At 51.1% G+C, this 110,681-nt stretch overlaps 2 protein-coding genes across 2 annotated transcripts; one reads left to right on the top strand and one right to left on the bottom strand.

Annotated features, from left to right (window-relative positions):
- The first annotated feature begins 4,149 nt into the window (after positions 1-4,149).
- Kcnc3 (potassium voltage-gated channel subfamily C member 3) lies at positions 4,150-15,505 on the top strand. Its single transcript, XM_027420784.2, is given in 5 exon segments — positions 4,150-4,262; positions 4,264-5,014; positions 8,661-9,768; positions 11,839-12,033; positions 15,369-15,505. Coding segments are annotated over 5 exon segments (2,304 nt in total).
- A 3,347-nt stretch (positions 15,506-18,852) lies between these two features.
- Myh14 (myosin heavy chain 14) lies at positions 18,853-74,891 on the bottom strand. The gene is made up of 40 exons (XM_035447108.1): positions 74,499-74,891; positions 69,991-70,147; positions 66,572-66,599; positions 66,300-66,402; positions 63,928-64,080; positions 63,715-63,778; positions 62,136-62,234; positions 61,151-61,315; positions 53,073-53,168; positions 50,775-50,893; positions 49,082-49,234; positions 48,801-48,974; positions 48,101-48,274; positions 47,628-47,742; positions 43,765-43,952; positions 42,968-43,089; positions 42,314-42,383; positions 41,783-41,943; positions 41,045-41,153; positions 40,045-40,176; positions 39,241-39,447; positions 38,640-38,777; positions 38,243-38,366; positions 37,959-38,130; positions 36,939-37,151; positions 35,743-35,887; positions 35,346-35,552; positions 34,667-34,771; positions 34,434-34,586; positions 33,395-33,643; positions 31,839-32,051; positions 29,696-29,908; positions 28,615-28,776; positions 27,784-27,912; positions 27,123-27,211; positions 26,910-27,033; positions 25,239-25,447; positions 21,359-21,467; positions 19,693-19,865; positions 18,853-19,397 (listed from the first exon to the last, which is right to left on the bottom strand). Exons 1-40 carry the CDS (start codon positions 74,889-74,891, stop codon positions 19,244-19,246), a joined length of 6,063 nt encoding a protein of 2,020 aa, XP_035302999.1. The 3' UTR covers positions 18,853-19,243.
- Between the last annotated feature and the right edge of the window lie 35,790 nt (positions 74,892-110,681).

The raw sequence follows: 110,681 nt of genomic DNA on the forward strand, positions 1-110,681 counted from the left end.
GTGTGTGTGTGTGTGTGTTCCTTTCCTGGGAATTCCAGGTGGCGGTGTGTGTTGTGTGTGTGTGTGTGTGTGTTGTACCTTTCCCTGGGAATTCCAGGTGGGGTGTGTGTGTGTGTGTGTGTGTGTGTGTGTGTGTGTGTGTGTGTGTTTACCTTTCCCTGGGGGGTGGATCTGTGTGTGTGTTTGTGTGTGTGTAGAGTGGATCTGTCATAGAGGCACACTTTGAAGACCCCCGGTAGTGGGGAGCTGGGACTGTCCCTCCTCAGGTAGTGATGTCACAGCTCCCATCCGCAGTCCCTCGCTGCCCAGAGGTGCCCGAGCCTGGTCACCACTCCCCAACCGCCAGATCCTTAGACTTGGAGTGAGTGTGGGGAAGGGGGCAAAGGCTCAAGTTCTGGGGGTGGGAAGACAGTCTACAGCTCAGCTTGTGAGACAGGGAACCAAAGATTTCAGGGAAGGATCCCCCCCCCCCCGGGTTTTGAGCTTGGGGAAGGTGGCAAGGTGCTTGTGTGGGGGTTTTGTTTGTTTTGTATGGTTGGTTGCTTTTGGTTTTTCGAGACAGGATTACTCTGTGTAGCCGTGGCTAGCGTGGAACTCACTCTGTAGAAAAGGCTGGCCTCGAACTTGGAGATTCACCTGTCTCTGCCTGTGTGTGTGTGTGTGTGTGTGTGGCGGGGGTGAGGGTGGGTAGTAGTGTGTGTGAAGCATAAGCAGTGAATGTCTGTCCTCAGTCTTGGCTTCAGTGGGTTTTGCAGTGATGGGATGGGAAGTAAGAGGTGGAGCAAAAAGTACTCTTAGAAGTTCAGGAGGAGACTAGTTTCTAGTTACTTGGCCTTGGGAATAAGGGATGGGACAGCAGGAGGGGGTGCCAGGGAAGACAGGGTGTCTGGGGGAAAGGGTGAGAATGGATGAGGTGGACAGGGACTGACTGAGAAAAGAGTTTCAAGAAGTGGCCAGACCCCCTGCTGCATTCCCTCAACTCAGTTTTACTCTGTTCGCCTCTAGACAACCCATCCAGCCTATGGTCCCTACTGAGCAGCCCTTCTCCCCAGGCCCTGGGGAGTGTGGCAGGCCTTTTCTTTTGGGCCAACAACCGGCACCCAAATCATGATGTGGAGACTTAATATTAGTTATGAATGCTTGGCCTTATCTTAGGCTTGCCCACAGGCTCTTATAACTTAATTTAACCTGTTTCTCGTCATCTACATTTTGCCTCAGGACTTTTTTTTACCTTTCTTTCATTCTGTATGTCCTACTCTCTGCGTCCTATGTGTGTGTCTGGCTGGCAGTTGACTGGCTGGCCCCAGGTATCTCTCTCTCTTTTTCTCCCTCATTCTCTTCTTTCTTCTCCCCCAAGCCTAGATTCCTCCTCCTACTTGCTCTCTCTGCTAGCCGGCCCCGCCGTTTCCTCTACTGCCTAGCTATTGGCTGCTCAGCTTTTTATTAGATCAGGTACCTTAGGCAGGAAAGGTGAAACAGCAACACATCTTTACATAATTAAATGTAGAACATCTTTGCCCAGTTAAATAAATATTCCACAACAGGCCTAATGAGGTATCCAAGTTTCCCAGGGCTCCATGAGTTTCAAACTGTTGCCTGCTCTCTATCCCCACCTCTAACCCCATAGTCTTCTCTCTGTTTCCTCCTTGTTACCCCCACTTCTGACCTCTGGGGAAAAAACAACACTGATTTATTTGGTAATAGAAAGTCAGAGTGGAGTTGAGGTGTGACAGAGGATTGCAATCTAGGTCCTTGTGTCAGTCCATACTTCCATCCCCAATGCAAACCCAAACCCTGGGCCAGCCTGCAATCCTGTCCTGTGACCTGGGACCCACCCATCACAGCAAGTCACTGCTTCTCTTTGTTACATGCCAGAATTAGGGGTATACAGTGCATAGTGAGTGCCTCTTTCTATTTTCTACCCTGATGGGTCCAGCAGAGTCTTGAAGGCTCCAAAGGATGGGGACTTCAGGGTCTGGGGCAGGTGAGGGCTCACACCTGGGACATGCCCCAGTTCTGCAACTCTACAATGACTCGGATTCAACTGCTGCCATTATGGGAGGTTAGCCTGAGATGGGGGCTTACCCAGAGACAGAGGAAACAAGATCCAGCAGAAGAGGGCGACAGAGACCCAGAGAGAGGCAGACAGACAAAAACAGAGACCCAGAGGCAGAGAGAAACCAAGACCCAAGGAGAGAGGGCGATAGAGCCTCAGAAAGTGAGACAGACGAGATCCTGAGAGAGTGAGAGGGGCAGAGTCCCAGAAAGGGAGAGGGGTCATAGACCCAGAGGGGAGGAAATAGAGACCTAGAGAGAGAGGGACAAAGAGCTAAAGAAAGAAGAACTGAGACCAGAGAGGGAGACAAAGCCCCAAAGAGAAAGGATAAGACCCTCGCACAGAGAAAGGCAGAGGTCAAGGAACAGACACAGAGAAAAGAGGAACCAGATTCCCAGATTGGTGGGGACAGATGGGAGGACACTCAGAGAACGGAGAAACAGAAACACTTAAGTGGGAACGGGACTTGGGATGAGAATATGAACCCGCGTGGCGTCTGCAGAGGGAGGCGACAAGCCAGCGACCGCAGCAGCCCCTGACCCGCCCTCTTCGCTCTCGCAGGCGCCTCCTCCCGCCGCAGCCCGCGCCCGCCGCAGCCGCTGCACTTGCTTACTGCCGGGTCCCGTGCCTAGGACCGCCCAGGGGGCGGAGCGCACCAACTCGGAGGTGTGGTCTTTAGTCCGGCTCCTCCCTTCATGCTGCATAACCCCACCCCTTGCCATTGGCCCACCTATCCCAGTGACTGAGAAGCTGTTGCTGGTGCTCCTGGCTGCGCTCCTCTGTGCATGTACCAAAGCCCACTCCTTTACCCATCTCTTGGCCCTCCTGCCCGCAATATTTGTGGTTTAGGCCTCATTCCCTTTCCTCCATCAGCTGGAAACTTTTGCCCTTCCTCAAGGCCTCGTGGACCACCCCCCCTGGGGCTCTGACACGGAATCTCTCCATTCCAGCCCTGGCCTCCACACCCCGTGTCCGGCGAAGCAATGTTTTTCCCCTAACAGGTGTCTCATTTCCTGTTCTCCATCTCGCCAGCCCGACGGCTCCTGGAGCTCTGAATGCTCATTTTTAACCCTCCACTTCGCCATACACTTATTAGTCTCATCTTCCTCTGACCACTGAAGATGCTTCCATCCCGTTATAGACTCTTCTGCCTGTTTCACTTCCCATCCATCGAACCCTCTTCCTAACGGAGTCCAAGTTTGCAGGAGGACCTGATGGTGCATGTCTGTCATCCCAGCTACTAGAGGCTGAGGCAGAGGCAGGATAGCAAACCTAAGGCTTGGACTCTACAGCTTGCAGTCTCGGCCCCTCCCTAGCTTCCATCCAGAAGATCCCAGGCCTCTCCTTCCACCCCTCTCCACTGTCCCAGTGTCTTCCCTTCGCCTCTCCCCAGTCTTTTTTTTTTTTTTTAAACAGGTTCCATCTCCACCTCCAGTTCTGTCCGCCCCTCTCCCCCAAGTGAGACCCTTCCCCTCATTGTCCCGGCCCAATGTTATTAATTTCTTGGCCTTCTAATCACTGTTAACCTAACCAAAACCCTCCCCTGCTCAGGTCCTGCCTGCCATGACTTTAGGTCAGTGACCAGTTTCCAGTTTGGTTTCTTTTTATCAGCTTCTTCTACTGTGATTTTTTTTTTTTTTTTTTTGAGATAGAATCGCATGTCACCCAGGCTGTACTCCATCTCACTCTGTAGCATGACCTTGAATTCCTCACCGCCTCCCCTGCTCCCCTTACCCCCCCCCCCCCCGTCTCCACCGCACCTGCCTCTTTCTCATACCTGGCTCCTAGGTCTCCATTTTCGATGTGCTGCTGAGTTAGGCATTTTTAGGGTTCCCTTGACGCCCCGCCCTCTTCTAGGTACGACCCAATCCCTGAGCCTTCTGTGCAACCCCACCTCCTCTAGCTAGGCTGGGTCGGAGTCCGTCTAGCTGTGACCCCGCCCAGTCCCTCAGCCCAATCAGCTCCTGTCCTCCCTGCACCTACCCAATCATGCCCTTTTCATCCATTCATCATCTCCTGTCATCCAATCACGTTGGCCTTTCCACCCGGACCCCGCCCCCAAGACCCTGCCTCCAGCCCCACCTCCCCGTCCAATGCTGAGCTCAGTGTGCTTTTGGTCGTTCCGCGGGCGCCAGGAGGCCGGCGAGCAGCAATTGCAGTCGGCACCAACGCCGCAGCCGCCCAAGTCTCCGCCGCCGCCGCTGCATTCAGCAGTGCGCGCAACCCGGCCCTGCCGCGTGCCCGGCGGGTGCTCCGCTTTCCCGCGGGCCCGGGGGCCGGCGCGCCGAGCCATGCCCCGGGCTGCCGGCGGTGGCCATGGGGCGGCACGGCGGCGGCGGCGGCGACAGCGGTAAGATCGTGATCAACGTGGGCGGCGTGCGCCATGAGACGTACCGCTCCACGTTGCGCACCCTGCCGGGGACACGGCTGGCCGGGCTGACCGAGCCCGAGGCGGCCGCGCGCTTCGACTACGATCCGGGTACGGATGAATTCTTCTTTGACCGCCACCCGGGCGTCTTCGCCTACGTGCTCAACTACTACCGCACCGGCAAGCTGCACTGCCCGGCCGACGTGTGCGGTCCGCTCTTCGAGGAGGAGCTGGGCTTCTGGGGCATCGACGAGACTGACGTGGAGGCCTGCTGCTGGATGACCTACCGCCAGCACCGCGACGCAGAGGAAGCGCTCGACTCCTTCGAGGCCCCGGACTCCTCGGGCGCCGCCAACGCCGCCAACGCCGGAGGCGCCCACGATGCAGGCCTGGACGACGAGGCAGGCGCCGGAGGCGGCGGGCTGGACGGAGCAGGCGGTGAACTCAAGCGCCTGTGCTTCCAGGACGCGGGCGGAGGCGCCGGGGGACCTGCCGGGGGCGCGGGAGGCGCGGGCGGCACGTGGTGGCGGCGCTGGCAGCCCCGCGTGTGGGCGCTTTTCGAGGACCCCTACTCGTCGCGGGCCGCCAGGGTGAGCGCGCTCTCCGAGCACCCTTAACGATCCCAACCCCACTGCTCCCGGAGCCCTCCATCCCAAGTTTACCCCCCCCCCACGCCCCGGGCTCCCCAGTCCTATGGAAGCTCTTCCTCCTGCAGCTGGAGTTCCCTGCGCCCCTGCAAACACACACCTCCCGAACCTTCAGCGTTTCCCGGGCCTTCCAAACTCCAACCCACTGTTCCAAGTCATCGTAGATCCTGGGAAATGGCTCCTTACCCAAAAATCTCCTGGGCTTCCCTGACAGTCTCACCCCGCCTTTCCCACACACCTTCTGAGACCTTCAGAATTTCTCAGGCCCAGAGAATGTCCTCAGCCTCTCCAAAACTCAACTCGCTGTCCCTTGCACACCCCGAAGCCACTTACTTATTCCTGGTCCTCGGTGCCCAGGCCTTATAAACACCTCCTCCCGTGTCGTCGTTGCCCCAGATCCTCTGAAGTCCCCTCTCTAACTCTCCCTCTTTGGGGCCCTCCCTCATTCTCCCTGGGCCCAACTCCTAGATCTATTTCTCTCTGACTTTGGACCTGGCTGTTTGTGATCTTCTGCTCTTAGCTCTCATAATTCTAGAAGATCCCCACCCCTACAGATCCCTTAGGGCCTTACTGAACCTCCAAACTACTGCTTCCAGTCAGGACAGTTTCCCCACGACCTAGCTGCAACGTTGAGTCCGAAGGTGTGTGTGGGGTCCTTTCTAAATTCCCCTCCCCCATAGAGCTCAGAGCCAACTCCTCTTGTGTCTCCAAAAGGACCCCCGTGCAGTATACCTCTCCTCTAGCACCCCCAGTGTGTGTCTTCTCCCCGAATTGCCCCCAGTTTGCAGCATAACCCTTCCCTCCAACTGTACACTTGTCCTCTACCTCTGGGATTCCTTTCCATTTCCATTCCTCCCTCCCCAGTTACTCTTTCTTTCTCTGCCAAGTGACTTTCAGAAGTTTGAGTCCCCTCAAATCTAGAGACCTGTCTCCTGCTACTCACCCCCAAGTCAGCTCAGAAACTTCTCAGATGGTTTCAATTCCCACCCTGTGCCCTCTTGAGATAGCTCAACCCGGTGGGTTCTCCCCTCTCAGCCTTGTGCCCCCCTTCTCAAGCTCCCCCTACCATCACTCCTCTATTTGCCTCTCCTGATATAAACCCAGAACCCTAGAATCTACCAGATTCCCTCAGAGGTCTCTCCTGGAAAAGTTTGTAAGCCTCAGTAACTTCCCAGGCTTTTTGGATACCCTTCCTAAACTTCCTCCGGGGCGGGAGACCCTGGAGGAGGGTGTGCGGGAATAGCAAGGGAGTAAGTTCAGGAAAAGAGAGGACACTAGCAAAAGTGGGGAACAAAGAGCCACTCCTCCCCCCTCCCAAGTCGTGTCCCCCCCCCCCCTCCCGCCACCGTGCCGCGTCCTGGGCCGGGAAGGACGCAGAGCCGCAGTGCCGCATTCGGGGTGGGGGGGGGGTGGGGGTGGGGAACGGACGACCGGAGGCTTCGCATAAAGTTTTAGTCCCCGAGAAGCGCTGAATTAGCGACATTTGGGGTTGAGTTGGGGGGGAAGGGGAAAGAAAGAGGGGTAAGAGGGACATGGCCCCAGATGCTCCTTCAGGCCCCCGATCATCTCCCCAACTCGGGGGCTTGGGGCACCCTTCCTTCCTGTGACCCTATTGAAGGGAGCTGAGACCGAGAGGAAGTCTTTGGGTGATGTTCAGACTAGGGGTCCAGAATGGCTACGAAGGTCACTCAGCACCTATCTATTTTTTATTTATTTATTTATTTATTTCAATGTTCGCTGTGTGCCGGGTACTTTCCAACTTCCAGGTGGATCTTCTTGCAAGTTGGGAATGCAAACCACCTTGGAGCTCAGGGTCCAGCCCTCCCGGCTCCGCTTTGCTTCCTTTATAGAGCCTTGGTACCCTCCCATGCCTTCTGCTTCGGAGTCACTTCAGGGGAACCAACCCTCCACCTGTGCATTGCAACGGGTGCCCACGCTTTCTTGGGCTCCTAGGAGGGAAGGGGTTAGGCAAATTATAGGCCCAGTGGCCTTTAACTGAGAAGCTGAAGCCATAGGAACTGCGGCTGCGTGCCGGCTTGCAGCGACTCAGCCTGGAAGGAGTTAAGAAGGCCACTGCGGCTGCGCACTGCGGTGGGGAGCTGTCCGTGGTTCTGGCCGCCGCGCTCCCTGCTCCGGGCCCGGCCGACCCGCCCCCACTGCAGTACCGCAGCCTGCTGGTTGGGGGCAGGGAGGCCCCGGGCATGCGCTCTGCGGAGACCTCTGGCCTCTTGTCCACTGCAGAGAAACCAAATCGGTGGTCTGACTGACCACTACTGACCACTCAACCAGCTACCCTAAGGCCCAGGGCCTACTCACCCCCCAGCTATTGGACTCTGACCCAAAGTCTAGGTCCCTGAATTCACCTCTCCAGAACCGTAACCCCTCAACATCACAAGGCTTCTCGGTCCTCTTCCCACTTCAGATTGCCCCACTCGGCCTTCTTTGCTTGAGGTTAAAAGTGCAGATCCCAATCCCCTTCCCCATTTTACAAAACAGCCATCCCTAGGGCCTTGGCCCCCTATCCCAACTTCCAGATCCTGATCTAGCCCCCTCCTTCTCACTGTGTAGTGTCACCCCCGCTTTGACAAAGCATAAGCTACTCACCCCCAGTTATTGGACTTTGGCCCAAAGTCTAGGCCCCTGAATTTACCTCTGCAGAGCCGCAACCCTCCCCATCCACAGGGCTTCTCTGTCTTCTTCAGCTTCCCCCACATTCACTCTTTCATTCCATCCTGCACTGCCCCTGGGTCTCTCTGTTTTCAGTGGGACACTTGCACTGGGGTCCTTAGATCCTAGCATTCTCTGACCCCCTCATCCCTGCCCCAAGTAACTGATCCACTGTACCCTAGTAACAGCTCAGATCTCACTGTGTTCCAGGCACTCAGCCAAGCACTGTTTTTGGAAGCAAGCCCTCTGTACACTCACCAAATCTTCATAACAATTCCATTAAAAAACAAAATCCAGATCCAGAAAGCTTAACCCTTGCTCCAGTTTGGTAAATTCAAACCCAGGCTTTTGAGATGGGCCTAGTGGCATGCAGGTCTGCCATCCCAGCTAGTGGGGAGACAGGAGGACTATAAATTCAAGGCCAGCCTGATCAAATTAGTGAGATCCTGCCTCAGAATAAAATAAAGAGGGCTTGGGATATATCTCAGGGGCAGAGTGTTTAGCCAGCTTGCATAAGGCTGTGGGCTGCATCCCTGTGCCACAGAAATAAAATCCTGTGTTCCCGCCTGCCCTCTCCCTGCCCCAGCTCCAGGTTGAATCCCAGACTTCTGAGATGTTTGTAATGTGGTAGTCCTTCTCAGGCCCATCCCCAAATAGAATTTTTGGATCCTTCTGAGGAATCTCCATCTGGAACCTAGAAAGTGCTCTTTCCTGGGTCAGCTGTGGCAAGCTCCCACCCTGGGCCTCTGTTTCTTCCTCAGAATGGGTAGTTAGAAGTGGTAGGACTGTTAAGTGGGGACACTTGGAGTCACAGGGGATTTGGGTCCTGAACTGGGGAACGGGACGGCACCAGAGGGTCTTTATAGACTGCAGCGATATAAGCATGCTGGTCATTCCCATTTTCTCTCCCATGCTCCTGCAGTATGTGGCCTTTGCCTCCCTATTTTTCATCCTCATCTCCATCACCACCTTCTGCCTGGAGACACACGAGGGCTTCATCCACATCAGCAACAAGACGGTGACGCAGGCTTCTCCAATCCCTGGGGCTCCCCCAGAGAACATCACCAATGTGGAGGTGGAGACAGAACCCTTCTTGACCTACGTGGAAGGCGTCTGTGTGGTCTGGTTCACCTTTGAGTTTCTCATGCGTGTCACTTTCTGCCCGGATAAGGTGGAGTTCCTCAAAAGCAGTCTGAATATCATTGACTGTGTGGCCATCTTGCCCTTCTATTTGGAGGTGGGCCTGTCAGGCCTCAGCTCCAAAGCTGCCAAGGACGTGCTGGGCTTCCTGCGTGTTGTCCGCTTTGTTCGAATCCTGCGCATCTTCAAGCTGACCCGCCACTTCGTGGGCCTTCGTGTACTGGGCCACACGCTCCGGGCCAGCACCAACGAGTTCTTGTTACTCATTATCTTCCTGGCTCTGGGGGTCCTCATCTTTGCCACCATGATCTACTATGCTGAACGCATTGGTGCCGACCCTGATGACATCCTGGGCTCCAACCACACCTACTTCAAGAACATCCCCATTGGCTTCTGGTGGGCCGTGGTCACCATGACCACCCTGGGCTATGGAGACATGTATCCCAAGACGTGGTCTGGGATGCTGGTCGGGGCACTGTGTGCCCTGGCTGGAGTGCTGACCATTGCCATGCCGGTGCCCGTCATCGTGAACAACTTCGGCATGTACTATTCACTGGCTATGGCCAAGCAGAAATTGCCAAAGAAGAAAAACAAACACATCCCCAGGCCTCCACAGCCTGGCTCACCCAACTACTGCAAGCCTGACCCCCCTCCTCCACCCCCACCACACCCCCACCACGGCAGCGGTGGCATCAGCCCACCACCGCCCATCACCCCTCCCTCCATGGGGGTGACTGTGGCTGGGGCCTACCCACCTGGACCCCACACACACCCCGGGCTGCTCAGGGGTGGTGCTGGGGGACTGGGCATCATGGGATTGCCTCCTCTGCCAGCCCCTGGTGAGCCCTGCCCACTGGCTCAAGAAGAGGTGATCGAAACCAACAGGGCAGGTGAGACTGGGGTTGGGATTGGGATAGCGGGGAGACCTGGGGGGAAGGCGGGCAGGATTGCAGAGGCAAGGTGTCTCTTAGGGTCAGGCAGAGTGGGGAGGAAGGCTAGAGAGGAGGCAGAAGGAGCCACAGAAAGGCCTCCATGTGCAATTTGCAGCCAGGCTTCTCTGAGAGACCCCTGGACAGGATTCACACAGTGATGGTGGTGTTCATAGAAAGAGACTTGGAAACCCAGTTATGGTGGTGCATGCCTCTCATCCCTTGGTGGCATCCCTTGGTACCATCCCAAGTATGGGAGGTAGAGGTAGGAGGATCAGGAGTTCAAGGCTAGCCTGAGCTACATATCCCTGTCTCAAATATTATGAGGAAAAAATAAAAAGAGAAAGGGAAAGGAAGGAAAGGAAAGGAGTTAGGGCAGGAGGGTGGAGGGGGAAAAGGAAGAGCAGGGCTCAGCAGCACTCCCTTATAATTCCAACACTGGGGAGGCTGAGGCAGGAAGGTCAACACATTTGAGGCTGCCCTGGGCTACATACATATGGAGACCCTGTCTCAGGAAAACAAAACAAAACAAACAATGGCTTCCTGGGCCACTGGTCCACTCCCATTCTTAGAGACCGTTTCCGAAGAAAGAGATACTCCTGTTTCTACTTGAGAAGAAAAGGGAAGAGAGAGTTAGAAATAACAAAGAAAAAGGAATGAGAGCCAGGCATGGTGATGCAGTCATGTAACCCCAGTACTTAGGAGGAAGAGGCAGGAAGGTCAGGAGTTCAAGGTTGGTCTGAGCGACATGAGACCCTGTCTCAAAAAGAAAAGCTGTCAGTGTAAAACACAGGAGTCTCACATAACTGGCAGGAAGGCTGGGGGCAGGCCTGTGCACATCACAGCATGTAACTGGCAGGCTGTCCTGAGGGCCAGAGCTGGGAAGGTGACACAGTTGATCTGCCAAGTATCACCATCATTTAAGAGAGGGAGACAAATGGAATGGGCAGTCAGCAGGATAGAGTTCAGGACCCACCCACAGGCAAAAGGGAGAAGCCCGCAAAAACCAAGGGCCAAAGCCAAAAGGGCTCTGCAGGCAAGGCTGCCAGGCAGGGTCTGCAGAGAACAGCAGTGTCCCAGAGAGTTCTTTCTACCAGAAGAATCATCCGTGTCTAGTTGAGCACACCTGCTATCCCAGCATTTGGGGGGCTGGGGCAGAAGGATGAAGTGAGTTCAAAGCCAGCCTGGGCTATAAAGCAAGACTATGTCTCAAAAGAATTTGTTTAAACAAGAAGTCAGGCCAAGTAGAGGAGGGAGGAGATGAGAAAACTGGTGGTTGTGCCTGATTTTTCGTGTTGTATGTGTCCTGGGGGACTCTGTTTCTTTCAGGCAGTGACTTGGGTGTCCTGAAGGAAGGAGGTGAGCCCCCCCCCCAGGCCTTAAATAGGTCAAGAAAATGAGCTAGTCTGCCCGGCCCCCCATCTTGTCCCTTAGCCACTGACCCAGTTTCCCATCCATTAAAAATAGCTCAAGTCAGAGCCTAGGGGACCCCCCCTCCCCCACTGTCACCTTCCCAACCCTGCCCCACCCTGCCCTTTGCAGCACCCCACACTTGTCCCTAAGCAACCACTTCACAGCCCATGACACCCTCCCTGCCCCCTGCCAGTGCTCGCTCAGCACTTAACGCTGGCTGTGCCCAGCACCCACCTTTTGTTTTTTGTTTTTTCTTGGAGGAATCTCACTATGCAGCCCAGGCTGGCCTCAAACTCAGAATCCTCCTGCCTCAGCCTCCTGAGTGATGGGATGAGCACCAGGCTGACAGTGACCACAGCAGCCCCAGCCACCCTCCCAGGACCAGTCCGCACATTCACAGGTTCACACGAGGCCCAACTGCCACTTTCTAGTACTTGCCTTGGCCCTCAGCTAGTCACTGTCCACACTCTCCATCCACTTCACCCCACCTTCCCAGCCATCCTACCAGCAACCCTGTACCCATGCCCAAGGCACTCTACAATTTCTGCCCCTCCAGTGCTTTCCACTGTCACCTTATCCCTTCAGTTTGTCCTCTGTCTGTGACCCTTCACCTTGCAGTAGACCCCCGTCCCAATGGGGACCCTGCAGCAGCTGCACTGGCCCACGAGGACTGCCCTGCCATCGACCAGCCAGCCATGTCTCCAGAAGACAAGAGCCCGATCACTCCGGGAAGCCGGGGTCGCTACAGCCGGGACCGAGCCTGCTTCCTCGTCACTGACTACGCCCCTTCCCCCGATGGCTCCATCCGAAAAGGTGAGGTGCCCTCCAGGGGCTCCCCTGAGACCCTTCCTTTCTCCCCAGCCCAGGGGAGGGAGGAGAGGGGATGGGGGAGGTGCCGGACTTCCCTCTGTTTCCCCTTCAGCCCCAAACTGCCTCCTTCCCTATCCTTCTCCTTCACCTTGAGCCCCAAGTTTCCTCACCTGTCTTTATTTCATCTCCATCTTCCCCACCCACCCTGACTCTCCGGCCTCTTCCCTCACCCCCAGCCACTGGTGCTCCCCCACTGCCCCCTCCATACTGGCGTAAGCCAGGCCCCCCAAGCTTCTTGCCCGACCTCAACGCCAACGCAGCAGCCTGGATATCCCCCTAGTGGACGAGCCCCCTTCCCCCTAGGGTAAGTAGTTCCCCACCATGGCCCCCTGACTCCCCTTCCTTCTGTACCTCCGACTAACCTCTCTGAGAACATGCTGTCCTACTGACCGAGACCCTCACCCATGGTGAACAGCTGTACCCACTTCCTGACACTGACCCCACCACCACCCCAGGACTTGCCTAGTCCTCACTAATACTCCAGAACTAACCTAGCCCCAACTCCCAACTCTGACCTGCTCACTCCCACCCCCACCCCACCGTTGACTCTCACCTGTCTGCATCCCTCTCTGGGTATTTTTTATCCAGTCACTAATGTAGGTTGTGTGCCTGGACACTACGTGCAGGATGGAGTGAGCCAGGTGACTTCTCCCTGATTCTAAGAACGGGGTTCAACTTGAGAAGACTTAGTTCCCCAGGGGCTTTCTGATGGCCAAGTAGAAAACAGATATAGACCTATCAGGAAAGACAGGGACATGAGAACTAGGAAAGTGGGGCCATGCTAGAAGCCAGGAGATGGGATGAATGGAGCAGATCATGAAGCTGGAAGGAAGCTAGATGGGAATCCAGGGACAAGAGGATAGGGACCTGGCCAGGACCAGGTCTGTGGAGATGAAAGGTCAGTCAAGAGGGATAAGAAAAGCCAAACATGGTGGTACACTTCTGTAATTACAGAACTTGGATGCTGGGGCAGAAGGATTGTGAGATTGAAGCTAGCTTGGGCTAGAAAATAAGACCCTGCCCTCACCACACCCCCCAATTTCTTGTTTTAGCTACACTTTGGGGTGATTTCTTACACAACAGAGGTAGCTGTTACTTTGCTATGACTGTGGGTAGGCAAAACCACAGGCAACTCTGGGAAACCTGTCTGAGAAAGTGACATGAGACATGAAAAGGATGAAAAGGATCAACCAGGCAGACAAAAGGCCAGGTGCACAAGCCCCGAGTTTTGTGTGTGTGTGTGGGGGGGGGGGCTGGGTTTGCGCCTTGGCTGTAAAGCTCTGCCTAGAATCCCCCAGTGAGGGGTTCAGTGGTGCAGCACCTGTTTAGCACATCCTAAGTTGTACTTACCATACTGCAAAAAAGAGAAAGAGACTGAACTGGGGAAGGGGTGGGTGCAAGAGACATCAGTGGTGGGCAACGCCAGCTTCAGCCTAACACAGATGAGAAGCAGCCTGAAGGTGTCTATCTACCACCTACTCATTCTAGAAACAGCACAGCACCTTCTTTATAAATATAAACACATGAAGAATCACTGCCCTCAGCCTAAGGCTACAGCCCCGGTGTTCCAAAGACCCCCAGGGAGTGCCAACTGGAAGCAGACAGGTGTGAGAACCTTGGCTTCGGGCTCATAGCCCAGAGGGGCCTGTGTGCCTCTCCTATACCCGCCCCCATCACCCTCCATGTCCATCTCATCACTCCTTCCCTCCTTCCTCCCATCTCACCCCCCACCCCTCACCCCCGCTTGAACCTGGACCTCTATTCCTTACCCTTTGTTGAGGGGTTCCTGGTAGGATGGGGGTAAGGCAGAGTGTGTGGGAAGCCAGGGGTCCCAGTGGGGTGGGTGAGGCCCCTTGCTTTTCTTGCATATGACACCAAAATCCATTCACTGAACTCAAATGATGGCTGGAGCTGATGGGGCTGACTGAATTCTCTGCCCGAGTGTTCCTCTACTGCCCTGCCTGCCTCTCTGCCCCAAGATCTTCCCTCCTTACGAGCCTGTCCCCGTTCACCCTCTGACCTCCTGATTCCCATACCAACCCCATTCCTCCCACCCTTGGTCCCCCCCTCCCCTAGCCACCCCGGAAGCTCCTTCCATATTTGATGTCTCTGGCTGCCCCCATTTCACCGCTCCCATCACCCCCTGGAAAACACCAGAAAGGAGGAAGACATCCAGGCATTTCTCCGTTCCCCCAACAGTGAGCCTGTGTTGGGGAGCACCCCCCCCATCTGCCTCCCATTCCCTATCCTTGACTCTCTGTATTTCTGTCCCCAGCTCTTGTCACCGCCTGAGACCTCGAGAGACCCTCGGGTTCCCCCTGTCCCTCCCCCCCAGGTTAGCAACTGGGAATGGTGGGAGGGGGTGTCCCTGAGACACCGGGCTTCTGTCCTCCCGACTCCAGGCACTCTCTTCTGCAGTTAGAGTGCCACCTCCCAGCCTGGGGTGCTTAGAAGTCAACCCAGGCCCTGATGCTGGCAGAGAAAAACAAACAAACAAACAAACCCACCCACCCACCCGAATGGTCCTAATGTGGGATCCCATGAGCTGTGTGACCTTACTGCTTCCTGTCACCAGCAGACCCCATCCAATTTTGGAATCCTCCACCTCATCCCATGTCCTGGACTCTTGAAAGATGTCCATGCTGAGTGTAGTCCAAGGCTGGCTACCTACCTACTGAATTTGAAGTCAGCCTAAGCTAAATAGTGAGATTGAGGCCAACCTGGGCTACATAATTTGAGTCCAGCCTAAGCTATATAGTGTGTTCTGGGCCAGCTTGTGCAACAGTGAGACTGAGAGCAGCCTGGGCTACACAGTGAGCTCTTATCACAAGGTCCCAGGGAATCTCCTCCACCTCCCTGCACCAGGTCCCTATCTCCCCCCTGCGCAGCCCCCTCCACCAGCTGCTACCTCCACCCCGGCCCCTGCCGCCCACCATCCCACCTCGCCAACTGCTGCCTTTGGGCCTCAGACCAGGGGACCGTGGGGAGGGGGAGTAGAGGGGAGGGTAGGCTGGGTGGGGAGACTTAGTGGGCACCACCTGCCTCCTAATCCTGTCTTTCCCCTTCCCTGTGTCTGCACCTTTTCTGTGGATGCTGACTGACTGCGATTTCTTCACCTCTCTCTCCATCTCCTCGGCCCCGCCCATCACGCCTATGGGTGTTTCTCCCCTTTCCATCCTTTTCTCTGTCTCTGTGTCCCTGTTTGGGGTCTCTTTGTACCCTCACCCTGGCTCCCATCCCCATGCCCCCTCCCACCCTTGTCTCTGCTCCTTCCCCAGGTTACGAGAAGTCCCGCAGCCTGAGCAGCATTGTGGGCCTGAGCGGGGTGTCCCTGCGCCTCGCGCCCCTCGCCACTCCCCCTGGCTCGCCCCGGGCCACGCGCCGAGCTCCCCCAACCCTGCCCTCCATCCTCTAGCGCTTCCCTCCCCTCTGTGGGGGAACTGGGGGTGATGGGAAGGTCGAGAGGAGCTGGGAGTGGGGGGTGGGGAAAGGGTTCTTTAAAAAATGTCATTAATAATATGCAAAAGAGATGATGATGCCAGCAGACACCCCCGGCCTCTCACTCCCCACATACTAGAGAACGCCCCAGGATAGAGGGGGCGGAGCCGGAGCCTGTTCTCCCCCAACTCTCTCCCCTCCGAAAAAAAACAAAAAAAGCAAACCTCAGGTCTCCATGAGCCATAGGACACCCCTCCCATCGACTTCTGTAAATAACTAAAAGCTGATTCCATCTTGGGGCACCCACTCCAGTTTGCATGTCTCCCGGACCCCCTCTTCAGCAATAAGCCGCCAGGAGCTGCGTGCAGAAAGTTGGAGGGGAGGCCGCTGGGAGCTTCTGGGGTCGGGGATGGCACTTTAGGGGTTTTCCTGATCACCCACCAAAAGGGCGACCCACTCATCACTATCGATTCAGGAAAAACAAACACAAATCCCTCTAGGAACATTAGGGAAAGGAAGGCAGGCTATCAGCCGCAGCCGTGAGGAGCTCAGCTGGGGGGTGGGGTTCTGCCAGCTGCTCCCGGGCTTGGAGGACTCCAGCTGGTGCGTTCCACCTACGCCCCGCCTCCAGGGATCTGCTCCCTCTCTTCACTGCATGGACTTAGCCCTCCAGGCCCAGAATCCTCCACCGCACCCTGTCCCCACTCCCAGAACATGAGACTAGCATCCTAGACTTCCGGAGATTGACCCTGGCACCCTGCATTCCCATCCCCGCACACTCCGACACCCCACACTCCATCACTCCACCCGTCCACCACTGGCCTTGCCTGCACCTCGGTGTTCTTCCACCCTCCCAGACCCTTTGCACACCAGCTCACTTCCAGACTCCAGGACCTGACCGTCCTCATGACCCAGACATTGCCCAGACACACCCATATACATTCAAGCTTCCTCCAACCCCAGACAGCCCTGACCCCCTGACGTCATACTCCCCAGTCCCAGGCGCCTCTGATGTAAGGCCTTCCCCGACAGGCTCCGCCTGTCTGATTCCAGGGAACTCCCACCGCACCCAGCATCTCGGTCTAGACAACCCCCTCCTCAAAGCCCCTTCCACCGAGATGGTGCCAAAACACAGAGTTTCCCAGAGCGTGGGATTCCTGTTCCCTCGTGTGCTGTAGTTTGCAGAGTACACAAACAACCACGTGTTTAAAACATGTACGCTCCAGGCACAAACGCAGACCAGCTGGTGCGCACTGGCAGCGCAGCGGTTGGGTGTTCACATTGAAAGCAAGTGAAGGACAGTCAAGCACACAGCTTGCCTAATGTGCTAAGGTCCCGGGGTTCAATCTCCGGCAGCCCCTCTTCCCCTGAAACTGTCCCAAAGTTATCATAGGAACTGTGGCCCGCGTGGTGGGAAAAGACACGCCCACCTCAACTAGGACCTCATCTTCCCCCCCCCCCCCCCCGTGTCCTGGCCCTCCACGTTCGCGGTGGAAAACTCCAATTCCCATCTTGGCTCCAGTATGCTACCTCCCCCAAGCCCAGAGACCACACTGGTCCCAGAATCCTAAACAAACCCCTTTGGAGCAGGGTGATCAGCAAAATTAGCAATCTCTCCCTTGTTCCCACAGCCTCAGGGAGCCCTCCCGCTGCCACCAGAGTGTCGGTGAGAGAGTCCTTGGGCCCAATTCTTAATGCAACGATTCCTATGCAAGGGGCATTTTGAGTCCCCACCACCACCACCTCCAGCCTTCCCTTGGGACTTTAAACCCTGCTAAGACAGGGGTTGAGGGGGTGGGGTGGGATCTGGTAGGGGCAGGGCAAAGGGCTAGGGGACTCCAGACATCAGGGTATGAGGTGAGGACTCCTAATATTGCCAAAGGGTTTATCTTCAAACAGCCCCTATTTTTCCCCCCATCCCTTAAAGAGACAAATGGGGTGGAGAAAGGGGGCAAGAGTCCTTTTTTGAAGGTACCAACCACTTCCCACTGTCTCCCCCTGCTCTCCAGTTTCCCACACGTACCCAGCTTTTTAGTTAAGCTTTTTTTTTTTTTTTTAAAGCTACCATCGTTATAGATGTCTACAAAACGTGATTTATGGCCCCTTCATATCTCCCAATTTACCAAACAGTGTGGGGTTCGGGGAGGGAGAGCCAGAGCCTGGTCTCCCTTTTCCCCACGGCCGCCAGGGTGCCTGCAACTGCACGCATGCGCTGCATGACGCGCCCCCCCCACACGCATGCGTCGCGCACCCCTCCTGCGCTGGTGGGGGGACGCACGGGCTGGGGGCGGGGCGATGGGGAGGAATGATTGGCAGGGGGTAAGGGGGTCTTCCTGAGCTCAGCAGCTCCCCTCCTTCCCCACACACTCACAGCAATAAGTTTCTCTACTTCTAGTGGGCGGACGGGCCTAGCCTGGCCTGGCGCGGGAGGGGCTGGCCAAGGGGCGCTCTCAGGGATGGGGGCGGGTCTTGAGTCTGGGGGAGGGGAGGTCTGCAACTCTGGTGCTAACAGGCGGGTCTTCCTGACCCACCCGCAGGCAGGCAGGGAGGGGTCGGCAGGCTCCTCCCCCAAGCCTCCCCCACGCCCATCCAGGGTGCATGAACCACCCACGCAGAAGCTGCCGCATGTCAGCCCTCCCCCACAAAGAAACAGTGTCATGCCCCTCCCCAGCCCAATAAATGATTCCTTTTCATTTAGAAGTGGCTTTTGATTTGGTTTGGGGTGCACAGAGGGAACTTAAAGAGTAGGTGGGAGATGGGCTGGGTAATGCAGGTCTGGGCAACAACTAAGTTTCCCAGAGTCCCCAGTAAGGGGTTGAGATGTGGCTCAATAGTAGAGCCCCTGCCTGGAATTCCCCCATGGGACCTGATCTTTTGGCCTCTTTGGGCACTGGGACAAGTGTCTATCTTGGTTTCCTTGACGACAAGCATGAACAGCCTTCCCAACTAGAATGTAAGAGAGCAACAAGTTTGTGAACTTGAGTCCTAGAACCCAAGGGAGAGTGTCCTGGGTATGCAAGGTGCTTATGATACTGTTTTCATGTGTGAATTACCAGCTCTGAAGCCAGACTGTGTGGGGTTTGGGTACCCTGAGGCTAGTGGCTCAACCTGTTCCTAAACTTTGAAAGGGCCAGAAAGATGTGCTTTACTCCCTCAAAGGCGCTGAGGAGACAATGGCTTGCCTAGTATATAGTAGGATCCTTTACTTCTCATTGCACAGTAAATACCCAGTCCCTAGGAAGGATCTCACATATTACAACAGCCGAGAAAGCCCCTCACACTCTGGCCCCCAAACAGAAACACAGCCATGGTGAAGGATCCAGTCAGGTGCAGTTTATTTCTTCAGTGCCTGGAGCATGAGGGACCTGATGGGCACATAGATCTTCCCCCATACAAGAGGGCAGGACACTGGGAGAGGATGGAGGTCGCCTGCCTGCTTTCTGCAGGGGACAGGCCTGAAAAACGGGAGCTGACAGGATATGCTTCCCATCCGAGCTCATTCTGTCCCCTCAACAAGAGTGACCACCCTTGCCTCCCTGCAACCTAGCTCCTTGGTTTCGGGCCTTGATTTGGAGTCCCCCGTGGGCGGAAGTTCTGGGGTTCCAGTAGGGTTCATCAACGCCAGAAAGTGCCAGCGGGCAGCATCATTTCAAAGTGCAAGCCAGGAGGGACACTGGGACAGGCTCTGTCCTTGGGACATCTAGGGCAGACTGGGTCACTGGGGTGTGGCAAGGGACGGAGCCTCAGGCTCCTGGGGTGGTGCGGGCCCACGCTCGGCCCCCTCTGCTTCCTCCTCATCAGAAGCCACGCCTTCCTCCAGCCTGAACACCTGGCGCACTGTGCGTGTGGTGAAGGTGAGTGGGCCACGCCTGTGGGAGAAGAACGCACAAGTGACAGGAAAGAGGGGGTCAAAGATGCAGACAGAGATAAGAACACAGATGCAGAAAGGTAAAGATAAGGACAAGAGAAGCTAAAATCAAAGGCTGGTAAATGGTCAAACAGGTGCAGATGGCATGGCAGCACCTGAGCAAGACTGAAAAAGCTCAGGTGGGAGGTCAGGGTAGCCAGAGCCTCCTTCCCACCCCAGGGTTTTATCCGCAAGCTGGCCATCCAGGACAGGTCTTCTCTCCTCTTCTGGGTGGCACCAGCATGTGGGTGGCTTACCGGAGCCTGTTCCTCAGCGTGGTCACCTCCCGGTTCATGGACTCGGCAGACTCTGTGACATCCTCCAGCTCCCGTTGCAGTCGCCGCCGGCCAGCCTGCGCCCGCGATGCCTCCTCCTCTGCTTCCTCCAGCTGTCGCTTGAGCTGCTTCAGCCGGAGGTTGCCTTTCTCCAGCTGAGTGGAAAGAGGGCACCAGGTCATTCCCATGGTGTCCCCCAGTGCCTAGAGCAGCTGTGGTGACCTACTGAGACCGTCACAGTTATGGCAACAAAGTATGCAGAAGACATCTGGGTGTTGGACAGCTGAGACCAGGCACCTAGTAATCCATGGAACAGAGAACTCCTGGTCCTCCCCATGAGATCCCCCCCCCACTTCATTGCTTGTGGTCTTTGGGATGCAAGAGCATATAGAAGGCAGGACGGAAGTAGACAGGAACAAGCCTCTGGGGCTGCAGTGTTTGTGAGCCCATCACTCATGATGGGGTGAGGTTTCTTGGTGATGCACCTGTTTTCAAGTCACTCATGGTGACCCCAATAAACTCACTGGCTTACCAAGCTGGCCTCGTGGAATTAGTTCCTTGGCCTGTCAGCACCCCATCTGGTATAAACATGTGGCTCCTGTAAGTCTTGTGACAGCACTGGAGGGACACTCAGAGCAGGCTCCTTCCCCTTACAGTCCTCCTTTGGCTTCCCAGGACTGCTGGGTAAGGGGCCAGCCCTAACATAAACTTCCTCATGCCCATGTCTCTGAGGAACCCAGTGACCACACCAAATTCACCCTGATCTCCCCAGACACTGCCACCTCTCTCCAGGGAAAGAACACATATCATGTGGCTTCATTTGTCTAATGAGGTACAGGCTGGTCTTGAACTCATTATGTAGCTAAAGATGACCTTAAACTTCTGTTGGTCCTGCCTTCATCTCCCAAGTGCAGTGCTGGGTATCGAAACCAGTGTCTTGTGCATGTTGGGTAAGCACTGTGTCAAATGAGCCACACCCACCCTACATTTCTTGTATCCCTCTAGCTATACTGATTCATTTCTGCTCACTTCATTTCTTCAGGGCCTTTGAGCCTCCTGCTCTTTCCACCTGGCTGTTCCTCCCCTGTCAGGTCTTAATTCAAATGTCACCTCCATAACCCTTTCCAAAACCCAACCTGGACAAGACTCTCCATTCAACCTATGTCTTCATTCTTTTCTTTCACAGCCCTCACCAGAGTCTGGCATTATCTTTGTTTGGTTGTATGTATAATACCTTTCCTAGGCTGGTAATATGAGCCCTGTGAGGGCCAAGACCTTCTGAAACCTTCCCAGCACCTTATTTCTAATGCATAGCAATGTGCCTGGCACAAAGGCCATGCTCAATAATCATTTGTGGAACGAATAGCAGACAAGGCATAGCAGAGCTCTTAAGGACACGGGGACTCTATCTGAAGTCACATACAGGCTCTGTCACCTACAGACTACAGGATATTTTTCATTGTTGCTGTTGGTTTGAGAAGGGGCTCCCACTGTAGCAAGGCTCTCCTGAAACTCATAGCAATCCTCCTGTCTTTGCTTCCACCATAGGTGAGATGACTCACTGAGTCACCTGCCAGGCCAGGCTAGCAGTGTCATTATCTTGTTTTGATCCCACTACCCACTGTTTGTGGTGATGTCAACAGCTCACCTGGTCCCGGAGCTGGTCAGCCACCCTGCGCTCTTCGTCCACCTGAAGAACCACCTCCTTCAGTCGCTTCTCAGCTCTGCGCACCAGCTTGCCAGAGAGAATGCGCTCTCTAAAGAGAAGAGCCCAGGAAACACTGTCACCACAGCATTTTTGGTGCTGTCCCATCCTTGGGTATCTTCCCTCTTTCGTACCTTCTAGCTGCCTCCCACTCAGCCAGACATAGGCACCAGGCTTCCTTCTGCGGGACAGTTATGTTCCTAAAAATGTCTCCTGTGATGTTGATGGTTTTGAGACAGGGTCGCGTGTAGCCCAGGCTGGTCTCAAACTCACTATGTAGCCAAGGATGACCTTTAACTACTGATCCTCCTGCCTTCACTTCACGCCCCCTCATGCCCAGTTTATGTGGTGCTGGAGATGAAGCCCAGGCTTCCTGCATGCTGGTCAAGAACTCTGGCTCAAGTGAGGCCCAGCCCCACCTGCCTCTGTATGTGTGTGAGTGTTTCACCTCCCTCAGACCAAGGTGAAGATGATGAACTGGAGATCAGGAATCCCAGACAGACTGTCTGTCTGATCTGTTTTTCTGTACATCACATAGGGGTCATGGGCATCACACCAGTATAGATGGCAGCCAGGAACCTACAGATGTAGACTGTGGCGCTCAGGCCCACGGCGTCTCGATAGCCAGGAGATGCCTGCTGCGTTGGAAGATTCCTTATGATGAATTTGATGAGCACCACAGCTCTTGAGAGGTATTACAGGTGGTTTATTTACCGGAAACTCAACTTCTGTTGCCATTGCTTCTTGCTTCATATATATATATATATATTTGTGTGTGTGTGTGTGTGTGTGTGCTCTCATTTGTGCCCATGTGTGCACACGAGTATGTGCACGTATGCATGCCATATCATGTGCTTTGGAGATCAGAGGACAATTTTCAGTTATTCTCCCCTTCTGCCATGTGGTATTCAGAACCTAGTGGCAAGCTCACATCTTCTGGTTGATTGTTGGGGGTACAAAGGTTCCGGCACCCACAGCTCACTAGGGAAACCAGGAATGTTAAAACACACAAGGACCTCTCCACCCAGAAGGCTAGGAGTGGATGTTGGTAATGACCTGGTTGCTGTCTGTGGCAGCACACCTCACCCACCTTTTGCTTCAGAGGCAGATCTCATCCAAATTCTCCAGAATGATTACCCCAGACTCTTCCCTCCCCAGACCTTACCCGTCCTTAGGAAGATGTCACGTGTATGTTATGCCTGCTGATGATCTCTATGCTATCTCAGGGACCACACGAGATGCTGGGCCTTTCAGCTATGGAACCCACCCGCATGGTCACACACACTTTGTAAAGGAGTTCTAAGTCACACCTTCAGCTTCATTGTGCAATCAGAATGGGAGCGATTGCACTGATTCTTCCCTGGAAACCGTTGCCAAATTGTACTGTGTTTTAAATATGCCGGCAATGAACCACCTGGCATCAGACTCCCGAAGTCAGTCTGCACTGGGTTTTCAGTTGATGTTTTCTTTTGTTTGATACTTTTGTTTGTTTGGTGGGTTTTGTTTTGTTTTATGGGACAGCTTTGGCTGACCTGAAACTCTCTATATAGATCAGGCTAGCCGAAAACTCACAGAGATCCACCTGCCTTTGCCTCTGAGTGCTGTGTTCAAAGTGTGTACCACACACCTAGCTTGATGGTTTTTTAGTTTAGGGTTTTTTTTTGGGGGGGGTGTTCAAGACAGGGTTTCTCTGTGGCTTTGGAGGCTGTCCTGGAACTAGCTCTTGTAGACCAGGCTGGTCTCAAACTCACAGAGATCCTCCTGCCTCTGCCTCCCGAGTGCTGGGATTAAAGGTGTGCACCACCACTGCCTGGCTAGTTTAGTTTTTCAACACAGCATTTCTCCATGTAGCCCTGGCTGTCTTGGCACTTACTCTGTAGACCAGGCTCGAACTCACAGAGATCAGCTTGCCTCTGCCTCCCAAGTGCTGGGATTAAAGGCATTCATCACCACTGTCCCAACTGATGGTTACTTTAAAAGAAAAAAGATCTATTTATTTATTATGTATACAGTGTTCTACCTACATGTATTCCTACAGGCCAGAGAGGACACCAGATCTCATTACAGATGGTTGTGAGCCACCAATTGCTGGGAATTGAACTCAGGACCTCTGGAAGAGCAGGCAGTGCTCTTAACTTCTGAGCCATCTCCCTAGCCCCTTGATGGTTACAAAAATTTAACTAGACACAACCTGGAAAAAGAGTCTTGCTGAGGGACTGTCTAGATCAGGCTGGGGATTGTCTTGACTGTTACTTGATGTGGGAGCACCCAGAATGCAGGTGGGTGGCATTTTCCCTGGGTTTGGGTCCTGGACTGTATACAATAGAAGTTGAGCTGAGCACAGGCATGCATCCGTCCTCTTTGCTATTGGCTGTGGATGTGACCCGCTGCTTCGGGTCCCTGCTGCCTTGACTGCCCCAGAATAGTGGATGCAATCTGGAACTGCAAGCTGAATAAACCTATTCTCCCTTAAGTTGCCTTTGTAGAGGTGTTTGTTACAGCAACAGAAGCAAAACTAGGACAGTGTGTATGTGTGTGTGATTGAATGTGAGTGTGTGTGTATGTGTGAAAGTGTGTTTGTATGTGTGTGTGTGTTTGTATGTGAGTATGTGTGTGATTGTGTGTGTGAGAGTGTGTTTGTGTGTGAGTATGAGTTGTGTGTGAGTGTATGAGAGAGTGTTGCGTGTGTGTGTGTGTGTGTGTGTGTGTGTGTGTGTGTGTGTGTGTGTGAGAGAGAGAGAGAGAGAGAGAGAGAGAGAGAGTCTATGATCAGAGGACAGCCTCAGGTGTCAGTCCTCACCTTCTACCTTGTTTGAGGCAGGTTCTCCTACTTTGTTGCTATGTACACAAGGCTAGCTGGCCAGTAAACCTCAAGGATTCTCATGACTCTGCCTCCTGTCTTGCTGTAGGAGTGCTGGATTACAGACACCTGCTATCATATCCGTTTTTCACGAGGATTCTGGGTTTCAAACTCAAGTTCTCACACTCCACAAGTACTTTGCCCGCTGTGTCATCTGTCTAGCCTGGCTTCCTGGCTCTAAATAAAAGTATATATGGATATGGTGCTAGATACAACTGCAGCCATTTTGTGACCACAAGGGAAATACACAGACATTGACCCAGAGCCCAGTATCCTTTTAACTAAGACATCTCTTTTTGTGATGGTTTGAGGAGGGAGGGGGGTTGAAGTGTCACTCCTTCCAGTTCCTATACCCTTGGCATGTGACTGCAGCTGCTCACATTGGACTGTGGACTTGAGCTGTCACTGGACTTGCTCTGCTTAGGGATAAAGTGGCACAGTGTTAGCCCCAAGCCTCTGGAAGCCATTGACAGTGTTCCTTATTCTTGGGACATGTAGGCAGTCCTGGCGAATGAGAGGCCACATGGAACAGAACCAGGTTAGTCAAGTCTTCCTAGGCAAGGCCTTACATGTGCTTGAGCCCAACTGAGCAAAACCATGTAGTCAACCTCTGTTGAGCAAAGATACAGCAGACAGGCCAACCAAATCCAGCACAAAAGAACCTACCAGCCAGGGCCAAATTCAGAAGCAATAATAAATTTGCTTTAAAGTCACTAAGTTTTAGCCGGGGAGGCAGAGGCAGGAGGATCTCTGAGAGTTCGAGACCAGCCTGATCTAAAAGAGCGAGTGCCAGGACAGCCTCTAAAACCACAGAGAAACCCTGTCTTGAAACCCCCCTTCCAAAAAAGTCACTAAGTTTTAGGGTGTTTTGTTACACAGCAGCAGGTAACTGCAATACTGTTGCCTGAACTGTACTTTCCATGGGCTGCAGTTCCCTCTAGGCCAAAGCACCCCCCTCCTCACCTGCTTTCCTGCTCCAGCTGCTCCTCTGCCTGGGCCAGTTTGGACTCAAGAGCGGCAATCAGCATCTTCTGCCGGGCTCGGGCTCCAGCATCCTCTTCACCCAAGCGACTCTTCAGTTCCTGGATCTGCCGTTCCAGCTGCTGCCTCCCGCTCTCGGCCTTGGCTGAGAAACTGCGTTCAGCAGACAGTTCTGTAGTGAGGGACTCTACCTGCAGCAGGAGAGGAGATGGGACACTGTGGTGAAGCCTCAGAAGGAAGCAACCTCCTGGGATGAGCTGAGCCAATGGCTGCCAAGTGCACAGCACAGAGACAGCAGGGAGGCTGGAGGTACTTAAGCACTCAACAACAACATTTCAACACGCTCAGGAAAGAACCCACAGCAAATGGTACCTTTTACTTTTTAATGAACAAGAATGTTTCAAATTTATTTAAAATTACTCAAAATTATTTAAATCTATTTAAATTTAGTCTCAACATTTTTATCTGAGTGTCTCATGAAGCCCAGGTTGACCTAGAACTCACACTGAAACTGAAGATGACCTAGAACTCCTGCGCTTCCTGCCTCCACCTCCCAAATGCTGGGATGACAGGCACGCACCACCACACCAGGTTCAGCTCTGCTATTTTAGGGAGTCCCAGAGATGGCCACAAACTTGTTTAAATGCTCTAAATTTGTGGCTGTGAACTAGGCTATTTCAGGCCCTTCACACTCTCCTTGGCACCAGGGTCACCTGAGGGGCCTGTGAAGAAAAGGAGCAGGCTCCAGCCCCTCCTATCAGACACTCCCAGCCCCAAGCAACACAGCCAACAGAGACCTGTGGGGTCTTGTGAGGAGTGAGGCCGCCATTCACAGCAGCTGACAGATGTGTAGGCTCGGCCTTGACCCTAATAACAGCACCTTGACGCCCTCAGCTTGGAAGTCACAGGGCAGGCTCCACCAGGCTCATTAAAGCATTTGCATCTCGCCTCCCAGGGCACATTCATGAGCCCAGCAGCCCTCCTTCAGTCTTTGAAATTTTAATTGTAAAAAGAAAATGGTGACAGGGGCTGGCTAGGACTCAGTTGGTAGAGAGGGCTTGCCTAGTACTAAAGGAGCCCTGGTTTCCCAGTACAGCATAATCCAGTTTGGTGGCACATGTCTGTCACAGACAGAGGCAGGGCGATCAGGACAGCAAGGTCATTCTCAGGCTACAAAAAGAATTCCTGAGCTACAGGAGACCCTGCCTGAAAACTGCAAAAGAAAAGAAAAGTGCTGTGTGTTGCTAAACAAACCTAAGCTCAGTTTTTCCAGCACAGGGAAGACTGTGAAGGGGGATTGCTGTGACTTCAAGGCCAGAATACCACCTTACACTTCCACCTCAGTGACTGTGCTGATGACGACAAACAAGTTTCCTTTATTAATGTGTGAAGCCATCCATTCACATAGCAGTGTTTGCTCTTTGTGGCCCTGGCTGGCCTTGAACCTGTAACAATCCCCCTGCCTTAACTCTGGAAAGTACTAGGATTACAACGTTAGCTGCCACACCTTGACAGTTCACTTAACTTCTATTTCAAACCCGTCTGAGAGTCCTCAGAACTACAGGTGAATCAAGAGTCATGCCTTCCTGACCTAGGGGGTTCCTCTCCTGGGGGAGGGGTGGATCTGGCTGGTGGGTGGCCTGCTGTGCCCACCTGTAGCAGTAGCTTTCGGTAATGGTCCCTGAGTATCTCAGAGTTGTTCTGCTCTTCCTCCAGCTCCTCTTCCAGCTGCCCGAGCCGCCCCTCCAGCTGCCGCTTCTCCTCCAGGATGGCTGTCCTAAAGAAGGTAAGGTGTTGGTGGCTTCACTAGATAGGCCTGCAAGAGGAGCATGCGCAGCCCACGGCACCTCAGCCCAGGACACTCACTTGCTAAGGTTGCCAGTGGCCACCTCCTCTGCCATCTCATCTCTGTCCTGCTGGGCCTGCCTCCGGGCGCGGTCTGAGGCAGCCAGTTCCTGTGTGGACCAGTCAAGGGCAGAGGGACGAGGAGGTTAGGATATTGCCATTAACTCTTCTCTATCTTTCATCCTGTTCCTCCTGGCTGTGACCCCCACCCCCACACCATAGGAGGATTGATTTCTCTTAGTGCTGGCCACCAGTGCTTCACTCCTCCCTCTTCTGAGCTGTATCCTCCTGCAGCCCTGCTCCTCTTCCATGTCTCTCATTACTAAGCCGCCTCCTGTCCGCACACCATCCACAGGCCCTCCCTCCTACCCAGCTGTGCCTGCTCTTCCTCTATATCCCCCCTTGCCCCCAGACCTCCCTCACTCCGGCTTCCTGCTCTTGACTCCCTGGATCCTTTCTTCCTCTCTTCCTAGACTGTCCTTGGCAGCTCCCGCTCTGGCTCCCAATCGCCCCCAGGAAAAGATCCCCCACTCCCAATGAAAGAAGGCACTGGGAGCCACGCCCACTTCCAAAGTCTCACCTCCTATACCTCCCGTAAAGCCCCTCCCACTCCTCCAGGCTCTCTAGTTAAGCCCCGCCCATGCTGGGGCCGCCCACTAAGCCCCACCTATACCAGTCTCACCTCCTGCAGCCGCAGCACCTCAGCTTCCAGTCCCTTGAGCCTCTTCTCACTTTCCTTGTTCAGGGTGAAGATCTCCTCCCGGGAGCTACGTGTCTCCTCCACCTCCCGCCACAGCTCCTTCATCTGGACCTGGGTGGAAGCCCCGGGGCAGGTTAATTGAACTGCTTCACAAGAACTTGACCCTGGCTGTTACTCATTGTGGGCAAGCAGGGCCAGCACAGAGCCATTGCCTGTGTGCCCTTGGGCCAATTCCAGTCCTTCTCTTAAAGTGAGGTAGAAGAGAAAATATTTAGCCCGGTGTTTCTGTGGGCACTGCCTGGGTGTGTGAGGAGAGGCCAACACAGTTCTCTCCTCCCAAGGGGAGCCAGTGAGAAAAAAGGCCAGCTGCAATGGGAAAACAGTTACTGTTACTATCACATGCCTGACAATAGGGTTAAGCAAGGGATCCTTCCTCTAGGTGCATGAACTGGCCCATCTGACTGCTGCCCCATTTTAGAATATAACACAGGCACCTGCTGTTTTAAATATCATAGTATGGGCTGGCTCAGTGACAGAACCCCTGTCTAGAATCCCCCAGAGAGCAGCTGGGGATGTGGCTCAGTGCTACCCCTGCCTAGCATTGTTCAAGGTTCTAGGTTCCATCCTCAGTGGCACCAAATTTATTATCTAATCAAATAATGAACTTAGATTTCAAAGTCTAACATCTAAACTGAATGAGATGCAAAGAAGAAAAAGAACAAACACGTCAGATGCCAACCTAATGCAGCCACTGCTCCTGGTGAAGGTGACAGGAGCACACCCCCAGCCTGGATCCCTGGCCTCCGCCCTCACCTGCATCTTTCTCAGTTGCTTCACCGCCTCTTCCTTGCCCTGTCCAGCCGCAGATGTCTGAGCCTTCAGCTCCTCCAGTTCAGCCTCCAGCTTCTTGCGGGCAGCCACGGCCAGGGCCCTTTGCTTCCGTTCCTCATCCCGTTCCACCTCTGCATCTCTCAGCTGGGGGAGGGGGCAGGTATAGCAGAGGTTACAGGGCATGGCACCCAGATTCCCTCCAGGCACCCATTCACTGAAGGGAAGCTGGGCTTAGAAACAAAAAAAGCTCCCCCCCCCCCTGAGCCACACAAGCAGTAAGCACTGGCTTGCAACAGCTTTGCCATGAGGCAGTCGTCTGAGTTACCCTCACTGCGATGGGTTACCATGCTGGACTTGACTCCTTTCTGTCAAGGACGAGCTCAAGTGTGGTGGTTAGAATGTAATTGACCCCTATGATTTCATAGGGAGTAGCACTCTTAGGAGGTTTGGCTTTGTTGGAGTGGGCGTGGCCCACTGTGTCACTGTGGGGTTGTGCTTTGAGGTTTCCTATGCTCAGGATACCGCAACTTCCTGTTGCCTGCAAGATGAAGGACTCTCAGCTACTTCTCCAGCACCAATGGGTCTGCCGGCAAGCCGCCATGCTTCCTACCGTGATGATAATGGACTGAACCTTTGAAACTAATTAAGCCTCCCCAATTAAATATTTTCTCTTATTTATTTATTTATTTATTTATTGCTTTGCTTTGCTTTGTTTTGTTTTTTGAGACAGGGTTTCTCTGTGAAACAGCCCTGGCTCTCCTGGAACTCACTCTGTAGATCAGCCTTGAACTCACAGAGATCCACTTGCCTCTGCCTCCTGAGTGCTGGATTTAAAGGCGTGTGCCACCACCACTGGGCCTAAATGCTTTCCTTTATAAGACTTGCCTCGGTCACAATGTCTCTTCACAGCAATAGAAACCCCAACTAAGACAAGAAGTCTATTTAAACTTCCTAAGGAAAAATCTAGAGACACTTAGGCTGACAGTGAGGGGCGGGAGATGGGTGCCTCGTGCATGCTTTCACCAGGGTGGTGCGGGGCCCCCAGCCACTCGCTGGACAGTACCTGTTTGACCAGCTGCTTCCGTCTCTCCTCACCAGCGTCATCGCGGCCCTGTAGGTCGCGCTCATGTTGAGCCTTCAGGGCCTGCACCGTCACCTCCAGACGCAACTTGGCATCCTCTGTGGCAGTCAGCTCATCCTCCAGTTCTGTCACCTGTGTCCGCAGGTCATTGGCTGCCTGTTCAGCCACCCGGCGGGCTCGCTCCAGCTCGTGCACCTGGAGGGATGCGGGAGTAAGTCTGAGTCCCAGGCTAGGACTAAGATGCCGTCCTGAGTAGAATAGGAGAGGCTGTGAGGGAGAACAGATGGCAGCTGGTAGAAGGGCCTAAATGAGTTCATTCCCTCACTCACACTGCTTACTAAGCACCTACAGGTGTCATCTTAAATTACCTGGAAACATGTTATACAAACCTGGATGTGACGGTAGGTTTTTTTGTTTGTTTGTTTGTTTGTTTAGATTTTATTTATTTATTATGTATACAACATTCTGCTTCCATGTATATCTGCACACCAGAAGAGGGCACCGGATCTCATAATGGATGGTTGTGAGCCACCATGTGGTTGCTGGGAATTGAACTCAGGACCTCTGGAAGAGTAGAGGTGCTCTTAACCTCTGAGCCATCTCTCCAGCCCCGTGATGGTAGGTTTTAATTGTTGTGTGACACAATCTAGAGTCATCCAGGAAGAAAGTCTCAGTGAGGGGCTGTCTACATCAGTTTGACGACTGTTTTGACTATGTTAATTAACATGCCAATTGTGGGTAGCACCATACCCTAGGTCTAGGTTCTGGACTATATTTAAAAAGGAGGTTCCTGCATTCACTCCCTGCTCTTGACTGTGAATGTGACCAGTTGCTTCTCACATTCCTGTCTCGACTCCCATCAATCACGGACTAGAATCTGGAATTGTGAGCCAAATAAATCCTTTCTCCCTGCATGTTGCTTTTGCTGGGTGTCACCATCGCAGCAGAATCGGAAGCACAGCTGGGATCATGTGCACTATATAGGTAGAAACTCCTAACCCAAAAACCACAATTTAAAAAGAAAACCACTTTGGAGGGCAATAAAAGTAAAAAACCCTAACGGGTATGTCCACATGCAGGCCCTGGCATGTGGCCTGGCTATTAGGAAAGCAGTATGGACCCTAGCTATGGAACATCACAAAATCATGCCCCAGGGGCTACCGTTGAACACACTGGCTACTCTTCCAGAGGACCCAGGTTTGATTCCCAGCACCCATATGGTGGTTCACAACCATTCTAACTCCAGTTCCCAGGGCTCCAGCACCCTCTTCTGGCCTCTGAGGGCACTGCATGCATGTGATGCACATATACACATCAGGCAAAATAAATGTACACATAAAATAAATACATTTTTAAAAACAAAACCACAGCCGGACGTTGGTGGTGCACGCCTTTAATCCCAGCACTCGGGAGCCAGAGACAGGCGGATCTCTGTGAGATGAAAGCCAGCCTGGTCTACAAAGCAAGTTGCAGGATAGCCAGGACTACATAGAGAAACCCTGTCTTAAACAAACAAACCAAAAAAAAATAGGGGGGGAGGCAGCCAACACCATAAACACACACACACACACACACACACACACACATATATATACATACACAACACACACACTTATACACCTACAACACACACATATGTACATACACAACACACACATACATATACACACACAACACACACACACTTATACACATACAACACACACCTATGTACATACACAACACACACACACACAGGTCGCTGGGTGATGATGGCACATGCTGTTAATCCCAGCACTTGAGAGGCAGAGGCAGAAAGAACTCTTAAGTTCTAGGTCAGCCTGATCGACACAGCAAGTTCAGGACAGCCAGGGCTACACAGAGAAGCCCTGTCTTGAAAAACAAACAAATTAACAAACAAAAAGTCAAAACAAAACTTGTGTGTGTGTGTGTGTGTGTGTGTGTGTGTGTGTGTGTGATATGGAGGATTTGTTCGCACCCTGCAAGTGAGTGGAGAATGCCCATTTAGCATTTTGTGAGTGAAGCTCTTGGCTATTATGTGCACACGTGAATGGAATGTCTGTTGTGTGAGCACATGCATGTGATCACAAGTCTCTCACGGCCATTGTGCCTGAAGCTTGCTTACATTCTTGCCCACATCATCCTTGCTACTCAGTAGCGCCTCCAGCTCAGCACGCAGAGCCCGGTTCTGCCTCTCCAGCTCCTCCCGAGCCTCCTGCTCCTCTTCCAGGGCCCTTGTTAGGGAGAGGGCCCGGGCCTCTCGCTCCCGGCCTTCAGCCTCCACCCGCTCTCGGTCTTCCACAGCACGCAGCACTGCAGCCTTCTCCTCTGCCAGGAGCTACAGGAAGAGATGCAAGGGGAGATGATTTGACTGGAAGGAGGGTAAAGAAGGGAAGAGGAGACAAAGGAGACACTAGAGAGAGACAGAGAGAAAGAGAGCCAGAAATGGAGAGAGAGACACATAGACAAGAGACAGACAGGGAGAGGAACAGAGCTAGCCAGCTTGCTCTGGGGATGCCCAGCCGCCACACCAAGGCTGGAATTACAGGTGGCCACCACACCCACCCACCCATGGATGTTGGAGTATTCGAACTCTGGTCTTTAGTTTAACCAGAGGCCACCTCCACATGCCTCTGAAACTCTTGTAATCAGCTACAAAGACACATGACCTTCTGTATGGGAAGATCATTGTATCTGGCATGAATTTGGAATGATGTCACCTAGGCCTTGTAAACAGTCAGGGGCTGTCGCCTGAGCTGCTCTTCCTGAAGGACTCACAGCTTTGTATGACTAGTCTGAGATGGACCAGGGTCTCCTGTGGCTGAGAACTGCTTAGGTCCTGGTCCCTTCACCTAACTCCAACATCAGATAAGAGGTTTTGGTGGAGGAAGTTAACTTGATAAAGGTGCCTTTTGTGTAACAATAAAGGGGCAGCCGAGAAGCCCAGGCCTTCAGCTGATCCCTGTCACTAGCAAAAGCAGAGTTGCAGTCTGGAGTGACCCCAGAGCAACTGCAACCTTTGCCAAAGAAACTGTGGGGACTGGAAACTTCCATCTGTGATTGATGGGCATTGGGAGCAATGGAAGCAGGCTGGGCCTGCTTAAAGGGGCTCTACCATCCGTCTCCTTCCTCCTTCCACATGTGCCATGGTGTTCCAACTCACACACACCCACTGTGGCCATGAACCAAAACCTCCAAACTCATGAGCAAAATAACCTTCTCACTTTCTGAGCCACTTGCCTCCAGTGTTTGCTACAGTGACAGAATGCTGACAGGTACATGAACCTTTGCTTATTTTAATTCCCAGGCTGTGGAACACTTGGTATGGTGCCCATTTTTTAGATGGGTAAAAACTGAGGCTGAGATGGGAACAGCAACATGCAGGACAAATGAAGCAAGAAGTGAGCACCGTCAGGGGCACAAGAGAGGGTGCTCTGCATATCATTATTCAAACCGGGACACTCAAGCAACAGGGTGGCACTATGTGACAGGCACAAACCAGGACACATGGGTGGCCAGTTTTATAGGTGTTTTGGCAGAGGCAACGCCTACCTGGTTGTGATACCACTCATATTCACACTTCAAAACATATCTCAAGTATCCCCCTCTCTGCCAGCAAGTTTTCTCCTAATATTCGAATGGGTTTTTGGTTCCTTGGGGTGGCCAGCTGGTCAAACTTACCTGGTCAAACTTACGCTGCTTCTTCTCCAGAGTGCTCAAAAGCTGCTTCTGCTGCCCCAGGTCCACAGTGGCATCATCCAGCTCCTGCTGCAGCCGCCGCCGAGCTCGTTCCAGCCTCTCCACTGCCTCTGTCTTTTCTGCTAGGCGCTGGGCCAGGGTCTCTGCTTCCCGGGCTGCACGGCGCCGAGCCTCCTCACCAGCCTCCAGTGCCCCAGCCTCTTCCTCCTGGCGCCGCCGCCATTCTGAGAGCTGTAGGCAGGAGAACACAGCTGTGAGTGACCACTGGACTCTCCTGTCTCATGGCAGTTGAGACCCTGAGGACTATCAACCCAGCTCTTCCAGGGTGTTGTCACCTTCAGCACGACCCAACACTCAGTCCAAATGGGACCTGTCCTTGGATCCCAAGACCAAAACCAGGTGACATAGGCTGAGGAAGAAGAGCAACATAATCTGAGGAGTCCACAGAATGGGGAAGAGTCTCCATGGAGGAAGCGGCATTGGAGATGGGTTTTGAAGTACACACAGGAGCCTGCCAGAGGAAGGCTGGCATTTCTTAAGGCTTCCTGCACACAGGGCCAGGATTATTTGAAGGGATTCATTATCTTTCGGGGAAACATGGGTAGGATAGTCACTGCCCCAAGTAGCCAGAGCTTGTCTAGAGTGAAACGGAGGGTTTTATTGTGGATTACAAGTAAGGGAAGACCTGAAGTCTGGAAGAGTGAAGGTTTGCATCCAATACTGGAAAGTGCAGGTAGAGGCTCTGTCCAGGGTACTGGAGAGCCACAGCAGGCTGAGAGGAATGGTGAGCAGCCCTTGTGCCCCCTGGGGAGAGAGCAGCTTCAAGGGGGCAGGTATGATAGCCCAGAGTGTACGAGGCCAGAGTGTTCGTGTACGTGTGGGTAGGGAAGGCAAGGGCAGGCATGGCTGTGGGAACACAGAAGAGTGACCAGTGAGAGCAGCACCCAGGCCCAGTCTGAGTCGGGATACTGGGCACAATGATGTAAGGCCCACGGTCCCCAGTGCAGGTCTCACTGCCCACCTGGGCCTGGGCGCTCTGCAGCTCACGACCAGCCCGCTCCCTGGCAACCACTTCCTCTTCCATCTGTTCCCGAAGCCCGGCCGCCTCAGCCTCCAGGGCACGAACACGGGACCCCAAGGCCAGCTTTGCCCTAGTCTCCTCCTGCAGCAGTTCCTGTGGGTGGAAGACATGGTGGGGGTCAGGTGGAGTCAGCAGCAGGGTAGAGGATGGCGGTGGGGCACGCGCAGGGTCACCTGGGTGTCATGCAGCTGGGACTCCGCACTGCTCAGCTCCTTGCCCAGCCTGATGGCCTTGGACTCAGCCTCGCTCAGTGCCGTGGACACACTCTCAAGTTCAGCCTGTGGAGAGGAGGTAATGAAGTCGGCTAGAGTGATTCAACATGGTGGACCCTGTTGGTATCTCTATCCCAAATCCCTCTGCACACATGGTTGGGAAGCCAGCAGCATGGCCAGGATCTAACACAGTGCTGACATGGGAACCACGAGTTAGGTGTTCCCAAAGGAGAGTAATTTCTGGCCCCTGTGTCCATGGGGGACATTGCACGGCTGTGTTCAAGCCTTATCTGAAGAGGGAGCCACAGCCATGTCCCCTTAAGGTTGGTGTGGGCAGTGAATAGCAGATACAGACGGGGGAATACCATGCAGCAATGCAAAGGGGTGAGGGAGCTGAGGGTGGTGCCTCAGGCCTTCAATCCCAGCACTCAGGAGGCAAAGGCAGGCGAATCTCTGTGAGTTCCAAGTCAGCCTGGTCTACAAAGCGAGTTCCAGGATAACCAGGGCTCCATAGTAAGAGACCCTGTCTTGAGCCAAGCTAGATTGGGGTGGAGTCTTTTTTGTCCTTGTTGCCCTATTTAAAGTGAAACTATCCACAGTCCCCCCAGAAATAGTCACATGACACCCCCACCCTGCCCACCTGAGCTCTCTGCAGCTTCTCAGCAGCTTCGGTCCGAGCCCGATCCACATCACTGGCACGACCCTGGACCTCCTGCAGCTGGGACTCCAGGCGCCGTCTCTTCTGCTCACCCTCCTGTCTTGAGGTCCTCAGGCTGCTCAGCTCAGCCCTCAGCTCAGTCACCTCGGCCTCCAGGGTTAGCCGAGTCTTCTCCCACACACCTTTGCCCTGTATGGAGATGGGTGGAGTTGCTGAGGCCGCACCTCAGAGCCTTTGCACACATCATGATGGCTCACCCCCTCATTCTCTTGGTTTTTGTTCAATATTCCCTTTTCACCAGGAACCCCACCAATTAAGTAATTACTCAATTAACACTTATGCTGTTTCCCAGAGGGTGGTGGGCCCACTATCTACTCACCCTCCGGGCTTGCTCCAACTGCTCTGCCAGCTCCCCCAGGGCCTGGCCATGCCTCTGCCTCAACTCCTGCATGGCCACCTCGTGAGCATGGGTCTCCTCTTCCAAAGTCTTCTTCAGCTCTGTCACCTCCTGCTCCCTCTTTGACCTTTGATGGTGGAAGTGGGGAGGAGACAGAAATTCAGAGCAGAGGACTGTGGGATGTGACTTCTTTCTCCTCTAGGACGGGGTGCATTCTGCTTCCTGTGAGGGTCTGGATGTGAACCCTCCCCCAAAGGCTTGTGTGTCCCAACACACCAGTGCCCAGCTGGAGACACTGTTGTGAAAGGACGAAGAATCTTTGGAACTCGGGATGCTGGTACAGGGAGGCTGAGGGTTACAGCCAGCCTGGGTTCCCACCCACGTCCAGCTACTGTTCTGTCAAGATTAGAGCCAGCTCCCCCACACAAAGGAAGTGCTTCTGCCACACAGAAGCCACTTTCTTGCCATGGAATCATGAGCTAAAGCAAATCTTCCCTCTCAGGTCACCTCTGGCCAGGTATTGGTTGTGTAACAAATACATTTCCCAACGGGGATTGTATCATTAAGGGTGAACTCCTATTCAAAGGGCCCCTCCTCAGCAATGCCCTCCCAGAGTCTCTCTTATAAACTGGCTTTTTAAAAAATTGTTTATTTATTTATTTATTATGTATACAGTGTTCTGCCTGCATGTATCCCTGTGCACCCGATCTCATTACAGATGGTTGTGAGCAGCCAGTGCTCTTAACCTGTGAGCCACCTCTCCAGCAGTAAATCTCCTTTAGGCACATGTGTGTGGGTTTGCGCCTATGACTGCAGTGCCCAAGGAAGCCAGAAGGGGCATCATATCTCTGAAGCTGGAGCTACCAGAAGTTGTGAGCCACCATGTGAGTGCTGGGAACTGAACTCAGGTCCTCTGGAAGAGCAGCCAGTGCTTTTACCACTGAACCATCTCTCCACTCTCCAGACTTCACTTAAGACTTGGTGTGTTCCCAATGGTTCCTTTATGAGCCTCTCATTGAGATCTGGGTCTGGTTTGACTGGACTCTCAAAACTTCTCTGAGACTGAGGGTAGCTGAGGGCAATGCAAGGGTCTGACTCTTGCATTCACATCTTTAGAGTTGGTATCTGTGTGGGTAGAGTCTCTGTCCAGATTGTCCCACCCACCACGCCCTCCTTACCTCAGCTCCTGCTGGGCATTGGTGGAATCCAGTGTGTCCTCTAGCTCTCCACGCAGAGCCTCCAGCTCCTCTCCCAGGTCCCGGCGCTGCTTTTCTGCCTTGGCCCTGGCTGCCCGCTCAGTCTCCAGGTCCTCCTGAGCCTCGGCCAAGCCAGCTTGTGCTTCTCGAAGGGATTTGAGCAACTGGGCACGGGCACCACCCTCCTCCTCTGCCCTGGGGGTGTGACAAGGCAAGGGAGGGATTGGCATTCAGGAAGACAGAGCTGAGGGTGAAGTTCAGGGGCTGGAGAGATCAGATGTAGGTTCAAGTCCTGGCTCTGTCTTTGGTCATGTGATTCTTGCTGCCAAATTCTTTATACTTCTGGGTGTGCAGTAGAATGCTACCCAGTTCTCCAGGGTGACACTGGGCTCCTGCCATGTCTTCTTTGGGGATTTGCAATTGTTTTCTAAGTAGCTCAGGAAAGCCTTAAACTCATAGCAATGTTCTTGTCTCAGCCTCCCAGGTGCTGGGATGACAAGCATGTGCCACCATGCTGGGCCATTTTAACTTCTATGTATATGTACAAGTGGAGGCCAGAGGCATCTTCCTCAAATCACTTCTCCATCTTAATTTTTTTAAGACTCATTCTTATTTCATGTGAATGAGTGTTCTCCTGCATGGAGGTGTTCCCACCACATGTGCAGAGTCCATGGAGGCCAGAGGAGAGTTGTTTCCCATAGGACTGCACGCACAGATGGCTGTGAGCCTCCATGTGGGTGCTGGGAACTGAATCTGGGTACTCGGCAAGAGCAGCCAGTGTTCGTAACTACGAAGCTGTCCCAGGCTTTCCAATTCACATTTTCACACCTCTGAAATGGAGCTACACTCACAAGCCAAGGTTCCTTGGAAGGCCTCACATGCAATATGGTCAATGCATTTCAAATAGGCACCATAGCTTATATACAGTAGTGGCTCAATAAGTTCTCGGAGCCATCACACGTAAGGTTCCCACATGCCCCAGCTGTCGCTGGGGGAAATCACCTGACCAGGGCCGCCTGCAGCTCGTCCTCCTTGCGGCCCAGCTGTGCAAGCAGCTCTTCTGCCCGCTGCTTCTGTTCCACCATCTGTTCTTGCAGCTCAGAGCTCTCCCCATCCAGCCGCCGCTTCAGCTTCTCCAGTTCCTGGCGGCCTTTCTCCTCCTTCTTCAGCCGGTCTGTGGGCACCAGGGCAGGTGAGGGCTGCACACTAGGGTCAGACACCACCCACCTCTCCCTCGGACCCTCTACCCACAGGCACACAGCCCACCCTGGCTCCTGGCTGCTCACCCTCCATGTCTGCTATTGTGGCTTCATATTTGAGCCTCAGCTTGTTGAGGCTCTTGACTTTCTCCTCCTCTTCGGCCGCCTGTGAGGAGAACTCGGACAGGCGCTCCTCCAGCAGCCTCCGCTCCTGGGGACAGAGGAGGTTCAGGATCCTCGGCCTCCCTGCCGTCTCACCAGCATCCTGCCCTGCCCTGCCCTGCCCTGCCCCTCTGTCCACCCTTCCCTCCTCTCCATCCCAGGATCTGGGCCCAGCCCACCTCACAGGTGCTCACCCAACAGCATCAAGCCACCAGCACACAAGGACAGAGCCACTCTCATGAACAACACCGCAGGCTGTTCCTCCCATCACCCCACTGGTTCAGTGGGCCAGGTTCTGCCTTGGTGTGCCTGTGGCCCCCACCTTGCTCAGCTTGGCATTCTGGTCCTCCAGGAGCAGCAGGTCCTCCTCAAACTTCTTCATCTTGGCCTCCGTGGTCACCTTCTCCAGCTGTAGCTTCTGCCGGGCACCCTCCTCGGCTTCCAGGTGGCTCTCCAGCTCCTGGGGAGGGGCAGAGGGGACCCCAGGGTCTGTGGCTTTACAAAGGTCCACACCCTGGGTGACACTGGGAAGCATCAAGCCTTTCCTGGTCTTCCCTTTCCATTCCTTGGCTTGACAAGCACTTTTTGAGTGCCTAGTGTATACCCTGAACATGGGTAACAATCTTTGTCCCAGCATAAGAACTCACATGTTCCCCCAGTGCACAGACTTGGGGGAATAGCCACAGGATAGTGTCCTACCCAGGGGTCGGGTGGGGAAGGGGCTCAAGACAGATGCCTTCAGAGCCAGGAGACATGGGCTGAACCCTGAAGAGGAGACTTGAAGGGCTAGCTCCAGCAGGACCTGAAGCGCACACAGCCTAGCCCCACCACCACGTGAATGAAGTCTATACAGTCTCTGTGCTTTGGATCCCCAGAGCTGAGGTTTGGGGTGGACATGGACAGGGTGCCTCGGTTCCCCACACCTGTATGTGCTGCTGCAGCCGCTTCTTCTCGCCCTGCAGCTGTCGGCTGCATTCCTCTTCCTCGCCCACTCGTGCCTCAAGCTCTGACACCACCAGCTCCAGCTCCTGCTTCCGGGCGGACAATCGCGCCCGAGTCTCCTCGGCCTCAGAGCATAGCTCTGCTTCTGCACGCAGCTGTTCAGCCAGGCGTGAGCGCTCCTCCTCTAGCTGCGGGTGGCGGGTACCAGTCAGGGGCCTCCACTCAGGCTGTCCCCACATCCTCTAATAACCCCTCTTACCTCCCACCATGCACCCATCAAGGTCTCTCTGCCCAGCTGGGCACAGCCAGACACTGTCCCTCAAGCCCTGACCCACCCTGTCACCTACACAGCCCTGCCACAGTTCCATCCAAAGACCCACTCACCACTCCACCCCCCACCCTCTCCACCTTACTGTTTGTCCCAAAGCTCTATCCCAAACCAACATTAAGCCCCACCTCTGCCGCTGCCCCTCACCATCGGAATCCTGTCATCACACAGGCCCGGCCCAGCAGCCCTACCTCTTGTCCTCCAGACCTTGCCCTCCTCATCCTCTTCATTTTGCCCTTCATATACTGCTCCCCCCACCCCCCAGCCCCGCCAGCCACACTCCTCACTAACTCCACCATGGCCTTATGCCCACCCACTGCCCCACACCCCATTCCCTGGCTCCCATCCTTCACATACAGGCTCAATCCAAAAGAACCGCCCCTCACACCATGGCCACGCCCACACAGATCCGCTCCATGGATAGGCCTCACTCAAGTCACAGGACTTGCTCCCGCACCTGTGCCACGCGGCTCTGCAGCTCCCCCACTTCACGTGCGCTCTGCTGCTGCAGCTCCTGGACTTTCTGCAGCTCCTGGGCACGCGCCTGCAGCACCTCATCCTGTCGAGTCACCTGCAGCAGGGGCTTCACCTTGGGGAGAACATGGTAGTTCCTGTCACCTTTGGGACGTGAGCTATCCTGAGGGGGTCTGGGGACCCTGGCTCCTTCTGGATCCAGCTGTACCTGAAGCTTCATATGCTTTTGTTTTGGTTTGTTTGGCAGTTTTGAGACAGGCTCTCATATGTAAGCCATGATGGCTCAATTCGTACCTCCCCACACACATTTATTTACTGTCTATACATGCTTACACGTGAACATTTGGAGGTCAGAGGACAACCTGTGGAAGTCTCCTTCCACAGTGTGGGCCCTGGGGACTGGCAGCAAGCACCCTTAATCTGCCAAGCCATGTTATTACCCTGCCCCTCCTTTTTTTCTGAGACAAGATCTTATGTAGCTCAAGCTAGCATCAAACTCTATATGTAGCCAAAGATGACTTAGAGCCCCTAATTCTCCAGCTTTGTGAGTTCTGGGATGACAGCTTTGTGCTGTTGAGCAAACACGCCCTACCAACCAAGGTACAGCCTCAGCTAAGGCCTCAACCCATCCTCCCCAGTTTGGGGATTCCAGGCAGGCCTCACCCCACCCCACCCCACCCCAGTGTCCTGCATCAGACTAGTTTAAATCACTTATCATCTAAAGAATCCTGGGTCAACTGGCGGTAGTGGCGCAAGCTTTAATCCCAACACTCAGGAGGCAGAGGCAGGTGGATCTCTGTGAGTTCAAGGCCAGCCTGGTCTCCAGAGTGAGTTCCAGGACAGCTAGGGCTACACAGAGAAACCCTATCTCGAAAAAAGGAAGAGGAGGAGGAGGAGGAGGAGGAGGGGAAGGAGGACCGTCATCCTGGTAACAGGTGGCTCTGGTTCACAAACATGGGGAACACGGGCTCAGGCTCACTCACCTTGATGAACAGTCTCCACCACTGCCAGTTCCTCAGCTTGAGATAGGCGGCACAGTTCCTCTGCATCACCCGCAGGGCGCTCTGCTGCTGCTGCCTTCTCTGGAAGGCCCTGTGGGCACACGGATGACAGTAGGAGCAGCCATTGCAGACTTAGTTACTTCTCAGACGGGCTCTCACGTAGCTCAGGCTAACTTGGAAGCCCATCCTCCTTTCTCCGCCTCGTCAGTGCAGGCAGGGATGATGGGGGCTTCCTGCTAGGTGAGCCCTGTGCCCGCTGAGCTGAAGTTCCATCACGGCAGACTTTATGAGTCTTACACATCCTGCTCTTGGCTCTGTCCTCCAGCCCTCAGCCTCCCTCCCTTCCCCTCAGCCCACCCCAACACACTGACCCTGTTCTTGGCTCACAGTCCTCCACAGCTCCCCAGGACCCCTAGGCAAGGTCACAGCCCTCAGCCTGGGGTTGCAGCATCCCTTCTACTGGCTGTTTGTTCTGAGGGGAGGAGAAACTGCTCTACATCTGCCTGCAGCCTGAGACAGGCCAGGTGCCCTGCCCCAGGCCCTTACACAAACCAGCCTTCCATTCTCTCGGACCCAGTTAGCCTCTATCAGGACACGTCACTCCTCTAGCTGGGGTCCTAAACACAAGCATGTCCTGCAGGACTCCAGCTCCCTTTGGGTGTCCGCAGGCCTCTGCCCAGCCTCGGCCCATCACTCGTGGCACAGCCTGGCTTCCCTCACCTGCGGGCCAGGTATCCCCGTGCTGCTGCCTGGAAAGATACTATGATGTCCGTGACCTTCAGGTCCCGCTCTTCCTCCAGCTGGGCCAGGACTCCAGCACGGAAGAAGATCTTGCTTTGGCCAACACGGTATAGGTTGGGGTCTAGCTCCAGGGCCTGGATCTGGAGGGTTAGAGTGGGAAGGAGAATGAGATGGAGAAAAGGAAACAGTATCAAGAAGGACAATGGGGAGTCCCCCACCACCTGGATTCCCTGTCCAGGCGCTACACCTGCCCCAGACCCCGCTCCCAGGCTCCCACGCCCCCCCCCCACCTCACAGGCCCCATGCAACATCTTTTAGCAGGTCAACATTTCCCATATATCCAACACCAAAGGCCCTGCCCAGGCTGTTAGTAACACCCCCATCTACAGGCTCCGCCCCCAGCCAAAGCACCCTTAGCCATAGGCCCACCCACTGAGCAGGCTCGCCTCAGATCGCAAAACCCTACCCCTCCACAGGCCCTGGCTCCCATAGGCCCTTGCCCCTACCCACCATCTTTTCACAGGCCTGCTTGCCATCCATGAAGCCCTTGGGAATGGCGTTTGGGGTGAGGATCTCATAGCTGCAGCCAGAGGGGAGGAGGAGGGAAGAGGAGCACAGCATCATGAGACCATATGAATAAGGCTTGGTAGAGATAGGGATGCTAACCACACCACTCAGACAGTTTTGGAAATTTTTTTGAGTCAGGATGTCACTATGTAGCTCTGGTTGGTCTAGAACTCTCTATGTAGACCAGGTTGGCCTCAAACTCAAGAGATCTTCCTGTATCTACTTCCTCACTGCTGGGATTAAAGGCATGTACCGCTATGCCCAGCTTCAACTTCAGTTTTATTTATTTATGTATGTATTTATTTTGGGGGGCGGGGTTTGAGGCAGGGTTTCTCTGTGGCTTTGGAGGCTGTCCTGGAACTAGCTCTTGTAGACCAGGCTGGTCTTAAAGTCACAGTGATTTGCCTGCCTCTGCCTCCTGAGTGCTGGGATTAAAGGCATGCAATTTCAATTTTCAAAGTTCGGCTGGCACTCCAGGACCCTTTTTCCTTCCCCTCTTAAACACCACAGAAGGGAAAGTGAGACTCAGAAACCTGGCTTCAAGCCCCAAGGGATTTGACTCCCATCCTGCCCAGCCCCCTGGAGCCCTTTGCTCACCGCTGCCGGAACTCCTGGAAGAGGATGCGGTTGGGGAAGCCCTGGCGGCAGATGCGGATACCCTCAAGGACCCCATTACAACGGAGCTGGTCCAGCACCAGGCGGGGCTCCAACTTCCCAGCCTGCAGGAGTGACAGCAGGGTCAGTGGAAGCCACCAGGGGTGCCACAATCAGGGCTGTGGCAAATGTTTTACCACTGAGCAACACCCCCAGGCCTCTTTTTCCTTTTTTATTTGAAACAAGGGTTATTAAGTTGCCCAGGCTGGCTTTGAACTGGTACTGTAGGTGAGATTGGCCCTGAACTTAATACCTTTTCTATCTCGTTGTTCCTAGTGCAGGACTGACAGGCCTGGCCTGTATCCCAGCAGCCCTTCCCATTCCTTATTCTCACAATGCCCCTACCTGTCTCTGGGCACAAGCTATCTCTGCTTGGAAAACAGCTTAGGCTGAACAGCTCAGTTACCTCCCCTCCAGGGAGCCTCCTCTGACTCCCTGGCTAGGTAAAATCTAGTCTGACCCTTCTCAGCCCTTCAGGTTCACCTGACATTCACTTTGGGTGGTTAGCTGAATGTGTGTTTTATGAAGTAAGTACTTCTTTTGCCCTGTAACTGTTAGCTCCCTGCAGACACAGAAGCAACTGGCACAGGCTCACCTCTTTGCCACCATGTCCCTAAGTCCTGTCTCTGCCACAGTGGACACTCAAAATGTTTAGGTCAGAGAAGCAGAGAACCCAGACATGGCAGCCACTTGTACCCACTCAGAGAGTGCAACAAGCTGATTGGACACTTCCTACTCACCCTCTTCTCGTGATTGGGGACGATGCAGCGGACGAAACTGGGGTTGGTATTGCTGAGTGTGGCCATGAGGCGGCTCAGCGATTCCTTGTAGAGCTGCCCCACAGTCCGGAACATCCCACGGCGGGGGCGACCTCCCGGAGGACCATCCCCGAGGCTGCTCACCTGCTCCAGCCCCACAATGCCCTCCACTGTGGAGGGACAAACCGGTGTATGAAAAGGATCAAGATCAGCCAGCTATGAATTCATGCCATCCTCCTCCCTCAGCCTCCAGGCTTGAGCCCCCACACCCAGTTTCTTAGAATCAGCTATAAGGAATGGGGCTGGCCAAGGTGGAATATCTTCTGATTTATAGGACCTGGCATGTCATACATAACATTGCTCCTTGGCCTGTGCATTTGACAGGCAGACAGGGCCAGAAATGCAGCAACTGGCCTCAAGGTCACATAGCTCAGAAACCAGAAACCCGGGGCCAGAACCTGGCAGAGAGTCTTCATGTGACCTGCCATTACTGGCACTCCCCAAGTTCAACTCTCTCTGGTGCCCCTATGCTGTCAGTCATTTTCAAAACAACAGATATCGTTGATTATGTTCCTAAAGCATAAGGAAGAGCTAAGTTTCTGGGTTCAAATCTCTACTCTACCACTTACAGGTTGTGTGATCTCGAGAAAGCTACATAACTTCTGTTTGTTTTCTTCTTCATCTTCTTGTTTTGTTTTTGTTTGATTGATTTTGTTTCTCAGGACAGGGTTTCTCTGTGTTGTGCCTGCTGTCCTGAAACTCACTCTATAGACCAGGCTGGCCTTGAACTCACAGAGATCCGCCTGCCTCTGCCTCCCTTGTGCTGGGATTAAAGGTGTGCACCACCATTGCCCAGCTGGGCTTGCTTTCTTATTTGCACATTAGGTGCTCAGGGAATGCCTCTCTTAAAATGTTATTACACTCTGTGTGTGTGTGTGTGTGTGTGTGAGAGAGAGAGAGAGAGAGAGAGAGAGAGAGAGAGACAGAGAGAGAGACAGACAGACAGACAGAGAGACAGAGAGAGCGCGCGCCTCTGTGTGTGATTGTGTGTATGTGTGTGTGTGTGTGCGCGTGCGCGCGTGTGTCTCTGTGTATTGTATAAGGCACGTGGGGAGGACAGAGGACAACTTGTGAGAGTAGGTTCTCTCCTTCCACTATGTGGGTCCCGGGAGATCCACTCAGTCTTGGCAGCACACACTTTTACTTGTGAAGCCATCTTGCTGGCCCCTTCTGTGCATTTTTAATACATGGTATAGCTAGAAAGCTCTAGAACCACCAAGGGCTCAGCAGGAGGGAGAGACCTCATGCAGAGAGGAGTGGGGACCAACATGTCCAGCCAGGGCCCCCCACAGCCCCCCCAACTGTGTTCTACAAGCCTCACCCGTGGGTGCACAGAGAAACCCACCCCCTGGCGGAGGAGCACCAGAGCTGAGTGTCCCTGCAGGTCCAGGGGGTGACGATGGGAATGAGCCAAGTAAAGTGAACTGTTGGAGGCCCCCTTGTTCTGGGGATGGACAGATGAAGGGTAGGGGAGATGGCAGTGGTGGGAGAGATGTGTGGAGATGGGAGGGAGAGAAGGTGAGAGGAAGAGAAAGAAAGAGCATTAGTTAGCACACAGCAGGATGGCAGGGGGCCCAGATATTGCCTGTGACCTGTTCACTTTACATCAGTGCACTAAAGTCATTTTTGAAAATTTAGTAATACAGAATGTCTCAAGAGCTAAGTCTACATTTGTTTTTAGTCTTATCTGCCCTGCGTGCCAGGAAGCTCAATAATCAAATTGATATACCCACTCCACCTCTAGGGGAGCGTTTCATCCACCCTCTCCCTTGGCTGCTAGGATGCAGGGTGGCCAGTTCTGGGATCAAGACAGTCCTAAGTGAGATGGATATAAAAAGGCCCAATTCCCTACCCTTCTCTTTCTCCTGTGCATTGAGGCAGCTTTGTTAGTGGGCACTGGGGAGAAAAGTGAGTTAGCACCTGCTCAGAAGACCAGGGCTGTGGCTCAGAGCCAGACGGATGGGCAGGTGGGGATGGGCCATTGCCCATGAACTATGCAGATTGTTACTGTTTTTTTTTTTTTTTTTGGTTTTTCAAAACATGATTTCTCCATGTATCCCTGGCTATCCTGGAACTCTCTTTGTAGACCAGGATGTCCTCAAGACTCACAGAGATCTGACCACCTCTACCTTCTGAGTGCCGGGATTAAAGGCATGTGCTGGAACTATGCAGAATTTTTTTTTTTCAAGATAGTGTTTCTCTGTGGTTTTGGAAGCTGTCCTGGAACTAGCTTTTGTAGACCAGGCTGGTCTAGAACTCAGAGATCCTCCTGCCTTTGCCTCCTGAGTGCTGGGACTAAAGGCCTGCACCACCACCTATGCAGATTTAAAAACATGATTTATTTTTAATAATGTGTGTACATAAGTGCCTATGAGTGCAGGTGCCTGTAGACCCCAGGGTGCTGGATCTTCTGGAGTTAGAGTGGTTACAAGTGGCTGTGAGCCACCTGACATGGGTACTGGCAGCTGAACCTGGGCTCCCTGCAAGAGTGAGTCTGCTCTTAACCATTGACCATTTCTCCGCCCCAATACAGCTTTTTAAAAGGTGGGAATGGCTCAACTTGTTTATTTTTTTTCTTTCTTTTTCCTTTTGTATGGTGTGTGTGTGTTTGTATGTGTGTGTGGTGTGGTATGTGTGTGTGGGGGGGTGGTGTGTGTGTGTTTGTGTGGTGTGTGGGTGGTGTGTGGGGGTTGTGGGGTGTGGGGTGTGTGTTTGTGTGGTGTGGTATGTGTGTGTGTGGGGGGGTGGTGTGTGTGTGTTTGTGTGGTGTGTGGGTGGTGTGTGGGGGTTGTGGGGTGTGGGGTGTGTGTTTGTGTGGTGTGGTATGTGTGTGTGTGTGGGGTGGTGTGTGTGTGTTTGTGTGGTGTGTTGTGTGGGTGGTGTGGGGGGGGTTGTGGGGTGTGGGGTGTGTGTTTGTGTGGTGTGGTATGTGTGGTGTGGTGTGTGTATGTGGTGTGGTGTATGTGTGTTTGTGGTGTGTGTGTTGTGTGTGTGTGTGTGTTGTTGTTGTTGTTTCTTTTTTGAGACAGGGTCTCTCTGTAGCCTGGATGTCCTAGAACTCATGATGTAGATCAGACTGGGCTCAAACTCACAGAGATCCATTTGCTTCTCTTCCTTGAGTGCCGGGATTAAAGGCTTGCACCACCATGCCTGGCTACAAATATCTATATAAAGTCAGCTTTGCATATATCCAGGCTCTGCAACTTGTAATTGAACAACTAATTAAAAATATTCTAAGAAAAAGAGTCTATACCGAACACAGAACGGGCTTTTTCCTGCCATAGTCTCTAGTAATAGTGTAACAGCTATTTACATATCATTTGCATTGTGTTAAATAAAGAGGGTAAGGGATGACTCAACCTATATGGAGAAAGGGAAAAAAGTATATGGGAAGATGTGCGTGTCGAATGTGAATACTATGGTATCTTATATAAGTCTTTGAGTGGTGCAATGTCCTGTGGGTCTCAAGGACGACTGCCTTATCTTTCTAGTCTGATTGCATAGGAGACTATTACTAAAAGCAATGATTGACAGTAATATGTCTTATTTCTTATCCTTGTGTAAGATGCTAATTTAAGATACTGACACATCCATGCATCCATCCATCCACCCACCAACCCACCCCTCGACCCATCTAGCCTTCTATCTATCTATCGTCCATCTAAACACCTACTGACCTGCCCATGCACCTCATCCACCAACCCACTCCTCCACGCGTCTACCCCACCCATCAGCCACTTCAGAGCACAGACTCTGAGGACAGACCCTGGGAAGGGCACCCTTACCATCCTTCCAGATCTCAGCTGTGAGGCGATCTGTGCTCTGGTGAAGCAAGGCAGCCACGTTGTCATTCAACGGGTCCATGTTCTTCATCAGCCACTCACTGGCTTTGTAGTCAACCTAATGGAACCAGGCAGATGACATGTGACATGGACTGGAACACTGGCGTCAGCGTGTGTCCATCCTCTGAACTGCACTTCCCTTGCATGGCCCTCTACACCCCCCATCCGCCTGTAGCCCACACCTTTGTCCTCCATAACCACAACATTCTTGTGGCTCATTCTGTTCTGTGCCACACAGGCTCCTCAGTTCTCAAACACAGTCTATTCCCACAAGGGCCACAAGCATGAGACTCTGGAATTTGACAGGTGGTTAACTTGGTCTTGTGCTCCCTGTGTCACCTGAGCCTATGTACCCCTGGACCAAGTGAAGATCCCTGAATCCTTGAGTGGGGGCCCACAGTCAGCCTAGCCCTCACCTTGCCTGCGTAGTGCAGGACACTGAAGTCCGCCTGATCCCGCAGGTGCCTGGGGCGCTGAAACTTGGGGTGACTGCCCTGCTCCTGGGCTACCTTCTCCACGAAAGATTTGTCCGTGGCCTTGGGGAACCAGCACTCCTCGTCCAGGAGAGCCAGGAGACCTGGAGGGTTGGCCTGGCCAGCAAGTGGAGAAACAGAAGTCAGATTCCCCACGTGTGGGCACAGACTGCTGTTAGCTGTCAGAGGTAAGAAGTGACTCGAGGTTGAGGGACTTGGGGTGGCTCAACCTAGCATTGCCTAGAATGCCTAGCTCGCTAGCTTAACCTAGCTCGCCTAGCATGTGCAAGGCGCTAGTTTTCATCACCAGCACCGAGCCACACACTGACCGGTTGTCTGGAGCCAGGAACTCAAGTGGGACTTGCAGCTGGTCACAGGGATGGGGCAGCTAGTGGGACATTTCCTCTTTGGGTCCGTGGAAGGCGCTGAGGCAGGCGAAGAAGGAGCATTCTCACAGGTGGGTGGGGCAGAGTGGGGCAAAATTGGGTAGTGGGTGGAGCCAAGCTTTCTGGGTCTGGCCAGTGGACCAGACTGAGCTTCAAGAGTCTGGGCAGTGGACAGCGCCGAATAGTGTGAGTCTAGTGGTGGGCGGGACTGAGCACTGAGGGTCTGAGCTGCAGGCTCATTGGTCCGGGCCCCTCACCGGCCGCTCGATGAGATCAATGCAAGGCTGCAGGTCCAAGCCAAAATCTAAGAAGGTCCAGGGGATGCCCTCTCGCTGGTACTCCTCCTGCTCCAGCACGAACATGGTGTGGTTGAAGAGCTGCTGCAGCTTCTCATTTGTGTAGTTTATACACAGCTGCTCGAAGGAGTTCAGCTACAAGAGAATTGTGAGATAGGGCGGTGAGCGGAGACAGAGCGGGGACAGAGCGGGGACAGAGGCACCGCGACTGGAAAGAGGGACTGCAAGGCAAAGGTCCACACCTGGAAGATCTCAAAGCCGGCGATATCCAGGATGCCCAGGAAGGAGGCACCTTGCCGTGGGCTTCTGTCCAGGGCGCGGTTGAGCCGCAGAACCAGCCAGCGGAAGAGGCGCTCGTAGGTAGCTTTGGCCAGAGCCTCCAGGGCGAAGTCAGCCTGCAGGGTAAGATGCACAGCAAGGCCCAGCCCATGTGACACTGTGTGTGGATCAAGCAGGGCGTCCCTGAACTTGTTCTTGAGTGTAAACACCATACAGGACCACACAAACAACACTCTGCCATTACTGAAATCCTAGTGCCTCAGGCTCCCACCTTCCTCCACCTCTTAAATCAATTTCTAAAGTACAGTGTGAGCACCAGATCCAAGAGTCTGTGTTCAAATCCAGTGCAGCTACTCAGAGGCTGTGTGATCTGAAGCCCTTGAATAAACCTCTCCATGCCTCAGTTTCTCTAGTGGTGTTAGAGAACAAGCCAGAGGTTACCAAGTTCCTTCCTGTCCCAGTGGTTCCAACTTGTAGTCGGTCACCTCTCTGTCACTACTGTGCCTGAGCTACCATCTTTGTCTGGATTATGACAGTAGCCCTGAGTTTCCTTGCCTATATATGTAGCTCAAGGAGCCAATTGTTGCAGTGGCCAAGAGGATCTTCACATAAAGGACAAATGACATCAAATCTCTTTCCAGCCGTCCACAGCACCTCCTTCCTGTGGTTCCTAAGACCTCATATGATCTGTCACCTACTGATCGTGGCTTCGGCAACCCTCTGCCTTGCTTGTCTTGACATAGCTAAACCTCCTTCATAGAAGAATCGCTGAATGGAACCACCCTTTTCATTCATCTGTTTAGTCTCCATTTCCCTAGCACGGTGCTTCTCAACCTGTAGGTCACAACCCCCCACCCCCCAGGGTCACCTATCAGACATTTAAATTACAATTCATAACAGTAGCAAAATTACAGTTATGAAGTAGCAAATAAGACAATTTTATGGTTGGGGGTCCCCACAACATGAGCAGCTGTATTAGGGTCCAGCATTAGGAAGGCTGAGAACCACTGCCCCTTGAGGTAAGTGCCTTTATTTTTGTTTTTGTGCACATATGAGCACACATGAGTGTGTAGAGCACAGGTCAAGCTCAGGAGTCACTCCTCAGAAGGAGTCACTCGACATCCTGTTCTTTGAGACAGGGTCTCTCTCTGAACCCAGAGCTTATGTATTTAGTTAGAATGGCTGACCAGTGAGAGCCAGAAATCTTTCTGATTCTACCTCCCCAGCCTTTTACACAGGTTCTGGGGGGTCAAAGTTGGGTCCTCATGCTTGGAAGGCAGGCACTTGCTGAGGGAGCCACCCCCCCCCCAGCCCTTGACCTGTGTTTTGGTCACTGCTTTTGTTTTCCAGGGCTGGTGACAGAGTAGGGGCAGGCACGCCTGCTGAGAAGGAATAAGATGTTTACAGATCTAGTGAGAGGGCTCAGCGGGTAAAGGTGCCAATGCCAACCCACACGGTGGGAGGACAGAACTAACTTCTGTTAGCTGTCTTTTGGTTTCAGCAGGCATTCTGTGGTGTGTGCATAACCCCCCAATAAACAAACAAACAAACAACAAACAAACAAACAAACAAAGGTAATGACAATAACCTAAAAGCCCAGGATCACAAATCACAAGCCAGTTTTTCCTGCACCTGCACAGCTGGATTCCCGCCTACCTGCTCCTTGGTCTGTGCTTTCTGGACATAATCTCGGCCGACTTTGATTCGGGGTGTGAGAAGAGCTCTGGAAAAGTCGGTCACCCCGAGTCCCAAGAGGCGGCAGAGCTTCTGGGCAGCTGAAGGAGAGAGGAGTGACAGGCGTTAGCACAGGAAAATGGGGGGGGGCTTGTGGGAGGGGCACCACAGCCCTGGCTGAGAAAAGAGATGAAGGGTTTTTTTGTTTCGTTTTGTTTTGTTTTGTTTTGTTTCTGGTAGCAGCATCCTGAGCGCCCCAAGTGCTGGGTTGACAGGCCTGTGCCACCCGGCCTGGAGCAATGCATATCTTCAATAAGAAAAACTAGCATGACAAGAAGCTCAACACTAAAATGTTAAATGGGTGGATGTTTGTGGTGGAGCTTTGCAAGGCTGCGTGGGAGGAGTTTCCCTTTCTGCCCTGAATTAAACCCTGAACCAAGACTTGTTTCCAGGCACCCGCCAGCATCGCTGACTGGGTGCTTACTCTACATGCTCAGCTCCACAGAGGGAAGACAAGAAGCCTAGAAAGAAATTCGTTGAAAAGGCGCCAGAGTCAGGCACGGTGGCATATACTGCCAGCCCAGTGTCTCAGAGTTTGAGGCAGAAGGATCAGGAATTCAAGGTCATCCTCAACTACAAAGGGAGCTAGTTGGGCCAGCATGAGATCCTGTCTGAACTCAATACTCCCAACCGTAGGGTGCTAGTTAACAACACATAAAGCTACTCCTCAAGGCATTGAGGGGGGAAAAAGCAGGTTTCAGAAAGGCTTGTAGCAAGGCATGGTGGCGCACGCCTTTAATCCCAGCACTCAGGAGGCAGAGGCAGGTGGATCTCTGTGAGTTCAAGACCAGCCTGGTTTACAGAGTGAGTTCCAGGACAGCCAGGACTTCACAGAGAAAGCCTGTCTTGACCCCCTTCCACTCTACCTAACCAAAAAGGCTTGTAATGTCTGCCCTTAATTAAGAAAAGCAAACAGGTGTGCCAGGCCAGGGCAGTGCCAGGTTGGTGAATGGCGCCCTCAGTGGTCACAGTGGGCACTGCAGGGCTGGGTGAGTAGGGAGCAGTGCTCCAGTTCCCCAGATTTTCGGACCTGTGCAGAGTTTGAGAGTGAGCTGGAGGGTTTTATAACCAGGACAGAGAGTTTCAGAAGTCCAGAGGGAGCCAGACAACTCTATTTCTGTCTAGACCTCCAGCTACACAAGCACAAGGTAGGGAAACCCCAGGGGAGACACCCTAGGGTGCAGACATCTCAGGGGTCTGATTGTGGGCAATTTTCTCCTTCCTTTACAACCAAATCCCAACACTGGGGGAGTGGCTGCGGGTTCGAGGTCAACATGGGCTACAGTGACACCCTGTCTCACAGAACATAAAACAAAAAGGCTGGGTATGGTGGTGCACGCTTTTAGTATCAGCATTCAGGAGGCAGAAGTAGTTGGATCTCTGTAAATTCAAGGCCAGTCTAGTCTACATTAAAAAAAAAAAAAGACTGCACAGAGGACAGGAGTGGGGAAGGGAACCCTCTGCCACACCCTTTTCCTGTACACCAAGATGCCATGGAGCTGCTCCTAGCTCACAGCTGATGCTATTCACTGGATGATCGGAAATGGACAGGTCATTTAAGCAACAAGCCTCAGTTTCCCTGTCTACCCAAGGGCTCAAAGAAATAGCTACTTCAGTTGAGTGTGGTGGGATGGGCCTGTTATCCCAGCATTTAAGAGGTAGATGCTCACTGGGCAGTGGTGGTGCACACCTTTGATCCCAGCATGTGGGATGGACAGAGGCAGGTGGATCTCTGTGAGTTCAAGACCAGCCTGGTCTACAAAGCAAGTTCCAGGACAGCCTCCAAAGCCACAAAGAAACCCTGTCTCAAAAAAACAAACAACAACAACAACAAAAAAGGAGATCAGTAGTTCAAGGCCATCCTGGGTTAAATGACCAAGTACCAAAACATGAACAGGAAGCAGAGGAGAAAATTGGTGATTTTCATTATTTAGCAAAAACAAGGAGAGGGATATGAGCCTGGGTGTAGTGGCACAGGCCTGCAACCTGGAGGAGGGGCACTACTTAGGCACGGTGGGGACTCTGATAATTTCCTGCAATGACTGGGTTGTCTCCAGCAGGGCTCCTCCTCCAAAGTGGAGGAAACCTGGCCACTGCACTCTGGGCCCTTAAGGTCTCTGCAAAATGCAGAAGTCAGAGCAGTCCTGGATAGAGGGCAAAGAAAGGATAGAGGGGACAGTCTGGCAAGGAGCATGCAGAGGATATTGGCCAGGGTCGTACCTGTGTTGTCAGGCATGGTGGCTTGGTCTGTGTTACGCTCTCTCTTCAGGACAATGTTGCCAAACTGGAGGACAGCCGAGACAGTGCGCAGCATGGCTGTGGGGCAGAGTGGAAGTCATATGGGCTGGGAAATCTAGTCTTAATCATGCTGTAGGAAACCCCAAAGTTGTGTTCAGTACCCCAGAGCTGAAAGCTCATCTGTGACCTCAACTAGGCTTTAAAAAATGGCTCAGAGATTAAGAGCACTGGCTGCTTTTCCAGTTCAATTCCCAGCAACAACATGGTGGCTCACAGCCATCTATGACAAGATCTGGTGCCCTCTTCTGACCTACAGGCATACATGCAGTCAGAACACTGTATACATAATTCAATCTTTAAACAAACAACAGATCAATACACTCAGCTTTCTGTGTTCAAGCTTTGCTTTGTTCTGTCTTCCTATGAACAGAGATATGACGTATACAGGATTCTAAATGAGCCAGATGTTGGGCTGGGGAGATCACTCAGTTAGCAAAGCACTCTGTACAAGGTTGAGGACCTGAGTTTGATTCCTCAGCACCCACATAAAAAGCTGGGTGCAGTGGTGAACATCTGTAACCCCAGTACTAAGGAGACAGAGACAGGGGAACCCTTGAGGCTCAGTAACCAGCCAGCCTAGCCAAATTGTCAAGCTCCAGGTTCAGTGAGTGAACCAGTTTCAAAACTGAGGTCATTAGGCTTGGCAGCAAGCCCCTTTACCCATGAAGCAATCTTGTCAGCCCCATGCCCAACCCTTTACATGAGTATTGGGGACTGGAACTCAGGTCCTCATGATTGACAGCAGGCACTCTTCCAACTAAGCCATCTCCCCAGTCCCATTGCTGATTCTAATACAGAGCGTGTGGTCAAGGGTATTAAAGTCAATGCCACAGTGAAGTGAGTCTCACAATTGTTAACAAAGCCTCTTTGGTTAACAAAGCCTCTTTGCTCCAGCCCTGTACTGCAGGGCATTTTACATGCCAAGAACTGCTCCATGGTTAAGAGTACTTGCTGCTCTTCCAAAGGACCCCAAATTCTGTTTCAAGTACCCATATAACTCCAGCTCCAGGAGATCTTCTGCCCTCTCCTGGTTTCTGTAGGCACTGCACTCACACGCACATAACACACAGACACACAGACACAGACACACACAGACACACACAGACACACACAGACACACACAGACACACACAGACACACACAGACACACACAGACACACACACACACACACACACACAGACACACACACACACACACACACACGAATAAATCTTTTTTAAAATCCCAAACACATTAAGATAGGGAACCAAGTAAACCCCAGAAATGACACTAGTCTGAAGTGACATGGCTAAGCATCTTGCTTTCACGCTGGCTGATGGTTCTTTTTTTTTTTTAAGATTTATTTATTTATTATGTATACAACATTCTGCTTCCATGTATATCTGAACACCAGAAGAAGGCACCAGATCTCGTAATGGATGGTTGTGAGCCACCATGTGGTTGCTGGGAACTGAACTCAGGACCTCTGGAAGAGCAGTCGGTGTTCTTAACCACTGAGCCATCTCTCCAGCCCTGGCTGATGGTTCTTAGAGCCTGATCACACTGCTCTGCTGAATCTCACAATTGGGGACTCCGAAAGAACAGAACATAGAGGCTGAGATTTCTATAGGAAATTCCCTGCAAGGGCTGAATACCCCAAAATTCTGGCAGCTGGTGGGGACACCCCAGAAAGCTGTGCTAAGTCACCTCACAGTTTGATCTGCACATGTGTTTCCTGGCTGGTGGTCTCCGCCTCTCTGTCCCTCTCTTGGAGGGAGGTGTTGAGACAGGGTCCAATTCCATAGTCCTGGCTGACCTGGAACTCCCTATGTAAACCAGGCTGGCCTCAAACTCCAAGACCTGCCTGCCTCTGTCTCCTGAGTGCTGGGATCAAGGGTGTGCACCACCACACAAGCTTTTTTCACAGTTGTTTATTATTGTTTATTGTGGTTTGTGTGAGTGTGTCCACAGCAGAGCACATATGTGGAGGTCAGAGGAGTCGCTTCTCCCTTCCCACCAAGTAGATTTTAAGAGCTGAACTCAAGTTGGAAGGCTTGGCAGCAAATGTCTTTTCTTATTGGGCTGTCTAGTTGGTCCATTTCCTGGCAGAGTGGAATCAAGGATTCTTCTATCCTTTACATAAACCTATTCCCATCCCAATTTCTATTTCCTAGGTTTTCTATTTGAGTGTTTGAGACTGGCCTCATGTGTGCCAGGCTAGCCTGTACCAGAATTTCGACATAACTGAAGGTGACCTCCTGCCTCCACTTCCCCAGTGTTGGGATGGCAAGACTGCGCCATGCCTGGCCTGGTTTATCAGTTCCAGTGATAGAGTCCAGGACTCCATGCACGACATGAAGGCTCTACCAGCTGGGCCCCAAACCCAGCTTCTACCTCCCTGTTTTTATGTAAGGTGTCCAGCCACAGACCTCAGAGACCTCTGACCACAGTAAGATTTGGGGTTACAAACAGATGTAGAGAGAAAGTGACTTTGATTTTGCAAATGCCTTAAACCAGGGGTGCTGTTTTTTCTAGGTACTTGGAGAACCGGGGTTGTGCTGCCCCCTGGAGGACACCCGGGGCACTGTAGAGGAACAGCTCAGCCTGTGACTCAAGGTTATACCACCGCGATCACACAGGTGTTTGGCATGGGGCAGGGGTGGAGGACAGCCACTGTGTCACCTTGGGAACTGTTGCTATCCCCTTTTGTGGTTGCTGTTCCCTTCATTGTTTATTTTATGTGCATGGGCGTTTTGCCCGCATGTGCACCATGCCCACAGAGGGCAGACAGGGTGTCAGAGCCCCTGGAACTGCAGTTACAGAAGCACAGGAGCGGTTATGTGGGAGTTGGGACTCAAGCTCGGACCCTCTGGGAGAGCAGCCCATGCTCCTAACCACTGAGCCATCTCTCAGTTTCAGCTGCTGGTTTGGCTCAGTTCTATCAGAACTTGGTCACCCTTCTGAGACACTCTGCCGTCTGAGGGCAATGATGGGCTGCTGCAGCTGTTTGCGACGGTCGTCTCCCTGGTAACATTAAGGATTAAAACAGCATGCACTGCCCCACCCCCAGCTGTTCAGTTTCCAATGTTTACCCAGTCAACAAACATGGAGTATTTTCTCTTCCCCATATCACATCGGTTCCAAGCACCTGACCTTCAAAAGCAGCTCTAGGAGGTGGGCCCTCACACCCATGATCCCAATGTGACAAGTAGGGAAACTGAGGCAAGTGATTCACAAACTCAGGATCACTCAATTCATAACCTGGCAGAGTCAGAATCCAGCTGGGATTGAGTAACTGTTCCTGTCCATTATACAATAAGGTGGAATGCAGATAAGTACACACACACACACACACACACACACACACACACACACACACACTGTGGTAGCACTTGCTTGGGAAGTAGAGGCAGGAAGATCAAGAGTTCAAAGCCAGCTTGGGCTGCAGACTATCTCAACAACAACAAGCAATCCAAGGTTGACAAGATGGCTCAGCTGGAGAAGGCTCTTGCCACCAAGCCTGATTACCTGAGTTCAATTCCCAGACCTACAATGTGGAAGGCAAGAATCAACTTCACAAAGTTGTTCCCTGACCTCCAAGCACACACACATGCATACACAAACACTATGTAAATAAACGTGAAAAAAGAATAAAACAAAACAAAACAGCAAATATTTCAACAGAAGCCCAGTATTGAGAGATAGGATTTATTGGATGGAGGCTGGAGAGGTGGCTCAAGTGGTTAAGAGTACTGGCTGCTACCCTTACAGAGGACCTGGGTTCAAATCTCACCACCCACATGGTGACTACAGTTTCAGGGGATCCAACACCCTCTTCTGGCATCCTTGTTGCACAGGTATACATGCAGGCAAAACATCCATACCCACAAATAAACAAATTTGTTTAAATTTGTTTAAATTTAAACAAGATTTTAAATAATTACTAAGATTAAAAGTTAATTTACTAAATTAGTAAATTAATTTACTAATTTTCTAGATTAAAAAATAATTTACTAAATATCCATGTGGGCCTCAGTTTCCCCAGCTGGACAGTATGAAGGGGCTGGACTCACTGGCCCCTTGTTGGACCCACTCAGAGTGGAAGATGGTGAGGGCAAGGGAAGAAATAAAGGAAATCCAGGAATTCTGAGAGTTTTGCAGCTGACACAAGCCATTTCACAAGAGGTCCTGGGTCCCAGAGCTGAGGCCCGGCATGTATGAGAGCCAAGAGCCAGAGGCAGAAGTCCCCCCCTGCTGAGTGAGCACTGGGAAATCCTGTGCTAGGCAGCTCCCCTCTGTGTGGGGGACTCTCGGGACCAGCAAAAAGAGGGTGCTGCTGGGACCAGGCAGGGCAGGGTTGGACACCAGTCTCAACTCATCTGGGGGTGACAACCAAGCCTGCAGGAAGGAAGAGGGGCCCCAGTGTCCCCATCTGTGACATAAAAACAGTTGTGATTCTTTGGGGCTGCCCCGTCCAATGTGATATAAATAAACAAAACAGAACAATTTACAATTCCGTGTCTGGTCACTCTGACCCTGTGATACATCCTCAGCGAATGGCCCCACGATCAGGACTCCACGGACCTTTTCTGCATGAAATGCAGCTGGATATAGTGGCTCATATCTATAGTTCTGAAAACTGGGAGGCTGTGGCAGGAGGACTGTCATGAGTCCTGCTCATAGAGACTACCAGGTTCCCGTGGCTGCTAACTGTTTGTTGTTCAGCTTAGCAGCCTGGCATTTACAGTACCTAAGGTTGGCAGGGAGCAATGCAAAGTGAGGAGGTGCACAGAGGTCCTGTCCTGATGAGTCCCAAATGCTGCCCGCCCCGGGCTGCCCTCAGGTAGCATGAAAGTGGGCACACAAGTGTCCATCTGCACTTCTGGCAATGGGTTATGAGGTCCACATCCACTCTGCTGTCCCTTTCTGAAGGGAGGTGGGGCCTTCTGATTCATTCTTGAGCTGAGTCTATGCAAAGATGGTAGGCTCTACTCCATACAAACGGAACACAAGGAGTCTGCCTGCCATTCCTGCAACAGTATACAAACTTCCTTCCTAGAGGGATGTAGGACAGGCAGGTCCAGAGCTGGGGAGTGGGGAACTGGGGCCACCTTGTGGATGGTGGTGACATGGCTCCTCACAGCTAAAACCAACCAAGATTAGGGTATGGCTAGCCGCTGGCAGTGAGGGTCTGCGGACGTGGCACAGTGGTAGTGCACTTGAATACATTCAACTCCCAACACTAAAACAAGTCAATGAATTAAGCTGAATGTGTCTAGGAGGAGAGTGGGACTCCAGAGCCAGGCCGTAGGGTGTCAGGATGATGACGACCACACTGTGGTTCTATCTCTGGAAGGTGTAAGTGTACCTTACTGTGGTGATCCAAGAGTAGGCTGTAAGCACATCCAAACTCTGAAAATTTAGTGTGCAAAATGGAAAACTCCCATCTGTCATTGGCCCTTCTACACAGCAGGTCACCAGCAGGAGGGCAACATGGGCCATCTGGTCTCAAGAGGCTGGTGGCCTGGGGTGGGAGAGTCTCAGTCTTGAGAATTACAAAACCATGGTTGGGAAGCCTGGCTGTGGGTGTGGGAGTGGGCACGGGCGGGCACACGGTCGAGTACTCGGCACTCTGGACTGGGCCCTGGAGCCAACAGGAACTCCTGGGGAGAATCAGACTGTGAGGTGGGGCCCAGCTGATCCCCACACGGGGGGGGGGGCTCTCTGATCTCTGAGAGCACAGCCCAGCTCAGGAAAGGGGCTGGGGGCCGGGTGCCTGCCGTCACAGCACTTTGTAGGCTGAGACACTCAAATGGCAATGAGCTGCAGGCCTGCATTATCTATATAGTGAAATCCTGGCCAGCCTGAGCTACAGTATAGTGAGTTCCTGGGCATCCCCTGGGCCACAGTATGGGACTCTGTCTGAACCAAACAAACCAAATAATGATGATGATGATGATGATGATAATAATAATAGTTATGATAATAGTTATTATTATAACGGGTTAAATGTAGTTCAGTTGGCAGAGTGCCTGACTAGCATGTGTGAGGTCCTGTGTTCCATCCCCAGCACCACATCAACCAGGCCATGTTGGTGCACACCTGTCCCCAAGCACTCAGGAGGTAGAGGCAGGAGAACTAGGAGTTTAAAATCATCCTTGGCTATACAGGGAATTTTTGGGCAGCCAGGACCCTATCTCAGTTTCTGATATAGTTGCTTTCTGTTGGTTGCTGTGATAAAAGCCTCTGACCAAAGCCAGGCACTGGTGGCCTGTGCCTTTAATCCCATCACTCAGGGGACAGAGGATCTCTGTGAGTTCAACACCAGCCTAGTGTACAGAGTTCCCGGGCGGCCAGGGCTACACAGAGAAACCCTGTCTTGAAAAATCAAAGGGGCGGGGGAGGGGGGGAGGAGGGGGACATCTGACCAAAAGCAACATAGGGAAGAAAGGCTCACTTGGTTTACACTTACACATCACAAGTCATGACTGAGGGAAGTCAAGGCAGGAACTCAACAGGAAGTGAAACAGAAACCATGAACAAGGCCTGCCTTGCTCTGATTCTTATGCCTAGCCTGCTTTCTTACATAGCTCATGACCACCTAGGAATGGCCCCACCCTCAGTGGCGGGCCCTCCAACATCAGTCAAGACCACAGGCCTATCTGATCACAGAAGTCTCCAGCTGAGGTCCCTCTTCCCAGGGGGGGTCAAGGTTGTGTCAATTTGACAACAAAACTAACCAGGAGACTCCATCCCTTGTCATCACTGTTAAAGCATAACTTTTCCTTTCCTGCTTGTCCCCAAGGGTTCTTCTTACTATCACAATAGAAAATGTCAAAGGAGCTTCAAAGAGGACCCACCTCACACTTGGGAAGCTTTAATCTCTCAAACATGCCACACTTTCCCTGCCCCAGGGCCTTTACACAGACCATCCCAGATGCAGAGTGTTCTCTCTGTCACCTTCGCCAGGGCTTGCCCCTTATCGAAGGCCTCTGTCCAAACACCGTTCCTGACTACCTGTGTGGAATTGTACCCCAACTCCCACCCCACAGTTATCTGCTCTGTGCCCCTCTGGACTCTGACCAGCTTCTAGTAGATGCTGTCATTTATATGGCTGGCTGATCTCACTTCCTTTGCCTCCCCAAGGTGAGGAGGGGATATCTGCCCACTCCTCCCCTGGAGAGCTCTAGCCCTTCATACACAGCAGATACTCAATAACTTCTTAAACAGCCTGTGAGGTGGACCAGTCCAAAAGCTGTGACGATGAAGAGATGGCTCAGTCCATAAGTGTGCTTACCACGTGTGACTGATGGCTGAATTCAATCCCCAGATCCAACAGAGGCAGGGGAACTGGTACCTACACACACACACACACACACACACACACACACACACACACAGACACCCTCATAACACACTCATAATAATTAAGGGCTGGTAGTGTGGCTCAGCTGGTAAACTCCCTGCCAAGTCTGATGACCTGAGTTGACTTACATCCTCTGGACCCACATAATAGAGAAAACGGACTCCCTCAAACTGTCCTCTGATTTTCACAAACATGCTGTGCCATATGTGTGTCCATACAAATAAATAAAAATTTAATAAAAAGTTATAGCCCTAGCTGGCCTGGAATTTGCTATGTAGACTAGGCTGCCTCAAATTCAAGATCCACCTTCTTCTACCAGGATTAAAGATGCATACTACCACACCTAGTTGTAATGCATTTTTTAAAAATAACAAATAAAATTAAACTTTAAAACTAATCAAACAAAAATCTTTGAGATCAAGGTAAATGGATCAGCTGCTAAGGAACATTCAGGATTGACCTCTGGCCTCCATACACACACGCACACATGCTCACGCACACACAGTTGCACACGCCCACACCACATCTGCATACACTTGTCCATCTAAACACACTGAATATGTTCATGCACACAAAAACAAATAAGCAAACAGATGCTTGAACACAGTGGCCAAAGGAGTAGTGGCTGTGTCCCAGTAGCTCAGGCCCACTCACCTGTGATCTCATCTGGGAGGAAGCCCAGCACACGCAGGGACTCCAGCGTCTCCTGGAATAGCTCCCTCTCCTGGCCAGGGGATGACGAGGGCCCATTGGTCAGAAATCGGTAATGGGAGCAGGGCTCCAGAAGGAGATCAGCTGTAGGGAGAGAGCAGAAACCAGGTCAGGGCGAACGTGCTGGGGTCATGTATGCCATGACAGGAGTGATGGATGAGCCTGGGGCTGGCAGAAGAACAGGCTGTTCCTTTTGGCTCTTCCAGTCTGGTGACCAAGATGGCAGAGACAGCACTTGGGGATACGTGTGCTGCCAAAGGCACAGAGTGGGAACCAAGGTGTCAGAGGAGCAATGCAGGAGCCAGGAGGGAGAAAAGAGCTGAGGAGCTACAAAGTCAGGCATTTGCCTGTCATTCTAGCACTTAGGAGACCGAGGCAGGAGGGGATTGCTGTGAGCTCCAGACTAGCCTGGGCTACACAAGATCTTGTCTCAAAAAAAAAAAAAAAAAAAAAAGGAGACAAGAGGGCACACTTGTAGCTGCAAGGACAGGAGCTGGGAACCACAGGAAGAACAGGCGCGCGGTGCTGGCAGGAACCACAACAGAGGGCAGCTTGAGAGGCAACAGCACACAGTAGGATCAACTGGAAACACGGAGTTGCCAGAGGCCACAGCAAGGCAGTCACCACAGGGCCAGGAGGAACAGGGCTGCAGGAATGGAGCAGACAGGCAGGAGCGAGAGCCAGGAGGCTGCTGGAAGCAGAGGGTGGAAAGCGGGGGCTGGAGGCCAGCAGACAGAATCCACTCCAGGAGCCCAGGGCTGCACAGCAGGGCAAGTCGCTGTTCCCACACACCACAGGAGTGGTGCGACCGGACACAGTGACTCTGTTCTTAGGATGGGGCTCCCGCTGAGAATGTGGAGGAGAGGGAGACCTTATGTCTCCCACCCAATCTCCCGGGGCAAAGCAGGCTGGGAAGAGAGACACTGACCTTTTAGCTGCTCCCCAGCGCCCCCTAGCAGCTGATAGAAGATATGAAAGCTGCATTCGTCCTTGGCCTGTCTGATGGCCCGGGACTTCTCCAGAAGATCTGGGAGGGAAGTCAAGTCAAGGAGCAAATAGGCTGCAATGGGATCTCAGTATTTGGAATGCAGAGGCAGAAGGATTGTCGTGAGTTCCAGACCAACATGACCTATAATGTGAGACCCTGCCTCAAAAATTAACTAATTAATTAAAATAAAATGATACAGAGCTGGCAGGATGGGTCAGCGGTTAGGAACACAAGAAGCATGCCTAGTGTTCTAGCTAGCCGGGTGAAGCATGCCTTTAATCCCAGCACTCAGGAGGCAAAGACAGGCAAGATCTCTGTGAGTTCAGGATCAGCCTGTTCTACAGAAGGAGTTCCAGGACAGCCAGGGTAGTTACCCAGATAAACCATCTCAGAAAAAAGCAAAACAAACAAACAACAACAACAAAAACCCTAAAACAAAACAAACAACAAAAACCACAGACTGTTTTATTTTATTTTGGGGGGGGTGGTTTCGAGACAGGGTTTCTCTGTGGCTTTGGAGGCTATCCTGGAACTCACTTTGTAGACCAGGCTGGTCTCAAACTCACAGAGATCTGCCTGCCTCTGCCTCCCAAGTGCTGGAATTAAAGGCATGTGCCACCACTGCAAGGCTCATAAGCTGTTCTTAAACAGAGGACAGAAGTTCAATCCCCAGCACCCACATGATGGCTCACAACCATCTGTAACTCTGTTCCAGGAGATCAAATGCCCTTTTCTGGTCTCTGACAGCACCAGGGACATGATACATAGACATATAAACAGGCAAAAAAACACCCACACATACAAAACAATGGAATAAAACAAATTTAAATCAATGGGAAACTGCAATATGGTTCAGTGGGTAAGGTGCTTGCCACCAAGCCTGAAGATCTGAGTTCAATTCCCAGGACCCACATGGAGAGCCATCTCTTTAGCCCCCAGCCCCCCATTTACTTACTTATTTATTTATTGGTATTTTGATACAGGGTCTTGAGAAGAATGGCAGGCATGCCCTCCTGTACACTGCTTCAGTATGTACCTGGTATGTACCGTTCCAGGAGGGTGAGGTCTGAGACTCGGCAAGCAGCAGAGCTGGCCCTCGTACAGCGCTGAGCCCTGAGGCTCTGCCTAACTTTCCTGGGACTCTTCCCTGAGTGTGTCCCATCGTGTTGTGTTGTTTAGACAGTCAGGCATATCCTATACAATGCCAATGAGAGGACACTCTGGATGCTCACACGGCTTTCCTAGGACCAGCCTCTTCTGTCTCTCCCTGGACTCATGTGCCCCTACTCCCATAAAGCACAGCCAAGGTTCTGACCACAGGCCGAGTGGGATATGAGAAATGCATGAGTGTGGAGATCTAGACCCATCATACATGTATAAGGCTGCATGGTCCCCAGCTGCGCGTCACCATGGGGTCTCTTGAAGGACTACCCAGGGGTATCTTTTCTGGGTTGATGGTTCAGAAGGGTTGTCCTCCTTGGCTGCTACCCCATGCCTCCCAGGGTCCCTAGAAGGATACATGTCTCGATATTGGCGCCCACGATGTAGCCAGCAACATCAAAGTTGATGCGGATGAATTTACCCTGGAGCAAAAATGGTGCAGGGTTTAAGTCGAAGGATCTCCCTAAATCCATACCTCCTCCTTTCACCTCAAGCTCACACCAGCTGTTGCAGACCTTCTCTCTCAAATCCCAGGAATCTAGACTTCTGCCTCCTCCCTCCGCTCTTCTACCTTACCCCCAAATCGGGCCCCAGTCTCCCAGATTGCCACACGCATAGTCCCCTTACTCACAAATCGGGAAGAGTTGTCGTTCTTCACCGTCTTGGCATTGCCAAAAGCCTCCAGGATGGGGTTGGCTTGAAGAAGCTGCCGCTCTAGCTCCCCCTGCAGGGTATGGGAGACGGTGCATCAATGAAAAAGCGGGAGAAGCCCTCCTCGAGGGGCCAGAGCTTCAGGCTGTCCTTCTCTGGGTGGGCCTTGGTGTGGGGCAGAGGGGTGTTGCCTGCCATGTGTGTGGTGGGGGGAGTAGAGAGAGTTTTGGGAGATTTGATGAGTGGAAGTGAAACAACCGAACAAAGGGGAAAATGTTGTAGAACCACTCATGTTCCCATTAATAAGAAACAAAGGTTAGAAGCTACAGCACAAAAACATGGTTATGTCTACAGACACACATGGTGGCAGACATAGGGGGAGAGGTCTGCAGGGTGCACACCAAACTGTTGACCACACTCTGCTGACATGTTTGTTGCTGTAGCTCAAAGGTACATTACTTGCTAAAACAAGAGAAATATAATATATATATGTACACACACACTACCCATGGAAAGTGCACAGGAGGCATTGAATAAATAGTGGTTTCATGCTAGGATTCTTAATCTGAACTTGCTTCCAGCTCCTCCAGTGTCAGAGCCAGGCACACAGTAGGTGCTCAATGAAGGGTAGCCTACATGTGTTTTCTCAGTCTACATCAGTTGGTGGCTTTGTCAAATGAACAACAAAAGTGCAACCAGGCCTGGTGCTCACACTTGTAACCTCAGCACTTGGGAATGTCAAGGTAGGAGAACTGACAGGTGTTCAAGCCCTACATGTGCTACAGAGCCAATTCAGGACCAGCCTGGGCTACAAAGTAAGAGCCTATCTCAGAAAAAAAATAAATAAAATAAACAAAAAAGATGATGTGGAAAGTGAGTCTCACATGGCTGGACATATGAGAGCTTATTTCTCCAGCCCTCCTGGGAGGGGTGGCTCAGGTGTCGGGGTTATTGTATGATGGCATCTGTGACCTCTCTCTGTACACATGGCAGGCAATACAGGCTGAGGCTGCACAATTAGAGTAGGAGTGGAGTATACACACAGTATGGCTTCTCTGCAGTGGGGACTTAGTTGCATGCACACAGTAGGGATTCCATAAACAATGATGGGTTCATGACTCTATGCAAACAGTAGGACTGCACTAAAAGTAACATGGGATCTGGGCATGTGCACATAATAGGGTCACCATGAATGACGGTGGGGACCCTTGCTTTGTGTGCATGAATCCTGGGGGAGGTAACTACATGCATATAGTAGGAATATACTATGTGACAGCATGGGATCTAGGCATGTGGGCAGAGTAGAGGTGGTATGAATGACAGGGGGGCTTGGCCACATGCACACAGTAAATGCAGCCTGTGTACACAGTAGGGCTGGCACAGATAATGAGGGAGAGCTGTATTTGTGCATAGTGAGACTGTGGGGCCTGGGAAGTACACACGCATGCCAGGGCTGCCATGAACCACAGGGCGAGTCAGGTTGTGTGCACATAATAGAACTTTCTATGGGATTGCTTGAACACAGTAGGGCTGCATGGACAGTGGTAGGGGACCTTGGCTTCAAGCACACATTATGTCTAAGTTAGATGGCCATGTAGTCCTGGCATGTGCATAGTAGGACTGCCAACAGTGGCCTTGTGGGTCCCGGGGGTGTTGGTATGCCATTCTTGGGCCCTGTCTCCCAAATGTCTGTGGGCTGGCAACCCTGAGTAACACTGGGTGACATTGGGGTGGCAAGGGGATTCCCTGCTACTCACATAAGACATGGTGCTGATGGAGGCCTGAGGAAGTCACAGGACAGGAGACATGGACCAGGACACGGCACATGGAACATGGACAGACACGTGGGTGAACAGGAGGCCTTAGGGCAGAGCTGGGGCTGAGGGGCTGGGGAAATGGGAGTGTGGTGCAGGGAACCCTCAGGGATGATGCGCCCAGGCTTAAATCCCACTGTACCACTCCCTCTGCCCCACCGTGACTCACCCACCATGACTGAGGGTTGAGACTGGGGACACCTCCACAGCCCTCCAAATCTAGACACGGGGCACCTAAAACCAAGCCTCAAAACAAGCACCTACATTGCATCCAGCACTATTCTAGAACCAACAAGGCTAAGAAGCAGCCTCCTAGATCCAATCTGTTTGTTCCTGGCTCTATGATGAGCACACAGTAGGTGCTCAGATGGTACAGGCAGAAATAGAGCCCTGCACCACCTGTGGATGTGGAGTGCAGCCCAAGACAAGAGGTGCTACTGGTGACAGGTCTGGGGTGTCCCAAGGCTGCATGGCTTACAGGGACACCAGGCTCCTTCCTGCCCTTGGGAGACGACGCCACGTGGGCCAGATACTGGATGACCTTCTTGGTGTTCTCCGTCTTCCCAGCTCCAGACTCCCCTCTGTGGGGGCAGCAAGGGGAGGTGGGGTGGGTAAGGAGACCAGACAGCCCCTCCGCATTTATGCAGAGTCACGCCCACTGGCACTCTGCCACACCCACTGGTCCCCTTCCCATCTGTGCACAGCCATATTCTGTGTGCTCTGCCTCTGAAGCCCTTTCGGGTGACTCACGTGCAGAGAATGGACTGGTCCTCACGATCTGCAGGGACAGAAGGGAATGGCATGTTACCCACATGGGTCTCTAGTCCCCTGGCCCCTCTGCATCTCAAAATCTTTCCAGACACAAGGATATGGCAGGGTTGCGATGCACAGCCCTTCTGGGTTCAAACACTCTGTCCTGACCCTACCTCCCGCTTGCTGAGTGACTCTACAAAGGTAGCTGTCCCTCTCTGGGTCTGTATTTCCTCATCAGTAAGGTGGAGACAAGGAGCCCCAACTATACAGACTACAATTCACCTGTCAACTTGATTTAAGTCCCTACTGTGCGCCAGCCACCTCAGGCTGGGCACCAGAGACTCAAGGATAGGCAAATGAGGTCCTGGGTCCTGGAAGTAGCTTAGACACCAGATGTCTATCCTGATGGCCACCCTGGGCCTGACACCACCACCTCACCATGCAGTCTGACCATCTAGTAAGTGCCAGGTCCTGTTATCAACATGAAAAGGAAAACTGAATGACAGAGTTAAGACAGAAAATCTGGGGCCACAGGCAGTGACTAGAGGATGGGGGAACCTCTGGTTCCTTCTCAGGGGAGGTGTCATTTAGGACAGAGCCACAGTATAAGTCTTTGAAACCCTTCAGCCAGACAGTTAGTTGACTTCATTGTAATTACATGACCTGTGCTCTCATGGGATAAAGACCCTGTGGATAGGTAAAGGATGAGGGTGTCGGTTCTGTGACAGCTAATCAGGTACCCGACACAAGGGCCCCCATCAAACTTGCTGTGATGTATGCCGTGACAACGTGCCAGGTCCGAACTAAAGACCAGGTCTGTGATACAGTCTCCTCTCTGAGTTGCTCTGCACCTCCATCTCCCTATCTAAAGTGGGTTCAATACAGGCCCTTGTCTAACAAGGCCGTAGTCACACATTCAACATGGTCTGGAGAGGTGGCTCGGTGAACAAGAGCACTGGCAGCTCCTGCAGGGGACTTAGGCTCTGTTCCCAGCACCCACATGGCAGCTCACAACTGCAGTAGCTCATAACTTCAGTTTCAGGGGATCCAATGCCCTCTTCTGGCCTCAGCAGGCATCAGACATGTAAGTAGTGTAGATACATACATGCAGGAAAAACATCCATTCCCCCCCCAAATGAAATACACAAATCTTTTTTTAAAAAGCAAGATTTAGATAGCTCAGTGAGTGAAGGCACCTGCTACCAGGCTTGCTGGCCTGAGTTTGAGTCCTAGGACCTAAATGATGGTGAAATGGTGACACAGCCACTCACAGGCACTTGCCTGGCATGCACAAAGTTCATTCTCAGCACCACGAGAAACAGGTGTAATAAAGTGGTCCCATACCCATAATCTCAGCGGGAGGTCCTGGAATCAAAACCACCCTTAACTACACAGCAGCTAGGCGCCAGCCTGGGCTACATGAGATCATCCCCAAAACAAAAACTTCCAATGCAATACCCAGTACAGAATGAAAATGAAATTCAGAGTGGGCCACATGGGGAGGCAGTGGCCAGACACTGGGTGCAAGTCATACTTCAGCACATACTCTTCAGTGTGGCCATGGGCAATAACTGTACTGCTCTGTGCCTCAGTTTCCCCATCTGGAAATGAGTGCTAATAAAAGAAACTACACCACAGGACTATTACAAGGTTAAATGATGTAGCCAAGAGACAGTCCTAGAGGACACTTCTATACCTTGTACAGAAATGGACTGACCTGTTGTGGAATATTAATTTAAGGTGTGTTACATTTGTTTGTGCTATAGAACATTTGTTTAATGATGCAAAGATGTGTTGCATTCTTTTATGTTGCACTTGTTTAATTCTGTGAAGTGTGTTACTTTGCCTGTCTAAAACACCTGATTGGTCTAATAAAGCACTGGTGGCCAATAGCAGGGCAGGAGAAAGGATAGGTGGGACTGGCAGGCAGAGAGTATAAATAGGAGGAAAACAGAGAAGAGGATATAGGAACAAGAAGAGAAGAGAGGACTCCAGGGGCCAGCCAACCAGCTACACAGCCAGCCACAGAGTAAGAAGTGAAGAAAGATATACAGAAATAGAAAAAGGTAAAAGCCCAGAGGCAAAAAAGTAGATGGCGTAATTTGATGGGGATGTCCTTCCATATACATGTTTCTCTTCTTGGTTGATGAATAAAACACTGTTTGGCCAATAGAGGCAGGAAGACAGGCAGGACTAGGAAACAAGAAGAATTCTGGAAAAGGTAGGCAAAGAGGCGCTGCGAGGGAATGCCATGTAGAGACCAACAAGAGAGGATGCGCCAGGCATTCTCTGGTAATATAAGACCATGTAGAAATACATAGATTAGTAGTTATGGGTTAATAATTAAGACAGAGCTAGTCAATAAGAGCCCTAGACATCGGCTAACGGTTTAGTAATTAATATAGGTCTCCATGTGTTTATTTGGGGCTGAAGTGGCAGTGGGACCTGGCGAGGCAAGAAAGTCCAGCAACAATTATTAAAGAAAAGCTGGCTAGAAACAAGCAAGGTAAGGCCAGGCTTTTATAAGTAGTAATAAGACTCTCTGTGATTTATCTGGGAGCTGTGTAATGGGCCTCCCAACAGAGTAGAAACTAAACAAACAGAACCAACAACACTGACCCTGAGTGATCCAGCAGTTACTCAATGGCACAATGACCGCAGAAGCTTGCTTCCCAAGCCCAGGGGACTACCACAGACAGACGGACCACATTCACACAGTGAAGAGCAAACACCAAAGGCAAAATGGTTCGCCCTGAGCTAATCAGAAACTAACAACAGAAAGACAGGGGGAGGGGCTGGAGAGATGCTTGACTGATAAAGTGTTAGTGATCCAGAGGGCCTGAGCCCAGTCTCCAGCACCCACACAAGAAGCTGGACATGGGTGGGCACAGCTATAATCCCAGTGCTCGGGAGGCAGAGACAACCTCCAGGTCTGAGGTTCCCAGCACCTACATCAGGCAGCTCACAACCGCCTCTAACTCCAGTTCCAGAGGATCTAATACCCTCTTCTGGTTCCCATTGGCGCTGTACACACACACACACACACACACACACACACAAAAAAAAAAAAAATTGGAAAAAGACAAAAATAAAAAACCAAGGAAGGAATGAGATCACATAACCCTAACTCATTATCACCCATGACCCAACACAAGCACCTACTGTGAAACAGATGTGCCATGCTACACATTTACTGTCTCTCTGGAAAACCTCTATAGAAGCCAGCATCAATTGCCTTTCAAAAACAATACTGTCATGAACACACAGGCAGATTTTTTCAAAGGCCTGCATGATAAGAACTGGAGCCCAGCCCACTTTCCAGTATGTTCCCAAACCATCCTTCAAGCCTGGCCCCAGTTCCCCGCAGCACCCAGGACCCAGTCTGGCTCCCCCCACAGGGCTGCCCATACACTCACCCTGAAGCATGCTACGGTAGGCGCCCTCAGTTACAGCATACACGTGCGGCGGCACCTCATGGCGCTTCTTGCCCCGGTACATTTCCACAATGGCCTCCGTATAGATGGGCAACTGCTTGTATGGGTTGATGACCACACAGAAAAGGCCAGAGTAGGTCTATGACGGACAAGAGAGGAGAGTGTGTCAGGTGGCTGCCCACAGCAGAGGGACAGAGCTGTAGTGGAGAACTGGGTAGGGTTGTACATGCCAAGAGGAAACCTGTACATGGCATAAGGTGTATCTACACCCTGACAATATAAAGTTAAATTTTGTAGTTAATGTTTTGCTTATTTTGTGTTACTAAGGGTCTTACTCTGTGGCCTTGGTTGGATTAACACTTACATGAATCCTCCTGCCTCTGCCGAGATTGTGAGTGTGTTACCATGCCTGACTCTTTCTCTCTCTCTCCCTCTGTGTGTGTGTGTATGTGTGTGTGTATGTGTGTGTATGTGTGTGTGTATGGCTGTGTGTATATGTGTGTGTGTGTATGTGTGTGTGTATGGCTGTGTGTATATGTGTGTGTGTGTGTGTGTGTGTGTGTGTATGTCTCTGTGTGTGTGTATGTCTCTGTGTGTATGTGTGTGTATGTGTGTATATGTGTGTGTATGTGTGTGTGTATGGCTGTGTGTATATGTGTATGTGTGTATGTGTGTGTATGTGTGTGTGTATATGTGTGTGTGTATGTATATGTGTGTGTATGTGTGTGTGTATGGCTGTGTGTATATGTGTATATGTGTATGTGTGTATGTGTGTGTATGTGTGTGTGTGAGAGAGAGTGGGGGGTGGGAGGGGGTGTTTTGCCTGCATGTATGTCTGTGTACCACATGAGTGCAGACCCATGGAGGTCAGAAGGGAACACTGGGTCTCCGGATGGAGAGATGGCTGTGAGCTGCCGTGCAGAAAGAAGCAGGAGAGTGAAGACGGGTCCTCTTCATGAGCAAGTGACAGGATTACAGGAGTGAGCCACTTTGCCTAACATGAATGTTACTTATTAGTTAAGCTAACACCATTGAACCTTCCCAGACTGAACCGAGGTATCCACAGGGGAAGATTCACCACAAGTGAGACTAATGATGGCAGCCCCAAGTCACAGGCCTCTGGCTTCTCTGAAGGACACATGGAAGGGACACATGTGACTGACCCTCTGTTAAAGCTTCAAGGCTACAAATGAAGCCGTGGAAGCAATAGTGTACATCTGTAACACTGCACTAGGGAAACTGAAGCAAGAGGTTTGCTATGAGTGCCGGGCCACCTGCGCTTCTGACTGAGATTCTATTGCATTCACAAGATCATCAGTAAACACTCACCACCCATGGATGTGGCTAGGTTGTCCAGAACTAGTTAGTCCCTTAGCTAATTCAGCCAGACAGCTAACTAGCCTAATTCACTGGAACAAGCCGGCTGAACGAGCCAGAGAGCTCGTCACTCAGGGTCACAGCTGCTTATTAGTTAGGCCAGTCAGCCAATTGCTGGCTCTCTAGTGGGTACTTGCTCTCCCCTCCTGCCTGGCTGTGGCAAGGTGTGGCCACCAGGCAGCCTGGTGCCACCTCTTCATAGAGGAGGCGGGCAGCTGGCCACAAGCAGAAGAACCGGTCAGCCTAGTATCTATCTATCTCCCAGGCTGCTCCCAGAGGTCTCAGGGTGGGGCGGCTGGACCACATTCCCTGGGAGGGTATCTCATGGCTGCTGGCGCCAGAGCCCACTCCCCATGCCAGCCCCTTGGGCCAGACACAGCTTGGGTAACACCCAGGATGGAAACTCGAGCTGGCTTGCAGGGCCAGGGAGAAATGGAAGGGGCCTCAGTTCCTAGAGGGTCCATGGAAGGGTCTGGAAGGGCTGCCTAGCCCAGAGGGCTCTAAAAGCAGGCCTGGTCCTCCTCACCCTCCACATCCACACATACAATTCAACAATATTCCCCTGTCTGGAAGAGGGTGATACCCTGTCTCATTGCAAAGGCCCAGGGATTAAGAGAGAATGAATTCAGCCAGCCAACGTGGCCCCACCTCCCTTTCCAAACAGTAGTCTGGGATGCTCAGGTTACAGACACACCTGGAGCCAAAGCTGCCTGGGCTCTATCTGTCTAGGGCTGGAAGCCAGAGGCTGAGGTTCCCAGCTGTGTTCACCTTCCAGGAAGGATGGACCCCCTTAAAGGCTCAGTGAACAGCCAGGTAGCACAGGCCTGCCATCATAACTACTCTGGAGACTGAGGCAGGAGGATCAGAATGCTACCATAGGCAACCTAGTGAGAATTTGTCTCAAAGCAAAAAGAGATCTAAAGATGTGGCTCAGTGGTAGAGCCCCTGCCTAGAATCCCCCAGGGAGGGGCTAGAGGTAAAGCTCACCATGAGCAAGGCTCTGAGTTTGATCCCCAATACTGTAGGAAAAAGGCCTAAAAGTTGAGCTCTGGATAATGGGACTTACAGCCTCTTCCTAGAAAGGCTCTAACAGTGACATACTGTCCTATGTCACATGGAGCAGAGTCCCTTACATAGTCATTGACTCTACCCTGTTTTCTCTACCTCTATAGTCCTACTGAAGGGATCGATCCCCTTGCCAAGTCAAGGCCCCTGGGACCTCACCTTTCACTGATCTTGCCACCAGTTACTCAGCAAACACAGATTATGCAACGGACATCAGACAGGAATGGAGCCTAAATCTTGGTGCTGCCAATTTCCTATTGGTTGTCCTGAGCAAGCAACCCCTCTAGGTATCACTGTCTCCATCAATGGAGACAAGGGTTGTTCTTCCCACCTGGCATGGCTGGGAGCCTATCACAAGTTCATGTGGTTTACTGGGCACTCAGCTCCTATCTGCAACACTGTGCCTGTTTGCTACCATCACCATTATCCACCTGTGTTAGGCCAAGCTGAGGGAAAAAGGAGAGGATGGTCCATACCTCACAGCCTGGTATGCATGGTTTGGGCGGGGAGGCAACAAGATTCCCTGGGAAAGGAACTCAGAACTGAGCCTAGCAGAGAAAGCTGTGTGTATCCACATTAATGGTTATTATCAGGGATGGCCGGGCTTCCACAGATTCCTCAGTGGCCGTGGGCCCTGGGCCCGAGTCACTTAACATTCTGGAATGTCAGTGACATCAACAGTTCCCAGCAAAGAAGCCAGCCAATAACTCAACAACAGCACTCAGAACAGTGCCCAGTACAGCATAAGTACTTGATAAATATTTACCAGTCATTATTCTCAGGGTTTTTTTTTTTTTTCATTATAGCTGAAACATTCTTTGTTAAACTCTATAATCCTGTTTGCTCTCTTTTAAATAGAGTTAATCACACCTTGACTGTCCATGAGACACACCCTGCAAGCTTATTTAAAAGAAGAAAAAAAAGTCTATGTGCATGTCACCCCCACCCCCACCCCATCATTCCATGTTGGCAGTAGTGGTGTAAGGCAGTGAGTAGGCATTCTAGAGACCTCCTCACATGATTCTAACATGAAGCCAGGATGTGGAACCACTTGTGGTACTGAACAGCTTTCTGTGTGCAATATCCTTACCTTAGGTGCTATGTAGACATCAAAAATGGATCACAGAGTTTAGCAGACAACCTTAATCAACCTGGATACCATCAATCCCATTACACTATTTTGTTTTATTCTGTTGTTTTGAGCCAGGATATCACTCAACAACCCAGCTGGCCTCAAAGTCAAGATCCTTCTGCCAGGAGGTGGTGAGATGGTTCAGCAAGCAAAGGTGCTTGATATAAATCCTGATGACCTGAGTTTGCACCCCAAGACTCTCTTCTTGTAGAAGAAGAGAACCAATCCAGCAAGTTGTGTTCTGACTCCACATATGCCCCACCCCCAAATAAATAAATGTAATCTTTTTTTTTAAAGATCCTCCTCTCTTCTCTCTTCTGGTTACATGGTGGGTTTTATTTTTGTTTCTTTCTCTTGTTCTCTTAGTAAAATGGGGTTAATAATGGCCGCTGCCTTGCTGAACAGAATTAAATGAACTACTGGGAGTCCTGGAGGCTCAGGATTCATTAATTTTCACTCTTTATTATTACAAAATGATACAGGGTGCCCCCCATACAGGACACCCAGCCCGGTGGAAGCAGGCTCCAGTCATCCGATAATGTACAAGTTGGGCCAGTCTTAGGGCTGCAAGCCTGTCATTCCAGCTACTCTGAAGGATGGGGCAGCAAGAGCCTAGGTTAAAGGCTAGCCTCGGTTACAAGGGAGACCCCACTTCAAGGCAAACAAAACAAAAAGTGGGCTGGGGGCGTGGCTCAGCAGTAGAAGCCCTGCCTAGAATCCCCCAGTGAGGTGCTGGGGGTGTGGCTCAGGGTTAGAGTACCTGTCTAACCTCCTATTCCATAAAAATAAAGCATTATAATTTTGGACTAGTTGGAGGATAGTCACAGGACATGGGCGAAAAATACTCTAGGCCACTCCCTGTCAATCCAGGTCGGGTTGATGACATCTGGCACCCCACCCGGGGAATGTCACTCACATAAATGAGCCCGGAGTAGTAGCGCTCTCGCAAGTTGTGCAGGACAGAGGCCTCATTGAGGCAGGTGAGCTCAGCCATGTCCTCTGCCTTGCTGAACTTGGGTGGGTTCATGCGCTGGATTTGGTCCCGGGGCAGCCGCAGGCGCCGTCCACTCTCCGCCAGCTCCACTTCCGCCTCCTCCTCCCCTTCGTCGCGTAGGGCTGCAGCCTCGAATCCATGCAGTTCTGAGGGGACCCACACCAGGCGTCGCGCTGTCCACTCCACCTGCGGCCCTCCAGGGCCACCCACATTTGGTGTTCGGGGTGTGAACAGGAATGGTTGGGCTGCCTCAGGCACAGGGCCTGCCCTGGCAGCCACTTTCCTCCCAGGCACGGACAGGGTCACTGCAGCCATGGTCTGTGGCAAGAGAGTGGACGCGTCAGTTGGGACTGGGATAATAAGACTGTCACCTGGTCCACCTTTACTTTTTAAAAAAATTAATTTGAGCTGAGTGTAAGGGTTAACGCCTTTAATCCCAGCACTAGGGAGGCAGAGACAAGCAGATCTCTGAGTTTGAGGCTAGCCTGGTCTACAAAGCAAGTTCCAGGACAGCCAGGGCTACACAGAGAAACCCCGTCTCAAAAAAAAGATAAAAAATAAATAAATCCATTTATTATGGGGCTGGAGAGACATTTCAGAAGTTGAAAGTGTGCATTGTTCTTTCGGAGGATCTGAGTTTGGTTTCCAGAACCTGTGTCAGGGGTTCACAACTGCCTGTGAAGTCAGAGGCTTCACATTCGCACCCCCCCACACACATAACTAAAGTAATATAAATACATCTTCTTGTAAAAGATTTGTTTTTATGTATATATGTGCGTGCTTGGTGAGTTTATGTGTACCACATGTATGCAAGTTCTCTCAGAGGCCAGAAGATGGCATAACTCCCTGGAGCTGGAGTGATGGGATGCAGATGCTGAGAACCAAAGAGCAGTTCTCTGCGAGAGCAGTCAGTGCTACAAAACACTGAGCCACCTGTGCATCCCCCTTCAAAACAAGAACAGGGTTTATATTTAAAGGGTGTTTTGCCGGCATGTATGTCTATACCACATACATGCAGCACCCATGGAGGCCAGAAGAGGGAGTTGGATACTCAGGAACTGTAGTTACAGACGATTCTGAACCGCCATGGGGGTGCTGCAAGTTGCACAGAGGTCCTCTGCAAGAGTGGCCAGCACTCTTAACTGCTGGGCCACCTTTCCAGGGCCCCTCCCCACAAATATGGTACCATAAAATTGTAAATACACACTTGCCTTACATTCTGTTTATATTGGATGGCACTGTTCTAATCTCAGGAGGCAGTTAAAAATAAACCGTCATAAACATGTAAATGGTTTAAATGGTGATAAATGACTGTCAGAGGTACAGAGCAGGAGAAAGGGTGACGCCGGTGCCCAGGCTGTGCTTTCATTTTAACTGGACTGACTGGAGAAGCCTTTCCTAATGTGTTACTGCAAGGACAACAAAGGTCACCACACTTTACACTCAGAGGGGGCCCAGGTAGGGCACAGATCTGATGTTTGTCACCAAGTTTCCTGGGCACCTCTGGTCCTGCCTGCCCCATAATTACAGGATGCTCACCAATCCCCATCCTCTCTGGCTGAATCCATTCAATCTTTCTTACATTTATTGGACATTCTCAGAGGCACAGGGGATCTGTCATGAGTCGCCGGGGGCCCGCCTGCCTTTGAGCAGGTCTTAGGGTGTGGACCCAGCTGAGTTTGGGATTTTTTTTTTTTTAACAGAGGCTTCCAGGAGGTAGCCAGGGTGTCTGGTCACCTTCCCACCCTCCCACGCCACTGACTAGGGAACACAGCAATTTCAGGGCTGTCCAATATCCCACAGAAAATGCCCCACACTGGTCTCTCCTGCAGGAAGCAGCCCCACGGTCCTATCACCTCGTCTCGCCATCCCCAATCAAAGCACACCTGATGATACCCACATCCCTGTCTTCCATTTCACCGCTGTGACCAGGCCACCCTCATGCCCAGCACACCCCTTGGGGACATCCATCCAAGCACTCAGCTTTCTCAAGTGGTGTCCTCCCATATCTTGTCCTCCCAAGCTTGCCCCAGGAGCCTCTCATATGCGAACTTCCTCTGTCCACACCCCCCCACCCACCCACCAGCACCAATAGCCTGGTTCCCAGTCACGTTGCCTGCAAATGGTGAGCCCCAAAGGGCCAAGGATCACCCAAGGCTCCAGTGTGGCAAAGATACACCCAGAGCCAAGCCCCGTCCCAGGGACTTCACCCCACCCCACCCACCTGCTTCCTCTCCAGCCTGGTGGCCTTTGACCAGGAAGGGTTTGGTGGCTTTGTATCTCCCCGCCCCATTACTCCCCCCAAGAGCTAGAAGAGCAGCCTCAGTCGCTTCTGACCCAATCTCCAGCCTCGTCTCCGCTGGACACAGGTGTTGTCTAGAGCCTTACTGCAGCCAGGGTTAGAAGTGGAGAGGACCTGGCCCCAATGGCTGCGCCCCAGCCACACACCCCTCCCTTAGGCAGCAGGAATGTGGTGCCAGGACTCATTAGTGTCACTTAGGCAGGTGAGAGCACCTGGGAGGGGCAGACAGAGCTGTGTGGAAAAGGAAAGCAGCCAGGGCTCCGCCCGACCCGGCAGGGGCTGAGACACTACCAAGCTTATGACCTCAGCCTATGGGTGAGACCCCAGCCTGTTCCAGCCTTCTCCCTCAGAGCCAGGGGTCCAGATCCCAGCCTCCTCCCCCAGGCTGAGGGGTTCTGACCTCACCTCTCCTCCCTCAGACCCGAGTCCTGACCACAGTCCTCCTCCTTCAAACCCAGGAATCCAGGCCCCAGCCTCCTCCCTCAGACCCAGGGGTCCTGACCCCAGCCTCCTCCCTCATACACAGGGGTCCTGACCCCAGCCTCCTCCCTCAGACTCAGTGGTCCAGTCCCCAGTCTCCTCTCTCAGGCCTAGGGGTCCTGACCCCAGCTCTCCTCCCTCAGACTCAGTGGTCCAGTCCCCAGTCTCCTCTCTCAGGCCTAGGGGTCTTGACCCCAGTCTCTTCCCTCAGACCCAGGGGTCCAGACCCCAGCCTCCTCCTTCAAACACAGGAGTACAGACCTCAGCCCTCCTCTCTCAGACACCGGGGTACAGTCTCAGCTTCCTCCTTCTGACTCGGGGTACCTGGCCCGTGTACCTTCGGAAGCCCAGATGGATCCTAACACCCTCTCCTCCTGGCCAAGCGCCCCGGTGGCCTGCCTCCTGTATCCTGTGGATCCCGAGGCTACCTGGGCGCCTGGTGGTGGAGAGATGGGGAGGCCTTGGAGTCCAGATCCTTCCCAGCACTCAGGTAAGGCCGGCTCGGCGGTCCAGCAAGGGGCGGGGCCTCTCGCGTCAGGAGGCAGGACCGGTCTCTGACATCACCGGACACCTGCCGGGCTGGGTGAAGGGGCGGAGCCTGGCACGGCAGCCCCAGAGGTAGAACCTGTTGCCAGGTGGCGGCTCTGGACAAAGGTGAAGGTCGGGCACAGAGTCGGTCTGCGGACGCCTAGGGTTCGAATCCCTCCCCAGACTTCTGGACCTGTGCTTTCCTCTCTAGGAATTGAGGCTCATGAAATCAATAAAAATCCTGTGGAAAAAGGGACCTAGATGGCTGCTTTATCATTTCTTATATCGCTCAACCAAAGTTTCCCCAACCCTGGAAGTGGGATACCCCAATCCTCAGGAAGGATGTCAAAATGCTATGTCAGTTTCGGGGGCTTGGGTCTTTTCAAGGTGAACTGAAGAGGAGACATAGGGTGGGCGTGTCTGCCATTAGCTTATGGTTTTCTCTTTAGAAGATGTTAAGAGTTCTGACTTAGAGAACAATTTATTTTTATTTATTTATTTTTTTCGGATACAGATTTATGCAGCATAGGCTGGCCTGGAACTCATCATGTAGCTGAGGCTGGTCTCGAACCACTGATTACTACTGTGGCATTATTAAAAGAGGGGGGCGCATGGCCAGGTACACCAGGTCCCTCCAATCCCCCACCACGGCCCACCTTTCCCTCCCTGTGAAATGGGAGCCACACAAATTACCTCAAATCTATTCTCTGCGGAAGAGGATTACCTCAAATCTATTCTCTGCGGAGGAGGATTTTAGTTGTAAAGTGCCCCAGTTTGGAGGAGCACCGCTGTCATCTCAGCACTTGAGAGGCTCAGGGAGGAAGGTTAGGAGTTGAGATCAACTTGGTCTACACAGTGAGTTCCAGACTAGCTAGACTACAGAGTGAAAACCTGTCTCAAAAAAAGAAATTAACTGAACCAAGTCAAAACAAAACAAACTGGACACCCAGACAAATACATCCTTCCCGGCCCCTGGCCCTGTCTGTCGCGACCCCTCCTCTCTCTGGCCTGCAGCTTTCGTCCCGGGAGCAGGGGACTGGAAACCATGACTCAGGTGTTCTATCACACACTGTCCAAACACTGCCTCAGTTCCTCTTCTGCAGGACAAACCGGGTGACGCCTTCAGAGAGGACCCCAGGCTTTCTGGCACGCGGTGAGAACCGGGGCTGGGTGACTGCACCCCACTCCCCTCCTCACCCCCGGGCTTGCTTGCACCCACTGTGAGTATCCCGCCCCGCGCTTCCCCATGACTCCCATCACAGTCCACAGGCTCCGGCCTCCCCTGGCCTGGCCGCCCTACCCCCCGGCCCCGGCCCCGTACGCACTGCGGGGGGCCCGGCACTCACCGGCACCCTGGGCGGTCTAGAGGCCTCGGCCGGGGCAGAAAGGGGGAGGGACCTACGCTGGACGGCCCCGCCCAAATCAGCGCTCCCTGCGGCCCGTTCCGACCCCGCCCCTGAGGCTCAGCGCTGCCCAATCAAAAAGAGCGGCCGGTGCGCCGTGCCAATCAGAAGTTGGCGAAGCGTGCCAGGCGTGGGAAAAGAACCTGGCCGAGGGTGCGCGGCCGTTGGCGGGGCTCGGGGCTGATGGCCAGCGGGAGGCACCAGTAAAGAGGCTTGGGGAGCGGCCGGGAGCCGCTGGTTGAAGGGGACCCGTTGAATGGGCCGCTTTGTACACAGGCATGAATGGATGCTTTTGTGCGCGCACGTACAGGGCAGCAGGAGGCCGGAATGTCTGGGTCCCTAGGGAGCCCGCGCGCGGACACGCACCAAGGAGATGGCGCTTTTGTAGAACGCATACTGTGAGCAGGCCCTATGCAGGCGGATGGCGACTGCATGGGTCAGAGTTGTCATTTATTGAGTGCCTGCTGTATGCTCACAGCTGTGTAAAGCGTTTCCACTACATAATGTCACTGAAGCTGCACCAGAGAGGGAAATCAGTGGTAAAGAGGGATGGAACACCAAACATGTGTGGCCAGAAAGAAGGAACAGAACATGAAAACTTCCTGAATCCTAGCTCTCAGTATGACTTGAGCCCACAGAACTTGAGCAAAAAGGCTGGAAGGAGTGGGGAAAACAAGAGAGGAGCTAAGATAACACCTGGTTTTGTCTGGGGTTGAAGCTCAGTTGGTAGACAGCATGCAAGACACCCTGGGCACAGTCCCCAGCATCACATAAACAAGGTGAAGTGATGCAGACCTGTAATTCCAGCACCCAGTCAGAATGACCATCAATTGTAGTACTAATAATAAGCCCCAGAGACAGATATTGGGGTTCAAGCTGAAGATCAGAAAAGCAAAGCAGCAAGCCACTGGAGAGCTCTTACCTTTACCAAGGCTGGGGCAATCCTGTCCTCAACGTGTCTAGAGACTAATTGCCCTGTGACTGAATGCTGAATCCCTCATGAGACCCTGAGCTCACATACCTCTCTAGTGCAGGCATTAAAAGTGTGAGCTCTGTTTCTCCTCTAGACTGATTCACTCTCCCGTAGCCCTGGGTGGCCTTGAACTCACAGAGATCCATCTGCCTCTGTCTCCTGAGTCCTGGGATTAAAGACGTGTGCCACCACCACCTTTCAGTTTCTATGGCTGTGGCTAGCTTTGCATTCTGATCTCCAGGCAAGCTTTATCAGATCACAAACAATATATCACCACAATCAAGAAAACAAACACCAGGCCAGCAAGATGATTTGTCAGGGGAAAAGTGCTTGCCACCAAGCCCCATAAGCTAAGTTCAACCCTCTGAGCCCACATCAGGATGCCAAAGCTGGAGAGGACCACTACCAGTAAGACCAGCTTGGTCTGCATAGTGAGTTCTGGGCCAGATAGGACTACACACTGAAACCATATCAGAAAAACAAATTAGGATGAGAGATGGCCACAAGGTAAAGGCACTTGCCACCAAGTCTGACTACTTGAGTTCCATCCCTGGGACACCTCTCTCTCTCTCTCTCTCTCTCTCTCTCTCTCTCTCTCTCTCTCTCTCTCTCTCTCTGACACCTCTATAATGTGCCATGGCAACGTTCACCCCATGCATGCACACACACATAGGAGGGGGGCACTGTGGGGACACTCAGTTGGGAAAGGTGCCTGCTGGCAACCCTGATGATCTGAGTTGGAGCCTCAGGATCCACAGTAAAAGGACAGGACTGACTCCTGGAAGTTGCCCTCTGCCCTGCTGTAGGTGTCCTGCACCAACACACCTCCCCACCGATAAATCTGTTTTTAAGACTAAAAGCAGCTGGAGAGAAGACTGTGTGCTTAAGAGCACATGGTGATCATCCCCATAATCAGAGTTCAATTCCAGCACCACATCAGGCAGCTCACAACTGCCTGTGACTCAGCTCCAAGACATGACAGCTGTGTGGAGGTGGATTGAGGCCAACCTGGTCCACAAAGTGAGTTCCAGGACAGCCAGGACTGTCAAATGGAGGAAACTTGTCTCAACCACCCCCCAAAAAAAATTAAAAAATAAATAATCCTAAAAACAAAAGGCAGGGGCTGGAGAGATAGCCTATCGGCTAAGAGCACTGGCTGTTATTGCAATGAATACAGGTTCTGTGGTAGCACCCACATGGATACACACAGTCATCTGTAACTCCAACTCCAGGGTATTCGATACCTTTTCCTGGTCTCTGCAGACACCAGGCACTTAGGTAGTGTACATGTATGCATGCAGCTGAACCATGCAAAATAATAAAGTAATTTTATAAGCAGACAAAACATCCACACAACTTTGTAAAATAACAAAGTGATGTGAAACAATGACTAAGCCCGAACTAGAACTACTATATCATCAGCTCTACCACCTACGGGACTCTGAGGCATCACACCACAGACACGCCTGCTCATCTGTGCTCACTGCTTCCCTAGTCACAAAGCCCAAGAAGCAGAAGCAGCCTCCATGCCCATCAACAGATGAATAGATAAAAGAACTCGGGACAGACACAATGAACCTTTATTCGGCTGTGAAGAGGAATCGTGTCCTCTGCAGTAGGATAGATGGGACTGGAAATCTGTATGCAAAACGAGCTCAGACAGCCTAGAATGGACACATACTGCATGCTTGATCTCAGAAGTAGACTCTAGATTAAACTATGTTATAAATAGCAGTCATATGTGATATGTTTCACTATATATGGCACAAAGAGTAGAAGGGGCTCAGGCATGGTGGCTCAGGCATGGTGGCTCACGCCTGCCATCCAGCACTTGTGAGGTGAAGGCAGGAGGACCTTTAGGTCAAGGCCAGCCTGGGCTACAAGGAAGTTATGGGTCAGCCTGGGCTATGTGAGATAGTGTCTCTAAAAAGAAAAGAATCTGAGCATCTTGGCAAACACCTTTAATCCCTGAACTGGGGAGGCAGAGGCAGGTGGATCTCTGAGTTCGAGGCCAGCCTGGTCTACAGAGTGAGTTCTAGGACAGCTAGAGCTAAATAGTGAGACCCTGCCTCAAACAATGAAAGAAAAGACAAGAAAAAAAGGAAAGAAGAGCTGAGAAGTTGGTGCAGTCAGTAAAGTGCTTGCCATGTGAACACAAGGAACTGAATTTTGGTATCCCTAGCACCCATGCCATAAGTCAGGTGTAGTGGTAACCCCAGTGCTGTGCAGGCGGACACAGGAGAATTCCCTGGGGCTCACTAATCAGCCAGGCAAGCCACATCAGCAAGCTCCAGGTTCAGCGAAAGACCCTGTCTCAAGAAATGAAGAGAAGGGAAGGTGACATGGTTCAGCAAGTAAAAGTGTTATTGCCCAGCCTGATGACCTGAATTCTATCCTGGGACCCACATGGTCTGTCTCTGTGAGGGGATGGAGGGGATCCAGGAAGGCAAGAAAAACCAAGAGAGACTCACAAGTTTGGATATGCAAAAGCACATTCCAAACATTCCTGATAAATATCATGGGTTAATACCCATCCCCTTTCAATTTTAATTTTAATTTTGAAACAAAAACATAAAAATAGATACATGAACTGATAGAGCCCCCCACACACACAGAACCTGAAGTTGGAAAGAGAGATGGGAAGTCAGGGATGGGCAGTTGCCCCATGTTATAGGAGACTTTTTTGAGTGAGCACAAAAATTGGGTGACCTTGGAGTCTACAGAACAAAGGGGGAGCTTGGGTACAGGGTCCCCAGGGCTGGCTTGTAATTCCACCTGTGTATTTTCTCTGTGGCAAAGGCTCAGATGATGCCAGCATTATTTTTGGTCACTGTTGTGTTGTTGGCTGTTGTTCTGGTCCGTGTGACTCTGGGCTGGAAGTAGCCCCAGGGCCAGAGAAAGTTGGCAGCTTCCTGTGATTCATGGACAAGTAGCAGGCTGTGCTCTGCAAAGAGAAATATTTACAGAGTGCCTACTGTGTGCTGGGTGTTGTTCCAGGTAGGGGCTGGCTAGATCTCCTGCACAAAGCTAGACAGCAGAAACTTCTCTGCTTTAACCAGGATCTGGCTAACACTGCCCAGCCCCCCATTTCAAACCTGAGGGGTATGGATGAGGTCATGTTCTAATAAAGCTTTATTAACACACACAGAGTGACTGGCCCTCAGGCTATAGGTTGGAAAGTCCAGTCTTGGACTCTCAGATGATGGCAGGGATAAAGATTTGTTAATCTGACTACCCAGGAGGCATCAAGACGCAGGTCACCCCAGTCACATCCTGTTCATCTCCCACTCAAGCTCCATACCTAGGGGCATATCTGATCACACTGAGAGGGCAAATAGGGTTTTCACTGGGGGCCACCAAGTGCTGTCCGGCCCCCTCATCTTCTCTGGAGTCACCTCTCATCCTCTCTTTACTGGCTGTTTGTTGTCAACTTGAGCCACGTGGGAAAAGGGAACTCCAGTAGTGTGATTGTATCTGTCACATAGGCCTATGGGGAATTTTCTTGATTAATGATTGCCTTGGGAGGACTCAGCTCACTGTGGGTGGTGCTACCACTGGGCGGGTGCTCCTGACTTGTACAAGAAATCATGATGAGCCAGGCATTCGAAGCAAACCAGTAAGCTGCACCCCCCATGACCTCTCCATCAGCTCCTGCCTCTAGGTTCCTGCCTTGAGTTCCTGCCCTGACTTCCTTTCATGATGGATTGTAACATGGAACTGTAAGCCAAACAAATCCTTTCTTCTTCCAGGTTGTTTTTGGTCAGTGTTTTATGACAGCACAACAGAAAGCAAACTACAACACATACTCTGCTCCAGCCAGTTTTCTCACACACCCCAAACCTCTGTCCTGTTCGGGCCTCTGAACCTGCCTTCTCCCCCCAGGATGTGCCCCTCTCCTTCCTTTTCCAGTGGAGACTTCCCTGAGTATCTGCTCGTTCCAGAGGACCTGGTACCCTTCGCCCTGATCTTATTTTTATGGTTCAACTGGTTCGGTTTAATGAGACAAAGTCTCATGTAGCATAGGTTGGCCTCAAACTTGCTTTATATGACTGAAATTCTGATCCTCCTGCCTCCATCTCCTAGGCGCTGGACTAACAGACTGGCTGGACACATGGGTGCTGAAGGATCTGGAATGAGTTTCTCACAGTCAAAAGGTGTGTGCTTTCCCCACTCAGCATCTCCCAGTACCACTTCCTTTTTTTTTTTAATTAAAACAGTTTTAGTCTGAGGTAGTGGTGTACACCTTTAGTCCCCAAAACTCAGGAGGAGTCCCCAAAACTCAGGAGGCAGAAGGATCAAAAGTTCCAAGCCAGCCTACGCTACAAAGTAGGATATAAAATCAAAAGTCAGACAAATAAAAAGGAAAACAAAGCCAAACCATCCTTGATCAATGAGGCAACCTATGCAGGCACTCTGTTAACCCAGCTATGCCTAGGTAAGATCAACACCATCCATCTCACTTCTCCAGTAAGATGGACCACTGATAGCATTTTGGTGTGGATTTGTTGTTGACTATCTTAGGCAGAGCAAGCTGGTTATAACCCTCCTTCACTGGGAGATCCTGAGTGCAGGCACTGTCTTAAATATTTTATATCCTGGAGCAGGCTCACAGGCGCTCTGGAGCTAGTGCATGAAGGCTCCTATAACACAGGAAGCAAGGATGCTGGTGAGGAAACATAAGGCACGAATCAACCTTCTTAGGTGGAGTGGCAGGGCTGGCATAGAAACCAGAGTTCTAAGACTCCTGTGGCTCTGCACTTAGAGGCGAGGACCCAGAGCAGATTAGTGGTGGTAGCCTATGTGAATACAAGCCCAGCTCCGGAACACTCCCCAGAGGGGCTAGATGAGCAGCTCTGGGGCTCATGCCTGGGTGCTATGGTTTCACTTTCCCCTCCAAAATCCAGGATGAAGCTTAGTGTTTTTAAAGATTTCTTTTTTTGTTTGTTTTTGGGTTTTTTTGTTTTGTTTTTCAAGACAGGGTTTCTCTGTGGCTTTGGAGGCTGTCCTGGAACCAGCTCTTGTAGACCAGGCTGGTCTCCAACTCACAAAGATCTACCTGCCTCTTCCTCCTGAGTGCTGGGATTAAAGGCATGAGCCACCAACACCAGGTTTAAAGATTTCTTTTTAATGAGTGTGGTGCTTTGCCTGCATGCATATCTGTTTACTACATATGTGCCCAGTGCCTGTGGAGGCCAGAAGATGCTGATAGATCTCCTGGGGCTGGAGTTAGAGATAGATGTAAGCCATGTAGGCGCTGGGAGTCACACTTGGATCCTCCGGAAGAGCAGACAGTGCTCTTAACCACTAGGGATTCTTTCTGGCCCCTTATTTAATTTTTGTTGCTTTTCCTTATTTATGTGTGTGCACACGTTTGCGGTAGTCAGAGGACGTCTCTAGCCATTCTGTTCTCTCCTTCCCACCCTACGGATCCCGGGCATCAAACTCAGTTTGTCAGACTTGCAGGCAAGCACCATTACTTGAGCCACCCTGCTGGCCCCTAGCTGAAATAGAAATAATCTTATTCATTGAGAATATTAGGAGGCACTCAAGAGCCACACTCACAGGTATAGGTTATCACCAGTACGTAGTCCGGTACCTGGAGAGCAGGGAATATCACTTGAGTACACTTGCTCTTGGAGGAATATGTACCGTCACAAGAGTGAGCTATTTCTAGAGGGACTAGGCTATTTATCTCAGGATCATACTGATCAAAGGAGTAGGCCGATTATCTTCTGAGGAGACTATGTGGATAATCTAGGCTAATAATTAGAGGAGCAGATAAATCATCTTGGGAGTGACGTAATTATCCTCTATAAAGACTACTTTTTTCAAGAGTTTGGAGTGGATTGTGTATCCAGACTGGACATCTTGGAGTCATCTCCTGAGAGCAGATTTAGTCCATGAGGGAGGTGACATACTATAACATAGCTCTTTCCCAGCATGCCTTGGCTCCTCTGTGGAGCACTGTGTACCATGGTGTGGGTAACGACATCACTGAAGCCAGTCAGTACCTTGATACTTGGCTTCCTGCCTTCTGGAACTACATGACAAAAACCTTTCTCTTTGATTCACCCAGTCTGTGATCATGTGTTATAGCAAAAGAAAAGGAACCGAGACTCTGGAATCTTAGAACTCAAGCCCTTCCTGTAACTCTTGCTGTTTGTTAAACACCTCAGTCCCTATGTCCATCCATCAACAAATGCCTTCCAGATGACCTTCACCATGGCCACACTTGGGCTTGCTTGTCATGAGCAGCAGCACGCATCCTGCAGCCCACCATCGCCTCCTGCAAGTGCCTTTGGCCACGCCTGTTCCTACACAGCAGCCAGAGCTGTCTTGTCGGAACCCAAGTCACGTCATACTCTGATTGCTCAGGGTCCTCCTGCTGCTTCTGTCATCCTCAGAGTCTCCAGTCAGATCACAGGGCCCAAACCCAGCAGTGGTGGCGCACGCCTTTGATCCCAGCACTCGGGAGGCAGAGGCAGGCGGATCTCTGTGAGTTTGAGGCCAGCCTGGTCTACAGAGCAAGTGCCAGGATAGGCTCCAAAGCTATACAGAGAAACCCTGTTTTGAAAAACAAACAAACAAAAAATAAAGCAAAAAAACAGATCACAGGGCCCTTCTGGATTTGGGTCCACTGTGCCACTCCAAGTTCACCTCTTCCATCTTCCCCACACTGTCTCTACCGTGAGCACACAGGCCTCCTTGTAGCTCCCCCTTGCACGCACCTTCCCTACTCAGGGGCTTTGCATAGGCTGTTCCTGTTACCTCAAATACATTCCCTCACCAGCCTCCCTGTGGTTCAGTCCTCACTTTACTGCCACATGATGCTTAGTTTATAATCACAAGCGAGAATCTCGTAAGATGAACGTCTCAGTTGAGGAATTGTCCAGATGAGGTTGGTCGGCAGGGGATTGCCTTGTTTGTTAACTAATGAAGGAAGACGTGCCCATTATGGGTGGCACTATTCCCTAGGCATGCATCCTTCCTGGACTGTCTGAGTGATGGAAACTAGGTGAGCAAGAAGAAGCAAGTAGCATGGATGTTTTTGCTTTTCATCAGGATGTTTTATTAGTTAAGAGCAGAGAGAAGCAGATGTGAACGCTCTCCAGCCCGCCCCCCCTTGCACATCCTTACACACACAGTGCCCATCTAGGCCAGAAGAAGGCACTGGATCACCTGGATCTATGGTTAAGGCAGTTGTGAGATGCCCAATGTGGGTGCTGGGAACTGAACTCGGGTCCACTGTAAGAGCAATGTGTGCTTTTAACCACTGAGCCATCTCTCCACTGCCTGAGTCTTGTTTTGTTTTGTGACAGGGGTCTCTGAACATGCAGTTTCCTGATTAGGCTAGTCTAGCTGGCCATGGAGCCCCCAAGATTTGGCTGTCTCTGCTCGCCAACACTAGTGCTCCCCAACATTGGGGCTACAGGCACAAACTGCCATGCCCAGCTTTTGATTTTTGGCAAGCATTGCAGAGACTAAAGCCATCTCCTCAACCCTCCTTAGGATTTTTGCTCATGGAAATAGGATATATGTATATGCATATAAAATTGTGGCTACTCCCTAGGAAATAGCATATTTGACACAAGGAATTCTAATTTGTCCTTCCTGTTTAGCAACATACCTTAAGAGACTTTTCACACTCACCTTCACCTCTTTCACACTTGCATAGTATTCCATGACCATTGTCCTTTTCCATCAGTGTCTCTCACCTGGGAGGAGCTGGGAGTGGCTTTTCCTCATTCCATTTTCTTGACAAACGGCAGTATGGTGAACACCCTACTTCCTATGTCCTTATACATAAAACGATCCTGAAGCTGGGTCAAAGAACACAGGCAGTTAAGATCTTAATAGGTGTTGTTTAACTGCTGCCTGCAATATTGTCTCATTCTAAGGAAGAAAAGAAAAATAACACTGTAAATTGAGCCAATCAGTATGGGGAGGTTCCCTCCCTTCCAGAGGTTCACCTGTCATTCTACATCCCTGGGACACACCATGGACTGTTAGAGGGACATACCATGGACTATTGGCCTTTGGGGCTGGCTGGCCCCTCCTCCACCCTTCTCTGTGGCGGAATGTTGCTAAGGTTTCAAAATTCACCATAAACAACAGGAGGCAACGAGAGCATGAACTATGCCCACGTTCCAGGACCTGCCAGTGCCACTTCCAAGCGCCAAAGGGGGGACTTTGGGACACTGCAGCAGCTTTCAAGCAGCTTTGTGGGTGAGGAGACAGCTTGGGTTCAGCTCTGTGGGGAACTGATATAATGAAATAGATGTCACATGTGAGGTCATCTGTCATCCCAGCACTCCAGAGGTGGAGGCAGGAAGACCAGGAGTTTGAAGCTAGCCTCGGTCTACACAATAAGTTTGAGATCATCTTGGACAGTCAGAGACCTTGTCTCGAAAAACATAAAAAAATAAGCTTTGCTCACCATGTTCTAGAAGCCATCCGTCATTAGTTGAACATGTGTCAAAGGATGTTGTCCTAGCTACTTGGGAAGGTGAAGCAGGAGCCTAAGTTTGATTCCTGCCTGGGCTACAGAGAGAGTTCAAGGGCAGGTAACTTAGTGAGTTCCTGTCTCAAAATGGAAAGTATAAAGAAGGCTTTGGGCCTGGTTCAGCAGTAGAGAACCTGCCTAGAATTCCCCAGTGAGGGGCTGGGGTGTGGCTCAGTACTAGGGTGCCTGGCTTTCATGTCAGAGGCTTTGGGTTCAATCTCCAATACTCTAAAATGAGTTAGTGAACAATAGAAAGTGTTGGAATTCCATGTAGTTCCCTGGAGACTTTTGTTTTAAAGATTTTATTTATTTATTATGTATACATTCTGCTTCCATAGTATATCTGCACATCAGAAGAGGCACCAGATCTCATTAGGGATGGTTGTGAGCCACCATGTGGTTGCTGGGAATTGAACTCAGGACCTCTGGAAGGGCAGTCGGTGCTTTTAACCTCTGAGCCATCTCTCCGGTCCCCCAGAGACTTCTTTTTTGTTTTTGTTTCTTCAAGACAGGGCTTCTCTGTGGCTTTGGAGCCTGTCCTGGAGCTAGCTCTTGTAGACCAGGCTGGTTTTGAACTCACAGAGATCTGCCTGCCTCTGTCTCCCAAGTTTTGGGATTAAAGGCGTGCTCCACCAACGCCTGGCTGCTGGAGACTTCTTGAAAACATACTGTCAAGTGCAAAATATATGAAACTGAGCAGAGTCTGTAGCTCTAGCCTAAGGATGGAGTGCAGATGGAGTGTGTGGATAAGGCAGGCGTATAATTACCAAATAACATGACAGCAGCTGCAGACACAGGGGCGGCTGTGCCAAGTCCCTCTCCGGTTCCAGCCCACCTGTAGGTCCTTCCCTGCCACTCCCAGTACTGTACCCATCTCCACTGTTACTCAGGAGCAGTAACAGTCTCAGAAAGGAATCCTGGGTACCCTCCTGGAACAATCCCTCCACCCCTTTCCCAGCAGGGTCTCATGTTAGTCTTTCCCTTAAACTCTCCATGTAGCCAACAATGACACTGAACTCCTGATCCTCATCCCTCCACCTTCCCAAGCACCAAAATGACTGCCATGCATGTCCATGCCATGGCTTCTGCAGTGCTGGGGAAGGAACCCAGGGCTTCTAGCATGCTCGGCAAGCCCCCTACCGACTGAGCCTGTGGCCCCAGTCTCTCATCAGGTTTCAGTGTAACATTTTCAGCCCTTACCTTCTCCTGTTCTCCTCTCCCACCCACTGACCCCTTCCCTGCCCCTTCCTCTAGTAATTCCCCCTCAGATTTCATGTTTGTTTGTTTTTTTAAATTTAGGTTCTGTGTATGATGAAAACCATATGCTGTTTGTCTTTCTTTTGTGTATGAGGCTTTGCCTGCTTGTATGTCTGTGCACTACACACATGTCTGCTACCCGCAGAAGCCAGAAGACGGAGTCAGATCCCCTGAAACTGGAATTACAGATGGTTGTGAGCCACAGTGTGGGAACCAAGCCTGAATCCTCTACAAGAGCAGTGAGTGTGCTCTAACCATCGCGCCATTTCCCCAGCCCTTGGTGGGGCTTTGGTTTGTTTGTTGTTTTGTTTTGTTTTGTGCATGTGGAAGTCAGAAGACAACTCTATGTAGTCTGTTCTCTCCTTCCGTCTTTATGTGGATCCTGGGGATCAAATCAAAGCCTGTACTGCAAGCATTTTTACCCATTGAGCCATCTTGGTGGCCCTTAAATTTAAATGAATTAAAATGAAATGAAATGAAAGATTCCAGCCAGGCATAGTGGCACATACTTTCAGTCCCAGTAAACTTAGGCAGAAGGATCTCTATGAGTTCAAGGTCAGTCTGATCCATATGATGGTGAGTTCCAGGCCAGCCAGGGGAGGGTATTGATTGATGATTCCCAGTCCACCAATGAGGCTTGTGGCCACCATGTTGGCAGAATGGATGGCCTTCATTTTTGTCCTTAAGGAATGTTCTACAAATCTTGGGGCAGGGTATTGGAAGTGGGGTGGGGGCACAGACCTGTCCCTTGAGAAGACAGAGATGAATTATTACGGGAAACCACAACCTTCCCACTAATGGAGTGGGGCAAGGACCAAGGAGAGAATGAAATTAACTAGCAAGGGTGGAGATGGCTGCCTGCCCAGTAATGAGTGTTTACTGAACCAAGCACCTGCCTGTCCCAACCCGAAAGCCCCTCTTCTCCAGACCACAGAGGCATTAACCCTTTGAGTTCTGAGCCCAGGCCCCAGCCATCTCCCAGACAATCTCTCTGATATGAACCTGCCCATTCCTCTCCAGCACCGGTGTCAGCCTGGCAGGTAGTGGACTGGCCGCAAGGGCACGATGGGTTCTGCTTGCTTTCTGCCCAGCCTAGCAAACAGCTATACCTGCTGCTGTCTTCCCCTCTCTGCTCCTCACAGCTTCAATTCAAGAGTCTCCTTCCTGGGTTTCAGCCTCCATATCTTCCCTTCTGCCCTGCCTCCATTACCAAGTCTTTCTATAGCCACGATTGATCCTGCCTTCTGAATACAGCTCCCCAGTACCCAGCACTACCCTGGCCCTTCCTCCTGGTGTCGGGAATATGCTCATCTCTAAATAAGCAGTTTCCTTTGCCAGGCTTCCTCTTCTCTCCAACTTTCAGCGACCTTCCCCTTCCTCTAAGAAGCCCAAAGTGACTCTTCTGAACCTCTGCACTGAGCCCTGGGTCACACACCAGCCTCTCTCTGCAACTAGTTCTCAACACCTGCCAATCTTCCTTAGGAAAGCGTGATCTCCCAAAAGATCTCATGGTGTAGGTCTGGCTGACCTGAAACTCTCTATGTAGACCACCTGTCTCTGCCTCCTGAGTGCTGGGATTGAAGGTGTTCGCCACCACCCCTGACCAGGGGAAATTCTCAGTTGTTGGAACCACCACATCGTGGACAGGGTCTGGCATGAAGTAAGTACTTAGTCACATGTGGCAGGAAAGTTAATGACAACGTAGAAAGAACCAACTGTTCATCACAACTGGGATTTGAACTCACATCCTTCTAATGACTATGCTAAGTCTGAGAACCAGAAACCAAAGTACACTCAAGATAGATGTTTGAGGGCTGGGGGCATAGCTCAGTTGGTAGCTTGCTTGCCTGCCATGCAGAAGGCTCCGGGGTTTCATCCCCAGCACCGTATGAATAGGGCGTGGTGATGTATACCAGTCACCCAGCACTTGGGAAAGAGAAGCAGAAGAGTCAGGAGTTAAGGTCATTCTGGACTACATGAGACCTTTTCTAAAAATAAGTGGAAGTTTGAGGAGCTGCAGAGATGGCTCAGTGGTTTAGAACTTCTTATTCTTGCATAGGACCCAGGTTCAGTTCCCAGCACCCACATGGTGACTCCCGATCATCTGTAACCGCCCAAAGTCCCAGGAGATCTGATGCCCTCTTCTGGCCTCAGCAGACACCAGGCATGAACATGGTGCATAGACATACATGCAGGAAAAACACTCACACAGATGAAATAAAAAACAAGTTTCTTATAAAGCGATGGAATTTGGAAGCTCTAGCCTATGCTGCTACCTTTCGTCACAATCTGGCACCTTCAAGCCCATTAAAAGCCATCCCCTCCCACGTTTGCAGTTTTTCAACTCAGGACTGTCATTATTCCATGAACATTGGTCATTAACCCCTTGTTACCAAGGGATATCCCGCAGACCAGAGGATCCCACAGACCAATGTGCTTGTTATATGTGTGCTGAGGAAAAAACAGTTAATTATTTGCACCAAATGAGCTGTGAATGAAAACCTGTAGCTGCAGAAGAGAAGCTGGGTAGTCGGTTCTGTTTGCAAGCGACTGAGCTGTCATCATCAGAAACAGGACCTGCTGGGGTCGGCAGCCTCCCGTTGCCACCCACCAATGACACAGAAGCACTTAGAGCTTTTATAAAGTTTAAAAATGCTTCCCATGTTTTTATTTACTGGATGGGGCACATGTCACACCTCACATGAGGAGGTCAGAGGACAACTTGAGGGGGTCTGGTCTGTCCTTCCACCATATGAGTCTAGGGAATCTAATGCAATCATCCTTGATGGCAAGCTCCTTTACCCTCTGAGCCGTCTCTGTGGGCAGCGACATCATTTCTGTGGTTAGCAGGAATGCTGGGAAGGATCTTGTGCAGTCTCAAGTCAGTGGATACTGCTGCTCAATATGTAACCTAGGCTGGCCTTGAACTTGAATTCATTCTCCTGCCTCAGCTTAGCAAGTGCTGGGATTAAAGGCCTGCATCACCAAACCTGGCCAAAACCAACTATATTCTTCCTTTGAGATAGGATCTCACTCTGTAGCCCAGGCTTGCCTGAAGATCACTATGTAGCCCAGATTGGCCTAGAGATCCACAGCAACCCTCTGCCTCAGTTTCTTTGTTCCTGGATAAAATCAATGTTTTATGTATGGATATCCCCTAAGAACCCTCACTAGAGTACACCATCTGGGACATTGTTCAGAGTGATACCCTGGTTCCAGGCACAAAGTGAAAATCTCTGTTTTGAAATAACATCTGTCTCCTTTGAGCTGCTCCAGCATCTTGGTTCTCAGTTAGAAGATCACAGTTGGCCTATCAGTGGTGATACACATCTTTAATCCTTGGGAGGCAGAGGCAAGCAGGTCCCTGAGTTCGAGGCCAACCTGGACTACAGAGCAAGTTCCAGGACAGCCAGGGCTACACAGAGGAACCCTGTCTCTGTGTTGAGAACCCTGGTCAGGAATACTGACCCTGTCTTGCCCTCTGAGCCACTATGGCCCAATGCCCTGACTCCACAACAGCAGCCAGGAGCCTCTCACCCCACCTCTGTCTCTCTTCCCCAGTGCTGAGATGATGGGCATGCAGACCACCCCTGGTCTTGGAGCTATTTAAGTAATTTTTGCCTATTAATTTCTAAAGTCTCGCCATGTAGCCCTGGTTGACCTAGAACTTGATATATAGACCAGGCTAACCTCAAACCCACACCCCTGCCCTGAACTCCTAAATGCTGTAATTACAGGTGTAACTGCCACGCCCTGCCAGTAATTTTCAACTCTCATGTTCCTCCATGCACTCCAGGCAATGTCTGCAGACAGCGGAGTTACAGGCTTGACCCTGGCTTCCTTCATTTAACAAAACTGGTCAGGGTTCGTTTATTCTACCCATGTGGAAGCTTGAAGGGGGCAGGATGTGTTTCAGTGGGCAGGACATTTGTCTGGCGTGCACAGGGAGGGCCATGGGTTCCAGTTCCATAGCTGCATTACCCGGGTGTGGTGGCTCACGCCTGCCATTTGGCACTGGCACACGGAGGTGGAGGCAGAGGGGTCAGTTCAAGGTACATGGAATTAGAGGCCAGCCTGGGCTACAAACAAACAGAAGAAGAAGAGAAAGATGGGGAAGGAAAGAAGAAGGGAAGAAAGGAAGGAAGGGAGGGAGGGAGGGAGGGAGGGAGGGAGGGAGGAAGGGAGGAAGTAAAACTAGCAAACAGACATTGTAATTTTTTAAAATGCCTGGAAGAGAAGTCACACCATACAACAGGACTTACATAGGAGGTTTATTGGAAGAGGAGAGAGAAAGGGCAGTAAAAAGAGCAGAGAGTGGGGCAGAGACCAGTCCCTGGGGAAAAGAGTGGTGGAAAGAAAGAGAAAGAAAGAGAGAGGGAGAGGGAGAGGGAGAGAAAGATGGGAGGTGGGGGGGCCTTTTAAAAGGGAACATAGTGAATGTGCACAGGTGGTGTTCTTAGTGGCTGCAGCTGAGAGCATATCCTGTCAGAACCCCAAGGCAGGCCAGTACAGATGCCTGAATACTAACAGACATGAAAAAAGGTTGCATTCCTTGATGTTGGACATCCTGGGCTCTCCAGTGACAAGGATCCTTGGAGTAGACCAAAACCAGAGGTTGATGGCTCTGGGTGATGAGAGGTAGAAATCAATGGCTCCAAGCTCAGAGGCTTCTGTAGCAGCCCCAAGACCTTCGCACAACTGACTCCATGATGGAAGTGCCATGCAGGCTGAAAAACTCAGCAGGTAGACGGCACCACCTGCCAAAACTAAAACAAAGACCTAATCCATCAAAGCTCCATAGTTCTGGGGAAGTCTCAAAATGTTCTAACCTTGCTTTTTAGCTTCTGTAGTTCTGCCTCTGACTAACTGTTCTTGGTTTTTGGTTGGTTCGTTGGTTGGTTGGTTGGTTGGTTGTTTCTGAGACTGTAACTGTCTGCCCTGGAACTCGTTTTGTTAGAGCAGGCTGGTCTCAGCTAACTGTTCTTGTTAACTGAAGTATATCAACCCAGAACATGGTTTTTTGCTTAAAAGCTCATCCTGAGAAAAGCCCAGGGCTACACTGGGATCCTGAACACCCAGTGTAGTCGCCGGCTGGCTAGTAAAGATTTTCTATTGGCTTGAACCCATGTTGGAGCAGTCTTCTCTGGTGGATACCCCACAACAGCTTTCAGCTAAGAGTCTAGATGGTCATAGCCTAGAGCAGTGACATCTGTGACCTACACCTCTTGGCAGCTCATGACCTCAGCTCCCAGTAGCAGCAAGCACTACAGAGTCATCAGTGCTGGACCTATGGTTCCTAATGACTGTCACAGCTCTGGAGCTCTGGGTAGAAAGAGCCTGAGCCCTAGAACTCTTCTGGTAGCAGGGTACCACAGCCTTCATCTTCAGCTCTTTACAGATTATATGCATGTGTGCACGCGCGAGTGTTTTTGAATGTGCAGGTGCACATACTCAGCTGTGTGCACGGACACTTAGTCTTTCTCTATGGTTCTCCATCTTATTCTCTTGTGACATACCTCCTGCTTCTGACCAGGCTGGCTGTCAAGTGAGCTGCCAGGAACTTATCTCTGCCCCAGTGCTGAGATCATCTGTAATCACTGGCACCACCATTCCTGGCTTTTGGGAAGGGGGTAGGTGCTGGGATTTGAACTCTGGTCCTCATGCTTGCACAAGTGTTCTTATCCACTGAGTCATCTCCCCAGCTCTCGGCAGACTTCTATTGCTTCCACCATGCTTCATCATCTCCACCACCTCTGCGCATCTTCTCTGCTCCCCACCTCAGCCCCTGGCTGCTATCTGAGGTCCTTCAGATGCCCTCCTTCCTCTGGTGACACTGCCTGGGCCACCGTAGTACTGTCACTGAGGCCTACTCACCAGCTCAGCTCACTCCAGTTAATAATTAAAAGTAGGCAAAAAAAAAAAAAAAGGTAGGCAAGGAAAGATCATTTGAGAAAACCTTTCTTGAGTCTAATGGGGTCACCACAGGGAGGTGGAGATGTCCTCAGGGCATGGGTTGAACCAGCATGGTGGGCATACTCTTGAGCGGGACCAGACAGGCCTCTGTATCCAGATCCTGCCACAAAGGGCGGGTATGACAGGGTGCTGGGGAACTGGGAAGATGGCTCAGGAAAGTCTTTGCCCAGATTCCTTTTGTTTTTTGTTTGTTTGTTTGTTTTGTTGTTGTTGTTTTTCAAGACAGGGTTTCTCTGTGTAGCTTTGGAGCCTGTCCTGGAACTCACTCTGGAGACCAGGCTGGCCTCGAACTCACAGAGATCCACCTGCCTCTGCCTCCTTCATGCTGGATTAAAGGCGTGGGCCACCACCACCTAGCCCCAGATCACATACTTTAAAAACTGGATGTTATAGTTGGAATTTTCTCTGTGCTACCAACCAGTTCCCAAATAAAGACACAGAGACTTATTATTGGTTATGAATGCTTGGACTTAGTTTATGCTTGTCCTACTAGCTATTTTAACTTAACCTGTTTCAATTCGTCTTCATTTTGCCTCCAGGCTTTTTACCTTTTTACCTTTCTTTCATTCTGTATGTCCTACTTTTCTGCTTCCTTCATGTCTGGCTGGCTGACCCTGGCATCTCTTTTTTCTTTCTTTCCAAGCCAAATTCCTCCTCCTACTTACTCTCCCTGTCAGGAAGTCCCGCCTATACTTCCTCCCTCACTATTAATCAGGTACCTAAGCAGGAAAGGTAAAACAGCAACACATCTTTACCAAGTTAAACAAGTGCAACATATCTTTACCTAGTTAAACTTTTTTTTTTTTTTTTTTGGTTTTTCGAGATAGGGTTTCTCTGTGGCTTTGGAGGCTGTCCTGGAGCTCTTGTAGACCAGGCTGGTCTTGAATTCACAGAGATCCGCCTGCCTCTGCCTCCCGAGTGCTGGGATTAAAGGTGTGCGCCACCAACGCCTGGCTCATCTTTGCATAGTTAAACATTCTGCAGCTATGTGGGACTTGAGACATAGTTCCGTGGTTAAGAACACTTGCTGACCTTGCAGAGGGTGCAGGCTAGAGTTCTCAGCACCCATGCAGCAGCTTACGACCATCTGTAACTCTAGTTCTGGGTTCCAAGGAAGGGTCTGATGAACACTGATTGGAAATCAATTCATCCAGCCTCTAACATCTCAGCTTATTTAAAGGAAAATAAAAACCAAAAGGGGTGCTTACAGGAAGGGCCCCTTGCTTACCTTAGGACTGCCTTGATGGTGTTGAATAGTGCTGAGCCCTTTTTAAGCCCTGCCCCAGTCCTCTAGGGAGAGTTGGGTCACAGGTCTACAGTGAATATTTGTTACAACTGCTGTGCTACAAGGCTGTAAAGCTGCAAACCAAGGGCCAGATCTGGTGGATCACATATTTGTGTCAATAAAGGTTTATTGACAGCTAGTCACATTCATTCAGTCAATGCTGTTAAAAGAGCTGTGTTAGGAGCTGATGTGATGGCTCTGTAAAGTGCTGGCCTCACAGCATAAAGACCCAAGTTTGATCCCCAACACCCATAAGCAAAGCACCTGGGCATGGTGGTGCATGCAAAAACCCCACTGAGGATGCAGAGATGGTTGGGTCCCTGGGCTCACTGGCCAGACAGCCTGGTCTACTCAGTCAGCTCCAGGTGAGTGAGAGACCTTGTCTTAAAACAAGGGAGGCAGAGCGGCAGCAAGACAGACCACTGAGTGTGTAAAAGTGTTTGTCACGAAAGCTTTAACTTGGAGCCCTGACCTTGATCCATAGAAGCAAAATTGGAAGGAGAAAACAGATTTCACAAAGCTGTCATCTGACCTCCACATTCCCTCCTTGGCATGCTACACACACACACCACATCGTGGACACACACAAAATAATAATAATTTTTTTTAAAGTAGATGGTGCCTGAAGAACAACCCATATGAGTTCAGAAGTAGCTTGACAGCCCTGTTCTAGAATGTTCTTAGCAGCACTGTGGTAACAATCACTTATAAAATCCTCATTCCCTGTGTAAGGGTGAATGACTGAGGTTTTTCACAGTGCCACCCAGAAGGTGTGGGCCAGGAGGAAGAGCTCAGTTTTTGCTCCACTCAATAACTGGAGGCAATATTCCAAGAAGGTAAGTTTCAGTCCGGGCTCAGCAAGTGAGCTCATAGCCTCAGCTCATGTGATAGGGACCAGCAAGAGGAGGCCTGTCTGCACTGCTGGATGACTCTCCGGTTAAGACTTGCTTGTTCCTGCAGCACAATCCACTTTATTCTGTCTGCTGTACCATGTCATATTCCATTAGCCATTCTCTCCCTTCTCTTTCCTTCCCCGCTTCTTCCGTCTCCCACCTGTCTCCAAAAGTCCTCTGCATCGAGCTATACTACTATCCCACAATGCACACAGAACTACCCAGCATGGCCTCAAGTTTCACTGGGGGGCAAAACTACCCTGAGTTTTGCCTCTGAAGTGATCTGTGGACCAGATGGATTCTCCTTGGTGCAGGGTAGTAATTTAGTCATCCCAGTACCTGAAAGGCCAAGGCAAGAGGATCTCCAGATTGATGAGAGCCTGGGGAACTTAGCAAGACCTTGTCTGAAGTTAAAGGACTGGGTGCCGAGGGTGTAGAGTACCCTCAACACTGTGCAAGGCCCAGGGCTCCATCTCCAGAACCATGTGGTATTGTCACACTTTTCAAGCCTTTAAGGACTGTGGGAGTCCCCGTTGCTCTGTATCCTTGCCAACACTTGGAATTAGCAGTATTCTGTTTTGTTGCCGTTTTGTTCAGGGTATGATAAACAATACTTGTGGGGTGTTTGAACTCACCCCTGACTATTATTGGACTATTACTATTGCTATTTTGATTTGCTGATTGCCTCTGAATATCAAATCCTGGAATTGATAGTGTGTGCTACCATCCCAGGCTGTTAGTATTTGGAGACAGCATCTCATGCAGTCCAGGCTGGCCTCAAGCTCACTATGTACATGGCCAAGGATGGCCTCCAGATTCTCCTGTCTCTACCATGCCCCGTTTACTCAATGTGGAGGACTAAAGCCAGGCAATCAATCACTCTACCGACTGAGACATAATTCTGGCCTGGTTTGGTTCAACTTTTTTGGCATAGGATCTGGCTTTATAGCCCAGATTGCCTTGAACTCAAGGCAATCCTCCTGCCTTAGCCTTGACTACCCAAGCTAGCTTCCTTGACTGTTAGTAAATGTGGTACAATCTCCTGAAGTTATGCACTTGGGATGTTTTGAGTGTCACTTCTCATGGCCAAATGATGCAATTCAAAAGCATACATAGTTTCCAACTGACTTGCTGGTACAGTGCCTTGTCTGCCTGTTATCTTGGTGGGGGAGAGGGGTCAAAAGCCACCTACCAGACCACAAAGCCAGATCGGAAAGGCTGGGTGGGGCAGAGGTGGGACGCAGGTTGTCCTAAGTGTTTGGGGTTCCATGGGAATGTTCTAGCATTTAGGGGTGGAGGCTGGGACAAGTTCAGGATCCTGCAGGACACAGGATGGAGCCAGCAGCCCCCCAAACACAGCAGCCCTGAGGCTGTCAAGATGAAGAGTGTATGTGGGGGGATCAGACCACTGGCCCACGCCCCCAGAAGTTGGGTTCAAGACAGGTGCTGCCCCTGATTGACTGTTGGATTCCAAGTATGTTGACTTTTTTCTCTGATTCAGTATACTGTGAGCTGGGAGCAATGTCATGACTTACCTTACAAGGCAGAGAGAGGGGAACAAAAACTAGATGGAGCTGGGCCTTGGGCGAACAACTTTAATCCCAGCACTTGGGAGGCAGAGGCAGGCAGATCTCTGTGAGTTTGAGGCCTGATTAAATGACCCTGTTTAAGAAACAGGAAGAAACAGACTGGTGGAGAATTGGCAGCCTTGGTGCTTAATAAGCCAGCACCACACACCCTACCTTCCTTTCACAATCTTGCCACGTGCCATAGACAATGTTAGGTCTCAAACCCAGGGCAAATAGCTAACTGAGGTGCTATTTAACATATCAGAGCAGACCTGGCCACCAGTTTGTCCCAGCACCCCTCAGTTCTTACCTGTTACAGCAGTGATTCTCAAACTCCTAATGAGGTGACCCTTTAATACCGTGACCCCCAAGCACAAAAGTATTTTGTTGCAGCTGGGCAGTGGTGGCGCACACCTGTGATCCCAGAACTCAGGAGGCAGAGTCTGGTAGATCTCTGTGAGTTCAAGGCCAGCCTGTTCTACAGAGTGAGTTCCAGGACAGCTAGGCTGTTAAACAGAGAAACCCTGTCTCAAAAAAAATTATTATGCTGCTACTTCATAACTGTAATTTTGTAATGTAAATGTCTGATATGCAGGATTTCTGATATGTGACCCCTGTGAAAGGGTCGTTAGACCCCCAAAGGGGTTGCTATCCATAGGTTGAGAACCATTGTGTTACAGGGTCTTTCTGACTGGCATACCCCACCCTCAACCCTAAATTTCTCCAGCCCAGGTGTTGGCTTCCCTTCCCTGAGCTGTCCTTTCCTATATAACCCTGCCATTTTGGTTACCTGCCCCTTTTTGTCTACCCTTTACTCTCCTGGCCTCTTGGCCAGTCTTTTGGCCCAGGCTGCACCTCTGGACTCTCTCAGTGTCTCTGCCTCTGGCTGTGCTCTCCCTATTATCTACAATAAACCTCCTCCACCACACCCAGGAGCAACTATGTCCTTCCTTTTTCATTTCTTTTTCCACTCAGGTATCACCATGTCATCTTAAACACCCATGCTTTCTGAGTGCCAGCCACACTAGAAAAAATCTTTACATACTTTATTTAATCTATTCAGAAACCTTTGAACACACAGTCAGCCCAGCCCAGGAGAGGTGTGTGTGACTGTGACCTCGGGGCTTTGGCCTATTCCCGGGTGTCTGGGCAGAGTCTGGGGTGGCTGAGTGATAGGAGGATAGGAGCTGGGCATGGCCTCCAGTCCCCACCTGAACTAGGGATGAGTGTCTGAGGTCAAGGCCTCACCTCTACCTTGGATTACTCAAAGGCCCATACACTGCAGGCAGTAGATTAGTTTATTGTCAACCCTTTGTACTGTGAGGTAGAACACACATGACCACCGTGCCCACAGCTGCAGAGAGCTGAGGGGTGTATGGATGGGACACATTGTTCCAAACACACAGAAGAAAGTCTACAGCCTTCAGGAGACAATGAGAGTGGCCAGGCAGGGTAACCACACCTGTCATCCCAGCATGTGGAGGGCTAAGGTGGAAGGATTGCCACAAGTTCCATGCCAGCCTGGGTTACACAGTGAGTTCCAAGTTGGTTTGAGCTATAGTATGAGACTCTGTCTCAAACCAACACCAATAAATAAATAAATAAATAAATAAAATAGAGGGACTCATGAAGTGGCCTCTAGCTGATGTCTTCTGGACAGTTAATAGTTGCTGCCAGAGGAAGAGACATTTTCCCCAGTGGTGGAGCCACTGAGAAGGTGTCTATGAGCCTTTAACTCCATCCCTGCTCCTAAAAGCAACCCAAATTTACCACTTCAACTTGAAAGTCCAAGGCGGCCCCCTCCCTCGTTGGGAAGGGGAAGGGGGCAGTGGGAGGGGGAAAGGGAGTGAAAAGTGCATGGCAGACATGTATGGAAATGTCAGGAGACCCGGTATTGTATGATCAACTGTGCTAACAACCATTTTTGTCAAATTTTTAAAAATGTAATAAAAAAAAAAAGAAAAAAATAAGGGTGGACAGTTATGGCAGCACACGGGTGGCAGAGGTGGGCGGATCTCTGTAAACTCAGGCCAGCCAGGTCTACAGAGTTCCAGGCTGGCCAGGGCTACATAGTGAGACCCTGTCTCAAAAAAGAAAGAAAGAAAACAAAGAGAGGGAGGGAGAAAGAGAAGAAAAGAGAAGAAAAGAAAAGATGAGGGCTGTGTGAAGATGTTTGACTCCAAGACAAGGACAAGTTCTTTCCTTGGGAACCACATGGTGGAAAGAGAAACTAACTTCTCTAAGTTGTCCTCTGACCTCCACATGCTAACTGTGGTACACGGGGAGGGGGGGGGACACGACACAGGGAGGGAGGGAGAGGGGGGGTGTGGAGGGAGAGGGGGTGGAGGGAGGGATAGAGAGGAGAGGAGGAAAGGGGGGGGAGGGAGGAGAACAGAGAGGGAGGAGGAGAGGAGGGGGAGGAGGGAGGAGGACAGGGAGGGAGGGGGAGGACAGGGAGGGAAGGGAGGGGGAGAGGCTGGGGAAATGGAGCTGTGGTGGCTGCGCAAATGTGATAAACTCAGCTCAGACCCCCTAAAACGCACAAATAAGTCAGATGCAGCAGGGGGCGCTCACATCTGTAACCTCTGCTGTGAGAAGGCAGGCGGAGACAGGTGAACACCTGCGACTTACAAGCCAGCCTGCTCACCCAAGCAGAAGTAAACAAAAGACTCTTACAAGCAAGCAAGGCCATGGGCAACACCACGGGCCTCCTCTGATCTACGGGCACAGGGCGTGGCTCAGCTGTACTTACCTAGGCCGGGTCTAGAACTCCCCAGTGAGGGGCTAGGGTTTCGCTCAGTGGTAGAGGCTGAGGGTTCTGGGTTCCCTCCTCAGCTCCTTGGTAACTAAACAAACAACAAATCCTGTTTCTTGTACCTCTGCAGCTCTTGTGTTTGGAAAGTGTGATGTTTCTGTTCCCGGAGTGTGTACTGGCCTTCACAAAGCTTGCAAATTCTTGCCCACAGAACACCGAGTCACAGAACACCTTAGGGGTGCCAGGATGGAGGTCAGCTTTTCCGCACTCTATCCACACAGCACACTTTGCTTTTCTTCCCTGCGGAAGCTGAATGGATCGAGTCACTCTCATTGGGACACAGCTAGAGACAGAAGCGGGTGCAGGGTCAGGGCAACATGGCACTAAAGGCACTTGGTGTTGAATCAGGCCGGAAGGAACGTGGGACCGTTAGAGGAACTTGGCCTGGGCTCAGCAAGGAGAGCCGGTTACAGCAGATGGCTCAGTGCCAGGGAACTGTACCCCACCGTCCCTCGGGTCCACCTCGTGTTGGTCAAACATGAAGATACCATAATTCTGGTATCTAAAAAATTCTTTCTGGTAACTAAAAAATAAAACAGGGCTGGGGAGATGGCTCAGAGGATAAGAGCACTGGCTGCTCTTCCAGAGGTCCTGAGTTCAATTCCCAGCAACCACATGGTGGCTCACAAGCATCTGTAATGAGATCTGGTGCCCTCTCTGGCCTATACCTCAGGAGGTATACATGTAGGCAGAACACTGTATACATGATAAATAAATAAATCTTTAAATAAAAGAATAAAAATAAAACAAAAGTCAGGCACTGGTGGTGCTCCAACACTCCAGAGGCAGAGGCAGGCAGATCTCTGTGAGTTCAACGCCATCCTGGTCTACAGAGTGAGTTCCAGGAGAGCTAGGGCTACACAGAGAAACTCTGTCTCGAAAAACAGAACCAATACATAAAAATAATTAAAACCAAAAACAACTGGGTGCATGCCCCTCCTCAGGTACCCATGAGGCATGGCTCTCCCTCAAGACACAGGAGCCTCCTGTGGCACCCAGAGGAAGCAGCCTACATCCACCCTTGGCAGGTTTCCTGGATGAAATCGGCTGCTGTGCTCAGCCCAGGTGTGGAGGCATGGAGGTCCTTGTGCTCACAGATAAGCACTAGAGAACCAGGAAAGTGAAAAACACATGATTGTCCCTTCAAAGGAGGGTTATACAACTTGTTTTCCACCCAGAGTCTGGTGGATTAGCCTGGTTAATAGCCTGCTGGTGACCTTTGCACTCTCTATGTGACTGAGACCACACAGATCCTCCCCAGACCCTTATCGAGATCTTGTTAACCTACAGAAAATCTTTATGAAAGACATCACTTTTTGCTTTACAAAAAGTTTTCATTAGTCACATCCTAAGCTTCAGTGTGCACATGGGATGGCGTAAAGTTTCAGTTAGTCATGTCCTAAGCTTCAACTTAGAGTGAGACTCTAAGTTCTAAGGTTTGAACCAACACAGCTACTGAGCTGGTTGAGAACAGCCTTCTTGCTCCCGTGGATCGTTTACTCTGCTGGCCATAACCAGTGCCTTCGCTGGAAGAGACAGGAGGATCCCTGGGACTCGCCCACTTCTAGCCCAGCTGGGAAAATGTGAGGCCTGGATCCAGGGAGAGATCCTGCCTGAACGAATGGACAGAGTCCTGGAGGACACCCAGCTTCTTCGGGCCTTCATGTGCACTGGTGTAAGGACCTACAGATACATGAAAAAGCCCATACATTCACAAATACTGACATGAATAAAGGAATACATATTTTTTTTTGAAAAGTGAAACCCACTGATTAAAAGAGGGTTTTAATCTGGAGAGGCTGCTCAGTAGTTAAGACGACGTGCTGCAAAGGACCTGGTTTCAGTTCCCAACACCATGTTGGGCACTGCATAAACCACCCATAATTCCAGTTTCAAGGGATCCAACATCCTCTTCTGGCATCCATTGGCACCTGCAGACATGTCTCAGGCACACAGACACACACACACACACACACGTTGCTAAAAAAGTCCCATCGCAGAGGAAGATATACACAAAGTCGACCCTCCTTCCTAAAGTCCCAGTGACAAACAGAGGCATAACCCCACTAAAGTTCACTCTGGGGAAACCAGTGATTATTGGGCTTCCTTACAAAGCATGGATGAGTTACTTTTAGGGGTGTGGGTGTTCCTCTCTCAACAAGCTACACCTGAAAAACCCCTACTCTCTTGTCCCATACTTCATAAACAGAGATTGCCCTGGTCTTCACCTACCTATTTACTCTGAGGTCAATCAGTGATGAATCAACAAGTCCCACTGGGTGACCCTTTTGCTGTACTCACTCTCCAGAGGGCTGTTGCTTGACTCAGGATAGTCACACACAAACATAAAATGAAATTTATAAATTAAGCTTATTTTTAAAAATGACATGGGACAGAAAGAATCCTGGAAGGTGACTTTATCCACAAACAAAACCAAACAAACAAACAAAAAACAACTTCCAATGGGTCAGATGACGTGAGGGCCTAGTCACTGGAAACTGAGGGGTTGCACGTTGCACATTGTGTAAAGGCAAGAGCCTCTGAGTGAGCAGCTTCAGGACCACGAGGGTCTGGTTTTGTTTTGTTTTTTATTTACTTTGAAGAACTGGGACTCAGAGCCTCATGCCAGCTTAGTAAGCACTCTACCACTGAGCCACACCCGCAGCCCCTCACTGGGGAAATCTAAGCAGGGGCTCTACCACTGAGCCATACCTTCAGCCGCTGTCTGGGAGATTTTAGACACAGAAAAGCCATCTTCCTGTCTCAGCCTTCCTGATGCTGGAACCTAGCTCAGTGAGGAAAATTTTCAGTCATCTTTATTGAAATATAGAATCTAAGGTGTAATATCAGATGATATTTAATTTAGCTATGTAGCTGCATCTGAGAAACCAAACCAGTTCGGTGTCCTGATTCTTCCTGTCTCACACCTGGAGCTGGTGTTCTAGGTTTAGAAGCAGAGGAATCTGTAGTCTTTGTGTGGCTCACTGTCCCAAGGAGGGACTTTGATTGTGGAAGAGAAGAAGCATGAACAAATCAACAGGTAGGCTCCTCAACCTCAAATTGTGGTCTCAAATTTGCTAGTCTGCAGGATAATCCTGGGCCAGACAAGTGGGGGCGGAGGGGAGCCAAACTAGCTAGTACAGGTCAGAGAAAGAATTTGCCTATTGTGAGCGCCCTCTGGCGGTATTGTGGAGCAGTAACATCCTGGGTGTCCTCTGTTATTCCTCAGCTATCTTAATCACACGTAATTCAATTTCCCCCACACATGCTAAACCAGCCATATCTGTCCACAGTATGGTAGCTACATGTGTAACTTCAAATTTTCACTAGCTACATTAGCAAAACAAAACAATCCTGGTGTAGAGAATGTTTGTCAACTCAGCATTTGGGAGGCAGAGACAGGAGGATTGCTTTGAGTTTCACACCAGTTTGAGCTGCATAGTAAGTTCCAGGAAAGTCAGGGCTGCAGAAGTGAAAGGGTAGAGGACAACAAGATGGCTCAGTGGGTAAAGGGACTTGTCCCCAAGACACATGACCGGAGTTTGATCCTTGGAACCCAGATGATGGCAGGAGAGAACTGTCCTCTGAGCTCCACGTGTACACCTCCTGGCACAGTACCTCAGAAGAGAAATAGAGGGGGAGGAGAGAGGGAGGACTGGAGGAAGGAAGAAGAGAAAAAGAGCAATGGGGTGGGGAGGAGCTCGGAGGATTTGGGGGGAACAGAGAATAAATATGATCAAAACACATTGTATGTATATACGAAATTCTCAAACATTATAAATATATATTTCGAGACAAAGTGTGCCAGGCTTTCTTTTGGGCCTCCAACCAGCTCCAAAATCATGACACCGACACTTTATTAATAGTTATGAATGCTTGGCCTTATCTCATGCTTGTCAGGCCCACAGGCTCTTATAACTTAACCTGTTTCTCGTCATCTACATTCTTGCCTCGGGACTTTGTACCTTTCTTTCATTCTGTGTGTCCTACATTCCTGCTTCTTGTGTCTGGCTGGCTGGTGGCTGACTGGCTTCTGGCCTGAGGTGTGTCCCTCTCTTTCTCCCTTGTTCTCTCCTGGCTCCTTTCTTCTATTTATCCTCATCACCAGCCCCGCCTATGCCTCTCCTGCCTGGCTATTGGCTGCTCAGCTTCTTAATAGACCAATCAGGTGCCTTAGACAGGCAAGTGCACAAATTGAAACAAATGCAATACACCTTTAACAATTAAACAAATACAGTATAAACAAATGTAACACATCTTTACATCATTAGCAAAGGTAGCAGAAACAAATGTAATACACTTTTACACAGTTAAAGTAATATTCTGTAGAATTAATAAATGTAATACATCTTTACATAGTTAAATATTCCACAACAACAAGGTCTTATAATAAATGTGTTTTTTAAAAGGTCTCAAAATAAAAGTAATCTTTTTTAAAAAAAACTAGTTTATTTAAATTTATTTTATGTGCATTGGTGTGAAGTGTTAGATCTCCTGGAACTGGAGTTACAGACAGTTATGAGTTGCCATGTGGGTGCTGGGAATCGAACCCGGGTCCTCTGGAAGAACAGCCAGTGCTCTAAACCGCTGAGCCACCTCTCCAGCCACCAATAAAAGCAATCTTTAAAAAACATAAAATGTTTGTCTTGGGAGACGGTCACAGCATGGACTGCTCCTGCTGCGGAGGAACCAGGTTTAATCCCAGCAGCCACACGGAGGCTCAGAGCCAAGGGCAACTCCAAGGGATCTGACACCTCTCTTGATCTCATAGGCCCTGCATACACATGGCACACAGACACACACACACAAGACAAAAATACTCACACACAAGACAAAAATAAATAAAAAGGGGGTCAAGAGAGATGGTTTAGTGGTTAAGAACACTGACTGTTCTTCCAGAGGTCCTGAGTTCAATTCCCGGCAACCACACGGTGGCTCACAACCACCTTGAATGAGATTTGGTGCCCTCTGCTGAACTGCAGGCAGAAGACTGTATGCAAAATAAATAAATAAAATCTTTAAAAATAAATAAATAAATAAAAAGTTTGTAGCCAAGTGTGATGGCACACTCCTTAAATCTCAGCACTCAAGAGGCAGAAGTAGTGGGATGTCTGTGAGTTCAAAGCCAGCCTTGTCTACAGAGTGAGTTCCAGGACAGCCAGGTCTATTGAGACCCTGTCTCAAAATAAATAAATAAATAAACCAACAAATAAAATTATGAAAGTTACTTATAATTTCTTTTAAAATAAATAAAATTAGAAATTAAAACCCTCTTAGGGCCTGGGGAAGTATGTCAGTTGGTAGAGTTCTTGCCATCACGCTAGGATGCCTAAACCAAGAGTGGAGACCCAGCCCTGTATGCTGGGTAGGTAGAGAGAGGTGGTGCAGTTCCCCAACCCTTGGGTTGTGTGTGCTTTGTGAGTAGAATATTTGTTTAACTGTGTAAAGATGTGTTGCATTTGTTTTACCTCGTCCAGTTAAGGCACCTGATTGGTCCTATAAAAAGCTGAAGAGCCAATAGATAGGCAGGGCTGGAAGGCAGAGAGGAGGAGGGGGGCGGGGAGAAAGAAAGGAAGATGCCCAGGACCACACATGGAGGAAGCAGGAATGTAGGACACACAGAAGGAAAGAAAGGTAAAAAGCCCATGGCAAGATGTAGATGAAGAGAAACAGGTTACTAGTGGGACAAGCATAAGGCCAGGCCTAACATTCATAATAATAAGTCTCCATGTCACCAGGCGGTGGTGGCACACGCCTTTAATCCCAGGACTTGAAAGGCAGAGGCAGGTGGATCCCTGTGAGATCAAGGCCAGCCTGGCCTACAGAGCGAGTTTGCTACAGGTGTGGCTGGAGAGAGGGATCAACAGTTAGGAACATGAAGTAATTTTGTAGAGGGGATCTTCACTCAGTTCCCAGCACCCACACTGTGTGGCTCACAAGCACCTGTAAACTCCAGCTACAGGAGATATGATGTCCTCTTCTGGCCTCTTTGGATACTGTATGCAGACGGTGCACACAAACCCACAAAAGCACACACTCATACACTTAAAAATATTTTTAGCTAGGCAGTGGTGGCACATGTCTTTAACCTCAGCTCTCAGGAAACAGAGGCAAGTGGATCTCTGAATTCTGAGTTTGAGCCCAGCCTGGTCTAAAGAGTGAGTTCCAGGACAGCCAAGAATTATACCGAGAAACTATGTATTAAAAAACTACTACTACTTGGGCGTTGGTGGCGCATGCCTTTAATCCCAGCACTCGGGAGGCAGAGGCAGCCGGATCTCTGTGAGTTCAAGACCAGCCTGGTCTCCAGAGCGAGTGCCAGGACAGGCTCCAAAGCTACACAAAGAAACCCTGTCTGGAAAAACCAAAAACAAAAACAAAAAAAAACAAGCAAACAAGCAAACAAACAAACAACTACTACTACTACCACCACCACTACTATTACTACTACTAATACTAATACTACTACTAATAATAATAATAAATAAAATGAATTTTAAAGATTTATTATTATGTATACAGTGTTCTGCCTGTATGTCTGCCTGCAGGCCAGAAGAGGGAACCAGATCACATTACAGATGGTTGTGAGCCACCATGTGGTTGCTGGGAATTGAACTCAGGACCTCTGGAAGAGCAGCCAGTGCTCTTAACTACTGAGCCATCTCTCCAGCCCCTTCTTTTGTTTTGTTTTTTGTTTGTTTTTGTTTTTTGAGAAAGGGTTTCTCTGTGTAGCCCTCACTGTCCAGGAACTCACTCTATAGACCAAGCTGGCCTTGAGCTCACAGAGATCCACCTGTCTCTGCTTTCCAAGTGCTGAGATTAAAGGCATGTACCACCACTGCCCAGATGAAAATATTTTTAGCCAGGCGTTGGTGGCACACCCCTTTAATCCCAGCACTCGGGAGGTAGAGGCAGGCAGATCTCTGTAAGTTCGAGGCCAGCCTGGTCTCCAGAGCGAGTGCCAGGATAGGCTCCAAAGCTTCACAGAGAAACCCTGTCTCAAAAAACAAAACAACAAAAAAAAATTATTTAAACATATCATGTTTAGGACATTGCTATTGCAATCATTAGATTTGTACAACAACCAACAGGGAGACTGCCTCAATGTTTTCCTTCGAGTGAACTCTGTTCTCAGGACCACAGTGTCAGCCACTTCACTGTCAGGATAACTTGGGATCCATAGCTGTATCTCCTAGAGTTACCACTTGAAGTAGATTCATATACTCCAATTGTCCCAAACACACCAAATTTCACAACACAGAATCTAAGTCCACTTTTAAAGGCTTATTTTTAGGACTGAAGAGATGACTCAGTGATTAAGAGCACTGGCTGCTCTTCCAGAGGACCCAAGTTCAATTCCCAGCACCCACCCATTTGTCAGCTCACAACTGTCTGTAACTCCAGTTCCAGGGGACCTGAAACCCTCCTACAGACATACATGGAGGCAAAACACCAATGCACATGAAATAAAACAATACATTATAAAACAACGTATCTTTTAAAAGTATGTCTGTGTGGGTGTGTGCACATGGGTGTAATGCCCAAAAGGACCAGAAGAGGGCACTGGATCCCCTGGAACTGGAGTTGTGCTAGAGACCAAACTCAGATCCCTCTGCAAGAACAGCTGGTGCTCTTTACCCCTGCGCCATCATCTCTTCAACCCTGAAGTTTGATGTTAAACATGTTTCAAAAATTACATGTTCATTGTGGGAGGGGCACTTGCCATGGTGAATGTGAGGCTGGAGGTCAACTTTAAAGAGTCACGTCTGGCCTTCCACCATGTGGGGCCTGGGAACTGAACCCAGGCCCTCAGGCTTGAGGACCTGCTAAGTCATCTCACTGGCCCCTTCAAGCTTTTAAGTTACAGTTAGATAAGGTAGTCATGGTGGTGCCGCATACTTGTAATTCACACTCTCAGGAGGCTGGGGCAAGAGGGTCGCGAGTTCAAAGTCATCCTCAGATGAATATAGAGTTCAAGGCCAGCCTGGGCTACATGACACACTATCTTAGAAGAGAAATAGAGAGGGAGGTAGGGAGGGAGGACTGGAGAAAGAAAAGGAAGAGAGAAACGGGGTGGGGGTGGACCTGGGAGGATGTGGTGGAATAGGAAGTGAATATATGCATA

This window comes from Cricetulus griseus, chromosome 6, assembly GCF_003668045.3.
Source record: "Cricetulus griseus strain 17A/GY chromosome 6, alternate assembly CriGri-PICRH-1.0, whole genome shotgun sequence".
In the NCBI taxonomy this organism is placed as follows: domain Eukaryota; kingdom Metazoa; phylum Chordata; class Mammalia; order Rodentia; family Cricetidae; genus Cricetulus; species Cricetulus griseus.

What these genes read in the sequence shown, in the direction of transcription:
- Myh14 (XM_035447108.1), bottom strand. Translation starts at nt 74,891, where the DNA reads ATGGCTGCAGTGACCCTGTCCGTGCCTGGGAGGAAAGTGGCTGCCAGG. An exon ending in GGCTGCAGCAGCACATACAG is followed by an intron (nt 38,778 to 39,240) that starts GTGTGGGGAACC and finishes GCCCCTCCCCAG; the next exon opens with GAGCTGGAGAGCCACCTGGA. An exon ending in AGGATGATGTGGGCAAGAAT is followed by an intron (nt 29,909 to 31,838) that starts GTAAGCAAGCTT and finishes GCATCCCTCCAG; the next exon opens with GTGCACGAGCTGGAGCGAGC.